The 144,179-nt window shown below is 37.7% G+C and overlaps 1 pseudogene; it reads left to right on the top strand.

The window, feature by feature from the left end:
• The first annotated feature begins 52,267 nt into the window (after nt 1-52,267).
• Nucleotides 52,268-106,935, top strand: LOC149142013 (chaperone protein ClpC1, chloroplastic pseudogene; annotated as a pseudogene).
• The last annotated feature ends 37,244 nt before the right edge of the window (nt 106,936-144,179 follow it).

Raw genomic sequence — 144,179 nt, 5'->3', positions numbered from 1 at the left:
GGAGGAACAGAGGAAGTTAATTACCGGAGTAAACACTTTAACCTCTGAAGCATATTGGCTCTTTCTAGTCAAGCCACATACGCAAAGGTCTGCTCTCAAGTGTTTAACAGATGCCCTCGGATGCCTGATCCCCGACATTCAGGATGCTACATATGATGCCCAGCTAACTTCGCGTCTCAACACTCCACCAGAAGTAGAGCCAATGCTGGCGATATGTCAGCTAAGGAGTAAAGGCAAAGAACCCACCGAATGAAGCATTGCCGCCAACTGCCAGATCGCCAAGAAAGATGGAAAAAAACATTTATTGATGCCAATTTAATAGCTTTTCAGTTGTTTAGATATTTAGATTAGTATAGTATTTATAGACCCTTTCATTGTTTTGGAAAGGGTCGTAAAATTTTGTAATAGACTTAAAGGCTGAAGTTTGCACTATTGTGCTTCAGTCTATATTCTTTTGTGAAACTCGACCAACGGTTCTTAATTTTGATTAGAAGGCTGTTTTATACAATTGCACACGATTGTCTGTTGTTTGGAATGCTTTATGATTTGAAGGAAGGACTGCGACATAGTGATTAATATACTGGATTGATCGAGCAGCTTACATGGTACTATTATCTGTATCTGTGTTCTTTCTTATTATATGAATTACTGTGTTATTATCTTTGCTATTGTTGAATGCATGTATGCGATATAACAGCGAATCTTCATTTCGTTTCACTATTGAATGTTTTGGTGATTTGTTATCTCTTTCACCCATGCATGTATCAATGATATGAATGATTAAGTGTAGTAATTCGCTCTAATCGCTCTGCATAACTAATTATGCAGAGAAATGTTTAAATGGTTTAAACATCTATGCTTAAAGTGTCAGAGTCATCTATATGCCTGCCTTAAAGCACAGATCATCAAACGCTACGCTTTACCAAGTGATAAGTCCCGGGATTAAATTATAGTTATTACATTTCGCTTATAGATTAGCTGTTCGCTTATTACCATCTTATGTCATAAATCACTCATCCATGCCGTTTTACTTATAATTCTTGGGAAACTGGTCCCATTATCCCCAGTCGGAACCACTATTCCAAACGGAAAAGGAGCTGCACTAAGGTCCGGACCGGGTGGTTTCCCCTTTGTTGTGGCAGCGATTTTCGAGGCCTCAACAGGAGGAAACCCAATGTGGGTGAAAACTCCTTGCTGCAATTCGTCTCTATCTTCTTTTTAATTAGAAACTTCTCATTACAATGTTTTGCACTGGTGTAGTCTTTACTAGTATGTAGGCTACAACCTGCAGAGAGCTACAACTCTCTCTCGTTCTCCATCTTTCCTGGAAGGGAGCTTCAACCCCCTTAGTTCTTGTACTAGCTTGAGATACTAGTACGCAGGCTACTACTTGCAGAAGGCTGCTACCTTCTCTCTACTTTCAGGGACCTCGTTTCATTAATTTTTAGACTGGATCCTCAAGTAATATCAATCAAACATCAAGTATTTCTGCATCAACCAAACCCTTTTCACCAATCAAAAACTGAATCAGATAAACACTTCTCTGTTAGTTATACCCAGAACACAGTAACTGTAATCCAACACCAATTCTGAACCCAGAACACTACGTATATGCTTCTTTCATTCACAGAAAAAGTGTGTATACGCACCTGCACTTCACTGAACCAATGTTCAAGCCTTGAGATTTTGATCCATCAATAGTCCTTATTCTTCTTTCGCTCAGGTTCCTCCTTCATTCAAATCTAGATCTGCACCATAACCCGATCACCAGTATTCCAGATCTAGAACAATATCAGATATTCAATAAATCAGATGATCCTTTGCCACATGATCTCCTTCCCCTTTTATAGTTTTAGGCCTTCCACAATACCACGGTCCAAAACCATAATAAGCCAATACCAAGGACCCAATACCTGGGGTCAACACTTCTGACGAGATACCATGGTCCAAAACCATAGGTTCAAATTCCAAGGACTAACAACCACGGACCAAAAATAAGTTTCCCATCATGTACGCGCTTTTCTGTGCATAAAAGTGCGTGTATACGCATACGCGACTTTTGAACGTATAACCCGCATGTATACGCGTATTCGACAAGGTGAACCTGCGTATACAAGATTTCCTTCATTCTGAGTGCCTGAACTGAGATCTGTCACCAAAGTGAGTTGCCATCAAAGACAACACCTGTACCATAGCGCCACACCGGTGCCAAAATGCCAACAAAGTAGAGGTGATCTTTCAACTTTGTGAATTCCTTCTATTGAGATTCAGACCAAAAGAATTTTTCTTTCGCTCCTCCCTTAGTGACTTGACTCAAGGGCCAAGTGATATGAGAAAATCCCAACACGAACCTGCGGTAGAAGTTGGCAAGAACTAGAAAGTTGCGGAGCTCTGTTAGAGTGGTTGGAGATGGACAATCCCGAAGGACTTGGATCTTGGCTAGATCCACATGCACCCCCTGTTCATCAATAATGTATCCCAAATACTAAACCTGGGTCATGCCAAAAGTGAATTTCTCCAAATTGCCACACAACTTGTCTTGCTGTAGTGTTTGGAGAACCTGCTGGATGTGGTGGAGCTGCTCTTCCCAACTCTGGCTGAAAATCAAGATGTCATCCAAATAAACCACTACATATGAGTTGATGAATGGCTGTAAGATGTCATCCATTATCCTCATGAAGGTTGCAGGAGCATTCGTCAATCCAAAAGGCATAACCAACCATTCGAAAAGGCCCTCCTTGGCTTTGAAGGCAGTCTTCCACACATCGAAGGGTTTGATTGGTACCTGGTGATATCCTGACTTCAAATCAATCTTTCTGAAATATTTTTCCCCCTTCAGTTGGTCCAAGAGGTCATCAATCCATGGGATCGGGTACCTATTATGAAAAATGATCTTGTTTAGCACCTGATAGTCAATATAGAGTCTCCAAGTCCCATCCTTCTTCTATACCAAAACGATCAGGCTCCCACAGGGCGATGAACTTGGACGGATGTGACCTTTCTGCAGTAGCTCCTGAATCTGCCTCTTGATTTCATCGTTCTCCAGAACGGAGCATTGATAGATTGGTCCATTTGGCAGCGGCACACCTGGGGTCAGATTTATGGAGTGCTTGACCTAATAATGTAGAGGAACCCCTGCGGGGGAGGTGAATATGTCCTCGTACTCCTCCACGACCTTGTCCATCTGTAGTTGTCGTGCGGAGGGGCCCTGTCTAGAGGTTATGGCCACCGTCTTCTTCTTTTTTTGAGAGGGTATCATCAGGAAAAAAAAATTCCCAGTTTTGGAAATAAGCTTATTGCATTGTTTTGCAATAACCAAAGAGATGGTGGTAGGCGGTGCTACCTCTGGTTTCCTATACAACTTATTTCCCAAAGTAACAATAACAGCATAGGGCCTTGATTCATACACAACATGTCACTTCCAAAAGTATGGTTGTCCTAATAATACATCACAAACATCAAGGGGAGAAACATCACATAATACCTCATCCGTGAAGGGCTTGATGTTGTATGGAAGGCTCACGAGAAGATCCCATCCTTGGTGAAGCCACCCGATGGTGTACGGTTGTGGATGTGTTGTGGTCAGTAAGTCAAGCCACTTCATGACCTTTGCCAAAATGAGATTCTTTCGGTACCCACTGTCGAAAATGAACTATAGCAGGGAGCCCTTTACCCACATCTAGGAGTGGAAGAGATGATCCTCCTCCTCTGGATCTTCGGGTTCCTCCTTCTGGATCTTCATGGTGGCAATGGTGGCGTTGGGCTCTGCATCGATAATCTGCTTCCCTTTGTCATTCCCCTTGTTGGGTTTTGACTCAGAGTTGGAACATGCATCTAATTCTGAAACCTTTAGCTCGGCCACCAGTGATTGCTTGGCCCGACGCTCACTTGTGTAGTGAGTGGAGCTCTTATGGAACTCACACCACTTTCTCGTGTCCTTTTTCAGCTTTGCAGCAATGTTCTTTGCTTGCAGCTTTGGCGAGTTTCCTTGGACCGCCCTGCCTTAGCTTTGTCCTTTCTTCTGTGATTTGGGGGCACCTTTCCCTTGCTTCGGATTTGCAGATCCAAAGTCTCGCTTCTTCTGTTTAACGTTTGCTCAATCTTGACGACATATCGGTATTTCGTGCCAAGTGAGGATCTGTTCAGGAATTATATTTCTTCCTGGATGTACCTGTGCAGGCAGTCGTGGTATTTGAGTACCAAGTGCTGCTTCGAATCCTTGATACCCAACTTTGTGCTAAGGGTATGGAAAATATTTGTAAACTCTGGTATGTCTTGGTCCCTTCCCTGCCATAGCGTGGTCCACTTTATGTATTGATCCTCATAGATTCCGATAGGGTAGTACTGCTCCTTGATGGCAGTCCAGAATGAATTCCAAGTGGGTGTAGTTGAAAACAGTGAGGTTGTACTTTCATCCTTCTGCTCACAGTAGGTTTCCCACTAGTCCTTGATGTGGGGGCGGCTTTGAGAAGAGTGAAAGTAATCTTTTCCCGGCCGAAAAAATCATGAACAGAAAAATACCCTTCTAGTAGATTTAAGCATTTATCTACGATGTTTGCATCTATTTGACCCTCAAATATGGGAATGTCAAAGTTAACTTGTACCTTAAAGGGTGTGGCGCTTCCAGAGTAACTGCTCGAAGTAGATGTGTCGCCCCTAGATAGCTGCTAAAGGATCTAGGCAAAGTTGTCCATCATCGCATTCCTTTGTCACTCGAGGGCCTCTTCAAGAAATATTTTGATAGGATCTCCTGCCCCCTCGTCCTTCTTTTCATCTGCCATGGGAGGTTGTCGGGATTTGTGAGGCTAGTTTTGCAAAGGTTCGACCAGTTCAAGCCCTAACTCCTTATATCCCGACCTTGTTGGGGACATGGAAAGAAAGACAGAGAAAGAGCAGACTGCTCTAATACCAATGATCTGGATTTAAACAGGAACACAAAAAATTACAGATATAACCATACATATAGAGATGCAACAGAAATAATACTTCATTTCATTACTGTAAAATACTGAAATATGCTTACAAACAGAAATGGAAATAAACTATCTAGGGCGATGGTAGCTTATCTCTCAGAAGAGATGTGGCGGCTACATGCCTATGAACTGTGTTACAATGAGGCTCGAAAGCCTATTTATTGTTTAAAAACAATGGAAAACCCTAAACATCCAAAAACCTAACCCTAGAAGATGAAATGCCAAACTGTGGGCCCCATTTGGGTAAATTGGTACATCAACTTCCCGGGGTCGTAACTTTCGCATATGATCTCCGTTTGATGCACACAATATCTTGTTAGAAATATCTATTCGAGAACTACAACTTTGGGAAGAGAAACATCAGTCCATGGACCCTTGTTTCTCCCAGTTTTCCCAAAAACGTCGTCTAGGGCCTCAAAAAAGCTCCAGAAGTTCAGGACCCGAAAAACTGCTAAAAATAGTAAACTATACTACAATTAAGGAAACTGAAAAGCTGAAAGAAACAATGGTGGGGGTCAAAGTGGACTTGGCGGGTGGCCACCAATATCCACCTGGGGTATGATAACTGAACAAAACCATGATTGCACAACTTGGAATGGGTCGGTTTACTGGGTAGCACTATACAAAGTTTGTTCCCACATAGTTAAGAGGTTAAAATGACATTGGGTATCATAAATATCAAGCTCCCTATCCACCAAAGGAACATTTTCATAATTGGTAACTTATTTAGATGAAGATGGGCTAGTTTGAGCCATAATTTATAAAGTCTAAAAAAATCACAGTAAGGAACAAAATTACCTGGACTATGCGCATATAGCTTGAACCAACAGAGATTGCTTCAGGTGTTCTGAGTGGCATTGGAAATATAAGTTGGAGTACACTGTGGGTTTGCTCAAATTTTATCTACTACTTCTTCCATTGTTGAAAACCCCTTTCACATTTTATAATGCTTGAGCACTCTCAGATTTGAAAATTACTCATTTGGATGATGTTGATCTAATGTGGCATTGACGTGGACAACTAACTTAGATTCCTATATAGGCGAAATGCGATATGGTTCAATAATATCAATCAACATGTCATGATCACTTGTCAGCATCAGGTACCGGTGGAATCAAACAAAACCATAAATTGTTTTGCAGACCTCCCCCCCTCTTGGTTTTGAAAATTATGCGGTGGGAGTTCCCACATTTAATCCCCGCCATTCATTGTGATCAAAGGTGGTTTAATTGAAACAATTGAATGTACAGCACCCCCCCCTCCTGTTAAATTGTGACAGAGCGGAGGCCCCCCACATGTAGTAACATGGAATTCTTTGGTCCACGTGGCCTCAAATCTGCTATGTAGTGGTGCACCTTTTAACAGTTTTTTTTGTCTTTTTAAATATGAACCACTTTCATATAGTTCCTATGAGCACATTGAACCTATAATATGTTAGTGCATGATATAGAAAATATATCCTCCAAAACCTTTCTTTTCTTTTATCATTCTTTTTTTATACTTCATTTGCATTTTATATACAATATGCAAAACCTTTTCCTTTTTTCTTCTTGATCTCTTTTGCTCTTTTTTTTTGAATTTTCTGATATGGAAAAAGTGAATAAAATATACTAGTGCTACAACATACACAATGGTATACACTAGATTGGATATTGTAAATGTAGTGGAAGTATTAAGTAGGTATATATCAAAAGCATGGAAAGAGCATTTGATAAAAATAAAGAGGGATCTTAGGTATTTGTTGTTGGCATTTTGGCACAAGTGTGGCGCTATGGTATAGATGTTGTCCTTGATGGCAACTCTCTTTGAAGACAGATCTCAGTCCAGACTACAAGAATGAAGAGAAATTTCATATATGCAGGTTCATTAAGCCCAAGTTGCGTATACACGCTGCTACGCTATATACTAAGTCGCGGATACGCAGGCTCGCTATGTACGAAGTCGCATATACACGCAGTTTCATGAACAGAAAAGAGCTTACATGTCGAGAAGCTTTCTTTTGGTCCGTGGTAGTTAGTCCTCGGTACTTGAGCCTATGTTTTTGGACCAAGATATCTCGACAGTCGTGTTGATCCCGAGTTTTGAAGTTGATGGTATTGTGTTACTATGGTTTTGGACCGTGGTATTGTGAAGGGCCTAAGGCTATATAAGGAGAAGAAGATCATTAGGCAATTGTATCAAAAAGTCTTGAATATCTAATGAAGAAAGAGATCTAGTATGCAGGTTCTGGGTTGATGATACATTGCTTGATCTGAGCTAAGGAGAGATCACACCGGTTGATGGAAGACTAGATCTAAGGATAGATCGGGATCAAATTGTTTGAAATGAACTATCATTATATGGTTGATTATGCATATTTTTAGATCTGCATACTGACGCAATGTTATGTTCTGGGTATGACTGATGTCTGGTACAGCTGCAAAGTTTTTAAGAAAATACTTTTAGATCTGTACACATGTTGGCTTCGGTAAAAGTGCGTGTATACGCGGGTTTGTTTCATTGAAGTAGCGTATATATTTTGAAGCTTAATTTTTGGGGTTGCAGTTGGGTCTGACTGTTATTGCAGAGTTCTGTAGTCTGCTCTGTGTTCTGGTGACTGGGTGTTGACAGGTTTTTAGTGGTTCAATGATTCAAAGATTGATGATGCTAGTATTGGTTGTTTTGTTCTTCAATGATTTGTGAATGAATCGTGGTCTTCAAATTGTAATGTTGTGCTTCAGGAGTATCCAGTCTGAAAATTGATGAAAAGTGGTACCTGAAGGAAAGAAGATTGTAGGCCAGCACCTACGTACTAGTATCTTAGCTAGTACAAGAGCAAAGGGGGTTGGAGCTCCCATCCAGGAGAGTCTGGAAAACGAGAGAAGGTTGTAGCCTTCTGCAGGTTGTAGCCTGCGTACTGGTATATGGTTGCACCAGTACAAAAGATTGTAAACTGAAGTTTCTGATTAAAGAAAGATAGAGACGACTTGCAGCAGGTGGTTTTCACCCACATTGGGTTTCCACCTTATATCTTGGTGTTCATGTGTGTGGCTTTTGTGTGATGATATGTTCTGTTATACTGCACCTGTTTACTGTTAAAATGGTTAATAATGTTCTGATGCATTTACTGAAGATAAGCTAACTGAATCATAAGATTTCTGGATATACGCTAGTTGCTTTAGACACAGCAGCGTGTACACGCGGGTTCACTTAACTGAAGTAGCGTATATGTTTCTGAATATGAAATTGAAAAAGTTTTTGATCTGATAATACTGATTCACCCCCCCTCTCAGTATTATTTCCAACATTTGCATGGCACTACTCACTATGGATTTTATACTAAGACTAATACTAGACAACACATTGTACATACATAGATTTTTTTATGTAGATAGCATTGGAGATATGGATCGTAGAAGATCTATAAGTGGGTATGTGTTTAATCTATTTGGAGTTGCAATTAGGTGGATGAGCAAGAGATAATTTATAGTGGCACTTTAAATTACATATGGTGTATACATGGAAACCACTCATGAAAACATGGAATCAATATTATTACAAATATTTTTTTTAGATATTGGGTTGGTAAAACAATCTGTAAGGATATATTGTGACAATTAGAGTGAAATCTTCTTGATAAAGAACCCAACTTATCATTCTAAGAAAATATATATTTATGTTCAATTTCACTTTGTGGGATACATGGTTGAAGATAATAATGTGTTGTTGGTGAAGGTGGGCATCTTAAAAAATGTTGCAAATTCACTAAAAAGGTTTGTGAGCACTAAGAAGTTCCCCTGTTCTAGAGAAGCAATGGGCATTGGTGCTTTAGATTGCTAATCATATACTTTTGTGACCCCCTATACACAAAGAAGACAATAAGTGGGCAAATGTTTTGTATGTGTTATATTATTTACATGATTAGCCTCATAGATGAATCATAAGCACTAGGAGCAACAAGGGGGTCACAAGGAGGTGGAGCCCCCAAAAAAATATTTTTTTGGGTGGTTTTTGGAATTCATTTTTGGCGATTTGTGGCACATAATTATCTCTTTGGGTGGTTTTGTGGTGCATGGTAGTTCAAACCATGGTTTTTTAATTTTAATTAAGGAACTACAATTGTATTCTAATCCAGGTTTAATCGATTGGGGATTTATAAATTCCATGAGATATCCATTTTGTATTGTAACACTGCAATAATATAATATACTAAAAAGCTTTTTGGTTTGGGCCTCGTTTGAGTTTACAAGGTTAAAACCAACATTAAGTGACATATATTAATCATGTGCATTTTTCTTTTTAATTATGAATTCTCAATGCTATGCATGGTGGATTATTTTTCATAGGCGACTTTTTCATATTGAATCCAAAGTTAACTTATGATTTATTGAGTAAATAGTGAAACACAATCTTCCCTAGTCTTTTGAAACTCTAGTGAGATCACTCTGAGACACCAACGTAAGTAACCAATTGGTAGTGGTGACAAATATCACTTGTATCATTTTAACATGAAGGTCTTGAAGGTATCGTTCTGTGCTAGTAATAGGGCATAATTGATATGATTGGTGAGAATTACACATTACGATGATTTGTCATCCATTATAAATTGAAGGTGTTTGAGGTAATTTTTATGCTTGAATTTCATTTCTTGTTGGAAAATTTTAAAACATTATCAACTATTTGATAAGTGGAGTGAAAATGGTAGTGAACTAAAGAAAGTTCTTGCACTGGGAACTCATGATGAGTTGAAAAATAATTTTCTTTAGTGAAGGAGGGTGGTCTAATATCAAAGTAGAATAGAGTTAAATATATTTCTAAGAGTACAGAATGAGTAGCGAACACTTCTTTTATCAACAACATCTACCTCTTTATAAAATATTGTTGGTTTCTAGGATGTAAAATTGGAATTGATGGAGAGACAAAGCTATTTCTAGATAAATAAGTGGAATAAAAATGTATTTTTAGTAGTGGTTAGGGAAAATAAGGTTGATAGAATAAAGTTTCAATAAGAACATTATTTTGTTTTGTTTTTTTGTTTTTTAAATTATTTATACCCATTCATCCACTCTATATCCTTAAGTAGATTTTTAGTAGTAGTATCCTCATGGTGCATGACATTGTTGTGGAATTAAAAACAATATTGTAGTTTCTTCTTGCTCAAATATGTTTACAAAGTGAAAAAGACACTTCTTATGATATACTGTAATTTTTTCATTTTTCTTGCTAATGTCACAAAGTGAAAAAAAAAAAAAAAAACTTCCCATGAAATTCTAATTGTGACATTTTAACAACTGGAGTAACAAATTTTAAAATCACTAAACATTTCAACTTTCTCATAATTTTATCTGAAAAGTAAGTTATAATAACCCAAAATTTCTCATTATTTTCTTTTGTTCAAAAGTATGATGAAAATTGGATAATATTAGAAGTAACAAAATCATTTATGTTTATAATTTTTTTATGTTTACTTGCATGCTACTAGAAAACCTAGTTATTAGGAATGCATTTCATGAATGTGGGTTAGTGACCCTTTTTCTTGGAAATCTCTCTCTCTCTCTCTCGATTAGAAATAATAAGGACTTTCGTCTAACTAGCATAGATAGTTCAATATTGTTTCACATTGGTTGAAAAACAACATGCTTAGACAAAAACTACTTAGTTTTTAGATAAGCCTTCATGAGAGTATCCAATATTGGTGAATGAGGAGTGTGATCCCAATGCTTTGTTTTGTTAAATCTCTTGTTTTATCATTTCTTTGTTAAACATACCCCTTCTCAAGACCAATGAAGAGTTCATTGGATTCTATGAAGTTATGCATAGTGGGAGTCCTACGATATTTATTTGATAGCTCTTAGACTAGAGGAACATTCGTCCCCACTATCTATAATGGTTGTTTCTCCATTAGATTTATTATTTATCCATTCTACCCATATATCTATTTCTATTTTCTTAAAATTTTCATCATTCTTGCTTTTTGCACTTATATTCTTATTTCCCATTATTTGAGGACCTCTTCTCATTCATATCTCTCTACTCCTCACTAAGAGAAAAAAAAAAATCATTATTAATATTTAACTTGATAAGGTAAATGGATGATAAGGTGAAAGAAGATGGTGAGCAGAGAAAAGATAGAGATCGAGAAATTTAATGGTTAGAGTTTTGAGTTGTGGAAAATCAAGATGGTGGATGTGCTTGTGGATAAAGATCAGTGGATCATGATAGATTTGGGTACTAAACCAATGATAATGTTAGCTGAAGACTGGGAGAAGTTGGATTAGAAGGCAAAGAGTACAATATGATTGTGTCTCAGATTTAGTATTTTTGAATGTATCAGGGGAAGCTTTGTTGAAGGCTTTGTGGGACACGTTAGGGACTTTGTACCAATCTAAGTCTTTGGTGAATAAAGTGTTCCTACAGAAAAAAACTATATAACATGCAGATTAAAGATGGAGACTCGGTGACAGAGCATCTAAATGACTTTAATACTATGGTAAGACAATTATTATCTGTTGATATTAAAATTTTAGATGAAGATAAGTGCATAAATTTATTGTGTTCTCTACCATATTCGTGGAATGGTCTGATTGTTGCAATAGGTAGCAATGAAATTGCCTTGCAGTTTGATGAAATAGTCACATCCTTGTTGTCAGAGGAGATGAGATGGAAAAATATGAAGGTCTAGAATGGTGATTCCTTGTCTGTACAAGGATGGTCCCAAAATAGAAACAAAAATAAGTCCTTGAGTGGGAGATCTAAATCTAGAGGGAGATTTAAATCTCTAGGAAAACCTGTAAAGGTGTGATGGAAATGCAGAAAGAAAGGGCACTTCAAAAGGGACTATAAATCTAAAGTTCCTGAGAAAGGAAAGGGATCTGATAATGCTCCTTATGTAGAGGCAAAAACCATCTCAGATGAAGGTGGGGATGTGTACTTGGCTTCTTCTTCAAGTACACATGTAGATCATGAGGCATTTGATTAACTCAAGTGCATCCTTTCACTTCACATCCCATAGGGAGTTGTTCTATGAGAATGAGAAATATGATGGTGGTGATGTATTCTTAGGGGATAATAGGAAGGCTAGAATCATTGGTCACGGAGAAGTCAAGTTTAAGTTGCAAGGTGGAAGGATTAGAACACCTCCGGGTGTTTTTCATATTCCTACATTGGATAGAAATCTAATTTATGTAAGCAAGATGGATGATGCAGGTGTAAAAATAGTGTCTGAGAAAGATAATTGCAAGATGGTTCGGGAACATTGGTATTGATGTGGGGAGTTCAGATTGGAAATATGTACAAGCTTCAGGGTAGCACCATTATTGATGGGTGCAACAGTTATGTGATTCCTGAAAGTGGAGCAGAAAATAGAGTGGTCTCTCGAGAAAAGACCATGCTATGGAATCAAAGGCTTGGACATATTGGAGAGAAGGGCCTTCAAATAATTCATGGTAATGGTATACGGGAAGCAGAATCAGGTGAGTTTCCCCTCTAGTGCTAAGAGGGTGAAACAGATATTAGATCTTATGCACAGTGATGTGTTTAGACCTTTGTCGGTTCCATCACTGGGTAAGTCTACGTACTATGTATCATTTATATATGACTTCTCAAGGAATACATGGATATATTTCCTCAGGAATAAATGTAAAGTATTTGACAAGTTTAAAGAATTTAAGGCTTTGGTGGAAAACTAGACAGAGGAGAAGATAAAGGTTCTGAGGACAAATAACATTGGAGAGTTTTGCAAGAAGGAATTTGAAGAGTTTTGTAGGAAGTTTGGTATAGCACGACAAAAGACTACTCCATACACACCTTAGAAAAATGAAGTTGTAGAAAGAATGAACATGACATTGATGGAAAAGGCAAGAAGCATGTTCAGTGATGTCGGGTTAGGACAAGAATTATGGGCAGAGGCAGTGGAGATTGCATGTTACCTGGTCAACAGATCACCTTCATCAGCGTTGGAGTATACGACTCCACAAGAGGTATGGACTGCTAAGTAACCTTCTCTTTCACATCTCAGGGTATTTGGATGTGATAAATATGTACATGTTCCAAAGGAGAAAAGAACAAAGTTGGATAGTAAATTTTAAAGGTGCATCTTTATTGGGTATAAGGATGGTTTAAAAGGTTATAAGATTTGGAACTCAAAAAGAAGGAAGGTTGCATACAACCGAGATGTGGGATTCCTACGATATTTATTTGATAGCTCCTAGACTAGAGGAACATTTGTCCCCACTATCTCTAATGGTTGTTTCTCCATTAGATTTATTATTTATCCATTCTACCCATATATTTATTTCTTTTTCTTAAAATTTTCATCATTCTTGTTTTTTGCACTTATATTCTTATTTCCCATTATTTGAGTACCTCTTCTCATTCATATCTCTCTACTCCTCACTAAGAGAAGAAAAATCATTATTAATATTTGACTTGATATGGTGAAAGAAGATGGCGAGCAGTGGAAAGATAAAGATCAAGAAATTCAATGGTTAGGGTTTTGAGTTGTGGAAAATCAAGATGGAGGATGTGCTCATGGATAAAGATCAGTGGATCATGATAGATCCAGGTACTAAACCAACGATAATGTCAGCTAAAGACTAGGAGAAGTTGGATCAAAAGGCAAAGAGTACAATATGATTGTGTCTCAGATTCAGTGTTTTTTAATGTATCAGGGGAAGCTTCATTGAAGGCTTGTGGGACACGTTAGAGACTTTGTACCAATCTAAGTTTCTGGTGAATAAAGTGTTCCTACGGAAAAAACTGTATAACATGAGGATGAAAGATGGAGACTCGGTGATAGAGCATCTGAATGACTTTAATACTATGGTAAGACAATTATTATCTGTTGATATTAAAATTTTAGATGAAGATAAGTGCATCAATTTCTTGTGTTCTCTACCAGATTCGTGGAATGGTCTGATTGTTGCAATAGGTAGCAATTAAACTACCTTGCAGTTTGATGAAATAGTCACATCCTTGTTGTCGGAGGAGATGAGACGGAAAAATATGAAGGGCCAGAATGGTGATTCCTTGTTTGTACGAGGACGGTCCCAAAATAGAAACAAAAATAATTCCTTGAGTGGGAGATCTAAATCTAGAGGGAGATTTAAATCTCTAGGAAAACTTGTAAAGGTGTGATGGAAATGCAGAAAGAAAGGTCACTTCAAAAGGGAATATAAATCTAAAGCTCTTGAGAAAGGAAAGGGATCTGATAATGCTCCTTATGTAGAGGCGAAAACCATCTCAGATGAAGGTGGGGATGTGTACTTGGCTTCTTCTTCAAGTACACATGTAGATCATGAGGCATTTGATTGACTCAAGTGCATCCTTTCACTTCACACCCCATAGGGAGTGGTTCTATGAGTATGAGAAATGTGATGGTGGTGATGTCTTCTTAGGGTATAAAAAGAAGGCTAGAATCATTGGTCACGGAAAAGTCAAGTTTAAGTTGCAAGGTGGAAGGATTAGAACACTTATGGGTGTTCTGCATATTCCTACATTAGATAGAAATATAATTTATGTAAGCAAGATGGATGATGTAGGTGTAAAAACAGTGTTTGAGAAAGATATTTGCAAGATGGTTTGGGGAGCACTGGTATTGATGCCGGGAGTTCAGATTGAAAATATGTACAAGCTTCAGGGTAGCACCATTATTGATGGGTGCAACAGTTCTGTGGTTCCTGAAAGTGGAACAGAAAATAGAGTGGTCTCTCGAGAAAAGACCATGCTATGGCATCAAAGGCTTGGACATATTGGAGAGAAGGGCCTTCAAATAATTCATGGTAATCGTATGGTAGAAGGTATGTCTAATTTATTTCTAGATTTTGATTTCTGTGAAAATTGTGTATACGGGAAGCAGAATCAGGTGAGTTTCCCCTCTAGTGCTAAGAGGGCGAAACAGATATTAGATCTTATGTACAGTGATGTGTTTGGACCTTTGTCAGTTCCATCATTGGGTAAGTCTACGTACTATGTATCATTTATATATGACTTCTCAAGGAATACATGGATATATTTCCTCAGGAATAAATGTAAAGTATTTGACAAGTTTAAAGAATTTAAGGCTCTGGTGGAAAACTAGACAGAGGAGAAGATAAAGATTTGAGGATAGATAACGTTGGAGAGTTTTGCAAGAAGGAATTTGAAGAGTTTTGTAAGAAGTTTGGTATAGCATGACAGAAGACTACTCCATACACACCTTAGAAAAATGGAGTTGTAGAAAGAATGAACATGACGTTGATGGAGAAGGCAAGAAGCATGCTCAGTGGTGCCGAGTTAGGACAACAATTATGGGCAGAGGCGGTGGAGACTGTATGTTACCTAGTCAACAGATCACCTTCATCAGCATTGGAGTATATGACTCCACAAGAGGTATGGACTGCTAAAAAACCTTCTCTTTCACATCTCAGGGTATTTGGATGTAATACATATGTACATGTTCCAAAGGAGAAAAGAACAAAGTTGGATAGTAAATTTGACAGGTGCATCTTTATTGGGTATAAGGATGGTTTAAAAGGTTATAAGCTTTGGAACTCAAAAACAAGGAAGGTTGCATACAACTGAGATGTGGTGTTTATAGAGGTGATATATGTTATTAAACATGAAGTCCTACCAAAGGAACCTAGGAAGGTAGAGTTTGAGCTAAAGGAGGAAGAATCATACTCTATAACAGAAGAGGAATCAAAAGATGAAGATCCACAAACTCCAGTTGTGAGAAGATCAGTTCGAGAAAGAAGGCAACCAGAAAGGTATAGTCCATCTGCTTTCTGTTCAAATTTTTTATCTATTACTGATGATGATCCTAGAACTGTGATGGGAAGTAGTAGATTCAAAGGATGGAAAACTCTGGAAAGAGGTCATGGTTGATGAAATGATATCTTTACAAAAAAATGAGGCTTGGGATTTGTTGGAGTTGTTACCTGGAAGGAAACCCATTGGAAGAAAATGGGTGTTTAAGAAGAAGATGAATTCAAAAGGCATGGTAGAGAAATATAAAGCTCGATTTGTAGCAAAAGGTTATTCCCATGTGCCAGGAATTGATTTTGGTGATATTTTTTCTCTTGTTTCCAAGGTAGCTTCGATTAGATTACTTTTATCTGTTGCTGTTGCTTTTGATTTTCAGGCAGAACAGATGGATGTGAAGACAACATTTCTTCACAGGAATCTGGAAGAAGAGATCGCCCTGAAGCAACCCGAAGGCTTTGCGGTGAAGGGTAAGAAAGAACTGGCATGTAGGTTAAAAAAGTCTCTGTATGGGTTAAAACAATCACCAAGAATGTGGTATCAGAAATTTGATACATATATACGGGGACTTGGCTTCACCATAAGTAAAGAAGATCACTGTGTGTATTTTAAATTAATTGGTGATCATGTTATGTATTTGGTCTTGTATGTGGGTGATATGTTGCTGGTTGGAAATGAGAAAAATATTATCTAGGATTTGAAGACCCAATTTCATCCAAACTTGACATGAAAGATCTTGGTGCTGAAAACTGTATTTTGGGCATGGAAATTAAACGAGATCGAGCAAAGAGGAAGCTCTGGTTAAACTAGAGGAGGTATGTTGAGACAATACTACAAAGGATTAATATGGAGGATAGTAAACCGGTGAAGGTTCATATTCATGTAGGTGTAAAGTTATATGCTGAACAGTGTCCCAAGACACAAGAAGAGAAAGAGGAAATGTCTCGTGTTCCATATGAAAGTGCAATCAGTAGCCTGATGTATGCAATGGTATGTAATAGACCACACATTGCACATGCAGTGGGAGTATTAAGCATGCTTATGTCAAAACCAGGAACGAAGCATTGGACAACAGTGAAGCAGGTTTTCAAGTATTTGCGTGGCACTAGTGACTATGGTTTGTGCTATCAAGGACGACTAGGATTGGACAAAGTTTTGGACATCTGTGGCTTTATTGATGCATACTAGGTTTGAGATCTAAATCAAAGAAGATCTACAAGTGGGTATGTGTTTAACGTATTTAGAGGTGCAATCAGTTGGATGAGTAAGAGGCAATTTGTAGTGGCACTTTCAAGTACCGAGGAAGAATACATGGCAACCACTCATGCAAGCAAGGAAGTAGTTTGGTTGCAGAGATTATGTTCAAGTATGGGGTTAGTACAACGAGCTATAAGGATAGACTGTGACAACCAATGTGAAATTTTCTTGGAAAATAGTCTTTCTTATCATTCAAAGACAAAGCACATTGATGTTCAATATCACTTTGTGAGGGATATGGTTAAGGAAAAAAAGGTGTTGCTAGTTAGGTGGTCACTTTGATGAATATTGCAGATCCATTGACAAAGTCCGTGAGCATTGAGAAGTTGTCTTGGTGTAGAGAAACAATGGGCATTGTAGGACTGTACCAATGACTAAGATCTCATGTGGAAAGAAAACAACAAGTGGGAGAATGTTGGGTGTGTGTTATATTCTTTCCACGACTACCCCAAGCACAGGGCGCTACCCCTGATTTTTTTTTTTTGGACCCTATATTAGGTGGGCAAACCTACCTATGGTTTTGTGCATGGTTTTCGCACATGGTTTTGGGCATGATGGTTTTCTGTCCATGGTATCTTTTGTATATCTGGTCAAGGGAACTATGGTTATGTTCTAATCTAGGGTTAATGGATGCTTCAACATGTACATATATGTATTGTAACATTGAAAGGAATATAATGAAAAATCAATCCGGTAGTCCCGGTTTTGGGATCCAGGGGAAAATCTCTATGTATATATGTTTTATGTTTTATGCTTTTTCCATTATTTATTTTCTGTTTTTGGAATTCATATGCAGGTAATTTTTGTACGGGGTTAAAACCTACATAGCCCCATATTTTTATTGTTGTTCCCCATAGAAGCCCACTATTTTTATTGTTATGCCCTTACATTATTATTGTTATGTAAGCTCTAATGATATTTTGACCTCTTAGACTCCTATATATACCAAGGAGGTATTTTCATTTGCATCATCCAATAATTGTTCATTTAGGTGATGAGAAGGATTTTTCCCTCTCAAAGAGGCTATTTCTCAAGTCATTGATCTATATTTTCTTTTGTTTTGTGAGTTGATTACATAACATTTGGTATCACAACTTTGGATTCCAGGGTTTCACTGCTTCAAACAAGTCATATTGGTATTTTCTCTATAACATGTTTTCTATGATGATTCAGAAGCTAAATGCTTTACTCCATGGAGCTGAAATCTTGGTGAACTTCGTGTAACAATTTCAAATCTTGGTTTTACGATATTTTTTGAGATATGGGCTGAAGACCTTAAGGTTTTTCTAGGCTCTAGAATTCAATCTCAAATAGGTTACCTAGGGAAAATATTCATAACTTTTGCTCTAAGCATCATATTTTAATTTCATAAAAAGTGACTGACAGTGAATCGATTTTAGTGTTTTTGTATCATTTTTATGGCCGAAGATTGAAATAGGGACACGTGGCACCCTGTATAAGTTCGCTCTACTAAGCTAGTCTATAATCAGGTCATTGTAGGATATTGGGCATAATGTTTTCTTGAAGAATCCAATATTGGTCATACTTGTGGCGTTAGAAAGAAGACTTAGAGGGATACCATAGGATGAAATTTCAGATCTTGGAGATATGAAATTACAAAGATAAAATAATTTCAATATTGAGCTCCTAAAAGAAAGAAAAATATGTTTATTTTTAAACAAATTGCATAAGTTGTGTTTGAAAAATTAGTTTGAAGTTATTCAAAGGGCATAGTGAAACATATATTATCATTGTTTGATTCTGAAATTCCTCGAAACAAAAAAATGGACACATCTAGTAAGAAACCATAAGGCTCTACTATGACACATGAAGAAGAGGAAGAAATACAACATGATATATCAAAATTACACGACCAAGTGCAACAAATTTTGCTCTCGCAAAGAGTAAGCAAAAATGAAATGGAAGATAAGATGGATGGTTTGGAGAATGGTTTAAAATAAGACATGGAAGGTTTGAAGGATGGATTAAAAGAATACATGGAAGGTTTGAAGGATGTATTAAAATCAAAGATGGAAGCTAATATGGATGGCTTGAAATCAGACATGGAAGGTTTGAAGGAAGGTTTGACAAAGTTGCTACAAGATATGCTTCCTAGTGGCGAAAAGGTATTCCATGAAACTCATGATGAGAACAAAGGAATGTTAATCATGATTTTAGAGACTGTCACCTTGTATTGAAGACCCAACACATTCCAAATATCCACATGTGGAAGTTTGATGGCAAGGATCCGGTAACATGTATACTACAAATTGAGAAATATTTTGATCTACATGATGTGCAACACACATAAAAGGTATGCATTACATCTTTATATTTAGAACCCAATCAATTTATATGGTATAGATGGATTTTTTATCATAAACCACTTTTCACTTGGTCAATTTTTATAGCACATTATGAAGATACAAAGAGAAACACCTTCTTTAACCAATTGATAAATGTAAAACAAAAGGGTTCAATGGCGGAGCACATTGAGGGCTTCCAAAATTTGAATATCTAGGTAATTGATATTCTAGAGGAACATAGGATTGATGTATTCATAGGGACTTTTAAGGATAACATCCAACATGAGTTTCGCCTTTGGGAACCTGATTCATTGGAGAATGTGTTCAGGGTGGCAAGAAAAGTTGAAATTAAAATTACGGCAACAAGGAATTCTACCACTCACAACTATAAAGATGGAAGTGTTGCTACTCCTAGCCTTTCAAAACCTACAAGGTTGACACCACAATAATTGGAGGAAAAAAGAGCAAAAGGGATTTTTTACAATTGTGGTAGAAAATACACTAAAGGTCATAAGTGTGCTGAGAAAAAAATATTTTACATAGATTTTGAAGAGGAGTGAGAAAAGAAACAAGAAACATCAAGATAAGAGGATATAAACCAAGAAACAACCCCATAAAAAGATTAAATGAATCCTACCATGTTGCGTAATGCATTGGCAGGAAGTACCACTCCTCAAATTCTCAAGATAGAAGGATATATCAAGAAGAAAAAGGTAATTGTACTGATTGATTCTGGTAGTACCCATAATTTTATTCATTGTAAGATAGCTAAAGAATTGAATTGCTTTCTATATCCAACACCAAAGTTTCAAGTGATGATAAAAAATGGAGGAACTCTAAATAAGTGCCATAATATCAAGCTAACCATAGGGGAATATGTATTGAATAGTCCAATGATTTCCATTCCAATCAGTGGTGCTGATGTTGTATTAGGAGTCCAATGGTTACAATCTTTGGGGACAATAACTTTTAATTTTCAAGAACTCTTCTTGAATTTTTTTGGAAGGAAAGGAAATTGAATTAAGGGGTATCTCAGCGAAACCGGGGAATATAATCAAATGTAAATGCATGAAAATCCTTTTGAATAAAGAACAATGGGGCATAATTGCATAGTAATTCTCACTAGAGATTCAAACATCGAAATCATCTATTTCTCTAGATCTCCAAAAAGTTTTGGACAATCATTCCAAGGTATTTAAGACTCTGAAATACCTCCTACCTATTGATTATTATGATCATGCTATTCACTTGATGCCAGGTTTTTTTCCTCCAAACATCAGGCCTTACAGATATCCCTATGCCCAAAAGAGTGAAATTGAACGTATGGTTGCAGAAATGGTAGAGCCTGGTATAATTCAACCTAGTCATAGTTGTTTCTCTACTCTAGTAGTATTGGTGCACAAGAAGGATGAATCATGGTGTATGTGGTCAGATTATAGGGAGATAAAAAAGATCACTATTAAAGATAAATTTCCCATTCCTATCATTGATGACTTGTTGGATAAATTACATGGAACAATTTACTTCACCAAGCTAGATCTTCGTTCAGGATATCATCAAATTAGAATTAAGATTGAAGACATTCTAAAAACAACATTCACTACTCATGAAGGTCATTATGAATTTTTTGTCATGCCTTTTGGCCTTACTAATGCACCTTCCACCTTTCAAGGTTTGATGAATTCAATTTTCAAACCCTTAGAAAATTTGTGTTAGTAGTTTTTGATGATATACTAATCTACAAAAAGTCTTGGAATGATCATGTTCAACATGTTGATAGGATGCTCAAACTATTAGAGGAGAAAAAATTATATACAAAAACCTCCTAATTTTTCTTTGGAGTACATGATGTGGAATATTTGGGTCATATTGTATCTCATGAGGGTGTTAAGGTAGACCCTAAAAAAATTAAAGCCATTAAGGAATGGAAAATCCCCACAACCCTAAATCATCTTTGAGGATTTCTCGAGTTCACAGGTTATTATCGCAAGTTTGTTAAGAATAATGGGAGAATAGTAGCGCCTCTAACAACATTACTAAATAAATATGCATTTTCTTGGACTCTAGAAGCAACTAAGGCCTTTGAACATATTAAAGAGGAAATGTGCCAAGCACCGGTCTTAGCTACACTTGACTTCACAAAAACATTTATTGTGGAATGTGATGCCTCAGGAAATGGAATTGGTGCTTTTTTAATGCAAGAAGGAAGACCAATTTCTTTTGAAAGTCACCCAATCAAGGGAAGGTATTTACACAAACCTTTTTATGAGAAGGAAATGGTAGCAGTACTACATGCACTAAAGAAATGACAACCTTACATAATGGGAAGACAATTCAAGGTAAAGATAGATCATGATAGTATAAACTACTTTTTGGAAAAAATATTATCTCCAGAAGAGCAGAAAAAATGGGTCACAATTATTTTGGGTTATGACTTTGAAATCATCTACAAAAAAGGGAAGAAAAATGTTGTTGCAGATGCACTCTCAATAAAGGATGAGGATGTGGAAGCATTTCTATGTGCCATTTCTATTATCCAACCTGATTGGATAACTTAAGCAAGGGATGAATGAAAGAATGATGAAGAGGTGTGCACACTCATTCAAAGTTGCAACAAGATCCCAATACATTTGCTACATTTATCTAGAAAAATGATTCATTATGGTACAAAGATCACTTATATCTCTTTAAGAATTCCCAACTCAAACAAAAGATTATTTTGGAATTTCACACCTCTGTTGTTAGGAAAATTTACTTTAAAACTGACCTTGGGTTTGATCGAGGGTTCCAACAAAAATCCCATGTAGTCTAGTACTTCGCCGACATATTCACTCCTTCCAAAAGGAATAAGGGTCTCACCCAAGGCGAGCTAGAACCATGGAAAGGTAAGGGGGATTAAGATCTGCCAATTATACAACTTGCGCAATTACCACAAAATTCATTCTTAACCATTCACATTGTACATTCAACAAGAAATTTAACATAAGCATAAAATTTTAAAGGGGCCCATAGATTACACTAATAAATGCCAGGAATCTCATCTTTCTTATATTAAACACCAACAGAGAGAAGTTTCATAAAAAACAATAGCTTTACAACTTGCGGTAGTTACAAACTTGCTTGCAATATCAAAATATACAGGTAATACATAAATAAATAATTACAAATCCAGATCTCAGAGATAAACAATTCTTGATGCTCAACACTATCTAATCTTCAGGCTTGATTTGAAATTTGCAGCACTGCCTAAACTTATTTCTTGTTGCCTTCTATTTTCTTTTATAACCACGCTCACTTGCTCCGATACCTCACTCACTTGATCCATGGTTTTCAATATATAGGACCATAATTATGGTTTTCTATTTGACTATATCAAAGTATCAAAATCAACTCCTAGCTCTTTGGCACGCTCCCTTGTTTCCGTTGCACGAGTTCCAAGCCGCCTCACTTCTGTTTTAGTTTTCCAATGCTCTATTTCTAGTAGTTTCATCTAAAATGTCCTTTGTGGCTGTTATCCTTTCAAAATTGAAGGACCCAACAAGCCCCGACCACATCCTATTGACTCGTGCTTGATTTAATGTGTTGTTGTTGTTGCTTTTGAATCTATTCCAGGATGACTTCCACTAGCTTCAATTGCAGTACCTTCAAATAATGGACCCAACCCTGGAACAGTCTGAAGAGAGGACTCCTTGAAACTATTGAATGTCGAAATAGAGGAGTTCCATGAATCCAAAAGTGTGGAAACCTTAGCTGAGAACTCAGTAATTATTTTCTCATTGAGGTCATTGGGCTGAGACTCAACCAATTTCTAAATCTGCTAATTGATAATGGTAGACAGTGTGCTCAAGGTCATGAAATGATTTTGAGCTTCTGGTTGAAGATCACAAAGGACTTGCTTGGTGACTTGGGCTTCTTCTTCTAGCTAACTAATTTGGACATCAAGAACACCGGCTTGGTTAAGGAGCTACTTGACTTCCAGATTAGAGGTCACTAATACTTGCTGATATAAATTTTGAACATTCTCTCGCAAAGGATCAATGGTTGCATGTTTCTTTGTGATGACACAAATGACATTGGAGTTTTGGTGAAACAGATATTGGGATTCCTGCAAGACTTGGGGAAGGGTAGCACGAAGAGAGGCGGTAGTCTAAAATTGCTCACTAAGTTGAGCATGATAGATGACAGAAGGATCAGAGGAAGATTGTGGCATCTTAGTGATGGTCTCCTATAGCTTTTCATACTTTGACACTAGCTATTGACATTCTGCTTCAACCATAGTACAACATTAGGCAGGGCACATGGGGGAAATCATTAGGTAGTTTGGTGGCATATGGAGAAAGAGTTAACCATATAGATTGCAATTGAGAATGAACCAAATTCACCTAGGACTCTAATCCCTCCTTACAAACAATATGCCCCAATAGAGTTCCAAAAGGTACAACAAATATGCATTTTTTCAAGTTCAAGGATATCTGAAGTTGTTTGCACCTATCAAACATAACCCTTAACAAACTTGGGTGATTCTTGAGTAAACAGTACAAATTCCAATCATCCATGTAAAATTCCAGGAACTTGTGTATATACTCATGGAAAGAAGCAATGACAATGTGAGAGAAAAAAGCTAGAGCGTTATTCAACTTGAAAGGCATAACATTATATGCATACGACCCCCATTCAATGGTGAATGTGGTCTTATGCTTGCCTTTTTAAGAAATACATACTGGATGATAGCATGAGAACCCATCAGTAAAGGAATATGCTTCATTTCTACCAACATTGTCCAAGGATTCATCACTGAAAGGGGTGGGAAGTGGACCATGCACACATGCATTATTGAGACTTCGATAATCAACACATACCCAAATTTTATTTGAATCCTTTTTATCCTGAATGACAGTGGGGCTTATCCATTCTGCTTCATCAACAGGGAATATGAGACTAAAATCTAACATCTTATCAATCTCCTTCTTAACCTTCTCCTTTACTCATGGGTTCAACCTGTAAGACCGATGCTTAACAAGATTTGCATTTGGATATAGGACAATTTTTATTTCTCCTAGATTGCCTTTAATTCCCTTTAACTATGATATAGAACAAGGGAAGAGATCTTCGTATTCTTTGAGCAAGTCGAAGGTTTCCTGTGTGGTCTGGTCATCTCAGTAGTCCTCTTCGGTCCCAATATTCATCTTCTTCAATTTAAATGGTTGCAGGTGTGGGGCATCACATAAAGGATCCTCCTTAATTTTCTGTTCCCCTTCAGACTCTTTAAAATTTAGGTGCCTTAACTCCTCTAAATCTTCATCTGGGTCTTTGTTAATTTACCACAAACAATAGCTTCATGAAATCCTGAATCATATTGATGCACAAATTCTCCATACATGCTGCATTTTTGCTAGCGCATCCTCTTCCAAAAACAATACACCTCTAATAGATTTAAGAACCTATGCCATCTTCTCATCGGTAGCAGAAAAAGAGAAATCTTTACAAAATAGAGCTATTAGCACATCCCAATCTGCTATCTAGCATTTTGTCTCCTCCTGTATACTAGGCTTGCAGAATATTTCCCAAAGAATGAATAAGTATATGAGGCCACATCTCAACTGCTAAAATGTCAATCCTCCATACAGAAGAAAAATGCATAACATGGTCCTCTAGCGAAGTTTGACCATTATAGATAGGAATATTGCTTAAAATCTCGTTCGATGAAGAAAATCGATATAACAAGACAACCTTAACAGTACTCTAGTCTTGCAGCTGATCTCGATGTGCTTCCCACCACCTTGTGGGAGTAGGTTGCAAAGAAAATCTCATTACATGGATATTATGGTGTTCTTATATGCAAGAATAAATTTCCTTAATAAAATTTATAACATAATTAGTACCATTAAAAGTAGGATATTGGCATACCTTAGCACCAATCCAAAAAATACAGTGAAAAATAACACAATGTTAGGAGTGGAGTTCATGGGAACCTTGCTGCTAGTCTTCCATCACAGCTTCATAACCAGCTTCAGTACTTTGGATACTCTTCTAGCTAATAGAGCCAATTGTTGTGGGGTTAATGTAATATTCTTCTTTCCAGCAGTCAATTGATCCAACTAGTCCACTAAACTAGAGGATTCAACATCATCCACAAGTTTAGTAAAATTCAGACCTTGATATGGATCAAGAGGTTGTATAGCACGCATAGCATCCACTTCAAAATTCATAGTATCCTGATTTAAATTGATAACTACATAATTATTGAAAGCCCAATCAATGCCCAACAAAGTTGGATATGGGTTTTATCCCATATGATATTGATAACCTTGAAATTTAGATAAGTTTTAGTTCCAACTATATCAACCTCAACATCTTCCACTCTACCAACAAGAATAATGCAATACTTTTTTTCCATCCACAACTAAATAGGGTAATAAACCAATTTGGGTTTTCCAAGAGCTTCCCAAGTATTTCTTGGAAAAATATTAACATTTGATCCCAAATCTAGCATGGATTCCTTGATTTGACACCCTGCAATCTAAGTAGCTACCTGAAACTCCCTTCTGGTCCTCTTCTTATTCCTTCACATCCATCTGGAATGCCTCTCAGGTATATATTTAGAAATTGGTTACTCAGAGAACACATCATCCTTAAGAATGGTCTTCAATCTCTTCTGCAACTTACTAGTGAGCTTCTCGTCATTCATAATATGTAAGAATAACTTAAACCAATCCATTATAGGTTGGGAAGGTTTTACAAAAATTTTATGTTGGAATCCTTTTACTTGCTCCTGCAACTCACTGTGAGGTCCTTGTGAGGACATTAACTAATGGAAAAGTTTAGTTGCATCCCTATAATACTCCTTTTCCTGGTTTGGATCATATGAATTCTTTGGAGATGTAGGATTTATAATAGTTGGTTGATCAAGGACTCCAATATCAGTTCCCGTCCTCTTTCCTCGTCTCATAACAACATTGATATTAGGCTGCGTTGAAGGACAAGGATCCAAGGGCTCTGCGAAGACTAAATTAGCTCCCTTTGCCGGATTTCACTCTTCCCATCGAGGAATAAGTTCAGGAAAATCTTCTATTTCATGTGTATTTACTTGAAAATATGAACACCATGGTATTCGTGGAAAATGGAATTCTCTTTCCACATGGCCTTCTTCATCACAATTATAGCATCTAATTAGACCTCTTCCACCTATCCTTCCCCCCCTGGAGCTCCTCTGCCTCACCCATGAGGAGTCTCATTAACACAAAACAAAGAACGATCAAGATAGTTCGCTAAGGCATCCAAGGACCGAAATTTATCCATATGATGATTATGGGATCCAAAAAATTCACAAAACGGGTTATTCAAAACATTTGAATACTTTTGTAAAATAGGACACAGGCGAGGCTGATGCCCAAATCTTCGACATATTTCACAGTAATCATTTTCAGACATACCTAGTGGACTGGAAAATGATTTGAACTAAGTATGGCCTTGATAAGGAAGTGCATACGAGATCTGCGAAACTCCTGAAGTCTGTTGTGGTTGGGGTCCCATGGGCGTACTACATGGTCATGGTCCTTTGAGTCGTGGGAATTCTATAGGATGGTGCCATTTGAGCTAACAGTGGGTACACCATAGATGAGGTCTCGCTGGATGTGCAAGCGCTAGATATTTTAGCATTTATGTCAATATATCAATTTGATTTTGGAGGCCCATAATATAAGGATATGTCGAAGGTCCCCCAACTCTGTGATCTTGTGGATAACCTGTCATAGCCTCTATTTGCATTTCTTGCTCCAGGGAATCTTGTAGTGTGTTGACCTTCTACTGAGATATTAGAATCTAGATCATTAGTAACAAGTCCTTGATAAAATAGTCTTTCTGGTGATGGGGTCAATAGGGTAAGATAATTTACTAATAGCATCCTTGAATCCTTGCATGCATTGCCAAGCCAATTCCCCCTCCCTTTGGCGAATGTCCAACAACTATACCAATCCATGTTGATTTGATTGCGTTAACTTAAACTCCTAAATAAATTCCTGCTTAAATTGGTCAATACTAGCATTGTGATTAACATCAATCCACTTTATGAACCATCTCAAAGCCCTATCCCACAATGTGGCTTGAAACTCAATGAGCTTGGTAGCACTAGGGGTATGACGAGCTCTCCAAACAAATTCACTCAAATTCCAGTGTTGCTCAACATCTTCTCCCCCCTTTCCTGCAAAATTAGGGTATCTTGTAAGAGACCCAGCTGTGACTCCAACCATGGTTGGTTGCGTTGTAGAAACATGTACCCTTGTGAACCCGATTGAGAATAACTAATTGATCTTGATTGACTAACACCTGTAGAGCTACTTTTACCTTGAAGAGATGATTGGACTTTAATAAAATCCATACCTTTGAAAAGAGAAAATACAGACTTTGATATAGCACCAGGGGAAGGTCAGGGGGAGGAGGAATAATAGTGTTTCTATGCTACATGATTTTGTGTTCTGCTTTTCACTCATCTTCAAATAAAATATGCCATATCATCTTCTAGTTTCCTGGTCAGTCAAACATAGGGCTCAGGTATCTGAAACCCTTCTACAGCCTCATGCATCAGAGTAACCACTCCTAATCCATTCACTCTACTTTTTCTTCTACTCCTATAGGCTACTCCCATCATGCTAGAAAAATAAAGCTCTGCCTTGTTCCCTTTCCTCAGCTCTAGAGTCTCCATTTTCCTCTTGCGCTTTGCTGAACTCCTCACAACATCGTCTATGCGTTGTAGTTCCCTTCATCTAGCTCTAAGTTCCCACAAATTATTCTCACACCACTCTTCAATGATTCTCACCCTGCGCAATGACCTAAAGTCCCTTTCCTTTCACAACTCTCCTTTATTCATTATAGGAATCCCTTCATCCTCCCATAATGAAACAACCTCCCTTTCCCCTAATCCATTCCCCCAGTAAAAGTAACTTAAGATGCCATTTGATTTCGTTGAAACTCCAACAGAATATCTTCAACTAAGAGTATCTTAATGGAATGTGTGATTACTTTCAACAACCTCCCTCATATTCCAAATTTAAATATAGCCCATGCGTGAGAAAATACCTGATGCTTTTCAACTGCAAACTCAATAATGTATCCTTCGATTGTCACGTTAATCCAGAAATCAAAGACTCTTTTCAGTTATGTACCAAGCTAATGAACATCGGATAGATCTTTTGTTGTCCAATCCCTACATAACCTCAGTTGTATGGGAACCCTTGATTTATCGTGATATCGAGTCAATTTTTTTTATAACTTCTCCAAAACCTCACACCAAAAGAGATCATACTGGTCGCAAGGATGTTTGACATATAATGTTTTTCCTGTATCCCATTCCATATTCTTCTACCTCAATTGTTCCTATTGAGAAATAAAGCAGTCAATCTTTTCATCCCACCATGTTTAGATATTCCAATGAACATACCAGGGTCACATGATCTAAATCCCCTTTTAGAAAACTTGAGGTCTCGACAACGAAGCCATTTGTTGGCAGGAAAATTTATTTTAAAACTGACCCTGGGTTTGACCAAGGGTGCCAACAAAAATCCCACATAGTCTAGCACTTCGCTGACATATTCACTCCTTCCAAAAGGAACAAGAGTCTCACCTAAGCTAAGCATGGAAAGATAAGGGGGATTAAGATATGCCAATTGTACAACTTTCATAACTACCACAACATTCATTTTTAACCATTCACATCATAAATTCAACAAGAAATTTAAAGGGGGCCATAAATTACATTGATAAATTCCAGGAATCCCTTATTTCTTATATTAAACACCAACAGAGAGAAGTTTCATCACAAACAACATCATTACAAATTGTGGCAGTTACAAACTTGTGCGAAGTATCAAAATATACAGGGAATACATAAACAAAACATTATAAATCCAGATCTGAGAGCTAAACAACTATGGACGCTCAACACTATCTAATCTTTAGATTTGATCTAAAATTTGCAGCGTTGTCTAAACTTGTTTTTCGCTGCCTTCTATTTATTTTATAACCCGCTCACTTTCCCCAATACCTTGCTCACTTGATCCATGGTTTTAAATACCTTGGGCCATCATTCTGGTTTTCTATTTCACTGTATGAAAATATCAAAATCATCTCCTAGCTCTTCGACACACTCCCTTGTTTTCTACTGCGCAAGTTCCAAGCCATCTCATTGCCATTTTAATTTTCCAATGCTCTGTTTCCGGTAGTCTCATCCAAAATGTCCTTCGCAGATATTATCCTTTCAAAAACGAAGGACCCAACAACCTCCCCCTTAGGAGGGCACTCAATATTTTTAAAAAATTACCACAGGGTCAAGAAGGAATTTTTTTGGGATGGCCTTAAATCTATTATTAAAAAATGTGTGGCAGAATGTTTGGCTTGCCAACAAAATAAGTTTGAGACAATTAAGACCCTGAGTCTCTTACAACCTTTATCCAATCCAAGTCACCGTTGGGAGGAGGTCTCAATGGATTTTATCATGTGTTTACCCAAGTCTAAAGGAAAGAGTGTCATCATGGTGGTAGTTGAAAGACTTACCAAGTATGCATAGTTTTGTGCATTATCTCATCCTTTTAAAGCTAGTATAGTTGCTACTGCATTTATGGAAATAATTCAAAAGCTACATGGAAACCCAAAGATTATTATAAGTGACAAAGATCCCATTTTCACTGGAAATATCTGGACACAATTATTTTCTTGTCTTGGTACTCATTTATCTCATAGCTCATATTATCCTCCTCAATATGACGGGAAAACTGAGATAGTGAACAAATGTTTGGAAGGATATCTTCGTTGCTTTGTATCTAATAGAAAAACACAATGGGTCATGTGGTTATCTATGGATGAATGGTGGTATAACACTTCCTTCCATACTACAGTAAAAATTACCCCATTTATGACACTTTATGGATATCATCCATCATCCATCACATCATCTTTAAGAGAAAATTCCAAGGTTCAAGTAGTCAAAGATCACATTGAACATCAAAAACAAGTTCTCCATCTCTTAAATGATAGCCTCACTTTGGTGCATAATCGAATGAAACAACAGACATATCAACATCACAATGAAATAAGTTTTGATATAGGCAACTGGGTATTTTTATGGCTACAACCATACAAACAAATGTCCCTCAAGCAAGCTAAGAAGGATAATAAATTATCACCCAAGTATTATGGTCCTTTCAAAGTGTTGAAAAATATTAGTCTATGGCATACAAATTAGAGTTGCATACATCTTCCTGAGTACACTTGGTTTTCCATGTTTCATCCTTAAAGAAGGTTTTCGACGACAAGATCACAGTCATGAAAATAAGAACTCGATAACTATGAAATCGATCAATTTCAGAGTATCTCATTAAATGGAAGAACTTACCCACTGAATATTCATCATGGGAGGATGAGAATTTTATACATAAGCATCCATAGCTACTCTAGAATTGAGGACAACACCTTTTTGAAGCAGAGGGGCATGTTAGGATTTTTATTGTTATTATCAGTGTAGCCCCCCTATTGTTATTGTTTTTCCCATGTAGGCCCCATATTGTTATTGTTGTGTCCCATAGAAGCCCACTATTGTTATTGTTGTGCCCTTATATTGTTATTGTTATGTAGGCTCTAATTATATTGTGACCCTTGAGACTCTTATATATACCAAGGAGGTATTGTAATTTGTATCATCCAAGAATTGTTCATTTATGTGATGTAAAGGAGGTTCCCACTTCGAAGAGGCTATTTCTCAAGTTATTGATCTATATTTTTTGCTATGTTGTGAGTTGTTTGTGTAACAAACACTCCATGGTCCCAAGAAACATGACCACTTGAGGAAAGCTTATTAATACAAAACAAAATTTTTATAAGAGGGTTTCTCACAATCGATCTTTAATAATGACTCTCCACACTCTTTAAATAGAGATCATGGACCAATTGAGTGCTAATCCATGAATCAATAATTGCTAGTATCGAGGAGAATATGAACAATCAAACCACTCTATGTCTAGAACATATCGTGGTTGTTGGATTACAATGCAACTAATTCATACTAAAGAAACACACCAAGAAACACACTTTTACATAATGACACATTAGACCAAGTTGAACTTAATTAACTTCTTCATGTCTAAATATGCTAACATCCCCCCTTAAGAACAACTTGGGATAGTATTGAAGGATGTACAAAGGTGAAACAATAAGAGAAATAAGGAAGCATTAGAGCCTATTCCCCCCTTAATGACAACTTCCTAAACTCCTAACATAGATCAAAGTTTTGAAAAAAAATGCTTCTATGAGAGACATTTTGAAAATGTCTACAAGTTGATCATCCATTGGGAAAAATAGCGCTTCAATAACTCTATCATGAATGAGATTTTTGATGAAGTGAAATTGTAGCTAAATGTATTTTTTCTGTTGATTCTAAAGTTGCATATTCGGTGAGCTTGATGGCAATTTAGTTTTCACACCTGAGGGTTGTTGGATGTTGTTACTAGAATCCAACTGTTGAATGGAATTTTTGTAGCTACATGACTTATTGACTTTCATTAACCACTCCTCGATACTTCATTCTTTTTCTGAATAAAAAGTAATATTTTACTGCTTCTTACAAGCCCAAGTGACAAGTCCTGAACCAAGACTATAAACATAACCTGTAATAGAATTTCAATAATCAAGGTTTCCAACCCAATTTCAATAAATGAAACAAGCAAACAAAGGATCCTCCCTCGAACTATATTGTATCCCAATCTAAATTGTACCTTAGATATACTAAAGTATTTTTTTGCTTATTTCCAGTGGAATTTAATGCGGTGTTTTCATATACTGGGAAAAAATACCAACAAAAAAGGAAATATCCATATGAGTATAAGTCAAATAAAGAGGTTAACAACTAACTGATGGTACAAAGTGGCATCAACTTTGAGTAAAATTCAAGTGGAAAAAAGTTTGACTCCAAACTAGAAGGGAGAAGGGGCTAGTTTAGAATCTTCCATGTGAAAGTAGTGAAGAAGATCACATGCATACTTAGATTGGGAAAGAGAATATTTTTCCTTATTTTTCAATATTAGAGGTCAAGGAAATAGCACAAATTTCTTAGGTTTATCATTTTAAATTATTTTAAAGGCTTGATTTCACATAGGTTAAAATTTTAGGGTCACTAAGAGTGACGATAAGCCTATCAACACAAGGAACAAGGATTATGATATGGCTTCATACTTTCTTGGTGTATACATTAGCGTTATAATTAAATCTAGGGAATCCTATGTTAAGAAGAAATTTATCCCTTTTAACATACCAAGCTCGAGGATCTTTCTTAACACCATATAGATTTTTGAAGGAAACAAACAACTGGTTGGAGTCACTTTGAAAATAGTTAGGATATTATTCCATGTAGATTTATTCTTGTAGAACCCCATCAAATAAGGTGAATTTAACATCCATATGATGAGCCTACCATCCATGTGAGGCAGCAAGCGCTATAACAAAGCAGATGGAATTCATATTGGTGATAGGGGAAAAGGTTTCGTTGTAGTCAGTTCCTTAAGCTTGAGAGAATGCCATATCAAATAATTAAGTCTTACATGTTTCAACATTTCAATCTGATGCATACTTAGTTATATACACCCATTTACATTTGACAAGTTTTCTACCTTTCGAGAGAGGGACAAGTTGGCAAGTATCATTCTCCATCAAGGAACAATATTTTTAATTCATCATTGTTTCCTAGTTTGGATGACTTGAAGCTTCTGCAAACATTTTTGGATCTAGAGTCTTTGAAACTCGAGTCAAAAGAGAAGAGACTAGATGGAATCCTGAATGAGTATGGCATTGATTTCTAGGATCACTAACAAGATCACCAACTGCTTCTCATGTTGAATGGACCCATCTAAGAAGTCATATTTCTAATGAAATTTCATGTTCAACTGACTCATCTGGAGCAAGGTGAGCATATAGAGGTGGATTTTATTCCTCATTATCATCATCTAAAGAAGAAACTATATTAGGAACAAAACATGGCACAAACATTGAATATGGTTCATATTGAATAGGGTACAATTTCTAAATTAGCCTTGCAGGCCAAGATATTTTCATCAAATTTAACATATATTTTAATGACTATTTTATTATAATGAGGTTGAAGAAGTCTATAACCTTATACATCGTTAGAATATCCAATGAAAATACATTTCTCACTTTTAGGCTGTAAGGATTTTCTTTTGTCATTAGGAATGTGAGCCCATGGTACACTACCAAATACACACAAGTGACTTACATTTGGTTTAATTTTAATCCATTCTTCTCCCAATGGTATATTTTTTTAAGCCTTTGTGGGAGTGCGATTTACTATGTAATTTTCACAATTGATTTATTTTTACCAATAATGAAGACTTAATCCCTTAGATAGGATCAACAATTGACCATTTCACTTAAAGTGTGATTATTTCTCTCAACAACACCAATTTTTGTGGTGTATATCGAACAATATGTTTCTTCTGATTTCCTTGTGTAGTGTAATAGGGTGTCAATTTCTGCTATCATATTCAATTATGTTATCTCTACAAGGGATTTTTAAGCCAAATACATATAAAAATAATCTCTCTTAGTAAGTGAATCCAAGTGTGTATAGAGAAGTCATCAATGAAAGTTAAGAAGTATTTGCACCAAGAGAAAGAAGGAGAAGAAAGTGGACAATACAAATCATTGTGAACAAGTTGCAAGGGGGGTTGAGGCATGCCAAGAGGCAAATTTGTCAAAACTATCCTAATCATGTCTTTTGAGAACACAACCAACAGAAACACCATATTTGCAAGAAACGAGAGGAAGATAAATCACCATATTTTGATTACATAATTGCTGCAATGAGTTCTAATTTAGATGACCAAATTGCTTACACAAAAGTTTTCTCAAGTTATAGTTGTGAGAAATTAAAACTTATGCAAAATATGTCAAACTTGTACAACTTGGTAATATCATCGATAATTTTAGTTGCATGGACATGCTTAGGATATTTTAAATCCTCAAATACAACTTGGTGAGGTAATAATTTTGTTGTTTCACCTTCACTTGAACGAGTTATCTAGTATACTTATAAAAGGTTTTAGGAAAGATTTGGAACACATAATAAAACATTGAAATCAACATTATCTACTTGAGTTTTTCTAGACCCTATAACACTAAGAGATCTATCATCATAAACATTTGTTTGGTGTTACAATCATTAATAATAGAAAAGATGGCTTTATCCTTAACCATATAATAAAAGCCTCTAGACTCAATAAGGTACTCATCATAAGAAGAAGTGATATTGCATTGAAGGATAAAATAGAAGTAGAAAGTGCATGGTCATGAGAAGAAGTGTTAGAAGAAGAAGAATTGAGATTGACAATGTGCTTCTTCATTGCTTCTTTTAAGGCTTCCATCTTTTTAAAAAAATTACAATATAGATGATCATCTTTCCTTTAATAATTTCAATATCTATCTGTCTTCTTACTCTTATATTTCAGTCCCTTGTCACCATTCGTAGTAAAACGACCCTTGCTTTACTTTTTGTGAGGATGTTGCTTCTTTAGATGCATGATTTTATCCTTCTGCTAGGCCATTAATGCCTTAATAGATGTACCTGTAGTGCTAACCACTCCAATATGCAAGAGCTTTGTCTTGATATCTAATCATAGAGTCACAAAAATATTAAAGAGTGGGATATTTATATGAAACACATATAGCTTATCTAATGGCATAAAGGGTAGATACAAAGATATGATATGCAAGACCAAGCTTGGAAAAAATAACATTATGCATCAATCATCTTTAGATCAACTTGACAATATTTAAGATAATGTATACATGTTTTGAATTTAGATAAATAATCTTCAAAGCAAGAGAAATCATTAGGACGTAAAATTCATGATTTTATTTTCAACCCAATGAGACTAATCACATTAGGTTCAAAAAATATAAATTTTCAACTTTTCCTAGGGTATATCTATGCCACCAATTACTTGAATATAAAATTATAGGTAAAGAGAAATGGGCATTCTAATTAATCCACATTCTTCATCATTCTTATTATACCATTTGGATTTCTTATAAGAATCTACAGGGTTTTTTTCCTTTTTTAAGGCAATCCAGTATAATCCTTTACTTCTTAGTACATACTCCATGTGGGATTTCCATAAGAATTACTTGGTACCAATAATCAAAAGTTTACTTGGAGTGATCATGTTAAAATATGTAGGTCACTTAGATTCAGACACTAAAACTGATTATATGGATGAAAATATCTTGAAAAAATATGCAGGTTAAAAAAATGACAATGAAAACATACTTCAAATGTGAAAGTTATGTCATTTTAAAGTAAATGCATTAATGGTAACAAAGAGCCACATGGTAGGTAGAAGTTGATCTACATGGTGATGTATGTTTTTTATACACAAAATCCCTTTAATTCACTAACTTTTCTTATAATTTCACTTTTACAAATAAATTACTTTATGAAGTGATCCACTTTTATAAAACAAATGAGAATCACTTTTACAATGAAGTTATTTTATAAATGAGAGTTGCATGCAAAATTAATTTAAAAAAAAATAATATTAAAGTCACTTTATAATGATTCAATTTTATAATACAAGTGAAATACACTTTACAATAAAGTTATGAAATAATTTAGGTTTGGATGAAATTCTTCAAAAATTGACTAAAAATGATTTGAACTCAAGGCCTCTTACTAAATAAAGTAACTTTCATCCAAGCAAGTTAGTGCAAAACACATAACGATACTAATGAAAGAAGATATTGTTGTCATGGATTCACCTTGAAGTGTGTGCTTACCTAAAAAGGCATACTTATCCAAAAACAAACATCAATTTGAAAAATAATTCCAAGGCTCAAGACCATGGAGTTAGATCTCAGTTATATTGCTTGGAAAATGCAAGTTTTCTCTCTATGTTTTATTTACCAAGAACACATAGATCACATGGAAATAGTATATGTAGAAAGAATACACTTTTTGCTCTATTTCTGATTTATCGATATCACATAGATCTTAGGACAAAGAGAATAAGGAAATGAGAAAAAATAGCAAATTAGGATTAAAAATAGAAAAATGAAATATGAATTATGTAACAAATTTAGAAAAGGGATTATTCAAATTTGACACCTCTAGATCTTATGAAAAAATCCATATGTTAGTAAAACGAACACTTTTTCAGATGAAATGAAAGGCCTCTTAACTTAAAGAAACACTGCGAACACAAAGGAACAATTTTGGTAAGCCAAAAATGTACAAATATAGTAGATCTTGAAAATTCCACAACAAGGGTTCAAGATATTGATCAACAATGGGAGCAACTCTTCAAATGAGCTTTGATACTATGTTTTGGAAAACAAGATATTTCACATAGGACAAACACCTTAATAAACCACTCACAACCCCCTATCAAATATTATAACACTAATAATTTTATATGTTTTAAACCCTTTAAGAAGGAAACACTCCACGACCCCAACCAATGTGGCCAGTTGAGGCAATTTTATTAATGCAAAATAAAAATTTTACAATAGAGGTTCTCAAAATCAATCTTTAGAAATGATCCTCCATGCTCTTTAAATAGATATTATGAACCTATCATGTGTTAATACATTGATCAATAAATGTTAGTATTGAGGATAATATGCGTCATCAAATCGCTTTATGTCTAGAACATATCGTGACCATCGGATTACAATGCAACTAATGCATACTAAAAAAATACACAAAAAGTCATACTTTTACCTAAAGACACATTAGATAAAGTTGAAATCAAATAAATCCTAAGTGTATAAATATCCTAATAACTCTAGACATGTAGGTTTATCTATATTTATTTAAGGAGTCCTATCTCAAGATCAAACCTTAGCATAATGGCTACCTTTGGGATTGATTTATCTAGAGATTTTTAATGCTATTGCCTATAACTTTGAATAATCCCAAAGATTAATAATAAATGTGATAGACTAGTACCAATTTAGAAATTTCCTTTTTAACATTAAAATCCATTGTATAGTGGTTAATATATAAAACCTAGGGCCCCAGGAATGGGGGACCACTATGGAAAGTCAAATATTTGTCTTCCTTAAGATGAAACAAGAAGGTGATATAACCTCTTCCATAGAGGAAAATATTTATGGGTTCCTTTTTTAGAGGAATAAAATTTTCTTCTAAATAATGTTTAGGATCATTATGGCTCAACCATTTCCCTGTAAAATGTCCTACTCAGGGTTTCTTCGCAAATAGGAGAGCCTTACATTGTTTGGGTAGAAATTGTATTCTTGAATGTTAGTTCCAAAGTGTTTTCTAGTGTTTCCCCTTTTATGGAAGTCGCCATGATTAGGACTTGGAAATTGTAGTGACGTGCTATATATCTTATGAATTGTATCTTCCCACTACCCCTAATACTATGATGCTTGGTTGTGCTACTCACACTGAAGAATGAGATTACTAGGGTTTAAACTCTAGTTGTAGACACTAAGTTCTTGCAATCACCTCATATTCCACTCTATAATGAGATTAAATATTTCGTTGCAATGAGCCATAATTATTAGTGTTTAGTCTTAATGATGAAAAAAAATTGAAATTTTATCCACTTATCTGTTCAAAGAGTGCAATGCAAGCCTTAAATACTCATATACTAATTTTAGATGCCCATAAAAATATTATAAACTAAATAAGCTCTTATGAAAATTAAACCTTAAGTACTCATGAGAACTTCTTATTCCTCGTGAGTGGATCCAATTCCTTTCAATACTCAAATTTTAAATTTTACTAATTATTATAAAAATTACATAATATTAAAATATTCTCAAATTGAAAATTTTAAAAGTCTACTACCTCTCTAAATTAAAGAAATGCAAAAATACATTAATGTAATATTAATAAAGAAATAGAAAAATACATTAATGTAATATTAAGAATAATGGAAGGAAAATTTATTATTATTATTATTATTATTTAAAATTTATTTATATCGTAAGCATTAAATTTATTAATTTTATAATTTTTATAATTATATAAAAAGTCATTGAAAAGTCATTTTTCCCTTATTTGAAATATTTATTTAATAATATAATAAAAATAAATAAATTTTAAAGTAATAAAATTATTGATTTTTATTCATTAATTTATTAAAAGTAAATAAATTTTAAAGTAATAAAATTATTGATTTTTGATCTATTTATAATGAAGTTTTAATATTTTTAAATTTGATTTAAAAGGAATGCATAATTTCTTTAAAAAATTTAAATGGAGTAGATAATATTTTTATTAAAATAGATGGATATATGGCCATAGCCATTTACATGTTTCAAAGATATCCAAGACATGTATATTTGACATTGAGCATAGAGGCTCAATCCAAACCCTCAAGCAATTTCCCCATGACACAAAAATTCTAGTCCCTTTCCAAGTAAATTTTTCCCAAAAACCCCAAATATCCAGACACATTTACATTCCATTTTCACTAATTTCATTTTGATCTAGTCTCACTTCTCATTTTTCTTGGTGAAATACATTTTCCTTTCTTCCCAACTTGAGTCCAACCTGTATTTTCTGCAAATTCTAGGAGATTGTTCTTCGAAAAGTGTAAGATAATACTTGATCTTCCTCATCCATATGATCTTCCCAAGAAGTTTCCTTTTCAACAAAATTCCTTGTGGTTTCTAGAGGGGATCCATTTTCTATTAGGGATTACTGCTTTTCCACTAACAATGCATATGGGGAATCCTTACTGGCAACTGAAGGATCCACATTGGCATGTGATTTTCCTGATTATATTATGTTGTCGCAAATTCATTTTCTTTGGCAGAGTATTCTTCTTTCTTGTCTTTTGTTTCTTTCCTATCCTGAAGCTCTTCCTCTTTGAGTCTCATCTAATGGTCACCTTGCATTGCTTCCCACAATTTGGGCCTTTGGGGTTTTTTTCGATCTTTGTTATTCTGAAAATGATTGGGGCATTTTTTTAACTACATGCCCTGTTTTGTAGCATGCTCTACACTGAAATGAAATATTCTCATAGTTGAGCCTTTTAACCCAAACATAGTTTGGAGCTGTCAAATTAATCTCCGCGGAAAAATCCTTATTGAAGTCCATATCAACACAAATGCAATCATAAATAGTCTTGATTTTTTTTGTTTTTGTTTTAGGACAACAGTGATAAAAAATTCCTAGCGTGTTCCAAATGGAGGAAAGTGATGTAAGATTCCAAACCCATAAGGGAAGGTTTGGAAGCCTTATCCAGACTAGGACTGTGGATATTGATGCTATTACCAGATCAAAAGTGGGATTCCATGGCTACATGAGGAGAACAACACTACCCCAAAATCACAAACCAATTTCACATATGGCCTTATTTTCCTCCATTTTATCAAAAACCACAACAAAAAAACCCTGAGTAATATGGTAAATGTTCATTTTTTCCATCGAAAGGGGCTTCCAAGTATCAAAGATCCATTTATGTAGATCGACTAGCCTTGGATAGTAGCCATTAAACCTACAAACCAAATCATTCTCCCAATTGTTTTTCACAACATAATGCTTCCTCATCCACAAGAAAATTGAGCGAAGGAATTTCTTGAACCACCAGAAGACCAGAACCAAATTTCAACATAGAGATTTATGAAGTTGAAGATGAGCTAGCTTGATTGGTATCCATACCTACAAAAAACTTGTCTTTTTTGCGGAATCACAAGGATTTTCCATTGAACTATTTGCAGAAAATCCACGCAAACAAAGCAAATATAGGATGGTCAAGGAAAAAACCTAGCTGCTACAAGGGTTTCCAAAGCTCCTTACATCTTCCGACTTCTTAAGATTTAATTTAATAGTAATAATAGTTTAAAATATTACCTGATCATTTTAATTTTTAATTTAAAAAATCATATAATATTTTTTATTAAAATTTAAATAAATAATTTGATTTTTTATGTGATAATTCAAACATAAATAAAAATTATTTTCAAAATTAATTACTGAGATTCATCATAAGAATTCTTTCGATCAATTAGTACAGGAATGATTGGTGGTGAGAAATTATCTTTAGAACGACGAATTATCAAACTTGTAATATTAGAACCATTGTGCTATTCTGATCCATCTGACCATAACCAAAATTTTGGGGACAATGATCCACCCAACTATAGGCTCAAATACATTGTCTTTTTTTTACAATAGGACACCCTAAGTGCTTGCTGCCAATGAATCCCTCCTCCCCATAATTCTCCTATGAAAATAATGCATCACATCTTCCTTTTCATCCATTAAATAAAACAATTTGTTTCAATAATAGAAGATAAATATTTATCCATGTATTATCATGCAATTTATTTTTTTCCTTAAGTTTTTCTTAACTTAATTCCCATAATTGGTTCTTATTTTATTCTTTGACTTTTGATTTTTTTCCATAAATTTGTTCTTACTATTTTTTACACTTGTACCTTTTTATGAAATAGTTCCCTTTATTTATTTTTTATTAATTAATTATTATTCTCACTTTTATTATTATTATTATTAATTTGATAATATGGGGCATTACCTACTCTCCCTCTTCAAGAAAATTTGTCTCAAAGTTAATTTTAATAATATAACTTATGGTTATTTATTTATTTCTTCCCTCCTATCCAACACCCTTTGTTGTAACTAATATAAGGGACATCCAAGTGCCCATAACAAGCATCGAAAGTTACATCACAACATTGGGGGAAGCATGAGTACTCTCAAGCTCTTCTTTCCTAATTTTTGGAACTAGGATTAAGCCTCCATTGATCTATACTAAATCCCCAAGGCTCAAACCTCAACTGCCCCAAGGAAAGCATCCAGTTGTTACTCACATACCCTAGGCATATCGAAGGCTGAGCCAAGCTCCCTCCACAACTCCTACTAGGTAAAACCTAAGCATCAAATTCCCACACACAAATCCATCCCACTTATGGAATTCATCATCATAACTCCAATATCAAGCCCTTGACCATCTCAAGATGGTCCCATATCCCATTGGGAGTTATGATGAAAAATAAGCACTGACATAAGTAATTAATTGAGTTTTTCCAAAACACATAGGGTGTTACATATTCTTTCTCATAGGTATGGACTCCCATGAGATCATCAAATAATCTAGTGCTCGCAGCCCGTTGGTGGATTTCGTGTCAATTACCACCTGTAACACCCTCCTCCCACATCTACCCAAGCAATCGGCCAACCGGGGTAAACATGTGACGAGAGGCCACTATAATAAGATTCAACCTCCTTGGTGACTTTAAGGAAATGGAGTCGACGGAACATCACATATAATCATCCAACATCATCCAAATAACCTTCAGGAGACAAGTCAGCCACTTAGACTGCCTATCCCTGGGTCCTACTGCTATTTGAGAGACTTAAGGGTAGGATAACGCTCCCTAGACACTGCCCAAGCGAGTTAGTCTCAGCACTAATGCTAGCATTTCGAGATTTGAGCCACCTTTTTCGGCCCAAATCCCTGGACACTTCCCAAAATGGAATGATCACCTAGAATTAGTAAGCATGCAAGGAAATAATGATGCAAAAGCAATAATATGAACAAGATCATCACCAGACCCTACTAGCCACGATAGGCATTTCGTCAAACATATCGTTGACATGTAACCTGCAGGTGTAAATAACATAATTAAATGTAGGGATCTCATACTTATTTGAGAATCGCTATCAACCATTGTTCCCTCATGCAATTTGTTGTATTATCCTCCATTAACTCATAAACACATTATCCATTCATATACAAGTAAAAACATGATGAGAGCCATACGTAGCCATTGTCATGAAATGTGCATATAACTAGCATAATAGGAACAAAAATGAAATATACATATTAGCCATCAAATCCATAAATACATCAGTACCTTTACTCATGAAAATCAAGGGATTGGATTTCTCATTAATGAATGAAATGAACCAACCGAAGATGGGACTACCACATTCCACTCGACCGTAGATTGGCTGAGCCAAATCTCTCTTCAGCCATTCACCCTTGTGCCATATTACATGCATGAATGTGGGATCTCATAGAACACATCAATCAAAACTCATCCAGGGATTCTAGAGGCCATCCACCTCAACCCATCAAACAGTGATTCCACCTCATGGTCATACATCACCAAAACCATCATTAGATTGGTCTCCATCTAAGACTTCTAGGGCTTCCAGAGTGTTTGTCCAACCAAGGCTTCCAGAACTAGTAACTCAACCCACAACTTATATAGGGCTTCCAGAGCATTTGTCCAACCAAGGCTTCCAGAACTAGTAACTCAACCCATAACTTATACAGGGCTTCCAAAGCGTTTTTCCAACCAAGGTTTCCAGGACTAGTAACTCAACCCACCAAGGGCTTCCAGAACATTTTTCCAACCAGGGCTGCTAGGACTAGTAACTCAACCCAAGCTATTACAGGGCTTCCATAGCGTTTGTTCAACCAAGGCTTCTAGGACTAGTAAATCAACCCAAGCTATTACAGGGATTTCAGAGCGTTTGTTCAACCAGGGCTTCCAAGACTAATAACTCAACCCAGGCTAAGGAAACATGAGAACCAACCAAAACAAAAAAAGTGAAAGTAAACCCACAATCACCATGGCTATCCAGGAAATGGCAAGGCTAGGCAATCCACTGTCAATCCAAGCCATCCTCCATGCCCATGATAGATCATAACCAAGAAACCACATGCATGTACCATGCATGCCAAAACTAGTGAAGAAATCATACATGCAACTCAGTACCTGCGAGAAAATCTGATGTAGTCGTTGTTGCCGATGCCCTCTTGCGCTTCCCTGCTCTTCCTTTTCCTTCTTTCTCCAAGAATCTGAGTATGCCACACCCTCCAAGAGTGATCCAAGAAAACTCTAAGTAACCAAGAGTATGAGAGAGATAGAGAATAATGAGAGAGCTCCAAAACCGAACTGACAAAAAGGTTCACACTGAAAAAGAAGAAGCCTTCCAACTGATCCTTAGAAGCTTTTTTATGAATGAGGCCTCTATTTTCTTCATTTTCCATTATTTTCTTTCATTTTCCTCCTCACATGCAACATGTGACCTTTCACCTCCTTTTTCTCCAATTTTCCATTATTTTCATAAATAATTGTGCCAAAATACCTTTTTTCCTCTTTAATTCCTTAGCCATAAACAACCAAATCAACACCCACTAGGATGTCCTGCCCACAATTTAGCTTGGAATACATGTCCCATCATCCACGGTATTTATATATTTTTACATGGAATTTTCACCAGGGCTGTTACAGAACCCTCCCCCTTGGGGGAACACCATCCTCGATGTTCAGTGACACCTATAACCAACATGACTGCTAAAAACAAAACATACTGCCCATGGATATTTATAACATATCTCGTTACATTATTTACAATGAAAGACCTGCTCAAAATCAAAACCTCATGGCAACATAATAACATACCGCATATTGGAGCTTTATAACATAGCTCATTAAGGTATTTACAATAACTACATACACATACATATATGCACATTTTCTCAACCAGAAAATAAAAGAATATGATGTCTATATCTATAACAAGGAAATCCAGAGGCTCACACCTCCATCGTCAAAGTAATACCAGAATTCACCTTGTTGGGTAGCAGAAGCACCGGGCAATGGTCATGGGGCACAAAGCCCGAAATTTTGGGTAAAGATAGGGTAAATACTATGCGGGATGTGCGGAGCGCGATTAATAATAAGTTGATTCAAAGGGTAGTCCGCCCAAAAATATTGTAAAGAAATATAAGTTGAGTCGGCCCGCCCATGGATCGCAGTCCATGGAAAGGTATAAATAAAGCGAGTCTGTATGGGTAGAGGTAGCTAGTTTTTTGGTATGTAATCTTGGATCTGATGTGTAATGGGTTTTTGATAAGGAAAGTTTTGAAGCATCTGTAAGTCCGAGTCAAGGGTCTGGGTAGTGGGTAGAGGCTTTGCAGTTGTGTGTGCAAAGGCCTGGAAGAGTCCGCAGTTGTGTGCGTGGACCCCTGCAGCTAAGTGCGCAGGGCAGATCTAGATGTATTGGTGAAGAAGTTGAATAAAGCTAAGTTGTTTCTAAAATTCTATGTGAAGTCTAAATTATCGTGGATCTGGCTTTTATATGTTTACTGTAACTGTTTGATATATGCGCATACGCTTATAAATACATGAAATTATGTCAATTCTAAGTGTGCAAACTGGTTAACTCTGAGAAATGTTTTCTTAAATACCATAATAAGTAGATTGAATACATAAACAACGCAATAATAAGTAGTAAGAAATAATTTGGGTTCGGATCTGCGCGAAATAGAGCAGCACGAAGTTGCGGAATGGTGCACTAAACCTCTAGACCATGTGCAAATTGGTTAACTCTGAGAAATGTTTGCTTAAAGACCATAATAAGTAGATTGAATACATAAATAGTGTAATAATAAGTAGTAAGGAATAATCTGGGTTCGGATCTGCGTGAAGCTACGGAATGGTGCACAAAACATCTAGACCACATCTAGACATCCCAAGGGTGCGGAAACCTGGTTCCAGCACCCTCCCCTACTACCTCGGGTGAGTGTTATGAAACCAGCTCAAGAAAAGATAGAAAAGATAGATCAACGCCTTAGAATTCAGCCTCTTCGAGGGGGCAACCTCCTTTACATTACATAAATGAACAATTCTTGGATGATTCAAATGATAAAACCTCCTTTCTATATATAGGAGTCTAAGGAGTCACAATATAATCCATCCGACCTAACAATAATAATATAAAGCCACAAAAATAATAATAGAGGGATTCTATGGGGCACAGTAATAACAATATGGGGGCAATAGGGGCACAACAATATTAATAAGGGGTATAACTACAATAGTAATGGGGTAATAACTAGTATTATAGGGACCCAACATGCCCCTCTCCTTCAAAAAAGTGTTGTCCTCAACGCTTGAGTAGTTCTGGATACTTCTGCATAAAATTCTCATCCTCCCATGTGGAATCTTCAGCAGATAAGTTCTTCCACTCGATAAGATACTCTGAAATTGATCGATTTCGTAGCTGTCGAGTTCTTGTTTCTGTGACTGCTTCCAGTTCCAATATAATTTTTCCTTCCTCATCAAGTTCTGGCAATATTGTTTGAACTGGGAGCTTGTCGCCTATAACCTTCTTTAAACATGAAACATGGAAAACTGGGTGCAATCGAGAAGCTGCAGGAAGCTCCAATTTGTATGCCATAGTACCAATCTTTTGCAACACCTTGTACGGACCATAATACTTTGGTGATAATTTATTATCCTTCTTAGCTTGCTTGAGGGACATTTGCTTATATGGTTGTAGCCGTAGGAATAACCAATCACCTACATCAAAACTTCTTTCACTGCGATGTTGATCTGCCTGTTGTTTCATTCTATTCTGTACCAACACGAGGTTATCCTTTAAGAGTTGGAGGACTTGTTGTTGATGTTCGATGTGATGTTCCACTGCCTGAACCTTAGAATTTTCTCTTAAATATGATGTGATGGATGGTGGTTGATACCCATAAAGTGCCATAAATGGGGTCATTTTTGTTGTTGTATGGAAGGAAGTGTTATACCACCATTCAGCCAGAGGCAACCATTTGACCCATTGTGTCTGTTTATCAGATACAAAGCAACGAAGATATCCTTCCAAACATTTGTTTACTATCTCAATTTTCCCATCAGATTGAGGATGATAAGATGAGCTATGAGCTAACTGAGTACCAAGACAAGAAAATAATTCTGTCCAAAAATTTCCAGTGAAAATGGGATCTCTGTCACTTACAATAATCTTTGGGTTTCCATGTAGCTTTTGAATTGTTTCCATAAATGCAGTAGAAACTGTACTGGCTTTAAATGGATGTGATAATGCAAAAAAGTGTGCATACTTGGTAAGTCTGTCAACTACCACCATGATGACACTCTTTCCCTCAGACTTGGGTAAACCTGTGATAAAATCCATTGAAACCTCCTCCCAATGTTGGCTTGGAATGGATAAAGGTTGTAATAGACCCGGTGTCTTAATTGTTTCAACTTTATTTTGTTGGCAAACCAAACATTCCACCACAAACTTTTGAATATCTGATTTAAGGCCATCCCAAAAAAATTCCTTCTTAACCTTGTGGTAAGTTTTTAAAAATCCTGAGTGCCCTCCTAAGGGAGAAGTGTGCAATTCCATAAGAATCTTTTGTTTTAGCTGGGAATTCTTACAGAGGTATAAGTGATCTTTGTACCATAACGAATCATTTTTCCAGCTAAATGTATCAGACGTACTGGAATCTTGTTGTAACTTTCGAATAAGTGCCCACACTTCTTCGTCATTCTTCCATTCCTCCCTTGCTTCGTTTATCCAATCTGGTTGGATAATAGAAATGGCGCACAACAATGCTTCCACATCCTCATCCTTTCTTGAGAGTGCATCTGCCACCACATTTTGCTTCCCTTTTTTGTAGATGATTTCAAAGTCATAACCCAACATCTTTGTGACCCACTTTTGTTGCTCTTCAGAGGATAATCTTTGTTCTAAAAAGTATTTAAGGCTATCATGATCTGTTTTTACCTTGAAGTGTCTTCCCATTAGGTAGGGTCGCCATTTCTTAAGTGCATGGAGTATTGCCAACATTTCCTTCTCATAAATAGCTTTTCTTAAAAACTTTCCCTTGATTGGAAAACTTTCAAAAGCAATGGGTCTTTCATCTTGCATTAGAACAGCACCAATTCCATTTCCTGAAGCATCACATTCCACAATAAAGGTTTTTGTGAAGTTCGGTGTAGCTAAGACCGGTGCTTGGCACATTGCCTCTTTAAGATGTTCAAAGGCCTTTGTTGCTTCCGGAGTCCATGAAAATGCATCTTTCTTCAATAATGTTGTTAGAGGTGCTGCTATTCTCCCATAATTCTTAACAAACTTGCGATAATACCCTGTCAACCCGAGAAATCCTCATAGATGCTTTATGGATGTGGGGATTTTCCATTCCTTAATGGCTTTAATTTTGCTAGGGTCTACCTTAACTCCTTCATGAGATACAATATGACCCAAATATTCCACCTCCTGGACTCCAAAGAAACATTTGGATCTTTTTGCATATAATTGTTTCTCCTCCAATAGTTGTAGCACCCTGTCAACATGTTCAACATGATCCTTCCAAGACTTGTTGTAGATTAGTATATCATCAAAAAATACTAACACAAATTTTCTAAGGAATGGTTTGAAAATTGAATTCATCAAACCTTGAAATGTTGAAGGTGCATTGGTAAGGCCAAAAGGCATGACCAAAAATTCATAATGACCCTCATGAGTTCTAAATGCTGTTTTAGGAATGTCTTCAGTCTTCATTCTGATTTGATGATATCCTGAACGAAGATCCAACTTGGTGAAGTAAATTGATCCATGCAATTCATCCAGTAATTCATCAATGACAGGAATGGGGAACTTATCTTTAATAGTGAGCTTGTTGAGCTCCCTATAATCCTGACACATGCGCCATGATCCATCCTTCTTTGCACCAATACTACTGGAGTAGAGAAAGAACTTTGACTCGGTTGAATTATACCAGCCTCTAGCATTTCTGCAACCATACGTTCAATTTCACTCTTTTGGACATAGGGATATCTGTACAGCCTGATGTTTGGAGGAACACTTCCTGGAATCAGATGAATAGCATGATCATGATCACGCATAGGTGGGAGACCTTTGGGAGTCTCAAATACCTTGGAATGATTGTCCAGGACTTTTTGGAGATCTGGAGAAATAGATGATTCCGATGTGGAAACATCTAGCGAACATAATTGTGCAATTACACCTCTTTGCTCCTTTTTTAGAAGCTTTGTCATACCATTAGAGCTGATTATCTTTCCTGGTTTCCCTACAATACCCCTTAATTCAAATTCCTTTCCTTCCATAGAAAATTTGATGAAAATTTCTTGAAAATTAAAAGCTATTGTACCCAAGGATTGTAGCCATTGGACTCCTAGTACAACATCAGCACCTCCCATTGGAATGGAAAGCATTGGGCTAGTCAATACATATTCTCCCATGGATAGCTTGATATTATGGCACTTTCCAGAGCAATTTATTGTTCCTCCATTTTCAATCATCACTTGACACTCTGGTGCTGGATATAGGAAGCAATTCAATTCTTTTGCTACCTTACAATGAATAAAATTGTGGGTGCTTCCTGAATCAATCAACACTATTACCTTTTTCTTCTTGATTTGTCCTTCTATCTTGATGGTTTGAGGAGTGGTAATTCCTGCCAATGCATTACAAGATATGGTCGGATTTATTTTTTCTTCATCTAGGCTTTTTTCCTGGAGTATATCCTCTTCTTTTGACCTTTCTTGCTCCTTTTCTTCTTCCTCTTCACAATCTATGTAGAATAATTTCTTCTCAGCACACTTATGACCTTTAGTGTATTTGCTATCACAACTGTAACAAAGTCCTTTTGCTCCTTTTTTTTCCAATTTTTGTGGTGTCAACCTTATAGGTTGTGGAAGACTAGGGGAAACAACACTTCCATCTTTATAGTTGTGAGTGGTATGCTTCCTGGTTGCCATAATTTTGCTTTCCATTTTTCTTGCTAACCTGAATGCCTTCTCTAATGAATCAGGTTCCCAAAGGCAAACATCATGTTGGATATTATCCTTTAAAGACCCTATGAACACATCAATCCTATGCTCCTCTGGAATATCTTTTACCCTTATGTTCAATTTTTGGAATTCCTCAATGTGCTCCATTTTTGAACCCTTTTGTTTGAGACTTATCAATTGGCTAAAAAAAGTGTTGCTTTTTGTATCCTCATAATGTGCTATCAATTCTTCCGTAAAAATTGTCCAAGTGATAAATTGTTTACGAGAGCAAAGCCATTGATACCATACAAACTGATTTGGTTCCAAATATAAAGTTTCCATACGTACCTTTTGTGTGTTTTGCACATTATTGAGATTGAAGAATTGCTCCATCTGTAATATCCATGTGGTGGGATCTTTGCCATCAAACTTCCTCATATCGATTTTTGGAATATGGTGGGTCTTCGATCCAACATTAGAGTCTATGGAATCATGATTAACATTTCTTTTGTTCACATCATGAGTTTCCTTTACAACCTTTTCACCATTAGTAAGTATTTCTTGTAGAAAATTTGTCAAATTTGTCTTCAAATCTGCCATGTTTGTCTTCAAGTCTACCATGTCTCTCTTCAAATCTGTCTTCGAATCATCCATCTTAGCTTCCATGCCCTTTATCTTAGATTCCACTCCATTTATCTTAGATTTCACGCCATTTATCTTAGCTTCTGTTAGCTTTTGTGAGCGTGACATTTGTTGCACTTGTTCTTGTAATTTTGATATATCATGTAGCATTTCTTCCTCTTCTTCATGAGTCATGCTAGAGATTTCAGGATCCTTACTAGGTGTTTGAATTTTATTTCCTCGGGGCATCAGTTACCGATAATAATTCTTTACTATGCCCTTTGAATTCCTTCAAACCAAGCTTACGCAAAAATTAAAAAAAAAACTACACACCTTTTTTCACTTTGTAGAAGCCTGATATTGAATCTAATGTATCTCTGTAAATTCAGATCCTCCAGTTCTAAAATTATGATCTGTAGTAGCCTTCTGTGTCCTCTTTCCAATGCCACAAGTCTGACCCAAATTGGATTCTCCAAGGAAGCGTTATGCGAAATCTTCCACAGTGACTTGATTATAGACTAGTTCAGTAGAGCGAACTTGTACGACGTGCCAAGAGTCACTGTTTCGACCTTTGGATCTAAAAAATGCATACAAGAAACTACATTCCGTTCTCTTTCTGTACCTTCTTACGAAATTTCAATCTGATCCCCAGAGAGAACGTTATGACGATTTTCCCCAGGTCACCTGTTTGGAATGTAATTCAGGAGTCTGCAAAAAGACCAACTTCCTCAGATCATATCTCCGCACATATAGCGCAAAAAGCTCTGAAATTTGGACCCAAGGTTTAGCGTGATTTCTTCTCAAATGGGTTTTTTTTGCAACTTCTGAAACGTTGCAGAAAAAAAGTTATAGCGAACATTTCATGATGACCTGTTTGGAGCAGCGAAACCCTAGAATCCAAAGCTCTGATACCAAATTTTATGAAACCAGCTCAAGAAAAGATAGAAAAGATAGATCAATGCCTTAGAATTCAGCCTCTTCAAGGGGGAAAACTCCTTTACATTACATAAATGAACAATTCTTGGATGATTCAAATGACAAAACCTCCTTTCTATATATAGGAGTCTAAGGAGTCATAATATAATCCAGCCGACCTAACAATAATAATATAAAGCCACAAAAATAACAATAGAGGGATTCTATGCGGCACAGTAATAACAATATGGGGTCAATAGGGGCACAACAATATTAATAAGGGGTATAACTACAATAGTAATGGGGTAATCACTAGTATTATAGGGACCCAACAGTGAGACCATAGTCTGCGCTCCATGGGCTATTGTCGAAAGGACCGGTAGCTGCAAGATTTGTTTGGCTGTGGTCTGGAGGTTTTGTGTACCATTCCGTAGCTTCGCGTTGCTCTGTTTCACACATATCTGAACCCAGATTATTCCTTACTACTTATTATTGCGATGTTTATGACTAGTAAGGGTTTCCACGATTCGGGGGTTTTGGACCTCCATGGAAGGGAAGATACAAACACAGATTGATCGAAGACCATGCATGTCCCCTACTATCTACAATAATTTTCAAAGCATGAATGAATTCAAAGCAGACATGCATCACTTGTATATCTGCGTGTGAAAGGATCCAAAGCAATCATGGGTCACACTTCTATTTATTGCAACAGATTATGCCATTTACGTAGTATTAGCAGCATGGCCTCTAGAATGGCGTGCCCCAGACAAGGTCGTTCTCAACAGGCTAGCAGCACAACAGTAGAAGAAGGAACGCCAGCAACGACTCACTCAACTGGCAAAAAAGACACATCAGGAACAACAAGCCACTTTGCAGCAAGAGGCTACCATGAGCCCGACAACAGAAGGGAACCAAGCAGATCAGGGAATGGACTTGGAACAGGACCTGTAACAGGAAACAGAGACGTAGGACCACCTCAAACGGTCGCACGCCAAGGAATCATCGGACGCTGGAAAAAACTCCAAAACAGCGAAGGCTCTGGAAAAAGAATTCATGGACAGTAGCCAGCTAGCAAGCAATGTTCTCACCAACACGTTTCTCGAACTAATCACCGAACAGACAACTGTGTTGTGGGAGATCAAAGCGAAGTTGCAGGCATTACAAGAGCGACCACCGGGCTGGGTCACCTGATAGATAGCAGAAGATACAGCCACCACCGAGTAGATGGTCAGCATGCACACACCATACACCCTACCGTTGCCAGCAGGTGCTATCCTAGCCACAACTGCAGGCAAAGAATGTAGTTGGGAATTAAATCTAGCCACCCTGTCTAGAGAAGTACTATACCTACTGCAAGAGGGAGTAACTCAGGAGTTTTGTGCCAGGGAAGGTCGCGCTTTCCACATCTTAATAGAGCAGAAGGAAAAGTTAGAACAGGTCACTCTCCAGCATGATGACCTGGCTGCACGATACCAGGAAGTAGAACAAGTTGTGACAGAGGCGTGTAGCATGGTACTAGAGCTAGCCATCCCTGAGGACCTCCCACCAGCTACCAAGATTTAGCACATGGCAGCCAGCTTTCTCATGGCCCAAGCGAAGGCCACAAGAACCAAGGAGGAACTAACGTTACAAGTTGCAGAGCTTTGTCTCAAGGCCCAACCACCCACACCTCTAGCCGAATGGGAATGCCATCGCGACAAAATTATAGCTCGATTAGAAACAATGAGGACTATTGTTCGTGAATTCTCGGGACTACTAGGTCAGTCTCTCGGGATACTCACATCTCTCCAGGAGGACCCAACCATACATCAAGTGGAAATAGAGGTGCGCGAGTTACAGTAGGCCTATGACACCACTCGTGGGGTTGCACAAATGGTCGTTATCATCCAGCGGCTGGCCAAAATGAAGGAGGCCCAAGCGCTTAAGGCCCAAGTTGACGCGGTGCAGCAACAGGAGGTAGTACTCAAAGAACGTATCCAGCCCTGGCTCGATGAAGCGTTTAGCATATCTACAACTATTGAAGGCAAGGTAGTGCATATGTAGGTAGTGTGTGAGACCGAGAAAGCAACTACAAGTGATAGGGATGCATCAGCGGCTCACTTGGAAAAGGTACAGAGGCTTGCAGCCGAATTTGTTGCAGGGACAGGCGATATGCAGAAGTTACTGACCGACCTATGCGCGAAGATTCCCGCACCATTTGAGTGACTCAGGACGAGTCACGATGATTGTGTTGGGGGACTGTTGCGTAACAGAAGTCCTGCGTAATGGTCATGGGGCAAAAAGCTCGAAACTTTGGGTAAAGATAGGGTAAAGACTCCACAGGATGCGCGGAGCGCGATTAATAATAAGTTGAGCCAAAGGGTAGTCCACCCAAAAGTAATGTAAAGAAATATAAGCTAAGTTGGCCCACCCATGGATCGTGGTCCATGGAAAGGTATAAATAGAGCGAGGCTCTATGGGTAGAGGTAGCTAGTTTTTTGGTATGTAATCTTGGATCTGATGTGTAATGGGTTTTTGAGAAGGAAAGTTTTGAAGCGTCTGTAAGTCTGAGTCAAGGGTTTGGGTAGTGGATAGAGGCTCTGCAACTATGTGCACAGAGGCCTGGAAGAGTCTGTAGCTGTGTGCGCGGACCCCTGCAGCTGAGTGTGCAGGGCAGATCTGGATGTATTGGTGAAGAAGTTGAATAAAGCTAAGTTGTTTTTGAAATTCTGTGTTAAATCTGAATTATCACGGATCTGGCTTTTATATGTTTACTGTAACTATTTTATCTTTCCACATACACTTATAAATACATGAAATTGTGTCTATTCTAAGTGCACGAACTGGTTAACTCTGAGAAATGTTTGTTTAAAGACCACAATAAGTAGATTGAATACATAAACAGTGCAATAATAAGTAGTAAAGAATAATCTGGGTTCGGATCTGCGTGAAACAGAGAAACGTGAAGTTGCGAAATGGTGCGCGAAGCCTCCAGACCACATCCAGACATCCGAAGGGTGCAGAAACCTGGTTCCAGCACCCTCCCCTGCTACCTCGGGTGAGACCTCAATCTACGCTCCCCGGGCTATTGCTGAAAGGGCCGGTAGCTGCAGGATTTGTTTGGCTAAATAATTTTCCGAACCTGGGTCAGACCCATATAAGCCAACACACCTCCTTCCCAGGAAGTCAAGAATCCATTGCAAAGTCAAATCTACATCCAATGTCCAGTGCTATAATATTGTGCCACTTTTCCTCTCAATGAACAGTTACCAACTCATTGTTCTTGGGCACACTCCCAATGTGCATCTAATTCCATCTGGAAATGCTAATGACCAAAACAAATCCATTTGTGACCTTCCCTTCTTTGCTACACATTCCCTTGGGAATCCGATCACCCCTTTCATGCAGTTACTCACCTTCCAAGTTCCATTGGCACCCCCATCCTGAGTAATTCATCCCGTGGAAAGGCTTCCTAGCATCGAAAGATACAAAAACCAAGGCATATCCCTGTCTCAACACATCATACTGGTCATAGCATGCTCATGGCAATCAATGGATACTATTGGGTACCAGTGTCCCACAATGGCCCTGCTCTTGAAGACTTTACTAGCATGATGATTCATGTTCCAATTTCTTTTGTTGTTGTTGCTAATTCTTGCAGTCAATTTTGGCCACTCAACCGGCCATGTTCAAGCATTCCTATACCAAGCACATAACTTCCATTAGATTCAAAATAAATTGAACTAAATTCAAATCATACCTCATTGGTAGTTCATCAATAAGGTACACTTGGAATCCTGTTCGCTTCATATCACAAGAAGTCAAACTAGCATCTTTGACAAAATCAACATGTATAAAAATATCACATCAGGTTAGCTCAAAATACAACCATCATAGATCAAAATCATAAATCACATGTAACCATCATAAACCAGAATCATAATCACATGCATAATAAAACTAAAATACAGTATCGATACTTGTCTTTCATATATCCTTACTTCTACCTTTGTTCCTATTTCGTACACACACTAGATCGATTGCCACACCCGACAAACACCCAGTGCCTTCTCCTCAACTAGGTGCATATATACATAGTTCGCATCACACACATATGACCACATAACTCCATGAAACACATGCATTTACACCTGACATACAACACAGACACCTACACCCAGTGTATGACACAACACAATACATATGCCTATATCCAGAGTATAACACAATACATGCACCTACACCTGATGTACAACATAACATAAAATACATGTACTACACAGAGTACAACACAACGAGTATGCATGTCACAAGACCACAACTACACAATACATATACATAATACCACATGTACTCAACACAACATGTACGACATGCACACAATACCACACGTACACCAGTACCATATGTATCACATGTACACAGTACCATCTATACACCGCAACCACCAACACAATGAGTGCACAACATCACATGTACATGGCGCCACCTACATAACATGTACACAATGCCACATGTACACTACACCACTTGTACAACGTGTATACAATACCACATGTACATAGTACCACATGCAGGACATGTACGCGACACCACATGTACACAATGCCACATGCACGACATGTACACAACACCACCTACACACAGTTCCACTTGTACAACATGTACACAACACCACATGCACATATCACCACCTGTAGAATCATGCACACCACACCATATGTACCTAGCACCACATGTACAACATGCACGCAACACCACATGTAGATAGCATTGCATATCCAACATGTACATAGAATCATCTTTACACAGCACCATATATATGCAACACTGAATATGCAACATTCATACAACACTATCTATACTAACACCCTGTACAAAATATTGCATAAACAGCATGTACACACACTACATATGCACAATATTGCATGTGCACAATCATCATAGATGCAACATGTACAACATATACAACATATGCACAACAATACTATCACACATTTGAAACCACACTGTCCTTACCAAGAAACCTTGCATCCAGTGCCTTATTCATGCTTATCCTAGCATGTCGCAGACCTCACTTCTTTCACTTTGCTGATGCATCCTTCAACATTACCTGTCATAACATAAACATAGGCATACTACAAGTATACAATACCAGATCATATCCACATAATACTAACCTCGTATATTTATTGGGACTACTCTTCCCAATTGATTCCTTGTAAGACCAGGAACCTCTTCATGTCATTCTCCTGCATAAGAAATCATTCCTCCACAAGAATGATCCCTGACAACTCTGTCAGATAATAATATAGATACATGGATACATACATACATATATAAATTTTAGCATAAAGTAATCATGATCTTGTTAGACAATGACATACATATATACATGTATGCATATATAAAATTCAACATAATTATGATCATAAAATAATTACCAGATAACATAAGGTCTAGGTTAAGAGAACTTCCTTTATTCATACACAACATTGAGAACAACAGTTCCCAACATATCCAAGGCATATGATGCCTCATATCCATTTACTCTACCTTTTTGGTTACCTTTCTCACGTCTACTTTGCTATTGTCCATTGACCACAATGGACCCAACCAACCGACTATCATAGTCTTACCTTCCATTGCGCTTACTCAAAGATCGAGCTTCATCCATGTCTTACATCACCTGTTGAGTACCACACAATTCTCCTTGGGCTTCATTAACTTTCCTCTTTTCCCAAACAATTCCCAAAGCTCAAAACATAAAAGGCAAGACAAGAAACAAACAAGAAGAAAACCATGAAAAAAAATAACAACATGACTCCAAAATAAAGTGGCATGATCATGCAATATACGTAACAAAACTGTATATCAAGTGCAAGAAAATAATAAAATACCAAAATCAAAAGACTAAAAAAAACACCATGACACAATCCCCATTGTTCCCAAGGAAATCTCAACCTCAGCCTTCTTCAAGATTTCATGGAAACCTCTCTTGCCATGCAACTCCTGCATCATATTTCCATAAACACATAACTGTCAGTGTATAAATAAACATAACAATACATCAGTTACCTTATCTTGTTGTGCCAAACACGTTGCCTGCAACTGAACACATCCACACCATCTCTCAAGGGACTCCAATCCTTTGATAGATCCACCTATAACTAAAGACTAGATAGTATACATGCCATGTACAAGTTCATGCATCTAGCACATATCCACATAATGTTAGACAAAATCAAGTTTAAGAAGACTTCCTGTATGCCAAGCACTCATTCGTTTGGAATTAGGGTTTCCAAACATAAACAAGGAATTCTTTCCCAATTCCTTTCTTTTACCCTTTTACCTTGTTGCAATCAAGGCTTACTATGTGATGTCACATCACCCAACTCTTAGTTATGTAAATACATCAATTATTACCTTGTCACGCTACTACCAAGCATGTTTCCTGCAACTGCTCACACAAGTCAACCACATGTTCCAAGTATCAAGACAATCATATCTATCGATTTGAAATCAACCGTTACCAAGATTAACAAATCATATCATAATCCATAGTCAACTCACAGTCATTAGACATCATGCTACAACTATCACTTTCTACACTTCTTGTATGTATTAGTACAATCATCTTAAAACAAGATCATTGGAACACATAATCATATTATGCATTTCATCAAACATTCAACTAACTTGCAAACATACAATGTTAAATAAATCAATTAGATGACATAATAGGCACCAAACACTCAAATACCAAATAGATGACATAATCAACTATGAAACACCAAGTATAATACATAAGAAAACTCACACCTTAGTGTATTTCAGGGGAGGAAATCTTGTTTGCACAATCAATCTAGGTTAGAACGATACAACTTCACAACATATCAAATTCAAACCTAAATCATGATATCCATAGCAGTAACTAACTAACATGTTCACATCATAAGATCATAATCATTTGTTGTTCATGCATAACAATCACATGTGTACGATCAATCTGGATTAGTATGACACCATATCACAAACATGTTGACTCATACCTAAATATCACAACCATAACCATATGCATAGGTCAAACCAGGTTAGCACAATACATATAGCATCAAGATCTTCAATGTAATGAACATAACCATCACACATATGACCAATCCGATTTACAACATCAAGATCTCAATGAAGTAGCCCTAATCATCAAGTTAATAGCATATAACAACAATAATAAATGTATACGGTCACATGTTACTATTGTTCATGATTATCTACCATATGTGCATATAACTATACTAATAAATATCATCTATAATGTATGTAACCATAACATTAAAAGGAATGTACATAAACCTAATGTATATAACCCTAATGCATATAAAAATCTATTAACTAACATACCTGGATGCTTAACATACAATACCTGTATGACGATGTCATCTTACCCCAAAATCCAATGCTGCAACTTCATTATGATGATCTGCATCTCCTGCTCTATCTCAAGCAACACATTAGCATCATAACAACCAATAGCACCATGATGACCTAAATTGCATACAATGACTTCACAAGGCATGTTTGACCTATTATTCATGCATAAATATAACCAAGACCATACATGCATAACAACTGCATATACACACATAACAAATGAGTAACAAACCATGCACATCATTCTAGCTAGAGTCTAGTCAACAATGCATGACCATATCCACTACACAAATCATGACCTCATGCATCACAACAACAACCACATCACGTGCACTTAATAACATGTGAACACTAACATTCATAACAATGCATAATCAACCATACACACATGAAGACATACTCCACGATAACACCTTCAACCTTCACATGGCTACATCACTACAACTATGATCAACACCATGCAAGGGAAAAAAGCACATGGACTACAACACAAGATGCACACATGAAACTGACATGAATGCATGACCAACACCTTCAACCCATCCAGTCTGAGAGATGAACCATGCTCTGATACCATTTGTAACACCCTCCTCCCACATCTACCCAAGCAACCGACCAGTCAGGGTAAACATGCGACGAGAGGCCACTATGATAAGATTCAAACTCCTTGGTGACTTTAAGGAAATGGATTCAATGGAACATCACATACAGTCATCCAACATCATCCAAATAACCTTTAGGAGACAATTCAGCCACTCAGACTGCTTATCCCTAGGTCCTACTGATGTTTGAGAGACTTAAGGGCAGGGTAACATTCCCTAAACACTACCCAGGTGATTTATAATGCTTCCCAGACACTTCCCAAGCGCGTTAGTCTCAACACTAATGCTAGCATTCTGGGATTTGAGCCACCTTTTTCGGCCTAGAGGCTGGGACACTGCCCAAAATGGAATGATCACTTAGAATTAGTAAGGATGCAAGGAAAAAATGATGCAAAAGCAATATATGAACAAGATCATCACCATACCCCTACTAGCCATGACAGGAATTTCGTCAAACATATCATCGACATGTAACCTATAGGTGTAAATAACATAATTAAGTGTAGGGATCACATATTTATCTGAGAATCGATATGAACCAATTTTCCCTCAGGCCATTTGCTACATTATCCTCCATTAACTCATAAACACATTATCCATTCATATACAAGTAAAAACATGCTGAGATCCATACATAGATGTTATCATGAAATGTGCATATAACTAGCATAATATGAACAAAAATACAATAAACATATTAGCCATCTGTTACACAAAATATTGTCACCATGACTATTTGCAGTCAGTATGGGTCTATCATCATTCATACTGTCCTCCTTAGCAAGTCTCAAACCTCAGCTCTTCATGTCAAGCTTTGAAAATGAGAGAAAAACCTTAAAAATCAATAAAGCTCTGGTTCCACACTTTCTCTTACTGTTACCTGCGGTCGCGCACCCCATGGTCATGTTACCTACAGACCTACCCGCTTTGTCTATAAAGGAGTGGGTGCGGATCCCTGTGAAAGTCAAAAAGGCACAAGTTTATTCTTAAAAACTCACTTGTGGTTAATTCTGGATGATTCTAGAAGGAATCTTGATGTGGATGGTTCACTCCTAGGTGGTTCATGCATCCCAAAACTAAAGGAGCTAATCCCTTGATGATAGGAGCTGATCCCTTTGAAGGAGGGCTTTATCCCTTTGAAGGTGGACCTAGTAACTTTCTTCCATTGCACTATAAATTAAGGCATTGGGTTGGTTTCTAGGGAGGTTAGAAGCTGAACATTTTTTAGGGTAAATGCTGTTGGAATTGAGACTTCCTAGTTAAGCTTGAGAGGAGAGATTACATATCTTTTGGCTTCATTGGGAAGAGAGTGAAACTTGTCAAAGTAGAGGAGATTCTTGCTGGACCTTGGGAGGAGCTTGTACAACATCAAGGCACCAAGGTTGTAAAGTTCTTCTTTGATTAAAGTTAATACAATCAGATTCATTTTTCTCAACAAATTTTCTTATGTGATTTGTTTCATGAATTCCTTGATCATCATGATAAATATGCTTTATTATATTGGTTTTTCAGGTGCTATTTAATGTGTGTGATTGTTTGTGTTTGTAGATCCTTTACAAGGGATCTCATTGGATCAACGGAGTGTGACTTCCACAAACTTGCACTGGACCCAAGGTAGGCCTAAAACACTTGTTTTCCTTTATCTATAAATTTCATATTCAGAGAAAGATAGAATTTGTTTGGTTTGCTTGTCGCTAGATATCATTAGATACTAGGGAGGTCAGTCTTGTCCGCAAGAACGACTTATCCAGCCAACAAAATGGTGACTCCACTGGGGACTTGAATTTTAGATTTTTCCTTTGCTTTTACTTTGACTTGAGAAACTATGTCTTTGTTTCTGTTTTTGGCTTGATGTGTGTGGGATTGGGTAGGTTTAGTAGATCTTGAATTATTTTTTGTTTTTCATACTTTTGGGAGAGGACCGCACCCTCTGCTTGTAACACAGTGCAGATATACCCGCACTTTTGCTTTACACACAGAGCGATACCGCACCTGGGTAAACTGGGGGCTTGCGGACCCTATCAAAATTTTGAAAAACTTAAGATTTTCTCTTTCAGTCAGCTTAGGATTTGTTTATATGTATTTAGCCTCTGCCCAGATCTGCATGTGACTTGTCAGGAAATTTTCTTAGTTAATTCCTTGGCATTATGGTTTTAGGTGAAATTCCTAGAAGTTTTGGTTGTCGGGCTTGATTTTCATTTTGGTCTTGTAGTAACTCAGAGCTTAGAAGCCTTAGAAACCTCAGATCACCTTGGTTTTTGCTGGCCTTCTTATGAGTCTAACCGTTTTCAAAATCTGCCTTTGTTGAGGAATCCATCTTGTTTTTCTCTTTGTGAAACTTCGAAAGGACTTGTGTTGAAAGTTTTGGATTTCACTTTTAGAAAAGAAAACAAAAATTGGTTGTTTTTTGACTGATATGTGATTCTGGACAAATTAGTCCTTAGTTTGCTTATAGCTAAGTAAAACATCCTTGAAAAGAAACCTTGTAAGCTTTTACTTCAATTAGTTTTTTAGAATTTATAGATCTCAAGATTAGATTTTTCAATAGTTTTGAGTGTTTTATAAAAATAAAAAAATCTCTTTTGAAAAAGTTTGTTTTTGTAGTATTTGAGTGTTTGAAAAGAAAAGGGAAATTTTCATGAACATAACTAGTTGTCTCGTTTTTGAGTGTATTGGAAAAGACAAAAAGCTCTTCTTTTGATTTGTTTGTTAAGGAAAGATTTGTTTTTACAAGCATTTGCATTCTCAACTCTCTCTTTAGCTAGAAATTCATTGAAGGGAAAAGATTGCTTATCATCTTAAGTGCATTTTTTAGTGATTTGGAGTCAAGTCTTCACACCATAAGTTTCATCTCCGCACCTTTTGACTTAAGAAAAAACCAATAAAAATAACGCTTAAAGTAAAATCTATCTAGTAATCTTTTTATTTCTAGGGCTCTTTATCACCAACATAGCTTAGGCTAGTATCTTGGAGTAGGGAGTAATTAACTCTCCAAGATAGTAAAACAAACAAGTAGCTGTATCTTGCAGTAGGAGATAAATTCCAATTGTTACATCTATGCTCTAGGAAAGCTCCTCTTAAAGGAGAAGCACGAGATCATATCTGAACCAGTGTGGGAATCAATCCTTCCTCATTGGGAATGATAGAAGATATTCACGTATTAAAAACGGTAAACCTCGGATTGACCATTGTCGAGGAGCCTGGGGTCACTTGTTGGTAAACCTTGGATTATGTCAAGGAGCCTTCAAGGGGATTGAGCTTGTTACTCTGCCCTTGCGTGCGTATCGGATCGTAGACTGTTCCCCTAGGTATATTTGTTTCCGTTGGTGACCATACTGACCATATTCTATAGGATTCTTTCCTAAGGTGACGGTGGAGGGAAGATCCCACTGTACCTGGAGCAGACGTCAGCTAGACTCACTTGGATTTTTTGGGGGGTTCTCTTCAATCGAGATGGTTTAGTGGAGAAACTTGTGCTAGTCTATTCATTAAGCAGGTTGTCGGGGTAACTGTTCCAACTGCCATTTCTGTATTGAATTCTGCGATGTTGGATTTCATCACCAACTAGTGTTTTCGATACGGAAAGTTATTGTTTTTGTGTGGTTTGATCTCCTAGATTCTTTAGGCGTGTGATTCAAAATTGTTTGGTTATTTAGAGGCTTTAGGTGGTTTTCATTGAGATTTTTCTTTGTTTGTGTGTGAAGTAGTTAAAATATTTAATCGTGGTTGAATTACCGAGGAAGTCCCATAGACTTCGGGGCCAACCTCTTGAGTTTTCACCGAGCCAGCTTGAAGGGCTACGAGCCCTTGTAACTCCTAGTGACAGTAGATTTGGCTCACTTGAAGAAGGAGAGTCTTCATTGGTTGTACATCCTGATTATCAAGCTCTAGTAGCATATTATAATCCACAATCTATTTCATTTTCCGAAGTTACTGGTTTACCGTTTATCTGAACCTGAAACTGAACCTGCTGCTACTCCAACATCAGGATCTGCCTCTCCAACTTCCAGTGGTCCTGGTTCACCTAGGGTAGAAAGAGTCATTACCCAAAATCTTCCTTCTAGACTTATTGCTATTGAAGAACTTGTTACTTCGGAAGAAGGTATCCCTATCCTTGAAAATCAATCAGCTATAGAACTTAGGGAGCTTGAATCGATCTTTTACAGTCCACCTAGGAGGGACACTTGGTATCTTTCATTGACCAATTTTTTGGAAAACCCGGGACTAAGTTTTTCACCACCTCACATTCCTTTTCATCCCACACCTAGGGGTTATTATCCTCCATTAAATATGTCAAGACAGTCGTCCATGTTTTCTCAATCTCCAGAAACCTTTTTATATGGCGGTCCTTCTCTTCCCTCTGGGTATCAGTCACTTACTGGTACTTTTTCGGGAGCATCTCCTCAACCTATTGAACATGGGTTATTAACTGGTAATAACGGAACTAAACCGTTGAGTGTAGAAGATATTCTTACGATGTCAGGTACTATTCCTAATCCGCAACCTCAAGGTGGCCAATTACCCCCTAGGGGGCAGCCTCAAGGTCCTCAATTATCGATTGGGGGGCAACCTCAAGGTATCCAATTACCACCTGGGGGGCAACCTCAAGGACAGTACATTCCTCAAGGTCAACCCCAGACTCAGTATGTACCTCAAGGTCAACCCCAGTATCAATATGTACCTCAAGGTCAACCCCAGTATCAGTACGTGCCTTAAGGTTATCAACCTCAAGGTCAGTACCCAACCCAAGGTTTCCAACCACCTTCCGGTCAATCATTTGTCCAAGGAGCTGGAAATTTACCTTTGAATTATCAAGCCTACCCTCAACCTGGTTATGGTCCTCAATATTCTCAACCTGCTATGGGTCCGTACCCCGGAATGAATTTAGTGTGGGATCCATCTCAATCTCAACAGATCTTGCAACCGAATGTGCAATTATCATCTCAAACTGGACAACACTTGGTTTTTGGTTCAACCCAGCAACCTGTCTAGTCTACTATTCAAACTTCTACACCTTCTGTAGTTTCTCAGCTTGGGCCTAGTACGCCTCGTACTATGCCTCAAACGACTGCTGCAACTACTGCAACATCCGTTCAATCTACCCCACCTACTTCTGGAGTATCGACAGCTCCGGTTTCTACTATTCCTGTATCAACTCCTCAAGCATCTTTACCTCAGTCTGGATCCACAATTCAGACTTCGGTTCAAATGCCTGTAGGACAACCTGGTCCAAGTACAGTTGTCACAAGTCAACCTCAATTTACTTATCAACCATACCAGGGATAGTACCAATTCAGTCCTGCTGTGCAGCAGCCAGTCTATCAGTATCAACCGTACCCTGGATATACATATCAACAACCTCAACAACCCCAGTACGGTCTGGTTAATCCTGGTTTTCCGGGAGGATATAATATCCCAAATGCAATTCCAATTCCTAGTTATCCTGGATATCCTCCTCCTGGGGCTGGTGTCATGACCCAGGATTTCAGGGACCCTAATCGTCAGTTACTGTTCATTGCAACTTTGGACTTGCCTGACTTGTCGCGCCTTACGAACAATCCAATTAACTATCTTCTGTTTTGGCCGCCAATGTTGAATAAGTTTCCTAGTGATATTCCTAAGTTTGAAGGCAAATCAGGAGAGGACCCGTCGAACCATGTGATGACTTATCACCTCTGGTGTGCGTCTAACTCCATTTCAGATGATTCAATCCGTTTAAGGCTTTTCCAACACACTCTAATTGGTCTTGTGGCCAAGTGGTACATTGAGTTACGACGAGCCACTTTTTATAACTTTAGTCAGTTAGCTACTTCGTTTTTAACTCATTTTCAGTTGCCAGTCAGATATGACAATGGCACAGAATTATTAACTTCATTAAAATAGTCAACGTCCACTTACATTTCAGATCACATTCATGAATGGAGATGTCGAAAACGTTTAGTGAAAGTTTTTATTCCGGATCAAATCTTAGCTGAATGGTTTGTCAAATCTTTATTACCGAAGATCACTGAAGATGTAGCTAAGGCAAGAGTTGTTATTGAAGAGCAAATAATTGCTCAAGCTCAGTACCTTGACTTAGTTTATACGCAATCAGGTACGTTACATGAGAAAATCCCCGACCTTCCTAAACAAAATCAAATAACTGCAGCTCCTTCAGGGTCTCATGCCGTTGATGGTATGATTGGTACGGTTAATACCAAAAGTAAGAAGAAATCTTCCAAGAATTCTTCTCCTATCGTAACTTTACCAGATTCCCTGACAGGAGATTCTTCCGCGGAAATTTCTTCCGATATTCATGTTGTAGAGTCATCTACGGCGAAATCAAAATCCAGCAGTAAAAAGAAAGGGAACAAGAAAAATAAAACGGATAAAAATTCGAAAGAGAAACTAGAAAAAACGGAATCTACTGATGAAAAATGTAAACCTCGTTATCCTTGTCTCATTTGTGATGAAGAGTATTTTACAAGAGACTGCCCTCATTGTGCAGAGGTTGCGAAAATCGTCAAAGGTTCCCAAACGCCTGTTGTTTTGAAGGATCATTTTCCTAGTCAAGACAGTAAGATGATAGGTTCTTCCTCAAATACCTCAGAAGAACCCATAATGATGATGTCCCATGTTAGGATTACAACTCGATCACAAGATTATGGAAGTAAAAGTCCTGTTAGTGGTAAGGAAGCAAAATCTTCTCATTCGAACCCATCAACTTCAACTCCCGGTTCCGATCCACTACAGATCGAGAAACCTAACCCAGACTTAGTAATCAAACCGCCTGCCAAGGGTATACTTCGAAAGTCAACTTTCAATCCACATGCGAGAGCGACTCAGAACTATAACATTGTTGAAGATTTGGCTATTTCACCTTCAGCAATGTCGGCTTTGGAAGTGCTGCAATCATGTCCAGCACAGCGTAAATTGCTATTGTCAGCTATAGGAGCTGTTGACATTCAGGACTCGAACCTTATAATTTTCGATCTAGAAAATAGTACACCTCGCTTACCTCATCAAATGGCTTTCCAGATTCTAGTGTTAGTCAAAAGCAGACCTTTTTATAGGACTGTGATTGATGAGGGAGCCTAAACATGTATTATGTCGATCCAATGTTCGAGATCCCTTGGTTCTCCTACACTTAATCAATCCCCGACGATTCTAAAGGCATTTGATGGCCATGGGTTCCATCCTTTTGGAATTCTATAGGATTTACCTATAGGGGTAGAAGGCAAAACTGTTAATCTAGATGTGGAGGTGGTTGATGCCCCTCTAGATTACAACCTTCTCTTGGGTCATAGTTGGTCCTATGCTATGACAGTTGTTGTTTCATCGGTCTTTCGGCTTATAAATTTCCCTCATAATGGAAAGATCATAACTATAGACCAGCTAACTTACTTTTCATCCAACCCAGCCTCTTCTTAAAGTATCCAGCATGTCGGCAAAACAACTATCCCTTATAAGGATGTTGGAGTAGGATTAGTTAAAGATTCTGGTTTACTAGGAACTTTTCCTTTTCCTCCTATCAGCGCATCGTCTTCTACTGCAACCATTCATATGATTTCATCAGACACTATTGTTTATGATGATCCTTGGATCGTACCTTCCGAATCTGAGATAGATTCATTTGGTGATGTTATGCCTTTGAGTCCATATGAAATTGCGTATCAGGCCGTGCAGTCGTTTTCTGACCCTTCTTCAACCAAAATTGACTTAATGAATGTGGTCCATGAAGAATCACTTTCAACATCAAACTCAAATTCAACAACGTTTTCCGAACTTGTTCACACTGATGAGAAAATTTGTGAAATCCTGTGTGTTGATGATTTACCATGGGAAGATCTTCATCATAGATCTTCATTTTTACCTGAGATTGATCACTTTGAAAATGATTTTTCATCTATTTTTACGACTGAATATGTCAAGGAACCTCAGAATCCAATGAAAAATCCTGATTCTGAGTTAAATTTGGGAAACATTTCTCGAACTATTCCTATTGATATTTCGGTTAAGCCTGGAATTGTTGAAAACATTCATATAGGTGCCTCTTGTACGAAAGATGAAATTCAAACATATAAGGCCCTATTTCAAGAATTCCGCGACGTGTTTGCCTGGTCATATGAGGAAATGCCAGGAATTGACCCAACAATTGTTGTTCGTGAAATCAAAACTTACCCGGATGCTAAACTCGTCCGGCAACGTTTGCGTCAGATCCACCAGCAAAAAGCTGCTGCTATTAAAGTAGAAGTTGAAATATTACTTAAAGCAGGTTTCATTTATCCAATTCCGTTAACAGATTGGGTATCGAATATTGTTCCTATTAACAAAAAGCAAGGAACAATAAGAATATGTATCGATTATAGGGATATTAATCGAGCCTATCCAAAAGACAATTACCCAACTCCCTATGTCGATCAAATCATTGATGATTGTGTCGGCAGTGAAATATTCTCCTTCATGGATGGTTTTTCCGGATACAATCAAATAAATATTCTACTTGTTGATCAACCAAAAACGGCTTTCATTTGTCCATGGGGGACATTTGCTTATTGCAAATTACCTTTTAGGCTCAAGAATGCTGGGGCAACTTTTCAAAGAGCCATGTCTTACGCATTTCATGACATCAAGCACATTGTACAACCCTATCTCAATGATTTACCTGCTCATTCATTACATCGAGCTGATCATCTCATCCATTTACGAGCAATCTTTATGAGGTGTAGGCATTATCGAATTAGGTTGAATCCACACAAGTGTGTTTTCTGTATAGAAATGGGTCGGTTACTAGGGTTTGTTGTTTCAAAAGCCATCATTCGCATCGATCCCTCGAAGGTTGAAGCTATTGTCAAATTGCCTCCTCCTTCGAGTCTTTGCCAACTCCAAATTTTGCAAGGGAAAGCAAACTTTTTACGTCGATTCATTCCTAACTACGCCGAGATCACAAAGGGTTTTACCCAGTTGTTGAAACAGAATACTCCATTCTTTTGGGATGAGATAGCTGACAAATCTTTTGATGCACTAAAACACGCGTTGACCCATGCACCATTATTGCATCCTCCCAACTACAACTAGGACTACTTCTTATATCTCGCCACCTCGCATTCCACCATTGGAATGGTGTTAGTTCACGAAGATGAATTCGGTAGTGAAAATGTGATATATTACCTTAGTCGAACCTTAAATCCAACTAAGCTAAAATATTCACATGTGGAGAAATTGGCATTGGCAGCTGTTCAAGCTATCCAGTGTTTTCGTCATTACATTTTACTACACAAAACTATAGTAATTTCCAATTGCAACCCTATGATCTATATTTTGACCAAACAATTGCTAGGGGGCAAGTACTCCAAATGGATTGTAATCCTACAGGAGTTCGACTTGGAATTTGAAAAGTCTAAGTCAAAGAAATCTTTAGTTTTTGCGGAGTTGATGTGTGACTTCCCGCGTGCTGACACGGAAACTGTGGCGGAGGAGCCCATTGCGGATGAATCCTTGTTTCTAATCAGCACTTTAGATCCATGGTATGGAGATATCATCATTTATCTCCAGACCCAATCCTTTTGGCCAAAAATTTCAAGATCAGAACGTCGGAAAATACGATTCCAGTCCCAACAATTCAAAATTATTGGAGATACACTTTATCGTCGTGGGGTAGACTCTGTTTTCCGATGTTGTTTAACTCATGAGGAAGTTGAAAGGGTTATAAATGACTGTCACTCTAGAGTGTGTGGCGGTCATATGTCTAGGTTTGCCACATCCCAAAAGATATTGCGCACTGGCTATTTCTGGCCGTCTTTGTTTAAAGACTGTATTAACGTGGTTCGAAAATGCCACAACTGCCAAATTTTTTATCAAAAGATGCGCACTCCACCTGCTCCTCTCCACCCTATAATTGCCATCGGTCCTTTTGCGAAATGGGGTATCGATTTTATTACATGTAACCCTCACTCGGCCGGGGGGAATGCGTATATCATCCTTGCGGTAGATTATTTTACCAAGTGGGCCGAGGCGATGCCTACATTTGAGGCAGATGACAAAACTGCTACGATTTTCGTGTTCAATCATATAATTGCTAGGTTTGGTGTTCCACAAGTGATTATCACTGATCATGGGCGTCATTTTCGAAATATTATGATGACTGAAATTACAGACCAACTTGGCTTGCGTCATGATAGTTCAACTCCATATTATCCACAGGCTAATGATCTGGTTGAAGCCATCAACAAAGTTCTTGTCGTCATGATCCAACGAATCATTGGGATTCATAGGTCGAATTGGCATAACATGCTATTTCAGCACTTTGGGCATATCGAACCTCAGTAAAAACGTCAACCGGTTTCACTCCTTTCCAACTAGTTTATGGTCTAAAAGCTGTGTTACCCATTGAATGCGAAATCCCGTCATTGCAAATGGCCATCGAATTACTTCTAGCCACTTCCGAAGAGGAAAAACGTTTGTTGTACTTGGCTCAGCTAGATGAGAATCGACGTGATGTTTCATTAGCAATCAAAACTCATGCCAAACGTATTAAAGCTCAGTATGATCGAAATGTTACCCCTCGTAATTTTTGGGAAGGAGACATAGTCTTATTGTACGATCAAGCAAATGATAAATTAGGCGCTGGAAAATTCGTACCCATGTGGCATGATCCTTATGTTGTTAAGCGAAAGCTGGAAAAAGGGGCCTACAAATTGGTAGACTTTGACGGGGTCTCTTTAGGTAAACCCAGAAATGGTCTTTACCTGAAGAGGTATTATGCTTAAATCTGGGTGTGGAGATTTTTAGTTAGGTTAGTTTTCTTTCTAGCTGGTGTGTTTTAGATTAAAAAGTGTGCTTAGCTTAGAGAGTGTTTTTGTCATTATTCCTGCTTATCTTGATTTTACTCTTGATATTGCAGATGTCGACGCCTCTCCAAACATACATTGGTTTTGCTGATGGTGCTTGTCATAATACACGGAACATTTCTTCCGCAGCTTGGGTTATCTATTCGCCCTCTGACGAGTTGGTATCTATACATGGGGTAAGCCTCAGTCAAACAACGAACAACATTTCCGAGTATAGTGCAGTGATTGAGTTATTATCTAAATCCATCTCATTTGGGATTCGGAGTTTGATAGTGAGGTTAGATTTTGAACTCGTTGTATTACAACTTAATAGAGTATATGCCATTAGAAATCCAGTGTTACTGAGATTATTTTTTAGAGTTCGTCTCTTGGAACGTGAATTTGACTATACTGAATATCAGCATATTCCAAGATGTTTAAATACATTAGCAGATGCAATTGCTTCTCGAATGTTAAGTAGACATTTGCAATAGTCATACAAGTAAATTTAAAAACATTCCATAACATGTTTTACAAGATAAGTCAGTAATAGTGATATAGTATAGCATATAAGTGTGTCAAATATACATCGTCTTCGATCATAGGTTGAAAAACACCTTATGATCGGCAAAAATGATAGTACAAAAAGCAAAAAATGTCATATGAGTCTACAATAGGCGATCATCCTATCACTGGTGATGATCATGATAAGAAACCATTGTATGGGCCACCCTACAAAGGAACCTCCTGAAAGGTCCTGGGACCCCAATCACATAGCGCTGTAGCCTAAGAGGAATGTCATCTATGCTGGTCTCCGGAATGTCTACTGCAAACGCTCTAGATGACTCTCCAATTCGGCCAAGGTCTCTGTAGATTCGTCCTGTGGGGCTGGTGCTGCTGCAGCTGGCTGTTTCCTCTCATAGGGCTGGAGAGTGGCTGATCGGTGTGGACCTACATCTGCATTTGAAACTTTTACTATCAATTTTGGGACGAAATAAAAAACAAAAAAAAAAATAAATTAGAAAATGTTGAAAATGATTTTACCTGAGTCATCCCATTGCTCTCCTGGTGGAAGAGCCATGTCTGGGTCACCATGATAATCTACCCCAGCATAAGGAAAGTCCTAAATAGAAAAAACTTGGTTCTCCAACCAATGAAAATACTTAGGAGTGAATCGAATGACTTATGTTCCCTCCTCAGGATGACAGGCCATAACTGCAACCCAACGCTTCAGTTTGGGCTCTCGGGGAAGTCCAGCTCCAACGGTAAGATGTTGTGGGACCAACATTGGGACCCTCTCCAGACCAAAGCTCACAACTAAAGCACCATATCCAAAGGTCTTCAGTTGTCCGTTCTTTGCTCTAGTCAGTTGGCCTTTCATATTAGCCAACACAGCCTCGCACCAGTTGAAGATGGTGCCTGGAAAGCAGTCCACTGCCATCCGCATTTGGGATCTAGTGGCTACATGTAGTGCTGCGCTTCCGTAGAGCTTGGTAACAATAAACGCAATCACTTTGAGCTCATGACGGGATATGGTTTTGATATTTATCCATTTGTCTCTAGTTTGGTCGTTACAAAACTCTAGCCGGAGGCTATTGATAGACTGGCCACCTGGCCTAGTCCCGAATAGAGTCAAATGTTCACCTCTCTTAGGCAAACCAGTAAAAAATTAAATGTCTTCCTGCTCCATTTCGAGCTGGTGGCCACCAATAAAGAAGCACTGGTCCTGTATGTTCCACCTGTCTACCAGCCACTGCAAAAAGTCCACTTGGGCCCTCATGCTAGGTATGGCCCAGAATTTGTATAAACCGCATGCCGTCAATGCATCAATCGAAGGTTGATGATTAATCGTGGCGAGATCCACATCCTCGTGCTCCCGTTCCTGCAATCAAGCATGATGTATACCCTACATTCAATAAAAAGGCGGATTAGAATATTTAAAATCAAAATTTTTGGGTGGAATTTGAAAAATTTAGGTTTAAAAACCTTTGCTGCGGGGACCGCACCCTCTATGTTAGAGATAGTGCGTAGGTCCGCACTCTTCCTTCACGGCAGGTGCGGACCCCTGACTTTTTTCCTTTTACGAAAAATTCGGGGTCCGCAGGTTTCCTATGCTATGCCTGCGGACCCCCGCGCGCGGGTTTTTAACCTAGAAATTTCCTAAAAAACAAAATAAAACCCTAAAAACAATTTTCAAACAGATGAAATGAAAGAGTATGATGATGTGGATTACCTGGAGGAGACGGTGTTCGATTCCAACGGATGGATTTTCTGCAATCTTCACGGGAAGTTTCTGACCAAAAGCTCTCTTTTCTCACTCTGAAGTCAAACGGTAAAAATGAATTTACAAAAGCCCTTTTTATAAGCTTTTTTGAATAAATGAGTTTTTAATTTGTTTATTTTTCACTTTAAAGAGGTAACTTTTGAAGCATTTTTATCCATTTTAAACAGGTATGAGTAATGTTTGAGTTTTTGTGCAGGATAACGGATTTTTCAGGAAAAATTGGTCATTTTTGACGAAAAACATTAGAGTCACCTTTAAGCTCTTTTCTGACCCCTAAAATATGAAAAGATTGATGAGTTTTTCTTTTTAAGCTCGTTAAAACGGAACTAAAAAGACGGTCCCTTTTCTGACCGTAAAAACAAGAAAAGATTGCCGGATTTTTGTCGTTTCAAATTCGATATTGGTTATAAAACGACGTGTCATTGGTTGATTTTTTACTATTTCAGATCAGAGGCACTAATTATGAAAAGTACTCCTTGGTTGTAATGATCAAGTGGTTCTCTCAAGTATTATTTTATACTTTTTCGGGCTTGGGAGACACAAATTTACGAAAAAGGACAACCATGGAGTTTTCTTAAGTTTTTTTAGACTCTCTAAAATTGAAAAACGCCGAGTTTCTCCTATACTAGACTCGTTAAAATTTAACAGTAAAGGACCTGTTCAATTACAAACAGGAATGGACCACTCCTTCTTAGGGTTCGAATTTAAACTAAGTTGGACTCATCCGAAGGATGAGCTTATAATCAAGCAAATGTTATCCTCCTCAAGCTTGTAAAAAATAAAGAGGTACTTGCCAGAAATGGTGGGGGAAAAGAGAGAAAAATGAGCCTGTTTCTCATACTTTGTAACCACTCTTGAACACGACACTTTTTATTCACCTGGGTTGGTAAATCCTTTGCCTAACAGTTGATCAAACCATATTGAAAGTCCTCAGCCGGTTTCTGGGTATTAACTTTGGGTCAATTGTTACCAAACCATCTGCTGTGTCGTTATGTGTTCAGGAGGTCAGTGCAAATAAACCATTCATCTGCAAAATATCTGTCATCCATATTGACCATACATGAGTCTATCCTTGCAACTAAATTTCTTCAAACTTGATCTATGATTCCGTGTTGTGGGTTTGCCTACGACGAATCACTTTCTATCGACTTCAGCTCATTATCTAGAAAGATGATCTAGAAATCGTCAGTACCTTGGGATCTGCATGCCTCAATGGCGGGTTTCTCGCCTTCGACGATAGGTTGCATCATTGACCTTCGATCAAAGGATTCCGTGACATGTTCGACATCAACACATCTATTCACATCTCATGGATTGTTCTGAGTACTTTGAGAGCCATTGACATTACTGGTGGTTTCTCTCACACTTTTTAACAGTTTACATCATTGATTGGTAATCAAGTGGTTTCTACCATGTTCGACTTCGACACATTCATTCACATGGATAGAATCATACTATTTCGGGAAGTAGAAATCAAGACCCTAGATCTAGTTTCCACCATCCAGGCTGCAAGGAATTTTGTATTCATTATACAATGGACTATTCATAAACAGATGGCTACGTCCATACTATGTCTACATGTGTCTATACTTGTGATGTATTACAAGATCATTCCTATATCAGAGCAGTAGTTAGTTTTCTATTCAGTTTTGATCTGAGTATGGGAATTCCTACCTCAACGATGATATGATCTCATATATATATTTTGCATTGAATGTTTTTACAGGTTCCAATCGGGCTCTCCACAAGATGATCCTCAAAATGATAAAGTACTTCACTCTTCTTAGATGATAAATGAAATCCTCATCTACTACAGACTTCGCACTATAGGGGGCAATCTATTACACAAAATATTGTCACCATGACTATTTGCAGTCTGTATGGGTCTATCATCATTCATACTATCCTCCTTAGCAAGTCTCAAACCTCAGCTTTTCATGTCAAGCTTTGAAAATGATAGAAAGACCTTAAAAATCAATAAAGCTCTGGTTCCGCACTTTCTCTTACTGTTACTTGCGGTACCGCACCCCATGGTCATGTTACCTGCGGACCTGCCCGCTCTGTCTATAAAGGAGTGTGTGCGGACCCTTGTGAAAGTCAAAAAGGCGCAAGTTTATTCTTAAAAACTCACTTATGGTTAATTCTGGATGATTCTAGAAGGAATCTTGACGTGGATGGTTCGCTCCTAGGTGGTTCATGCATCCCAAAACTAAAGGAGCTAATCCCTTGATGAGAGGAGCTTATCCCTTTGAAGGTGGACCTAGTAACTTCGTTCCATTGCACTATAAATTAAGGCATTGGGCTGGTTGCTAGGGAGGTTAGAAGCTGAACATTTTTTAGGGTAAATGCTGTTGGAATTGAGACTTCCTAGTTAAGCTTGAGAGGAGAGATTACATACCTTTTGGCTTCATTGGGAAGAGAGTGAAACTTGTCAAAGTAGAGGAGATTCTTGTTGGACCCTGGTAGGAGCTTGTACAGCATCAAGGCACCAAGGTTGTAAAGTTCTTCTTTGATTAAAGTTAATACAATCAGATTCATTTTTCTCAACAAATTTTCTTATGTGATTTGTTTCATGAATTCCTTGATCATCATGATAAATATGCTTTATTATATTGGTTTTTCAGGTGCTATTTAATGTGTGTGCTTGTTTATGTTTGTAGATCCTTTACAAGGGAGCTCATTTGGATCAACGGAGCGTGACTTCCACAAACTTGCACTGGACCCAAGGTAGGCCTAAAACACTTGTTTTCCTTTATCTATAAATTGCATATTTAGAGAAAGATAGAATTTGTTTGGTTTGCTTGTCGCTAGATATCATTAGATACTAGGGAGGTCAGTCTTGTCCGCAAGAATGACTTATCCGGCCGACACCATCAAATCCATAAATACATCAGTACGTTTACACATGAAAATAAAGGGAATGGATTTCTCATTAATGAATGAAATGAACCAATTGGAGATGGGAGTACCACGTTCCACCTGACCGTAGAATGGCTGAGCCAAATCTCTCTTCAGCCATTCACCCCTGTGCCATATTCCAAGCATGAATGTGGGATCTCATAGAACACATCAATCAAAACTCATCTAGGGTTTCTAGTGGCCATCAACCTCAACCCATCAAATGGTGATTCCACCTCATGATTGGCATCACCAAAACCATCATCAGGTTGGTCTCCATCCAAGCCTTCTAGGGCTTCCAGAGCGTTTTTCCAACCAAGGCTTCCAGAACTAGTAACTCAACCCATAGCTTATACAGGGCTTCCAGAACTAGTAACTCAACCCACAACTTATACAGGGCTTCCAGAATGTTTGTCAAACCAAGGCTTCTAAGACTAGTAACTCAACCCACCAAGGGCTTCCAAAACATTTTTCCAACTAGGGCTTCTAGTACTAGTAACTCAACCCAAGCTATTATAGGGCTTCTAGAGTTTTTTTTCAACCAGGGCTTCCAAGACTAGTAACTCAACCTAAGTTGTTATAGGGCTTCCAGAGCGTTTGTTCAACTAGGACTTCGAGGACTAATAACTAAAACTAGGCTAAGGAAACATGAGAACCAACCAAAACAAAGCAATTAAGGTAAACCCACAATCACCATGGCTATCCACGAAATGGAAAGGCTAGGCCATCCAGTGTCAATCCAGGCCATCCTCCATGCCCATGATAGATCATAACCAAGAAAACACATGCATGTTCCATGCATTCCAAAACTAGTGAAGAAATCATACATGCAACTCGGTACTTGCAAGCAAATCTGATGTAGCCGCTGATGTCGATGCCCTCTTGCGCTTCCCTACTCTTCCTTTGCCTTCTTTCTCCAAGAATCTGAGTATGCCACACCCTCCAAGAGTGCTCCAAGGAAACTCTAAGTAACCAAGAGTATGAGAGAGATAGAGAATAATGAGAGAGCTCCAAAACTGAACTAACAAAAGGTTCACATTGAAAATGAAGAAGCTTGCCAACTGATCCTCAAAAGCCTTTTTATGAATGAGGCCTCTATTTTCTTCATTTTCCATTATTTTCCTTCATTTTCCTCCTCACATGCAACCTATGACCTTTCACCTCCTTTTTCTACTATTTTCCATTATTTTCATAAATAATTGTGCCAAAATACCTTTTTGCCTCTTTAATGCCTTAGCCATTGCCTTTGCCAATTTCCTTAGCCATAAACAACCAAATCAATGCCCACTAGGGTGTCCTGCCCACCATTCAGTTTGGAATACGTGTCCCATCATCTATGGTATTTATATATTTTTACATGGAATTTTCACCAAGGTAGTTACACCACCTCACAACATGCAACCAATGCGTTAGTTATAATCATAACATCATCATCTCATAGAAAACAATTCACCAATCATCATGACAACACACCATCATTTCTATCACAACATTCTGAATAGTAAGGAATCACATGCTCATGTATTCCATCATTATACATCTCATCATAAAATTTTCATGCAATTATCACATCGTTCACATCATGAAATATCATAATATTATTATAACATCAATACATATGAATCGATCATATCTCATTATATCAACATAATAAATGGAACCTCATGTCATAACATCACATATTTGATATTCATCTCAACACTTGTTAAATGTAGAACTATAATACACCATACACATTCCTATCATGATTTATCAACAAAAATCAATTTCATTAGCCTATATAAACATTGAATACCAACTATTACATTTATTTAAACAATATCGTTAAACATCCATCTAGGATCTATTTGGCTAAGTTAGTCATCCTGGTTTTGGATCATCAGTAATATTAGTGTCATGTTTTCGTCAAGATACCAATTTATTTTCAATAATTATTTCCTCTTCTTTCAATGTGGAAGTTGATAAGTTACAAAATATTTATAGTCATCCTATCAAAGTAATCATGTTTCCATATAATTTCCTTGGCTCAATACACCTTAAAATTTCACATAGACCTCATCATATGGATCCTTAATGTCTAGCCATGTATCCTTTCCTATCTATGGAAAATTCATCATTAAACTATTACTATCCTTAAATTGTTCTTGTTCTATCTCTTGGAAACATTGGTGCATCTACTCAAATACATAACTCATCATGGACATACAAGCTTATTATTCTTCATTCTACATGCTTGATCATCAATCTCCTAGTCAATTTTATTTGTTATAAGGATAGATATCTATTATCTATGAGTATTTAAAACATTTCCTAGATTGTCCTTATCTAATTGCAGGTGTTTTTAGTTCCAAATTCCTTATATTCACAACTTATAATTATTTGGGTCATCACTATGACACTCACCAATCATTCTTGATCCTCATTTATGTTGCTAAATCTACTTATCAATATCCTTAAGGGAGTCTTCCACTTGAGAGAGAGACCTCTTCATTATCATCACAGATGTTGGTCATAGGATTTATTATATTTTTATAATCTAACCCAACATGTCAATGTTTATTTTCTAGCTATAAACCTCAAGGAATTTTTCTAAGATTTAATAAACGTCTTTAATTCTTTAATTTTCATATTGTTGTTCTGAAAAATGGCACCCTGAGTCAATTGCCACTAATCATTGACCAACTAGGAGATCAATCTCTTTATGCTAAGGTCGTTACCCCTTTTTGCTTATACACTTCTATAATTTTTTATTGTATGCATCATTATCCACATGTAGACACTCATGGGTTTATTACCTCTAATGTCACCATACTTTTTGAAGTTACTCTAAATAATCTATGTCTATAAACCAATCATTTAACTCAATTAGTCAATTGACCATAATTTCTCCTTAGACCTTATAGTTATTCTTACAATGTTCTTATATGAAAACACTTCTATAATTCCATAACCTCTCTTTCCTAAAATCCTATATTTTCTATACTTATATTTTCATCTCCCCACTTTAATTATAGGTTAAGGATCCTTAGTGTAATTGGATACTATATTTATGGTATATACTTTTAATCCCAATTTTGAATTCATTTATGTACAATAATCACGATAATCTCAAATTGATAAAGTTTTTTCTCACATATTGCTAAATAATGAGTTACATAGCTTAGTTAAGTGCATTAAGTGATCCTACAGGAATTCATACATGACAATCTCTTCTTGATATCAATAACCAAGCTTCTAAGTATATATATTAGGAAGAAGGAAAATATATAAGACACATTTAATATCTTACCATACACCCATCAATGCATGTCAACATAATTTTATTATCTTCTTTCTTTGATTGTGAGCATTGACATTCTATAAAGAGCTTATCAAAAGGTGCCAATAAATCACTTAGACTAGTTATAAGTTGTTTATTCTCTTGAACACGTGATATTTCCTATCAATATCCTTCAAGATTATATTATCATGCTTTCCCTCTTTAAAGGGTGATTTCCTTGGATCAACTTTAACCAAATAAATTATCAATATGCCCAAATGACCATCATAATTTGATCACATATATTTTTTATCATCCAAATAACTTCTATATCATTAAATAAATGATACTCCCAAACCATAGATCAACTCAATGAGAAAAATTGATGTTAGAAAATCAAAAAGGAAGGAACATTTTCTTATCTTGATAATTACTTTTGATTTCTTTGAATTCTTATTATCTTTTTTTTGTCTTCTTTTATTTTCTTATAATCAAGAAACTACTAAAACATAAGTGCATGAAGATCAAAACAACAAGGACACATGATGTAGGCTCTTAGCCAGGGAAAAACCCCTCTCTTAGGGGAAAACCAAAAATTCTCTTCTCTTCCTTTAGAACCAAATCAAATGAGACAACCAAGACCCTTGACCAAAACAAAGACCTCTTTTAATCCACCAAGTCAGCATCCCAAGATAATCCTTCCAATCAACTTCTAATCAACAATAGTTAATTTTCTTTAATAATACATCAAGAATAAATTTTTCCCTTACTGATTCAAAATTTAGGACTTACTGTAGACCTACAATTATGACCCCTTCTACAACTCATAATCTTCACACATGTGGGATTACAAGAGGGAAATTCAACTCCTTTTTCTTTTCAAGTGTTTCATCATTTTTTTTTTCTTTAGTTTCCTCTTTCTTTATAGCCTCTTTTCACCTTCTATTCCACTTCAAAATTGCAGATCAAACTTCTTTCTTGGATGAATACTCAAATAGGTCAAATTGCATTGCTTTTATAGTCTTTCTGTGTGGTTGAATTCCTTCAATGAGGTTGACCTGTCTTCTCTTGAGGCCGACTTGGTGGAGGAAGTATAGAAGACCAAATTACATAAAATATTTTTTCTTTCTTTGACATAATAAGCCCAAGAAGGGTCTAGGACAAGATGACATGGAAAATGAATCATCAAGCAAACCCTAGAATCACTTAAATGGTGCTTTGACCTAGAAACAAAATAAACAAAGCATTAAACCCATTCTTAGAAATAATTTTCTTTTAAAATAATTTTTCTTTTTCTTTTATTTTCACAAATACATAAGAATTACAATCAATTATGAAGACCGATACTAGTTACATTTCTCAACACTTCCTCTTAACTAGGGAGGTATTCATAATTGTTCAACTAGTACAAGGATGAACTCAATTTGAAGTGTTCCAAGAATAGTACAATACCATACATAATTCTAGATACTATCAAGGCCAAAAATTGCCAAGGTATCAAACACGCCAAAGATCCAAGTTTCAAGACACTATTTTAAGGATACATCAACTCAAGTATCCAAGAGTCATTTCCAAGACACTAATACAAGGATCTAAGACAATAACATGGACTAATGTGTCATCAACGCAACTTCCCACTTTAGGTACCACCAGACTACAACCCTAATATAAATCCAACAAGATATAGATACCATCTAGGCCTTGGTGGCAAGATACCAACCCTCAGGGATCCAGATATCATCAAGGTCAAACACTAAAATGAAGATCCACAAGACCAAGATACTCTCCCACACCAGGATCTAGACATCATCAAGGCCAAATCATAACATGAGATCTCAATACCAACTAGGCCAAGATGTCATCCCAAGTACCATCATACAGACACACAACCTAAGGTGCTTCATCTCTCCCTCTTAACCAAATAAATCTAAGCACACTTTCCAAATATTCAAAACTTCTCAGGGAGAGATCCATGCATCAACTACTTTTTCATCCATTAGAACATCCCGTAGCGCCATGACTCCAACTAGTACTAGTACTAATAATCAATTTTCTAGCATAAATTATAGGGTCCTCAACCATTATTATGCTACTTATGTCATCACAATATTCAAAAAAATCTCCACAGAAGATTCCTTTTCCAATCTTCTTCAATAACACCAAAATCATCCTCATCACTTCTTTAAAACATCTGAGTCTTAGTTCACTACACCTCAATACTAATCATCAATAATGCTTTAGTTATTCTTTGATCTCATACTTTATTCATGATCTTTATTATACATATGGTTTTTACATCATGTCCTCCCTCTCAAGATAAGTCCATCATTAGCAAATTTATTCTATCAGCTACACAAGCTCTTTCTTTTGTATCATCATATAATTAGATAACTTTGACCTTCAGGAACATCATTCTTCATATGACAACAAATTCACCTTTAAATCAATAATGTAAGCTTCAATGTCATAAGGTTTATTACAACTCCCTATTTACATCATGGTCAGAATCATCATAAAGTCATCATCAAGTATGAGGTAGGAAAACATCTCCAACATCTTGAAGATTATGTACCTACAAATCCAATAAACAAGTACAAACAAGTAATAGAATGAAGTTATCTTTATTGATCTAGAATTTTCATCTTATCACAAGGAGAACATCTAGGGTTATCAAAATTTTAAATAAGAAACTAGAATTTAGGTACTCAAAACCTAAACCTCATTAGGGTACAAGGAAATCAACTAGGATTACACTTACATGCCCTAGACTCTTACAATAAATTTAGTTAGTATTTTGTCACAAACCCTAGATACTATCATCAAAACTTTAATATTAAACCTTAGCTATCTAATAACTAAATCATGTTAATGTTTCAATCGTAGCTGAATCATTTACACTTGGGAATTCATTTTCATACCCTAGGGTCTTAAATTAACTTCTACAAGGGTTTTGTCACAAACCCTAATTCATCAAAACCTAAAAGGCTAGGGTTTCATCGTATGCCCTAAATATCATCAAAAAACCTTAAACATCAAAAGGCTAGGGTTTTTACCAATGTGAACAAATAGAAAAATATAATATGACAAGGATTTATTCTTAAATATCAAACACCTTAACACTATAAGAATATTTCATGATTCTATAACAAAACTCTAGACATGAGAGAGTTAGTAATGTAAATAAAATTTTAAAGAAAAAATGTTTGTACCTTATTATATGAAGAAGACCTACTAAAAATATTGTAGTATTAAAAATACCACTTCCTCTTGAAGTCTCCCTCTGCAACAATTTATTTTTTATGGTCCAAGTCTTCTTTAGGAGTTTCTATCTGAATCTAGCCACAATCCTTTTTATAATATACTTGAAAAATTTCCTTCCAAGGAAAATACAAGGGAAAGGATTATAAACAAACAATGAAAATAAAGTATATATATATATATATATATATATATATATATCAATGAAAAGGAAATAAAGAACAAGATACTTATCTTTTGTAAAAAGGTGGAAGCTCCCTCTTGATCTAGCATCAATCTTGTCTTTGTGAGGGACTTCTTCAAAAACAAAACAAGAATATTCTTATCAAAACATATTAGATCTATAAACTTTAGGAATCAAAATGAAAGATTGATCTAAGAGTTAAACATAAGAGAAAATCTACAAGAACTAACAAAATAACCTATACTATAAGTAAAGGATATATGATACTTAATAGAATAAGTCTTTGACTTTAGAGTCTTCAATTTTAGATTTTTTTTGGTGTAGCTTCATCAGTGGAAATTGTAGCTTGATCTCTTTCTATTTTCTTGTTCTTAGGATTACCATGACATTGGTTCTTATAGTGTCCCATCTTGTGACAATGATAGCAATCTAGTTTAGAGGTAAATATTCCTATGATGATTCTTCTTTGACCCTTTAAATTTCTTATTTCTCCCTTTCTTTTTGAAATGAGAAAAATAGGAATTTTAGGTGGTGTTTTCTTCATCTTCTTGCTTTCCACCTTATAATGCAAGACGAGCTTCTTCTTCAGTACATGAAGTCCACATTTCCCTAAAGGAGGGAGTATCTTTCCAACTAATAATTCTAGCTACAAAGGCATTCCAAGGTTTTGTAGTCCTAGTATGGAAACAATCACAAGTTCCTTATTTGGGATTATTTCATTAACTACTTGTAGCTCGTCTCTTATACAAGCAATTCTTACAAAGTCGGAGTACATTGTATCATCCTTGGTCATTTTGACAGTTCGGAGTTCATTATTTAAACTTGCTACTTTTCCAATACTCTTGATTGTAAATAACTTGGAGAGAACATCGTAAATTTTATTTGAAGTATCTAGTGTGGATATGTAGGGAATCAAGTTGCCTTTAACTCCATCCATAATTAAGATCATGGCTATAATATCATTTTCCTTGTACTTCTCCTTTTCAGCATTATATGTAGGTTATTTGGTTTTTCCTTGTACGAAGTCCAATAATTTATTTCTTGGAAGGATGAGATCCATCCTTTTATTCCACGCTTTAAAGTTAGAGGCTCCTTGAAGCTTATTCTTAGATTTAATTGATGAGGCCATATGAAAACTTGTTAACGTCACACTTGTTGAAGTCTACAAACATTTGTAGCCTTCGGTAGGTTTTCGTCTTCAAACTAGCTTATAGGAAACAAAAAATTATATATTATATTTCAAGGCTTCCTTCCTTCTAGAAAATGGTGTTCTTTAACAGATCTTCAAACTGCCTTTTTCCTCTTCTACTTCACCTTAGCTCTAATACCATGTTAGAAAATCAGAAAGGTAGAAATATTTTCTTATCTTGATAATTACTTGTGATTTCTTTGAATTATTATTATCTTCTTTTATTTTTTTATGATCAAGCAACTACCAAAACATAAGTGCATGAAGATCAAACCAACAATGACACATGATTCAGGTCCTTAGCTAGGGAAAACACCCTCTTTTAGGGGAAAACCCAAAATTCTCTTCTCTTCCTTTATAACCAAATAAAATGAGACAACCAAGACCCTTGACCAAAACAAAGACCTCATCCAATCCATGAATTCAGCCTCCTAAGATCGTACTTCCAATAAAATTATAATAAACAATCGTTAACCTTCTTCAATATTGCATCAACCATAAATTTTGACCCTACTGCATCAGAATTTCGGCCTTACTATAGACCTATAATTTTGATTGTTATTCAACCAACTCACAAGATAGAAGAATAACATGGATCAATGACTTCAAAAGTAGCCTCTTCGAGGGGAAACCTCCTTTACATTACACAAATGAACAATTATTGGATGATATAGATGACAATGCCTCCTTTCTACATATAGGAGTCTAAGGGGTCATAATATAATCAGAGACGGCATAGCAATAATAATGTAAGGGCACAACAATAACAATAGTGGGCTTCTATGGGGTACAATAATAACAATATGGGGACAACATCGGCACAACAATAAAAATAAGGGGCTACAATGACAATAATAATAAGGGAATACATTAGTATTATAGGGACCTAACATGCCCCTCTCCTTGAAAAAAGTGTTGTCCTTAATGCTTGAGTAGTTCTGGATGATTATTTATAAAATTCTCATCCTCCCATGTGGAATCTTCAGTGGGTAAGTTCTTCCACTTGATAAGATACTCTGAAATTGATCGATTTCGTAGCTATCGAGTTCTTGTTTTAATGACTGCTTCATGTTCCAATATGATTTTTCCTTCCTTGTCAAGTTCTAGAAATATTGTTTGAACTGGGAGCTTGTCACCTATAGCCTTCTTTAAGCATGAAACATGGAAAACTGGGTGCACTCAGGAAGATGCAGGAAGTTCCAATTTGTATGCCATAGTACCAATCTTTTGCAACACCTTGTACGGACCATAGTACTTTGGTGATAATTTATTATCCTTCTTATCATGCTTGAGGGACATTTGTTTTTATGGTTGTAGTCATAGAAATACACAGTCACCTACATCAAAACTTCTTTCACTGTCATGTGGATCTGCATGTTGTTTCATTCTATTTTGCACCAAAGTCAGGTTATCCTTTAAGAGTTGGAGAACTTTTTTTTGATACTCAATGTGATCTTCCACTTCTTGAACTTTAGATTTTTTTCTTAAATATGATGTGATGGGCAGTAGATGATATCCATAAAGTGCCATAAATTGGGTCATTTTGTTGAAGTATGGAAGGAAGTGTTATACCACCATTCAACTAGAAGCAACCATTTGACCCATTGTGTCTATTTATTGTATACAAAGAAACAAAGATATCCTTCCAAACATTTGTTCACTATCTCAGTTTTTCCATCAGATTGAAGATGATAAGATGAGCTATGAGCTAACTGAGTACCCAGAAAAGAAAATACTTTTGTCCAGAAATTTCCAGTGAAAATAGGATCTCTGTCGCTTACAATAATCTTTGGGTTTCCATGTAGCTTTTGAATTGTTTCCATAAATGCAGTAGCAATTGTACTAGATTTAAATGGATGAGATAATGCACAAAAGTGTGCATACTTGGTAAGTCTATCAATTACCACCATGATGACACTCTTTCCTTTGGACTTGGATAAGCCTGTGTTAAAATCAATTGAAACCTCCTCCCAACATTGACTTGGAATGGATAAAGGTTGTAATAGACCTCGGGTCTTAATTGTCTCAACTTTATTTTTTTGGCAAACCAAATATTTCGCCACAAACTTTTGAATATCAAATTTAAGGCCATCCCAAAAAAATTCCTTCTTAACCCTATTGTAAGTTTTAAATATCTTGAATGCCCTCCTAAAGGACAGGTGTGAAATTACACAAGAGTCTTTTCTTTGAGTTGGGAATTCTTACAGAGGTATAAGTGATCTTTGTACCATAACAAATCATTTTTGCAGCTAAATGTATCAGATGTACTGGGATTTTGCTGCAACTTTTGAATGAGTTCCCACACTTCTTCGTCATTCTTCCATTCATCCCTTGCTTCATTTATCCAATATGGTTGGATAATAGAAATGGCACAAATAAATGCTTCCACGTTCTCATCCTTTCTTGAGAGTGCATCTGCAACAACATTTTGCTTCCCTTTTTTGTAGATGATTTAAAAGTCATAACCCAACATCCTTGTGACCCATTTTTGTTGCTCTTCTGAAGATAATATTGGTTCTAAAAATGATTTAAGACTATCATGATCCGTTTTTACCTTGAAGAGTCTTCCCATTAGGTAAGGTCACTATTTCTTAAATGCATGTAGTATTGCAAAAGTTTCCTTCTCATAAATAGTTGTGTAAATACTTTCCTTTGATTGGATGACTTTCAAAAGAAATGGGTCTTTATTCTGGCATTGAAACAACACCAATTCCATTTCCTGAGGCATCACATTCCACAATGAAGGTTTTTGAGAAGTTTGGCGTAGCTAAGACCGGTTCTTGGCACATTGCCTCTTTAATATGTTCAAAGGCTTTCGTTGCTTCTGGAGTCCAAGAAAATGCATCTTCATCAGTAATGTTGTCAGGGTGCTGTTATTCTCCCATAATTCTTAATAAAATTGTGAAAATACCCTGTCAACCCAAGAAATCCTCGCAGATGCTTTATGTATGTCGGGATTTTCCATTCCTTACTGGCTTTAATTTGGCTAGGTTCTACCTTAACACCTTCATGAGATACAATATGACCCAAATATTCCACCTCTTTTACTCCAAAGAAACATTTTGAGGTTTTTGCATATAATTGTTTCTCCTCCAATATTTTGAGCACTCTATCAACATGTTGAACATGATCCATCCAAGACTTTCTGTAGATTAGTATATCATCAAAAAATACATAAATTTTCTAAGGAAGGGTTTGAAAGTGGAATTCATCAAACCTTGAAATGTAGAAGGTGCATTGGTAAGGCCAAAAGGCATGACCAAAAATTCATAATGACCCTCATGAGTTCTAAATGTTATTTTCAGAATGTCTTCCGTCTTCATTCTAATTTGATGATATCCTGAATGGAGGTCCAACTTGGTGAAGTAAATTGCTCCATGCAATTCATCCAATAATTCATCAATAACAGGAATGGGAAATTTATATTTAGTAGTGAACTTGTTGAGCTCCCTATAAGCCGGACACATGTTCCATGATCCATCCTTCTTGTGCGCCAATACTACTAGAGTAGAGAAATAACTTTCACTAGGTTGAATTATACTAGCCTCTAACATTTTTGCAACCATACGTTCAATTTCACTCTTTTGGGCATAGGGATATATGTAAGGCCTGGTGTTTGGGGGAACACTTCCTGGAATCAAATGAATAGCATGATCATCATCACGAATAGGTGGGAGGCCTTTGGGAGTCTCAAATACCTTGGAATGATTGTCCAAGGCTTTTTGGAGATCTGGAGAAATAGATGATTTCGATGTGGGAACCTCTAGCGAACATAATTTTTCAATTACGGCACATTGTTATTTCTTTAGAATATTTGTCATGCTGTTAGAGTTAATTATATTTCCTGATTTCCCTGCGATCCTTTCCTTCTGAAAAAATTCAAGAAAATTTCTTGAAAATTAAAAGCTTGCGTACCCAAAGATTGTAGCCATTAGACTCCTAGTACAACATCAACACCACCCATTGAAATGGAAAGAATTGGACTATTCAACACATATTCTCCCATGGATAGCTTGATATTATAGCACTTTCTAGAGAAATCTATGGTTCCTCCATTTGCAACCATCACTTCACACTTTGGTGTTGGATATAGGAAGCAATTGAATTCCTTCAATATCTTACAATGAATAAAATTATTAGTACTGCCTGAATCAATCAACACTATTACCTTTTTCTTCTTGATATGTCCTTCTATATTGATAGTTTGAGGAGTGGTAATTTCGACCAATGCATTACAAAATATGGTCAGATTCATTTCTTCTTACTCTAGAGTTTGTTCCTACTGTGTATCCTCTTCTTTTGACATTTCTTGTTCCTTTTCTTCTTCCTCTTCACAATCTATGTAAAATAATTTCTTCTCAGTACACTTATGACCTTTGGTGTATTTTCTATCACAACTATAACAAATCCCTTTTTCTATTTTTTCTTCCAATTGTTGGGGTGTCAACCTTGTAGGTTCTGGAAGGCTAGGGGAAACAACACTTCCATCTTTATAGTTGTGATTGGTAGGCTTCCTTGTTGCCATAATTTTTATTTCAATTTTTCTTGCCAACCTGAATGCCTTCTCCAATGAATCAGGTTCCCAAAGGCAAACCTCATTTTGGATGTTTTCCTTTAAATTCCCTATGAACACATCAATCCTATGTTCCTCTGGAATATCTTTTACCCCTATATTCAATTTTTGGAAGTCCTCAATGTGCTCCACCATTGAACCCTTTTGTTTGAGATTTATCAATTAGCTAAAAAAGGTGTTTCTTTTTGTATCCTCATAATGTGCTATCATTTCTTCCATTAAAATTGCCCAAGTGACAATTTGTTTACGAGAGAAAAGCCATTGATACCATACAAACTAATTGGGTTCCAAATATGAGGTTGCAATGCGTACCTTTTGTGTGTTTTGCACGTTATGGAGATCGAAATATTTCTCCATCTGTAGTATCCATGTTACGGGATCCTTGCCATCAAATTTACTCATATCGATCTTTAGAACATGGTGGGTCTTCAATCCAATGTTAAAGTCTATGAAATCATGACTAACGTTTCTTTTTCTCTCATCATGATTTTCCTCTACTACCTTTTTGCCATTAGGAAGCATTTCTTGTAGCAACTTGGCCAAAACTCCTTTCAAACCTTCCATGTCTTTCTTCAAATCTTCAGCATTTACTTCTAAACCATCCATCTTAGCTTCTGTTACTTTTTGTGAGAGTGAAATTTGTTGCACTTGGTCTCGTAATTTTGATATATCATGTTACATTTCTTCCTCTTCTTCATGAGTCATGCTAGAGATTTCAGGTTTCTTATTAGGTGTTTCCATTTTCTTTCTTCATGGAATCAATTAATGATAAATATGCTTCACTATTCCCTTTGAATCACTTCAATCAAAATTTTCAAACCAAACCTACGAAAATGTTTTAAAAAGTCTACTACACACCTTTTTTCTCTTTGTAGGAGCTCGATATTGAATCTATTGTATATCTATAATTTCAGATCTCCAAGGTCTGAAATTTCATCTTGTGATAGCCCTTCGTTTCATCTTTCCAACCCAACAAGTCTGATCTAAATTGTATTCTATAAGAAATAGTTATGTCAAATCTCCCACGACGACCTGATTATAGACTAATTCAGTAGAGCGAACTTGTACGAATTTCAACGTGTCATTGTTTCAACCTTCAGACCTGAAAACGATACACAAAAGACTAAAATTTATCCTCTTTATATAACTATTTACTGAATTTCAATCTAAATCTCAAAGAAAACGTTATAACGATTTTTCCAAGGTGACCTGTTTGAGATCGAATTTGGGATCCTGCAAAACCCTAACTTCCTCAGTTCATATCTCTGAAACTATAGTGATACAAGATTTGAAATTTTGGCCTGAGGTGCATCACGATTTCGTCTCAAATGGTTTTTAATTACAACTTCTGAAGATTTCGTATAAAAGCAATTATCGTGAAAATTCCATGATGACCTATTTGAAGCAGCAAAACCCTAGAATCCAAAGCTCTGATACCAATTGTTATGCAACCATCTCACAAAATAGAAGAATGAGATAGATCAACGACTTAAAAAGTAGCCTCTTCAAGGGGGAAACCTCCTTTACATTACACAAATGAACAATTCTTAGATGATACAAATGACAAGACCTCCTTTCTATATATAGGACTCTAAGGGTTCACAATATAATCAAAGCCGACATAACAATAATAATGTAAGGGCACAACAATAACAATAGTGCGCTTCTATGGGGCACAATAATAACAATATGGGGACAACATGGGCACAATAATAACAGTAAGGGGCTATAATGACAATAATAATAAGGGAATAAACTACTATTATAGGGACCTAACATTGACCCTTTATAAAACTCATAAACTTCCCATATGTGGGAGAACAAGAGAGAAATTCAACTCCTTTTTCTTGTCAAGTGTTTCTTCCTTATTTTTTTCTTTAGTTTCCACTTTCTTTCTAGCCTCTTATCACCTTCTATTCCACTTCAAAATTGCAAATAAAATTTCTTGCTTAGATGGATACTCAAATAGGTCTAATTGCATTGCTTTTATAGTCTTTATGTGTGGTTTAATTCCATCAATGAGGCCGACTTGTCTTCTCTTGAGGCCATTTGGTGGAGGAGGTAAAAAAGACCAAATTACATAAAATAATTTTTCTTTATTTGACATAATAATCCCGAGAAGGTTTTAGGACAAGATGATATGGACAGTGAATCATGACACAAACCCTAGAAGCACTCAATGGGTTCTTTGACCTAGAAACAAAATAAATAAAGCATGAAACCCATGCTTATAAATAATTTTCTTTTACAATAGTTTTTCTTTTGACAAATACATAATAATTACAATCAATTATGAAGAACGATACTAGTTACATTTCTCAACACTTGGCACATCCATAATCAATCAACAAAATCAAGTCATAGTTGACCTAGATCAAAATCTCGTGTAATTCATCAAAGGGATACCACATTATCAATAACGTTACAATAAGGCCCAATGTACATATAATCAAAGAAATAAAATTATCCCAAGGGGATACTAGATAACATCAATGACATTAATTATTAGATCAAAAGCAACCCAAAAGGTAAATAAAATTAAGATCTGAACATAATAGAAAAGCATATATTAGGCAAGATGAGTATTATGATTAAATACAAAGGATTGGGGTTTCAACAAAGTGTACTTTTTTGTTAATTAAAATCCTTCATATTACTTCAAAAAATTGAGTTACATCATAAATAATAGATATCCAGAGGGAGGAAAACAAAGCTCAACCTCTGACACCATTGTTAGTATAGAATTTTTTAATACATGGGTCAAAAATATACTTTTATACAATTGGAAACGATTCACCTAACAACAAAGAAAAGTATCTTGCAAAACCCTTTATTTTTAGCACTATCTTTAGATCTGCAAAACATAATGTGATAAAACTTGCAAATTCACCTACAGTTACTAAAAATCATATGCCAAAAACAAAGATAATGAACCCACTAGAATGAAATTAATCTTTTTATCATTGAAGAAAACACCTGTTGGAGAGGTACATGGACATGGGCCTATATCCTCCTCCGTGGGATGGGTCCTTTAAGTACCCACGCTTCTTGTTGTTGCTTCTTCTCTCTCTTCCTCGTTGTGATTAAAAAATGGAGAATTGGGTTGAACTCAATGTGGAGAGCTCATGAGTGATGAGATTAAACTGATGATGATAATTATGATGATGTATAGAGAGTGAGGGAAAAACCTCTCTATTTATAATAAAATTCTAGGATAGATATAGATCTAGTCAAACAATAAAATATTAATAGACCATATCGAGATCTAACCGTTAGGAGTATTTTGTTATATTTAAGAGATGAAAGATTAATGAAATGTTCAATAATCTTTATTTAGTGAACTAACTCAAAAAATAATGATTGATTGACTTAATTAACAAAAATAGTTAAAGTAATTAATAAATAAAAACGATTTATTAATTACTTTAAGGAAATATGGTCAATGTGAGTTACAAATAATTACTAAATAATGATTTAATGATTATTTCATAAGGGGAATGTGTGATGATTAAGGAATACTAAATAAATAATGATTTATTTAATTATTTAAGGGTAATGTGGTTAGAAATAATTAATAAATAATGTTTTCATAATTATTTCAAGGGAATAATAAATAAATAGTGATTTATTTAATTATTCCTATGGATTTTTGGGTTATTTTCAGAAATAATTTAGGAAAAATGGTTCTCTAAATTATTTCCTAAGGTGAAAGTAGGTTTTCATGTTTAAAAAATCATACTACAAGGCATATTTCGATCATCCTAGTGAAAAATGGTTAGGTGATAACTTTTTAGGTGGTAACAGATTCCCCCCCAATGTATGAGTGTTAAGAGCACATCATATGACCGAAATACATTGTAGGTTCACTTTCACGAGGCACCAAAGGGGGAGTCAGAGAGAGAGAGAGAGAGAGCTTCTACAACATAGGGAAGGATGAAGACATGAGGAGGTGAGACCTACTTGTCAGATAAAAGTCTCTTTTATGGCATGTGCATGATCTCAATAAGGTGGGAGACGTATACCCATACCTGTCGAGATAACTCATTAAAAAAAAAAATTGTATGCCCAACAATGTGGATATGGGCAACATAATACATGATACATGATGTGCTAGCATCAATGGGCCAAAAAATAATATAATGATACAAGGAGTCCCATATACACATGTTCCTAGAATACAAAGGCCATGAATAATACAATGGATACTCATAAATTTAGTACATAGGACTGAATGCCCCCAAGTTGATGTGGGGGGAGATCATAACCCAAGAATCCCTGTTAAACAGTAAAGGGATCTGAATATTTGAATGATTCAGTTGAAGGAGGGGCTCATGCAGAGGGATCTACGATTAACGAAAACCAAGCTAATCAAATCTAGGAAATTGCATCTAAAGCTAGATCACGAGTTACTAACTGTTGCGCATGTGGGGGGATACCTGAAGGGAAACCCCCTCATGAGGTTTGGAACATATCACACATACCCGGTAAAGGCAGGGATAATCTGTGGGAGCACTGGACCATCAAGTGTATGATTCTTGATCATGAGATAATGAGTTAAATTTAATCACACAAGAACCAACAAAGTCAAAGGTAAATGGTGATTCCCCTTGCTTGATCCGAGGCGCCTAATAATGAATAAGATGGATCCATGTTACACCACCTTGTCTTAGGTCCCTATAATACTAGTGATTCCTCCATTACTATTGTCATTGTATCCCTTATTGTTATTATTGTGCCCCTATTGTCTCCATATTTTTATTATTGTGCCCCATATAAGTCCACTATTGTTATTTTTGTGCCCTTATATTATCATTGTTATGTTAGCTTTGATTATATTGTGACCCGTTAGACTCATGTATATAGAAAGGAGGTTTTGTCATTTGTATTATCCAAGAATTGTTCAATTGTGTAATATAAAGGAGGTTTCCCCCTCAAAGAGGTTGATTTTGAAGTCGTTGATCTATCTTTTCTTCTATTTTGTGAGCTGGTTACATAACATTTTGTATTAGAGGATGATAATATGAGCTATGAGCTAACTGAGTACCAAGACAAGAAAATAATTCTGTCCAAAAATTTCTAGTGATACTAAAGACATTAAAGGTCATAAGTGTGCTGAGAAGAAATCATATTGGAACCTGAAGCAGTCACAGAGACAAGAACTCGACAGCTACATAATTGATCAATTTCAGAGTATCTCATCAAGTGGAAGAACTTACCCACTAAAAATTCCACATGGGAGGATGAGAATTTTATATAAAAGCATCCAGAACTACTCAAGCGTTGCGGACAACACTTTTTTGAAGGAGAGAGGCATGTTAAGTCCCTATAATACTAGTGATTCCCCCATTACTATTGTCATTGTAGCCCTTATTGTTATTATTGTGCCCCTACTGTCCCCATATTGTTATTATTGTGCCCCATAGAAGCTCATTATTGTTATTTTTGTGCCCTTATATTTTTATTGTTATGTCGGCTTTGATTATATTGTGACCCCTTAGAATCCTATATATAGAAACGAAGTTTTGTCATTTGTGTCATCCAAGAATTGTTCATTTGTGTAATGTAAAGGTTTCCCCCTCAAAGAGGTTGATTTTGAAGTCGTTGATATATATTTTCTTCTATTTTGTGAGTTGGTTACATAGCATTTGGTATCAGAGGATGATAATATGAGCTATGAGCTAACGGAGTACCAAGACAAGAAAATAATTCTGTCCAAAATTTCCAATGATATTAAATACATTAAAGGTCATAAGTGTGCTGAGAAGAAATCATATTGGAACTTGAAGCAGTCACAGAAATAAGAACTCGAAAACTACGAAATTGATCAATTTCGAAGAATCTCATCAAGTGGAAGAACTTACCCATTGAATATTCCACATGGGAGGGTAATACTTTTATACAGAAGCATCCAAAACTACTCAAGCATTGAAGAAAACAATTTTTTGAAGGAGAGGGGCATGTTGGGTCCCTATAATATTAGTGATTCCCCCATTACTATTGTCATTGTAGCCCTTATTGTTATTATTGTGCCCTTATTGTCCCCATATTGTTATTAGTGTGCCCCATAGAAGCCCACTATTGTTATTGTTGTGCCCTTATATTATTATTGTTATGTCGGCTTTGATTATATTGTGACCCCCTAGACTCCTACATATAAAAAGGAGGTTTTATCATTTGTATCGTCCAAGAATTGTTCATTTGTGTAATGTAAAGGAGGTTTCTCCCTTGAAGAGGCTTGTTTTGAAGTCGTTGAACTATCTTTTGTTCTATTTTGTGAGTTGGTTACATAACACTTGTAGACCAATCTCCTAAAATAAATGAGCTAAATTTGAAAGGAGAGGGCCCACTAGAGTTGAGGCAATAAGGAGTCCTCATCAAAGGGATGAGGAACATAGCAATGTGAATGATAAAAACTGACACCAAGGAGGATGACGGAGAATAAGGGATGGACTTATAACTTCCCTTGTTATAGCATGATATGTATGGTTGACTTGACAATGACTGATATGATTCTTCGAGGGAAGGGGATGATCAATTACTGAGGTGGAGGCCTTTCAAAGAAAAATCAGGATAACTAGAAGTCAAATCTAGGAAATGCGAGATGAATGTGACACATGGAGAGGATATTATACTATAACAAGACTCAAAGGGGTTATGAAAAGACTCCATGTGACATAAAAGTGACTCATCTCTGATCCTCTAAAAAAGGGTGACTTAATGATGTTGGCAGAGGGGAGAGGTCCCCCACGGACCGAGTAAACATGAGTAAAAATTGGTTACTCACTATGAAACTCAACACATAAGTCAATGGGTGTAGAGACAAAGTGGTGCTAGAGTACGAGCAACTCATAAGAAGAGTTTTGATTTCAATAGGCGACAAAGTGAGACCTCACAGAAAAAAAATGGTTTCTAGGTGAAGTTTCAAATTACTGAAACAAAGAGAGACCCATTATGGAGCACGATGAGAGCTTTCCAACTATGCATACAATTCATCAAACCAAGCTACGATAAGCTTGTAATGGCTAAGGGAAAAAACTATATTTTCCTTTAAAAGGGCTTCTTGCCCCCAATTCAAATTCATTTTTTCATTATACAATAGGTGGATTTGGAGAGGAGGAGAGAGTGTTAAAGCTTTGTGAGCTCGTGTCAGGAAAAATGATCAGTGGATTTTGGATATCTTACTTTCAGGTTGGTGGCCTTACTTGTCTAAAAATGACCTTGAAGTTTCTTGGAAGGATGGTTCCTGGAGAAGTATCAAGGTAAGAAAGAATATAGGAATGAACTACTAGAGAATGTCTACAATCATCCCTACCCAGTAAGTCAAACAAGGGGGACTAGGTGGTAATTATGGAATCACATACATGAGAATGTTTGAATGTGTGGTATCAATCATCTATTATATGTGAAATGTATATGAATCATCGGAGAGACTAGTAGGATAAACTACCCAAGAAATAAGAGGATAATTGACCTTACCTATATCATTGGGGTCTAGGCCAAGACTATTGTTAATTAAGTGAGAAGGTGGCTTGGGGGCCATCATGCCCCCAAGCATGGGATACATCCCCCCAAAATATGATGATGGGGGGAACTATTCAGGTATGAAAAGGTGGGAATAATGCCCCTAGCTAAATGTGTATGTAACATGCTATGGGCATGTTGGATATATTTAGAATAATGGATTCCAAACTCTTGCATGGAGGTAAATAATATGGTTATGCAATATGGCGTGTCATCATCATGTATTTTTAGATTTTCTTCTTATGGTAAGATGGGATGAATACAATAGGAGAAAGGAAATGGTGCACAGTTCAATCTCACTTGGTACTGCATATATGGGTCAAAGGGGAAAATTTCTAGGTTTACAGAGATTATGTCACCATACCAAAGAGTGGCTTTGGATATAATGAACTGATTCTCACCTAAAAAATGTTGGGGTTGTGGTGAGCTCCAGTATTGTAGCAATAATGCTACAACTCCTGGGGCTTCCTGTCTCTCATTTTATCAACCCGGTAGTTCGTACAAACTTGGAAGCGACGGTGCTATATGCACAAGTACTAGCTCTTGTCGCAGCTGTCACTTGGTCAGCTGGCACAAGTCCGCTAGGGCTCAAGCCAACTTCTATAGGATCTTAGAAGAAGCTTGCTAATTGATGGACGAAAGCTAATCTCAAAGGAAAGCTACTTTACTTGACAAAAATGAACTGAAAGCAAATCAAAGCACGTAAACCTAGGAAACCCTAATTTAACTAGTCTGACCTCTATAATGCAAGGAATGTAAATGCAACTTCTACCAATGCTGTCATTACCTCTAATAAATGAAAATGCATGGATCTAAACTACTTGCATCATGAAAGTTATGTTTTTGTATTTTTCCTTTAAGTGTGTGGAATGATTGTGATCTTGTGCTAACTAGGGTTTGGTTGTGCAGATGGGATGGAGAAGGAAGGAAAGCGTGGGACAGGTTGGGGAGGCTAGGAGAGGTCCCTAGGGATCATTAGCATCCATCCACAGAGGTTCCTCGCATTCAGATGCTCAGCAACCGAGAGAGTGGCCTCCTACAGGATGGCTGCAGGGGATCCTACAGGATACTCTGGTTTCTACAGGATGTCTACAAATGGCTACAGGATGACCTACCGTGAGTGTTTGGAGTGATGGAGGAGTAATGGGATGGTAGGAGGAGATGTGTAAGGTAGGAATAAGCCTGGTGATGGCTTCAGAAGTGGAAGAATAGGATGGGAAGTGAGTGTAGGGAGTAGGTTGGAAGGTAGAGGGCTATGTCAACGAAAGGGGTAGAGAATGGAAGTACGTGAGGAGTGAAAGACTTTGGGAGATAACAGAGCGGAGCAGGGGTCAAAGATATGGTTGCATGCGTGATCAAGATGGAGGACGAAGTGATGGAACGAGAGAGAGCAGTGTAAGTGAAACAAATGCTTATGACTGTCACTAAACCAAAAATGCATTAACCTAAACTACCTGTGCTTGTAAATTCAATGAGCAGCAATCTAAACGCGAAGGAGAATGTGCATGAAGCTGTGGTAAGGGAGTGTGGTGCAGATGTGAATCATGTGGAAGCATCTAACATAACGTGACTGTGTTTGCAGCAATCATGGAATAAAGAAATGCGTATTTTTGGTGGTTAGTCATGGACTTCACTCCAATCCCAGATGAGACGGCAGTGAGCCTTAACAACCTTTTTGTGGGAGCTCCAATCGATTATATCTATCCTCTGCTACACTAAGCAAGTGGAAACAAATTCACCATAAGCAACTCCTATCTAACTCATGAAAAAGACCAACTTAACAACCTGTAATTCGAATTGCATGTGCAAATGAAAAGCTCAAAGTGCTGAAATGAAATGGAAACAACACTACAGCAGAGGGGACCTATGGCTCTTAGGTTGGGCCCTAACCTGAGAGCTATAGTCTCCTTAAGAAAACTCAGAACTAGATCAGAATCTGCCTTCTTTATTCATAATCTAATATCATGCCAAATTGGCTTACAAAAAGGAACAAAAACTGAGCTGTGCTCCAAAATTACAATAGCAATACGAGAGTTTCAACAACCTATCTAAGGCTAAGGCCTCTATACTTATACAAAAATGATGATCCAACAAGTGTCCTTGATTTTAGGAGCTCGGCTGTCCAACTAGAGTTTAACTGCTGATCCTGTAGGACGGTCATAACTGTTGTTCCTGTAGAGCAGTTTATAACTGCTGTTCCTGTAGAACAGCTGGCTGCTTCTAAGCTCGGAGGGGAGATGGATTGGAGCTCGGAGTTCTTGGTGGGAATCACGAGGAATGTCCCCAAGACCGTGGACATCCTCTCCTAAAAGTCAACAGTGCCACCTCATTGTCTCCTTGTCTCCTTTTTCGTTGCCTTTTGCTCCCTTTTAATGCCAAAACCTGGAATCACAATGCATTAGTCACGTAGATAGAGTGCCTACCCTTCTTCCTACAAAAAACATGAATAAACTAAGAAATGCATGCATAAGCAGTAAAAAATGAATGGTTTGAGCAAGTAGAATAGGCCAAAATGGGCCCAAATTGTACCAAAATTGGGGCTCATCAGGTTGAACAACAACACTGTCTAAGGGACTGGGTTGTTGAGATAAGATGTAGGAATGATGAAATGGATCATCCCCAAGGTGATCTAGAGTGATATGGGAATCTAGAAGTCCTTCAAGGTGGGGAAGAATAGTGGTATTAGAGTCATCACTACCAAATGTGACATGCGGGTTGGGGAGAATTTCTTCTTCTAGACCCTCAAAATTGGATGCCCTCTTACCCAAACATTAGGTGGAAATGTAATGGACACAAGGTGGATGTGGTTTAAATTTTTGGGTTTGAAGTAAGCGGTTATTGAACCAATCATCATCATGGGAGAAATGGCTCACATATGCAATGTCTTCGATGGGAGAATGATGACAAGTCGATTCAAATTCCACCGATGTTCATACTAAAGTAAATTCAAAAGGTGATTCTAAAGAAACATACTCAGATACTCCCAAGGAGTCTAAGGAAGGTAATCCCATGGATGATGACAGGTAGAGACTGGGTACAGAAGTGTCTATCATTTCTACATCAAGAGGAGTAATCACGATAATGGGTTGAGTAGACGCCTATCCTGGCAAAAAATTGGTGCTAAGATTCACAAGTAGAGAAGAAGAAGGATCACTATGTTCGACATCAATTTCATCAAGAATGATGAGGGTATACAAAAATGGTAGATATGAGGACAATGATGAGAATAGTGTCCATATGTATCGCACAAAGCACAAGGGTGGTTTATGCATAAGGATTTAATTTTCCTGGACGATTCAAGTAAGGTGACTTGGACCTTAGGGACATTACGGTGCGGCTCAATTTTTTCCTTAAAAATTATGCTCTTTAGATGGGAAAGGTTAAAGAAATTGTTAGTGGCATGACCATGAACATCACACAAAGTGCATGGAGGAGTAGGCTTAGGTGCTTTATATGGAGTGGTTTCCACTTAGGTTGCCTTATCCTTGCCCCCGATTTTTCGAGATTCCCCCCACGCCCTCACTAGATGCTTTCAAAATAGGAGTAGCTTCCTACAGAGCTTGTGGTGGAACTAAAGCAAAGGTAAGGCTATGGGAACTGGTTGGACCGGTGTCAAATCCACATAAAGTTTTAGCTGATCGGGAAGAGTGTTTATAGGAGGATGAATATACAAACTAGGATCCCTAAAGTAAGGTTAGGTAGAATCAACATAGCCATGACATGGGTGGATAATACTCTTGGTGGTGGGAATAAGAAGGGTATTTGGCCAAATGGATGATGTCTAGGAGGACTTCGCTAGAGGTACTAGGTGAGTCTTGAGTAGTAGGTTTCTATGGAGATGGATGTTGGGAAGACATACAAGACTATTTTTAGGCAACCTATGACGTGTGGAGCATGAAAACACTGGAAGAGCTAGGCTCAGTTGGAACAAGTGGTGGACAATAATATGCCCCTAGCAACGATGAATATTTATATACATCTAGACTGATTTGGTCAAAGATGGCATGGAATTGTTAGCCACCATTGAAGAAATGACATTCTAAGGTAATGTATGAGACTAAGGATCGTATTAAGTCAATTAATTGATGGTGATGATATTCCCATTATGAGGGAAGGTCATGGTATGAAAGACAAAATATGCTACTTCTTTCATAATGCACATGAAACTATGACCAAGAAAGAGGTTATAATCAAGAGGTGCATCAATGACTTCAACATCAATTATGACGTGCTTACCAGCAACTTTGATGGGACAATTCTGGTAGAGACCAAGAGGTTGTGAGGGGGGACCATTATATGCATGAAGAGTGATAGTTGATAGTGGAAGGTTAGGGGAACCAATTCGCATCTAGACAGTAGCAAACATCACACAAGTGGACGTGCCTTCATTGAGGATACATCATTGGACAATGAAATTCTTAGTGTAGACAGGTATCTAGACAACGATAGAGGGAGGAAGATAAGGATGATCTGATTTGTCAACATAAAAAATGATGATTCAATTATCTAATGGGTCCACAACGCCTAAAGAAAATAAAAGAGTTTCATTGAGATGGGCACGTCTGGAGAACTTCTAACGTTGACATAGAAACAAGAGATTGTGTTAAGCCATATACTATGTTGTAAGTGTGGGCAGCTCAAGAATTGTGTTATCAGGAAATCTAGTGTCTACGCAAAGCTGCTAGTCCCACTAAGACTCGTAGCTATCTTAGAAACAAACAAACTAAAACTACTTTCATTTTCCTTTATGAGAAGTAGATAAAAGGGGAACAAAGGAGACCAACCTCTGTCTTGCGCTTGGTTCCTTGCTTGATTCCTCTCCCTTCTGATAGATCTTTGCCACTCGCTTCCTCATCTACCCAACTTCAAAGAGCACCTATGGAATCAAAGCAGCATAACACTATCCAAGAACAGAGATCTACTATCACAAACAATATAGGACCAGATATATATTGACCACACAAATTCATATATCATCAATCATACAAGAATGTGGAGGAAAACTTGAATAGCTTTATTAATATCAAGAATAGCAAAGAGGATTACAACCAATTGTTCTAACCCAACGTCATCCTCTCAGCAAGAAAGCCCTTCTTCACCTCATGAAAAGCTTAGATCACCCAACACTATGATGTTACACCAAGAAACCAGCAGCACTTCCTTACAAGATACAAAATTCTAGCCTCCTGGATCTCTGGGATGAGGGATCCATATATAGATGATTGCAGGGAGATGAGTCAGCTTCTGAGATTTGATTAGTGTCCTCTCTCTGATAGTTCTTGATTCCACTTGGAGATTGATGATCTCTTACTCATCCCAGGGCGAATTCAGAGAGGCAAGTGTCATAGGAGAAGTTTCTGGAAGATTCCATGTCGAACCACCTTGCAAACTGTCTCTGCCATTTGTCCACTCTCGCTCACCGTACCCTGCAGAAGAGCTATCCAGTATGCATCGCACCTTTTACTCTGGGCAGATGGGATGCATCGCACCTTCTGCACTGGGCAGTCTGTATGGTCCAGATTTGACCAGTTCTGAGCAGTTTTCTGTGGAGAACTTCTGGGAGATGATGTAATCCTCTGACCTTGTTCCTTTAGGGTTTGAAACAACACTTTTAGGGACTTAGGAGCCCTTGGTTTATGGACATAATGATTGGGGTCGCAGTGCCCAAAAATGTCTATAACAATTGCCCCCTAAAGCATGAGGTCGTTAATCTTTTGATGTCGAGTGAAATGCTTTATCATGAAGATCCGAAGTTTTTTCGAGTTGGAAGGCGACCTGTAATAAGATACAATACAATACGTTATCTTCATAATATTTTCATGATCTAGTTGAGGCAGGCATTCCCATGCTCAGTTTTATAAATTTATTTTCATGTACATAAGACAGACAATCGTCTGTGTGCAGACTGATGATTCTGGTAGAGCCATCATCCCTTAGATTGGATGATTACCTGTGCAACAATGATGTACATTTGATGTCTTATTTTCCTGAATATATATCACAGCCTGGATGGATGAAACTAGATTCGGGGTCTTCAATCTCGTTCGATCTTCACTCAAAGTACAAGTCGATCCATGTGAGAGATGTTCTGGAGTCGAACATGGAAATACATCGCCTAATTACCAGCCAGTGATGTAAGTTGTTAACAGGCGTGAGAGGAATCACCGATAATGATGATGACCCTCAAGGTACGACAATACAATTCACGTGGTGTGAAAAAGGGACTTGGTGTCGAACACCACGCAAAATCTTTTGGTCGAAGGCCATTGATGTAAACCTGTCGCCGGAAGTGAGAAACTTGCCATTGAGGCATGCAAGCTTCAAAGTACTAAAAGGGTTGTTCCTAGATCGACTTCCTGGATAATGAGCTGATGTCGACAAGAAGCGATCCATCGTAGGAGGGCCTTAATGAATCCCACATCTACGACACAGAATGGAGCAAATGATTTTAATGGAGGTGAAAACGATCTGATGACATAAGGTTCAGGGTGGCGGTCATGAAAGAATGGAGCGTAAATGTATTGTAGTGGATGAGACACAGGTGAATTCTCTGAGCGACTTCTCTTGAACATATCGGCGACAGTGACATGATGGATTGGTCGCGTTAACCCCAAATGTGGATGGTGTGATGGACCAATGGTGATATGACCAGTGAACGGAACAACCCAACCCGACTCGAATGCAGAGTGAAAGTGTCATGTTCAAGAGCGACTTGCTACCAATAAAGTTTCTTCAAGTTTTCTTCCCAATTTTTCCCCAGTCATTGCTGACTAGTACCTCTTTATTTTTGTCAAGCTTGAGGAGGATAACATATGCTTGTTCTATAATTTTCCCTTCGAGCAAACCCATCGCTATGTTTTAACGAGCCTAGCGATAGTGAAACTCGTTCTTGTCTGTATGGACAAGTTTGTCACTATTCGGTTTTAACGAGTTTAACGACAAAGATAACTCGGTCCTTTTCAATTTTAGAGAGTCTGAAAGGGACGTAAAGAAAACTCCAATAATTCTTTTTCGTCTCATAATCCCTTAAGTCCGAAAAAATATAAAATAATACAAAAGGGATGAATTTTTGGTAATTTTAACGAGCCGAACAAAACAAGCGCTCTATCTTTTTTTGTAATAATCCCTCAGGTCCAAAAAGATTAAAACCTAGAGGAGGGATAGCACTTCCGGTCACTTTAACGAGCTGGAGAGGATAATTGCTCGGCAATATTTTCATATTTTACGAGTCAGATGAAAAGAGCTTAAAGGAGACTCGTTTTTCGAGGAATGAGTGATAAATTCGAGTAGTAGCTGATTCCAGGTAAGGTTTGGAATTTTCCAATCACAGTAGTGTCACAAGGATGGCTAACAGGATCACTCTTCGCAGCTGTTCCTCAAAAATGGTAAACAATCAAATGGAGGTGAATGATCGGCCAAAACAGAGTGGAGGTGATGATGAGAACACGACCAAGGCTCAAAGTTTGATGATAATGCATTCACGGTGGTTATTTACCAGAAATTAGTTCATTTTTTAATGAATGAGCTTAAACTCTGGGGGAAACATTTGCTCATTGCTTATGTTTAATTTTTAACAAGCTTGAAATCCACATAAACAACACTGCTTGATACAATGGTCATTGATTACCTTGATTTTACCACTGACAACTTTGTTCCTTCAAAGGTTGTACTGCCTACTCAATTGCTTCATCAAACTAGTTAGAAATGAATAATATATGCTTGAAAAATGAGTCAAAACACTAATATTTTACTTGAATTACGTGAAAAATAATTTAAAAGTGGTTTTTACCTCTCATTTTACCATTTCATTTGAACTTTGGTTTGTTGGAGCTTTGGAGGTGCTTTCCCCCTTGATTTTCACTAGCTGATTCCGAGAGATTCTATGGACGATTCTTGGCATCGTCTGGACCAGGTAAAAGCTAAACCTGAGCTCTTCAGTTTCATTCTTTCCTTTTTGAATTCTGAGCATGTTTCCTGGTTTTTCTGAGCCCCTGGGGTTTGAAAAATTCACCCTAGCTCCATCGCACCTTTCCTACATCGAAAAGTGCGATGCATACTGGCTTGGCCATTGGCTAGTTAGTATGCATCCCACCCAGTACACTGCTGGGGGTGCAATGGGCGCAAGGAGGGAAACTTGTGCACAATTTTTTCATGGAATTTTTGCATGTTTTCAACCAAATCAGGACCCTGACTCTTCTCTTGTTTGTTTTCAGAGATTCATTAGAGCAAAATGCCTATTACATGGTGAGAACATGAGCATGAAGAAGAGGACATGCTTGCTTTACATGATCCGGGTACAGTAACGGCACTGCGGAACTGTGGCCTACTGAAGTTCTTTCACATCTCTATCATGAGGCAAAAAATCAACATGTTGCAATACTTTCTTGACGCATGGGATCCTACCGACCAGGTGTTCTAGATTAGGGGCAAATCCATCCCCTTGACTGTCGTGGACATCTATTTTGTGACCAGTTTATCGAGGCATGGTGCCCATATCTCATTATCAAGTTCAACCCGTGGGGGTGAATCTGTGAGAGATTATATTCGTCGGTATTGCAGAGAGGGATCTCAGCCAAGTAGGGACATCAACATCAATATCCGAGATGTCACTAACAGGTCCTTGAGGACCATTCTGTTCACTTTTGCTAGAGTGGCTGGTAGTGCGGCTCTTCATGTGGCCAACAGGTCTTATATGCAGTATGCCTTGGAATGCCTTGAACCAAAGGTGTTCAACTGGTGTGATGCAGTACTCCTTGTGATGAAAGAACAATTGACCAAGGTAAAAAATGGAATATTGAAGAACTTTGGTTATGGTTCTATTTTGACCACTTTCGCCTTGGAAAAGATCCCACTGATGCAGCCACAGTATATTTCACTTGGTTTACCTCCACCGACTGAGACACAGATGCAGAGATGGGTTGACTTCATGGCCCGACATGCGCATCAATCCCAGATTTCTTTCTTTGATACCTTCTTTGAGTGGTTCATGTTGAGTCTTGAAAATGTCATTCATTTCCATTACACTTTCACTATTATGTCCATTATATCACCTCCATTTCACCTCCATTTCACTACTATGTCACCACATTCATCCCACTTTCATTATCATTGGGCCACCTTTATGTTTTTCCAATCTTTATTATTTCTAAGCCTTTTAAGTGAATTTGTGGTTAAACATTAGAAAATAATGTGCATATGCTTATACCTAACAAATGGGTTGAGTTTGTTGACATGTGTAGGTTGAAAGGAGACTTCTAGAAGACCCTTATGTGGCACCCCAAGGCCAAATTCGAATTTGGTTGGAAAGAATCATGGGATCATGAGGATATGTGTCACATCTCCTAATTGTATTGTAACTCTAAAAAGACATGTGTCTTATCAGTTCCTATTTTGATTAGGACTCTAGAGGTAGAGGGAGAGATTCATGGATTCTCATTAATGAGATGGCTCTCATCTTTTTGTATAAATAGGAGATCTCTCCTTCATTTGTTAGTCTTTCTTTTAGTCTTTCTTAGTCCTTTTAGCTTGTTAGTCCCATGGCTTTTGAAAGCTTTTGTACTTTGTACTTTTGAAGAAATTGAATAAAGCTTTGATGTTCTCAACATGGAAGGAGATGTGAAGTAGATGTCATGGAGCATATTAGGATGTAAGTAGAGTAGATTTCATTCTGTAAATATTGCTTTGTAGAATGTAAGGTAGATTAGATTTTTCATTCATGCAATTTTAATTCATGCAAGTGTGTTTAATTTTGCTTTGATTTCATAGGTAGTAGGGGGCCCCTGCCTTGTATAGTTGTCACTTTAATTTCTTGCATTTCTTTTTATTATTTCATGTATATTAATGTACAGATGTCTTTACTTTATTTTCTTGTATTTCTTTTTCTGATTTTCATGTATATTAATGTACAGTTTGAATTACTGCATTTTATTTTCTTTTTAACATGTATATTATTGTACATAAATTGCTTTCAAGTTGATTGTAGATTAGTGATGCACATAGCCTTTTAATGAACTAATGACATGATAGAATCATCTTGTCCTTTTGATGCAACAACAAGGATACTAGGTCTCATAGTCATTCTCTCATTATTTGATTATTGCATTTTATTTTGATTGAACTAGTTATATATTCACACTTTTGTTTAAATACTAACTCCATCAATAACATGTTTTAAGTTCTTTTGAAGTGCTAAGTTTTGGAAGTTACCATGAAGAACATAGGCCTTGTCTTGAAATCTTAATCCATACTTGTCCTTTAAAAGTATTCTTAAGACCTTAGAAAACCAACAAGAACAAAACCCCAAAAACAACATAAACTATAAAACAACGAAGTAAGAGAAATGTTAACTAAGCACATATAGTGCACCACACTTCATCAGTTTACGATACCCGGATTGATAATTTATGTAGAGCAATTTAAGACATTAAATTGACTAGACATTTTGGCGCCGTTGCCGGGGAAGTGTAATTAGGAGACCTTATTTCTTACATCTGAAAAAAAATTAACAATTCTTGAGTATGCTCTCCTCCTGCACTTTGTGTGATCTAGAGGATCAGAAAAAGGATTGTTAAGTAAAAAAAAGAAAAATAATAATTCTTGAGTATGCTCTCCTCTTGCACTTTGTGTGATCTGGAGGATCAGAAAAAGAATTGTTAAGAAAAAATAGGAGACAAAATAAACTTCATCACTTCAACTGATTCAAAAAAAAAAAAAAAAAAAAAAGAGAGAAGAAAAACAATCTATGGCTATCTCCATTCCTAGTTTTCACTATAACTTCAATAAAAACTCTGCCTCCCTGATCAAGCTTTGGTCCATTTGGATTTAGTGGTGGATTTTGTTGCCACGTGTGGTTTCAATTTGGGTTCAAAACTCTCTTCAATCATGCATGGGCTTGCTGGGTTATGTCATGGGAATGATTGTCTCAGACCCTAAGGACTTTGGAGTGTTAATACTTGCTTCCTTCCTATCAGTTTCATGTGCAGCGCTTCTCTATTCTCTTCACACATATCGTATAAAATTGATGATGATTCTTGTAATTAGATATGCGGCTATCAACAAGACAAAAATGGAGTAATCTGTTCTTGCCTTGATTGATTTGTTGTTGTCTCTAGCCCTGAATTGACCATCAGCATGTTGCTTATAGTATTCATCTCTGCGTCGGTGTTGCTTACTGTACACAACCCAAAAGAGAATTGAAAGCATTATACTAGTTGAGACGAGTGCTAAGCCAATGTAGACCCAACGAAGATATTAGTCTTGGAACTTTCACTGATCGGGGCAGTTTCTGTATTTAAAATTTCAATTTGATCAGTCACAATATTTCCATCATTTTGTTGACCGAAGTCCAAACCACATGGGACAACTTTTACATCACGCTGCTAAGTTCACAACTGCCTCATTCTCTGCAACCGTAATTGAGCAAGTTGAGTATACTACATAACCTCCTGATTTTGAGCCTGCATCCGCCATGTCAATTGCTGCATTATCTTCATTACCGTCTGAGAAGTAAAGTCAACCCAAAATATTTTGCTATCTACTGTAAACACACCTGCAAAACAATAGATCAAACAAGAAAGGCCGAATGCAACAATACAGAACAGTAAAAATTGATAACTCAGAGAAAAAACGTAAACAACAGAAAAATGTCAAACTTTACACGCTCGATTTGCCCAAATGGTAGCAAATTTGAAGAAAATAAAACATGGGTTTTTTTTCCAGGTGGGTCAATTAGATAACCCAGAAACCGTTTGAGGAAATTTGTAGCGGTCTGGGAGAAATATGTGGTTCTTCAGAGTGTATTTTTGAGTGCCGCGTGAGAAAAAAAACAGAGTTTTAATTAAATAAACAGCAGTAATTTAATGCAGCGTGCCTGAAGAAGATAAATCAAATTAGGAGTCAAATATGTGCTGGACATCAATCAAATTACACATATCTTGTTTTAAAACATTCATCCAACACCTGTTTAACAAACAGTTTGAATTGAACACGACACTGTAAATGATTTCAAGAATTTAAATGTCGGGAGTAGTGTGATTGAGAAGGGAGGTTGTGGAATTGGTTTCCAGCTTGATTACGATGAGAAAGACAGCAGCTACACAAGGATCAAAAGTCTTGTCAATGAAGAGCTGAAGCAATATTTTCGACCTGAGTTCCTGAATCGACTAGATGAGATGATTGTGTTTAGACAGCTCACAAAGACAGAGGTGAAGGAGATTGCACATATAATGCTGAAAGAGGTCTTTGAACGTCTTAAAACAAAAGAAATTGATCTTCAAGTAACAGAGCGGTTCACAGACCGAGTTGTAGATGAAGGTTATAGTCCCAGCTATGGTGCAAGGCCACTCCGTAGGGCAATTATGAGGTTATTAGAGGATAGCCTGGCTGAAAAAAATGCTTGCTGGTGAGATCAAAGAGGGGGATTCAGCCATAGTTGACGTGGATAGCGAAGGAAATGTTACTGTGTTGAATGGGAAGACTGGCACAGTAGGGCCGTCAGCCACTGCATTAGCTGCATAGAAAAAAAGGTCCATTCATTTGAGTGGCTGGGCCAAAGATTGGTCAACTTGGCTCCATCCGATTAACCGTGAATTGCACTAGTAAGTTAGTTGTCTTAAAGGGGCACATTTTTTTTCTCTTCCACGCACACAGCCACTCCATTTCACAATACTTTCTACACTGCACTTTCCGCAGCCAATACAGCGTTTCCGCAGCCAATCCCAGATTCCGCAGTTGTTTTGTTAAACTCTAGGTTGCAGGTGTCCTCAAGCAAAACAAGTCACATGGGTAGCTAGGGAAATGTCAGTACATGGATGGTGTCCTATTCATTCGGTCAAATTTGATGAAAAAGACCCCGGTCAAAGGAAAGTCAAATTGTGTGTTATCACAAAGTCGCCACCCTGAGTCGCCACACTGAGTCGCTGCATGTCAAGAAAAAAATAATAATTTTGAATCAATGAAATGAACAAGTTATTTTCTCACTTTTATGAAGGTATTGATTAATTTTGGACTGATAATGAAAGATGAATGGCTAACTTTTTATTCAAGATTTTTAGCTACAGAGCTGTTCCCCAATTCCGCAGCCAGAAAAACCTCATTGTTCAAATCAGCCTATCTTTCTCATACAAAATCAGATTTTGATGATTTAAGTACCATTGGAAAGATCTCAACAAGATCTATACAATGAGAAATATATCATTAGAGTTTGAAATGGCAAATAATGAAATAAATTGCTGAAAAGAAGCAACATCAACTTGAGGCACCAATTCGAAGGCAGGTATAAATTCTTTTGTTTTTTCCTTTGAGAACTTGTTTCATTAATACAAATTCTTTGTTTTGTGTGTGAATATCATAACTAGAGAGATTGATCACCTCTCTCCTTTGATAATCTTACATTCCATTGCAGAAGAAGTATTAGTTTTTTTTGCAGGTTCCAGGAGGAAGGACAAATGACTACAAGAGAATGGTGTCTCTCTAAGAGACCAATTTGTTTCATAAGAGGATGATCAGCAACAAAGAGGAAATATGCTGATGCAAAATCAGATCCAAACACTTGAAAAACTTTCAGATACTATTGTCTCCATCACATCCATCCATCACATCCATACTTCATAATAAACCATTCACCTCATTCCACTCCATACTTTCCACTTACATTCACATACACTTTCCATCTCTTTTTGTCCATTCATAACCCACAAATAAAAGAAAGAGGCTCATTCACATGCTTATTTCCATTGCCATTTCTGTTCTCCATTGCCATTTTCCATTTTCATTTTCCATTCCTTGTCATTTTCATTCCGCAAATAAGCCCTGCTTCAATGCAAATTATTGAGTCCATAGTCCTTTGAGTCTAAGTTCTTTGTAAAGACACCTTGAGGCTTGCATGCCTTAATGGCAAGTCCTCATGCTGACAAACAATGGGAATACATTAATGTCCCTTGTTCGTTAGATCTTCTAGGTGACTCGACATCAGCAAATTCATTCGTACCTAGCAAGATGTGTTTGGGCATCTTGACTCTCATTGTCATCAATGGTGAGAGTTCTCGTGTTGACTAGTGGCATCCATTAATGGCCACTAAGCCAACAATTTCCTACTATGTTCGACATCAGAACATCTTTTCACATAGTAGGAATTGTGCCAATGAGTTTTGAAGACATGAAGACTATTATTTTCAGCATTTTGGAGCAGATTCAGCAAGTTCTAGTAGAAGCAATAAAAAGTCATCTTATCTCTCTATCCATGACTCCTCTTGATCAGCCACTTGAAGAAGAATATGATCAGAAATTTTCAGCCACTACACATACAACTCATCCATTCCAAAGGGTAAGTGAAGGTACGGCATTTTCTAACTTTTAACCATAGAATTCCATAAAAAGCTAGAATGATAATTGTTGGAAAAACATTTCTCTTCCTCATTTCATAAAATTGCCAATACCATCAGTTGGGGGGGGGGGGGGGGGGAATACATTCATATTCATACCTTGCCATGTCCATATGATATTTACGAGCTCACATACTTCCAACATATATTAATTATTACATTTCTATTATGAGCATACAATGGCTTTTGAAAGAATGCTTAAAAGATAAATTGGATACAAGCAAAATCATGGTTGTCACACAAGAACCAACCATCATAAAATCCAATAAAGATATACTTTGCAACAATAATCAAAATATCATTATGCAAAGTTCAAAGATCAAAATAGAAGGCAAAAAAAAAAAAAAAAAATGGTTGTAACACAAGAACCAACCATGTTGCAATTCAAGTGAAACACTTTGCAGAAATATGAAGTTATCAAATGACATGCAAAGTTAAGACAAAGCTCAAGGATCAAAAGAGTTAATGTAATATATATTGCATGAGGACATGCAATAGCTTCAGTTGGGGGGTATGTTGAGTCTTGAAAATGTCATTCATTTCCATTACACTTTCACTATTATGTCCATTATATCACCTCCATTTCACTACTATGTCACCACATTCATCCCACTTTCATTATCATTGGGCCACCTTTATGTTTTTCCAATCTTTATTATTTCTAATCCTTTTAAGTGAATTTGTGGTTAAACATTAGAAAATAATGTGCATATGCTTATACCTAACAAATGGGTTGAGTTTGTTGACATGTGTAGGTTGAAAGGAGACTTCTAGAAGACCCTTATGTGGCACCCCAAGGTCAAATTCGAATTTGGTTGGAAAGAATCATGGGATCATGAGGATATGTGTCACATCTCCTAATTGTATTGTAACTCTAAAAAGACATGTGTCTTATCAGTTCCTATTTTTATTAGGACTCTAGAGGTAGAGGGAGAGATTTATGGATTCTCATTAATGAGATGGCTCTCATCTTTTTGTATAAATAGGAGATCTCTCTCCTTCATTTGTTAGTCTTTCTTTTAGTCTTTCTTAGTCCTTTTAGCTTGTTAGTCCCATGGCTTTTGAAAGCTTTTGTACTTTGTACTTTTGAAGAAATTGAATAAAGCTTTGATGTTCTCAACATGGAAGGAGATGTGAAGTAGATGTCATGGAGCATATTAGGATGTAAGTAGAGTAGATTTCATTCTGTAAATATTGCTTTGTATAATGTAAGGTAGATTAGATTTTTCATTCATGCAATTTTAATTCATGCAAGTGTGTTTAATTTTGCTTTGATTTCATAGGTAGTAGGGGGCCCCTGCCTTGTATAGTTGTCACTTTAATTTCTTGCATTTCTTTTTCTTATTTCATGTATATTAATGTACAGATGTCTTTACTTTATTTTCTTGTATTTCTTTTTCTGATTTTCATGTATATTAATGTACAGTTTGAATTACTGCATTTTATTTTCTTTTTAACATGTATATTATTGTACATAAATTGCTTTCAAGTTGATTGTAGATTAGTGATGCACATAGCCTTTTAATGAACTAATGACATGATAGAATCATCTTGTCCTTTTGCTGCAGCAACAAGGATACTGGGTCTCATAGTCATTCTCTCATTATTTGATTATTGCATTTTATTTTGATTGAACTAGTTATATATTCACACTTTTGTTTAAATACTAACTCCATCAATAACATGTTTTAAGTTCTTTTGAAGTGCTAAGTTTTGGAAGTTATCATTAAGGACATAGGCCTTGTCTTGAAATCTTAATCCATACTTGTCCTTTAAAAGTATTCTTAAGACCTTAGAAAACCAACAAGAACAAAACCCCAAAAACAACATAAACTATAAAACAACGAAGTAAGAGAAATGTTAACTAAGCACATATAGTGCACCACACTTCATCAGTTTACGATACCCGGATTGATAATTTATGTAGAGCAATTTAAGACATTAAATTGACTAGACAGTTCAACCATCAGCAGATGGTTTTTACTGAGTGTCCATATGCTGGGATGGATTTCCGGGGTGATCCGGATTTGGCACTGCCGGCTGGTGAGCAGTGGGGTGCCATAGGTAAATCCTCTGACCATATTCCTGTTTATTGCTTTTCATAATGTTCTTGTATTTTATTTATTCAATACTAATCAAAACTCATGCGCTCATGTAGACATTGGACCAGTTCGACCAGCAGTACGTCCGAGAGCGCCAGCTGTCGCTCCGGCAGGAGAGGCTGTGGGGAGGGCTACCCTTCGCGACCTTGATGTGGCCGAGACTCTTTTAGCACTGCAAGATCAGGTCGAGGGTCTCACTCTTGGTAGTCAAGATGTGAGGACCGATGAGCTACCTCTGAGGCTGCAGTGACATACTACTGGCGTGCCAAGTCGATGGACTTGGCTTTTACGCATGATTGCACAGGCGGTGACTTGTTATCATCAGTACCATTAGACTAGGGTGCCCCCTAGCATTTTGAGTTTTGGGTCATCTGACCAATTTTGTCTTGGTTACAGAACATTAGGTGTAAACCACAAACAGTTATATATATATTTTTTATTTTCGAAGTTTTATTTTGGTTAAGTTACATGATCCTGATGCAAATATTGATGAAATGCTTCTTTTTATAAATGTTGCAAATGTCTATCTAACACATAATTTGCCAATGAGTCTGTTAATGTGTTTAAGTTTCTGGAAATATGTTGATATTAATAGAATCAAACTGCCTTTCCAAAATCTTGACCCTTAGGAACATGCGATAGATAGCTAGATTTCGGACGGAGTAGATACTAGTGAGTTGTAGGATGACGAGTTGTGAGTCTAGCCTGACGACAAGTCGGTGTATGCCATGTGTGATGGCATCAGAGAGGAGTTCTATCAACGCACTATATTCAGCAATGTTATTTGTTGACCGACCAATACATACCCCTCTGAAACTTACTAACTCGCCGCTTGGATAAAAAATGGCCCAGGTCGCAGAAGATAGGTTCCGCAAACTACGACTTGCTCCGTCGGAATATCCAACAAATGATTCCAATAGGTTCGACATCTGCAACAAATGTAAAAAGTGGATTACTTGACCAAAACAATTACCCTTAGCGAAAACAAAAAATGTAACAAAAGCGTAGGGGTTACTACACTGAATCATGTGTAGTAACGCTTAAGGTACAACCCGTTATGGGGTTGTGCCAGTGGAATCCCATCATAATCCCCTTTTGCTAATACACATTTAACAATATAGGGGCCCATCCACAAAGACTTGAATTTACATGCTCCCAATTTATCGGATTCCTGGTCGTAAAGTAGGACCAAGTCACCTTCTGAGAAGACACAGGGTTTGACATTCTTGTCGAACTACGCCTTGACTCGTTTCTTATGGGCTTCGTTAGCCAAAGTGGCATCACGATGGGTTTCATCCAATTGGATTAGTTCCAAGAAACGAACCTCCTCTTCTGAAGTTCCGGGGAGAAGGTCGACTGCGAGTTTGAGGGACGAGATTTCACACTGAACTGGTAAGATTGCTTCTAGGCCATACACCAGTTGAAAGGGTGTAAACCCAGTTGCATTCCTTACCGATGTTCGGTATGCCCATAAGGCTAAGTACAGGATCAGGTGCCAACTCCTTTTGTGGACTCCAATCATCCTTTGCAGCATCCGCTTTAGGACCTTGTTGATTGCTTCAACTTGTCCATTGGCCTGTGGGTAATATGGAGTAGAGTTGTCGTGGGACAACCGCAATTTGGTAGCCAATTCAACCATCATGTGATTGTGAAAATGTGATCCATGGTCTGTGACTATGGCCTGTGGAACGCCGGATCTGGCGACTACATGATTGAAAAAGAAAAGGGCAGCCATTTCGCCGGTGCTGTTTAATGTAGGAATCGCTTCTGCCCATTTGGTAAAATAGTGTACCGCGACTATGATATACCCATGCCCCCCGGTTGAGGTGGGATTACATGTCATGAAATATATGCCCCATTTGGCAAATGGCCCGACAGCAACTACTGGTTGCAGGGGTGTGGGTGGTCTTCTGGTTTTGCTATCGAAAATTTGACATGCATGGAAACTTCTGACTGCGTTTATGCAATCTTTGAACACTGTTGGCCAGAAGTATCCTGCTCGTAAAGATTTTTGCACCATAGCGTAACCAGATTGATGCCCCCCACACGCACCTGAATGGCAATCATTCAGGACTTTTTCGGCCTCCTCATGGGTGAGGCACCTCCTCAGAACTATATCGACACCACGACGGTAAAGCGTATCACCGATGATCATGTAGTCTTTTGATTGGTATCAAATACGTCTTTGTTCCGAGCGAGAGGTATTAGACCTATATTTTTGGGTTTGGAGAGAGATGATTATATCTCCATACCACGGATTACTTGAAGATATCAGAAACAAAGATTCATCCACGATGGTTTCTTCGAATGTTTCATCGTTGGATGACGATGGGAGATCGCATATTAATTCCGCGAAAACCAGGGATTTCTTTGATTTGGATTTTAAAAATTCCAGATCAAACTCTTGAATAATTGCTATCCATTTTGAATATTTGCCCCCCAGCAACTGTCACAAAAAAATATAAGTCATGGGGTTGCAATCTGACAAAATGGTAGTTTTTCGAAAGAGGACATAGTGTCGAAATCTCTGTATCGCTTGAACAGCTGCGAGAGCCAGCTTTTCAACGTAGGAATACTTGCTTTTTGTATCATTTAAGTTTCTACTCAAATAATATATAGGATGTTCAATTCCATTGTCTTCTTGAACTAAAACCATTGCGATGGTTGTATCCGCTGCAGCCAGATACAGGTTAAAGTCTTTTTGATAATCAGGAGCGTACATTAATGATTATTTTATTAGGGATTCCTTTAAAGCATCAAAGGAAGCTTGCGCGACCTGATCCCAGATGAAGGGTATTTCTTTTTTCAATAGACATGTATAACCTTTAGCAAGTTTGGCGTAATTTGGAATGAACCTCCTCAGAAAGTTTGCTTTCCCTTGGAGTTTCTGAATTTGAAGCAAATTTGAAGGTGGAGGCAAATTTATGATTGCCTGAACCTCACATGGGTCGAGACGAATACCATCCTTTGAGACTACAAAGCCAAGCAAACGACCAGAACTGACATAGAACACACATTTGTGTGGATTGAGTCGTATCTTGTAATGTTGGCAACGTAGAAATATCGCTCTCAAATGCTGCGAATGATCGGTCCGCTTTAGCGAATGAGCCGGAAGATCATCAAGATATGGTTGAACGATGTTTTCATGTCATGGAAGGCATAATTCATTTCCCTCTGAAATGTTGCCCCTGCGTTCTTTAAACCAAAGGGTAACTTGCAATATGCAAATGTACCCCACGGACAAATAAATGCAGTATTTGACTGGTCCTGTGGGTGGATATTTATTTGATTATACTCGAAGAATCCATCCATAAATGAAAAGATTTCACATCCGACGCATTCATCAATTATCTGGTCAACAAAGGGTGTAGGGTAGTTGTCTTTTGGACAAGCTTGATTTACATCCCTATAATCGACGCACACTCTAATCGTTCCTTATTTTTTCATTACAGGAACAATGTTCGATACCCAATTGGTTAGAGGAACCGGGTAAATAAAACCAGCATGGAGAAGTTTTTCAACTTCTGCCTTGATGGCAGCAGCTTTCTTGGGGTGCACCTGCCGTAGCTGTTGTCGTACTGGTTTGACATCTGGATACATCTTTATTTCGTGTTCAACTATATTCGAGTCAATGCCTGGCATTTCATCATATGACCACGCAAAGACATCTCTGAATTCGCGAAAAAGAACTTCATATATTTCCAGTTCTGAAGGAGAACAACATTTGCCAACATAAATATTCTCTACAACATCTGTTTTGGTCGAGATATTTATGGCGATAGTCTCTTCAATATTGGACAAGTTTCGCTCGGAATCCACCGTGTTTATAGTATTTGATAGGAAATAAAAAACTGAAGGATGATGAAGGTCATCAGGAGTATCTTCTTGACAATCCGGAAGATGGGAACGATGGTGGTAATCTTCCCATGGCGCGCCGTAAATTATCATTGACTGAACAATTCCTTCGTCTGTGTAATGTACTTGCGACCAAGGATCTGAAGGGGTGCCATATTTCTTAGAACTATCTATCCAAACGCTTGATGAGAATTGATTTGGGTTTGTCTCCCATGCCAAAAACATTGATTGCTACAATATTTCTATTGGGCTTGGAGGCAATACCTGCAGATGATCCATGCTAATATCGTTTTCTGATATCTTTTGAATAGAAGATATCATATTGCAGGTTCCTACCGTCGCCACTTCCGCCATATTGATTGGAGGTGGGAGGGAAAAAGTCCCCATTAATATAGGGTCTTTTAGTAGGCCTACTCCGATATTTTGAAGCGAATGGGGGCTTCCATGGATCATCGGAATGCTTCCCGTAACTTGGGAACTATTGGGGAGAAATGTTTGTTGGTCGAAGATTGTAATTCCCCCTTGAAAGGGAAATGCAATATTCCTGAAGTAGGTCGACACAACCGCAGCCATAGCATATATCCAGGGCCTTCCCAATAGGATTTTGTAATCGAGGTTTCCGTCGATTACTTCAACATCTATTTCCACTGTTTTCCCCCCCCAAGTTCAACTTGCAATTTACTTAAAATCCCATATGGGGTATATGTTCATCCATCAAATGCTTTTAATGTCGTCGAAGATCATGACAAGGTTGGAGATCCTAAATTTTTCCAGCAACTCATCGACATAATACATGTAGCTGCCCCCTCGTCAATAATTGTTCGATGAACAGTTTTGTTGAGGGCTTTCACTTGAATGAGGAAAGCTAGTTGAGCTGGTAACTAAGGATCATATCCTTTGTGATTAAAGGACACAAGATTATAATCCTTTGGGTCAATCCCACCTATTGCTGATTATAAAGCCTGCTTTTGGGAGGGGCAATTTTGCAGTACCTCAATTGTCGACATAGCGGATGGCGATTGGGCTAGATCTTCCACTATATTATAATGTTGTGCTGCTCTAGCACGAGGATTAAATGTTGACTTGTGTACTACTCCCTTTGGCGGTTTTATTGTTAGCTTTGGAATGATGGGCGGCACAACTTCTGTCGAAGTTTTTGTCGAACTACTAGGTTGATCTTTATCCTTGTTGTTCGACAGCTGTGGATTCCCGTAATCTTTATTCCTTGTCGTTATCAAAGCATCATTTTGATGCTTCGAAACCGACAACGTCAACACTTGGGATGGGGAAGCATTATCACTGGCAACCAGATTTGTTCCTAGATTTGGAAACGGATTAGTTAATACCACCAAGGTTTTGAATTCTTGAAGAATTTTTTAAGCTTAGCTTTATATGGACAATCTCTTATCTAATGATCCTCATCACATATAAGACATGGATGATTTGGTTTCTTATCTCCAGAAGGGTTTGCAGAAGATTTTTCAGGTGATGGTTCCTCCTGTTTCTTCTTATTCCCTTTGTTTTTCTTCTTGCCTCTTGGTTGCTTGGTTTCTTTTCCTTTGTCAGTTGAGACGACATTTACTTCCGAGGCGAGAAGTTCCTCATTTTCATTTTGACTAGAAATCTTACGGGCCTTTTTAGATGTAGCCTTTGTTGATTTCGTGTCTGTCGTACCAATCACGCCATCGCCGGCATGAGAGTCATTGTTCGATTTAGGAGGAGGAGGAACGAAAAATTCCGGTCTGGGAGCGTCAGGGATTTTATCGTAGAGCGTGCCAGACTCAGTATAAATCAAGTCTAAATATTGTGCACAAGCAATAACTTTCTCTTCAGTGACAACTCCTCCCTTTGCCACATCTTCTGTAATGGAAGATAATAATGACTTAATAAACCATTCAGCTAAAAGCTGATCAGGAACGTACGTTTTTACCATTCTACGACGACGTCGCCACTCATGAATATGATCGGATATGTGAGTGGTCGTCGTTTGCTTGAAATTGGTAAGAAGTTCTATTCCTGTTTCGTACCTTATGGGTAACTGAAAATGGGTTTAAAAGGTTGTAGTTAGGGTACTGAAGTTATCAAACGAAGCTCTAGGTAATTCGATATACCATTTTGTTGCTGGACCAGTTAACGTTCTCTGAAAAAGGTGAAGCCTAATCGAATCATCGTTTAGGGTGTTTGATGAACACCACAGATGAAAGGTCATCACATGATTCGACGGGTCTTCACCCAGATTTCCATTAAATTTAGGAATATCTGACGGAAGTTTATGCGGAATCGCTGGCCACTAAGGGGCGTAAGCAATTGGATCGTTCGTTAGCCGATTTAGATCCGGTAACTCTAAAGTCACCATGAAGGGTAACTATTGATTCAGGTTTGGCGAAGCATACCTAGGATAAGATGGAATTGCCTGAGCAGTTGGTCTTTGCATACTAGCATAATGCATTTGATGCTGGTAACTTTGGTAAGGTTGATGGGCATAACCATTATAGAATGGTTGATATTGACCGTTTTGAATATACGGTTGCCCGTTATTTGCAAATATTTGTTGCTCAGATCCTTGGTAAGCTTGTTGGAATTGCGGTTGTTGATATTGCACCAGCCATGGTTGTGAAGCCATGTGCTATTGTCCAATACTGGCTATTTGACCAAGATGAGGGGTAATTGTACCCGTTTGGGCCTGTGTCATTCCACTAGTTGGCGATTGTGGTTGAGTCGCAGGGATAAGAGGCTGTTGCATTACGACCTGAGAAACCTGAGGTTGGCATACAATAGGCAACGCTTGTACTTGCGACATCGTCACAATAGCCGACGTAGTTGGTATATTTGGCATAGGTAAACATTGTTGCTTCGAGTATACAAATCCTGCTTGTTGAGGCAATATTGGCACCCAACCGCTAGATGTAATTCCAGCATAACCTGAATTTTGTTGTGAACTCTCGTATGGTTGTTCTCCCGGAGGAGACAATGAAAGGGTATATTGCCCCCCAGACGGTGGTAATCCAGTACTCAAAGGAATGATTTTCCCTTGAGGACCGGACTAACCAAATTGACACCATGAAGGATCAATTTGCTGAGACTCAACATAAGAGATCGCGGATATTACTCTAGATGAACAAACGGGAACAGACCATATTGTTGAAATAGCCCCTGAGTGGGCCCCATCTAGTGATTGAGAGCTAGTTTGGACAGATGGTATGCCGACGAACATTGTTGGAGTGACAGCAGGAAGTTCTATCGTCGCTATGTCAGATGACATAGTCCTAGATGTCGACGGTTGTTCAGACATTTCCAGTCTATCCAAAAGATTTCCTAGCGATTCTACAGGAGTTTCCGATAACGGTAGACTAATTTCTGATGAAGAAGGATATAGGGTGATCCCGACTCCAAATTGCAATGGAGTACTAGATGGAGGATCCTCCACAATCTCTTCTATAGCAATCAGACCAGGTGGAAGAGGTAGACCATCAGGTCTGTAAAATATTTCTGGGGTCGAAGAAGGTAGAGATTCTGCAGCGACAGATGTTTGGGGAATAACACCTTCCGAATCAGGTGTAGATGGAGCTGGTTTAGTAATACAAGTGTTTACCTTCACACTAGGATCAGCTCTACTGTCCTTTGGTGGCTATGGAACTTCTTCTATAAAGGCAGGGATACTAGAAATGTTTGGAGTAACCAAAGTCTCTGATGGTGTCGGAACACTTGTTCCAACTTTACCAGGGGATTTTGAACTGGTTAAACGAGTTCGCTTCGTTCATAACAGTTTTGATTATGGAGACAAAGACGGTTAACTCGTAAGCCTCTGCGAACGACGAGGTTTCAGTTGACTTTCTTCCACGATTGCGGATTACTCGATCAACTAAAAATCAAGGGGAAATATGTTTCCGAATTAAATGAATTTTTGATGCTTTGACACAACTTGTTTTTTCAATTTTTAAGAGTCGAGAAAAAACAAAAGATGACTCTAGTCGCCTTCGATTTTTAATGAGATTGAAGTGACAAATGCTCAGATGGACCTTTTCCTTTAAGGAGTTTGAAAAGGAACGAAAGAGACCACTCTGGAAGTCTAGACAGAGGGATTGCCAAACCAATAGCGAAACTGCAAAATACTTTTTACGGTACGGCAGTCAATCTTCCCGAATGTTGTGTTCAGTGCATTGCGATCGATAGGGCGGCAGACACGGCTTCCTATGGATAAAGGATATAGCCTATTGTGGTCTCCCAATATATACTCGACGGTACATGGGAGCACAAGTCCGTACTGGCACTTGTCGTCTCAAAGTGGAGGAATCACCCAACCAGCAAAGAAAACAACAGTTACCAGGCTTTACGACGCCGGAATACGTCTCTAGCCTAGACTTCTAAATGTTGTGCATTAGGTTCCAAAGCATTTTTAGATTCATTAAATTTATTTTACAGTTGATCTTGTTTAAGAAATTTGCCTTTCAGGTTCACCGCGTGATGTAGATATACAATTCATAAAATGCAATCTAAGATGATAAACAATCGTTTAATCTTCTTTTTGCAATGAAAATCCTAGCTAATAAAGAAAGAGAGATGATATTCTTTCAACATAGAGCAGAGAGCACACACTATATGCACTGTCCTAAATCAAACCAAAAAACAGTCTAAATGCAAATGCACATGCATGTATTTGTTTTTTAGCCTTCTTAATGTGTGAATGATAAAAGAAAGCTAAGTACAAATCTGAATTATTTTTCAAAGCGGCATTACTAACAAGCTTCTTTTCAAGACAAAATGAAGACAATGACGACACTTTGCAATTTGGAATTGAAAACTTGCTTTCGACACTTGAAAAACTATTAATTCAAATCAAGTACAAGAGTAACAGTGTAATCGACTATCAAGAACAATCAGATTCTCTTCTATGACTGAAAACGACACTTGTAACACTTCCAAATCAAGAAAAGACAGTTCAATTACGCTACTTCTTTGTAAAAGAGAACTAAAAATGGCTCACAATACATAAAAGAATTTACAGTTCTTTGCACAATGGAGGTGGAATAATGGCAAGGAAGGGGGTTTCCATAGAGGTATACTGACTACAGACAGCAAAACTCCTGAATAGAGCTAAAAAGAGTGAAGAAAAACCAAAGTCTGGAGGCAAAATTAGCCTTCTCTGACCATCGCACCTGTTACATAGGGATTCCAGTATGCATCCCACCTACTGCACTCGGGAAGTGCGATGCATACTGATATCCTTGAAGAGAGGGTGCGATGGTACAGTGTGAGACTTTTGATCCAGTTCTTGATCACAATTTGTAGCACAGTTCAGGAATTTAGGCCGAGCAAGTGATAATCAGTAAATAAATCACAGGGGTAGATCTAAGGAGGTTACTAGAGCCACCACAAGGGCAATTAGGATGTTTACAAATCAATTGTTCAGTTTATAAACAAAACCCGGAGATAGACTGAAGCAACATTGATCTACTTTTCACTTGCATAGAAAATGCAGTTCGAAGGCTAGCTAGCTTGACTTTAGGCTCCGTCTGTAAGTCTATAAAACAAACAAGTATAGAAAAGCAAACAAGATATTCGCTCCCCAGTGGAGTCGCCATTTTGTTATCGGGAAATCTAGTGTCTACGCAGAGCTGCTAGTCCCACTAAGACTAGTATTATCTTAGAAACAAACAAACTAAAACTACTTTCATTTTCCTTTATGAGAAGTAGATAAAAGGGAAACACAGGAGACCAACCTCTGTCTTGCGCTTGGTTCCTTGCTTGATTCCTCTCCCTTCTGATAGATCTTTGCCACTCGCTTCCTCGTCTACCCAGCTTCAAAGAGCACTTGTGGAATCAAAGCAGCATAACACTATCTAAGAACAGAGATATACTATCACAAACAATATAGGACCAGATATATATTGACCACACAAATGCATATATCATCAATCATACAAGAATGTGGAGGAAAACTTGAATAACTTTATTAATATCAAGAATAGCAAAGAGGATTACAACCAATTGTTCTGACCCAGCGTCATCCTCTCAGCAGGAAATCCCTTCTTCACCTCATGAAAAGCTTAGATCACCCAACACTATGATGTTACACCAAGAAACCAGCAGCACTTCCTTACAAGATACAAAATTCCAACCTTCTGGATCTCTAGGATGAGGGATCCATATATAGATGATTGCAGGGAGGTGAGTCAGCTTCTGAGATTTGATTAGTGTCCTCTCTTTGATAGTTCTTGATTCCACTTGGAGATTGATGATCTCTTACTCATCCCTGGGCGAATTCAAAGAGGCAAGTTTCATAGGAGAAGTTTCTGGAAGATTCCATGTCGAACCACCTTGCAAACTATCTCTACCATTTGTCCACTCTCACTCATTGCACCCTACAGAAGAGCTATCCAATATGCATCACACCTTTTACTCTGGGCAGGTGGGATGCATCGCACCTTCTGCACTGGGCAGTCTGTATGGTCCAGATTTGACCAGTTTTGAGCAGTTTTCTGTGGAGAACTTCTGGGAGATGATGTAATCAGCTGACCTTGTTCCTTTAGGATGTGAAACAACACTTTTAGGGACTTAGGAGCCCTTGGTTTATGGACATAATGATTGGGGTCGCAGTGCCCAAAAATGTCTATAACAAATTGTAGCATTTTGATGTAACAGACTGTTGAGGCCTCACACCCCCCATAATTTGTTAAAAATGATATGGGAACCTTCTATGTAAATTTTGGTCATGTCACTCTTTTCATGCTTTATTTTTAACTTTTTCTTGATTTTCACTTTTCTGAGTTTCCATTTTGATCACTTCATTGTTTGAGGTTTCTCGCTAGCTTCCTAACAACTCTAATTTTGCTGAATTTGGACTTACAGTTTGAAAATGATGCTTGTCCAAAGTTTGAGTAATTTTCACCCATTGGTCTTAAAATGTAAAAATATATTCTTCTTTATATGTAAATAAAATAATTTATTTAATTAATTTTAACTAGTTAAATTATTTAATTTGTAAATATTATATTTTATTAATTATACATCATTTAATTTACTTTATAAATATTAAATTTTAATTATTTAATTAATTTTATTGATTATTAATATTTAATTCTTATTAACTAAATCTGCAAAACCTGCGGATTCAAGAACTAATGTATAATAGATAACTATCTAATAAAAACTAATTGATAAATACTATATTATATCAAAATGTTAAAATAAATAATAATAAGGTTTTTTTATAATTAATAAACCAGAGCCTGGAGCCCGAAAAAAAAAACTTAACTTTCAATTTATGAAACCTCCAAACTCGTCTGGGGCTTACTTGGTCACTGTAGGCTTGCATATGAATTTTAGGGAGGCTTTGATAACGTTCTTGAGACATTTGTATTAGGTGGAGGGAGTGCCCACTCCACGTGGGCCCAACTCCTCCCTCCCCTCTCTCTTTATAATTGTTGGGCCTCGAGCCCTCACATCCCTCCACCCGAGCCACTCCATTCCTAATCAATGTATTAACATATAACTCCAATCCCTAAAAAAAATATCACACTTGGATTAAAAATGAACCTTTTCTGTTTTCACTTTATTTAAAATTTTGATATTTAAAATATATATATATAATTCAATTAATTTATTTTTTATTATATTTTTATTTAATATTTTAAATAATTTAATTTTGTTTGAAATTTAATTAAATTTCCAGGTTTTTTAAATCTAGAATTGCATTTTCTAGCACATTGTCTATTTTGGAATTTAATTTTTGGAAGTTTATATCTTGAGTTATATTTGGCCAAATAAGACTTAGGATGGCCCGTTGGAAAGCTAAAACCATGGAGAAGATTTTGGGAGTGGTTGCATGACCAATTTTTTTCATTTACTATGCCTAATGTTAGTGTAAAATTTTTGAAAAAGTGTACAAAAATCTCTTACTTAAGGTATAGTTGACTTATAACCTTAACAACAAAAGATAGTTGTCTATGCTTAAGATTTGCAACAAAATGTTAGAACAAACTGCAAAAAAATATGACATGCGAATAGAAACATATAATAGCATAAATATAAGTGCAACAACCCAATGGAGAATATGAATGATCAATTTTATTAATCAAGAACAATACACTTGATGAGAAGTGATTACATAATTGATGCCGAGCTCAACAGAATCTCAAAATTTATTGGTGGAAACCCAAAGGCTGGCAACCTAATTAATAGGGACAATCACAAACTCTATATTGGCAGTCCCAATTTACCTCCGGCCAATCAACGGACGGTCCCACCTTGATTTGACCAATCACCGATCACTTTAATTTTGGAATCATCACGATAGAATATCCACCGTCGATCTTTATCAACCTGATCCAATGGTCTTCGCGCAATATCGCGCTCCAACAAGCACACTAGTTATTGTTTTGAAATCATGTGATATCGGTGGTTTTGTGTGGGCTACGTGGCGCTCCCACGTTTTATCGCGTTCACAGAAATATTACCACTTATGGTTTTGAACTCGCGCGATAACCACTTGTTGTTTTCAAAAACCACTCCTCGTTTTGTCTCATGGTTCCACAATTGTAATAGTGTCATACGCTCTTTGTTCCGCCAACAATTCACTGCTCTGTGCACTCAACATTCCACAATCTCCTTCCGATTCATGGTTCCGCCGATTATGACTCACCGTTCCGCAACCCTTCACCACTGACCATTCCATTGGTCTATGATCAAAAGGGTTTCAACACGTTCAAACACAGAACCTTAAAAATAACAACCTCGACACTGTTCCATCTATATTCTTTATGTTAATAACACATAACCATAAGAATAACACCAGAGATGATCGTGAACATGATACACAATTACAAAGGGAATTCGCACCAGGGACAATAATACACACCACAATTCAATCCTTTATTTCAATAGATAAAAAAAAAAATCACAGATTCATGCCCTTTCGGCTTGATTTTGTCAATTTTTGCTCTCTGTCCTATCTAATTCTTAAAGCTCAATTTTTTTTCTCCATCCCCTCGATCATTACATCTTTTTTGTTTTATTGATCAAATCCTACTCTAATTGCATTTGACAACTCAATCTCTATTTTTATCAGGCTAACAATTAAATCCCTATTCTAAAGCCTCGATCCACACCTATTCTAACAAACTTATTCCCTATTCTAATAATAATCAAAATATGTTGATTATTACAATAATTGAAATAAAAAATAGATTCGAGAGATCCAACCCTCTCTACTAAAAGATGATTTGACCGCTTAGGCCAATGATATTCATTTCATGTGATGCTCCTGCATCAGACTCCCAGGGAAGAAAAGAATCATCCATCAGACTTTCAGGGTTTACTCCATACTTCTACAACTCTGCTACTGTCAACCAATTGGCATCCTCTATTGGTTGTCCCTTCCATTTGACTAAATATTTAAAATAAACCTGTCCTCTGGTTCTTTTAGTTACTCTTTTCTCCAAAACAACTTCCACCTCTTTCTTGACTGTTTTAGGCATTTGTTATTCCCAACATACAGTCTATTCTTCATCTTCTGAAGATTCATCCTGTAGCTCTGACTCTGTCTCCTTTTATGGGTACAAATCTGCAACATTAAAGATAAGCAAGATTACAATCCCTGCTGGCAAGTTAATTTCATAAGCATTGGTTGAAAATTTTCTCACAATTCTACATGGCCCTATCTTTTTCAGTTTCAGTTTGTTATAAGTCCCAATAGGAAATCTTTATGTCCTCAAGTACACCATCACTAGATCATCCACTTGGAATTCTTTTTCCGTTTTCTTCATATCAGTTCTCTATTCATATTTGCCACTGCTTTCCTGCAATTTGTCTTTGACATCTTCTTGTAGTCTTTGCATATGCTCTGTAAACTCTTCAGCCTTTGCACTTCTTGTCTCCTGTTTGCTCAAATTTCTGAGCTCATACACACCTCTTGGAGTCATTCCAAAAACAATCTAAAATGGATTCATCCCAATACTTCGGTTTGGAGTGTCGTTATAAGCAAACTCATCTTAAGCAAGTGCTAAATCCCACTGCTTAGGATTTTTATACACTAAACTCCTCAATATATTTCCCAAGCTTCTGTTTACTACCTCAGTCTGTCCATCTGTTTGAGGATGATAGGTTGAACTAAAACTAAGGTTTGCACCTAGTTTCTTCCACAAATTTCTCTAGAAATGCCCAGCAAACTTTGTATCCTTGTCAGACACAATACTTATAGGAAAACCATGTAGTCTTACAACTTCTAAAAAAAACAGATTAGCAATATGCCTTGCATCACTAGTCTTGCATGCAATGAAATGTGTCATTTTAGAAAATCTATCTACTACAACATAAATGGAATCATTTCCTCTTTGAGTTTTTGGCAAACCCAAAACAAAATCCATACTAACTGCATCCCATGGTCGTTCTGGTATTGGCAATGGCTAGTACAATCCTGTGTTTTGGCTTCTCCCCTTAGCATGCTGATAGATCCTGCACTTCTCAACAAATCTCCTAACATCAGTCTGCATTTTTGGCCAGTAATAAAAATCATTTACCTGAGCTAAAGTTTTGTCTTGTCCAAAGTGCCCAGATAATCCTCCACTGTGTTTCTCTTTGATTATGTTTTCCCTCATAGAACATTTGGGAATGCACAGTTTGTTACTTTTAAACAATAAACCTCCTTGGATAAGATAATCCAACCACTGGATTCTATTATGAACTGCTGGATTTTGTACAACTGCATAAATATCTTTGAAATCTGCATCATCTTTATACATATCAACCATTTCTTCAAATCCTACAACACCAACTTTCAATTCTTGCATAATGAAATTTACCCTGCTCAAAGCATCAACAACTTTGTTCAACTTACCACTTGTATGCTTTATCACAAAAGTAAAACTTTGTGAATACTCTACCCACTTGGCATGCTCTTGGTTCGATTTTGGTTGATTGTTTATAAACTGTAATGCATGATTGTCAGAAAACAATACAAACTCCTTTGTTAGAAAATAATGTCTCCATTTTTTTAAAGCTTGCACAATAGCATAAAATTATTTATCATAAGAAGAACATTTCTTCTTAGCTTCATTTAGTTTCTCACTAAAGTATGTTATTGGTCTCTGTTCCTGACTTAAAACTGCTCCAATTGCAACTCCACTAGCATTAGTTTCAACTTGAAAAACTTTTCCAAAATCAGGAAAAGCTAAAACTAGTTTTTCTGTAATTTTCTTCTTCAAAAACTTAAAATTTATGTCTGTTTCTTCCATCCACTTGAATGGTTGATTAATCTCTTTGATTGTTTCAATAATTGGTGCACAAATCTGACTAAAACTTCTGATAAATTTTCTATAGAGACTTGCAAGACCGTGAAAACTTCTTACCTCAAATATGTTTCTTGGAGTTGGCCAGTTCAAGATTTCTTGGACTTTCTTTGGATCCATTTTCAGACCTTCTTTAGAAACTACAAATCCCAAATAGATCAACTCTTCTTTCATAAAACTGCATTTCTTCATATTTATTAGCAATTTCTCTTTCTGCAGAGTCCTCAGAACCAGTTTAAGATGATCCAAATGCTCCTCTTTGCTTCAACTAAAAACTAGAATATCATCAAGGTAAACAATGACAAACTTGCATGCATAGTCCTTCAAGACTTCATTAATCAACCTCATGAACGTGTTAGGTGCATTAGTGAGTCCAAAAGGCATCACTAACCATTCATACAAACCACTGTTTGTTTTGAATGCATTTTTCCATTCATCTCCTTCTCTAATCCTTATTTGATGATATCCACTCTTCATATCTATCTTAGTAAAATAATTTGACCCACTTAAACAATCCATTAAATCATCCATTCGTGGTAAAGGAAATCTATACCTGATAGTAATCTTGTTTATGGCTCTAGAATTAGTACACATGCGCCATTTTCCTCCTTTCTTTGGACTGAGTACTGTTGGTACAGCACATGGACTAAGACTATTTCTGATTAATCCCTTATCCATTACTTCTTGCACTTGTCTCCCAACTTCTACATTTTCTTGGCGAGTTAACCTGTATGCTACTTTATTTGGAAAACTTGTTCCAGGTATTAGATCAATGTGATGACTAATACTCTTGATTGGTGGTAATGCATTTGGTAGTTCATCCAAAATAATATCAACAAAATCATTCAATAGAGTCTTGATTTCTTCAGATAAATCATCTAAGTTTGTGGAATTCAAAATTACCTTAGGTCTCCCTATGACAACAAAATGCATTTCTTCACCTTTTCCAACTTCGTGCAACATCTCCTTTCCACTCATCAACATAACACTATTTCCAGTTGTTCCTTTGTCTACTTCATCCTTTAATGGCAGCAATGTATGCTTCACTCCATCCTTCTCCAAGGTATAGGTGTTTCTTCTACCATCATGAATGGCTTTTCTATCAAACTGCCAGGGTCTTCCCAGCAATATATGGCACACGTCCATTGGCATTACATCACATAATATCACATCCTTGTAAGTACCAATCTAGATCTCCACCTTGCGTTGTTCTGTCACAATAAGCTGGTGTCCTTTCTACAACCAAGACACTTTGTAGGGAGTAGGGTGTACTGTTTTCTCCAATCCCAACTTATCTACCATTTTTGTAGAAACAAGGTTATCAGTACTACCACTATCAATTACTACTTTGCAGCATTTTCCCTTGGACATGCATGTTGTCCTGAATAGATTCTTTCTTTGAGCAAGTTCTCCTATCCCTTTCGCTTCTTTAAGAAATACCCTTTTCAATAACAAAGATTCTCATACTTCGGGTGATTCTTCCTTATTTGTAATTTGAGGTTTTTCGTCCTTTGCCTCAGCCACATTCACATTCCAATAATTTGTTGCTTTATTATGAGGACAGTCCCATGATCCATGTCCCCATTATCCACATGTACATCGAATTTCTCTTCCTCAGCCTCTTCCTCTGGGTGCAAATCTTCCTCTACTAAAGTCTCCTCTCTGTGGTGGCCTACTACTTGAACCTCCTGCTTCACCCTGAGGGTGCTGAAATCTTGATCTGGTAGTTCCTCTACCTCTTACTAAACTTTTCCCTCTATTCCTCTAATTTTGTTTTCTCAACATCTTCTCCTTTACTTTCAAAGCTGCTTGATAGGCATCTTCAATTCTCTTCAGACTCAGCAAGTTGATTTCATTCTGTATGTCATATCTCAAGACATTGATGTATCTGGCTACCTTTTCTACGTCATCCTCTGCATGTCCTGCTCTAATTCTCAGCTTATAAAATTCTTTTGTATATTCTTTGATAGTAATCCCCTTCATCATGCGCTCTCCTTTGAGTAGTTTCCATTGTCACCATTCTTGTACACGGATTTCGAATCTCTTCTAGAAAAATTGCATTTGCTATAGGTCTTCTACGACCTATACCAGCTCCTCTCCTAGGTGACATGTTTACTGTAACATAATCTAACCTTTGGCTCTGATACCAAATGATGCCGAGCTCAACAGAATCTCAAATTTTATTGGCGAAAACCCAAAGGTTGGCAACCTAATTAACAGGGACAATTACAAACTCTGTATTGGTGATCCCACTTTACCTCTAGCCAATCAAGGAACTGTCCCACCTTGATTTGACCAATCACCAATCACTTTAATTATGGAATCATCACGATGGAATATCCACCATCGATCTTTATTAGCCCGATCCAATGTTCTTCACGCAATATTGCACTCCAACAAGCGCACTGGTTATTGTTTTGAAATCACGCGATATTGGTGGTTTTGTGTGGGCTACGTGGTGCTGCCACATTTTATCACGTTCATAGAAATATTGCCACTTATGGTTTTGAAGTCACGCGATAACCACTTGTTGTTTTCAAAACCACTCTTCGTTTGTCTCACAGTTCCACAACCATCACAGTTCTGTGTGCTCTTCGTTCTGCCGACAATTCACTGCTCTGTGCACTCAACATTCCATAGTCTCCTTCTGATTCATGGTTCTGCTGATTATGACTCATCAATATGAAACCCTTCATTTCTCACCATTCCATTGATCTATGATCAAAAGGGTTTCAACACGTTAAAACGCAGAACCTTAAAAATAACAACCTCAACATTGTTCCATCTATATTCTTTATGTTAATAACACATAACCATAAGAATAACAGCAGAGATGATCATGAGCATGATATGCAATTACGAAGGGAATTCACACCAGGGACAATAATACACACCACGATTCAATCCTTTATTTCAATAGATAAAAAAAAATCACAAAGTCATGCCCTTTCGGCTTGATTTTTTCAATTTCTGGTCTCTGTCCTATCTGATTCTTAAAGCTCAATTTTTTTTCTCCATCCCCTTGATCATTACATCATTTTTGTTTTATTGATCAAATCCTACTCTAAAAGCATTCGATAGCTCAATCTCTATTTTTATCAGGCTAACAATTAAATCCCTATTCTAAAGCCTCGATCCACACCTATTCTAACAAACTTATTCTCTATTCTAATAATAATCAAAATATGTTGATTATTACAATAATTGAAATAAAAAATAGATTAGAGAGATCCAACCTTCCCTACTAAAAGATGATTTGAACGCTTAGGCCAATGATATTCATTTCATGTGATGCTCCTGCGTCAATAATTGGGTCTATAGATCCCGCTCTGTGGGATGGGTTCTTCTTGACCTTGCGCTTCAATAATGTGCTTCTCTCTCTCAATATGTGGTGTACGATGGGAAAAAAGAAACAAATGATGCTTGAACTCAAGTGGGAGCTCAAATGTTATGAGACGATAACGAGGAAGATGAAAATGGTCATGGTGAAGAATAGAGAGAAAACACTTTATTTATAACAAAATATTGAGATAGATTAAGAATTAAAAAATAATAAAGTATCATTGACTAAATCAAAATCTAGCTATTGCAAATATTTTATTATATTTTTTGAGAGGGAAAATATATTCAAAATGGTCAAATATCTTTATTTAGAAAGTGGTTAATGTAATTAACAAATACAAATGATTTATTAATCACTTTGTGAGGATTAAGATAAATATGATTTTGAAATAATTTTGAAATAATGATTTAACAATTATCTCATAAGAAAAATAGTGGATACATATGGAATAATAAATAAATAATAATAAAAAGTGATAAGAAATAATCATCGAATAATGATTTAAATATTATTTGTAGATAATTTTAAATAAATGATGATTTATTTAATTATTCTCATGGAGTTTTTGGGTTTTAATGAGAAGTAATTTAGGAAAATGTTTCAGTAAATTATTTTCTATGGTGAAAGTGGGTTTTGCCATGGTAAAACTCATCCTATATGTTGTATTTTGATCAATTAGCTAGTAAGAAATGACTAGTGAACATTTTTCGGGTGATAACAGATTTGCCCCCAACATAAGAGTGTTAGAAAAAATTGTATGATCAAAATATGTTGTAGTTTTCACTTTTACAAGACACCGAAGGGGATTCATAGAGAGAGAGAGAGAGAGAGAGAGAGAGAGAGCACTTAAGAGATGAAAGAAAGGACTAAGATTGGAGGGGGTGAGACCTACTTGTCTGATAGAAGTCTCCTTTTATTAGGTAAGTACAAAATCTCAAATGAGGCAGGGGGAGGCATACCCATTCCCGTCGAGACAACTAAGTACAAATAATTATGATGAGACCAACAATGTGGGTCTGAGCAACAAAGTACATGATACATGATATGCTTGCATCAATGGGTCAGAAAGTGATACGATGATATAATGAGTCCCATATACATAATGTGCCTGGAAAACAAAAGTCAATACTTGATACAATAATATCTTCGGATATGAGTACATGAGACATAATTCCCCCCTCAAACTAAAAGGAGGGGGGATCGCATCCAAAGAATCCCTGTTGAGCATGAAAGGGCTCTGAGGTCCTACATAGACTATCTAAAAGAGATATGCATGCTATGGGTTCTTGGATCGGCACAAACCAAGCCAGTCAAATCAATGGAACAACATATGAGGCTTGATCATAATCTACTTTCATTCAAGCATGTATGGGAATACTTGAAGGGCCACCCCCTCATGAGGTTTGGAACATCTCACACACATCCGGGAAATACTGGTACAATTTGCTGGGTCATTGGACGATCAAGTGTATGGTTCTCAATCGTGTGATAATGAGTTGGAGTTGAGAAAGTTAAAGGGAAAAGATGATTCCCTTTTCTTGATATGAGGTACTGAATAAGGAAGAAGGTTGGAACTAAGGTACATCTCCCTCTAGACCAATTTCCTGGAAAATATATGCTGAAGTTGAAAAAAGAATTCCCATCAGAGTTGAGGAAATGAGGATTCCTCAACAAAGGAATGAGGATCATAGTATTATGATGGATATATTTACACCATGCATGATAACGGAGGAATAATATGAGAGGTAGACAAATGACTTCCCTTGTTAGAGAAAAATATGCATCATTGACCTGACAGCGACTGAATCGATTCCAGAGGGGATGGTCAATTTACCTAGACAAAGGCTTTTCAGAGACAAGTTAGAATAGTTGGAGGCAAAATGTGAGAAAAATGGGATAAATGCGACACAAAGATGGATGATGTACTCTAATAAGACTCAATGGGACTCTAAACAAACTCCATGGATGTAGGGGCAACTCATCTTTGATGCTCTGAAAAAGGGTGACTCTATGATGCTACCACATGAGGGAGGCCCAAAGGGGACCCTAAAAACGTGATTAAATAGTGGTTACTCATGACAAAAATCTACACCTAAGTCGACAAGTGAAAAGGAAAAGTGGTGCTAGAGTACAAGTGACTCATACAAAGAGACTCAATTTTAATAGGTGGAAAAATGAGACCTCATGGAAAAAATGGCTTCCTAACGAAGTTTCAAATTACAAAAATTGAAGAGAGACACATTATAGAGCTTGATGAGATATTTTCAACGATGCTACCGGTTCATCAAACCGAGCTATGGTTTGCTTGTAATGGCCAATGGAAAAGCTAGTGTTTTCCCTATAAAAGAGCTTCTTGCCCTCAAATCCAATTCATTTGCACATTGAGCTATTGGATAATTTGGAGAGGAGGAGGAGGCCCTAAATCTTGAAGAGCTTGTAGTAGACAAACCAAACATCGGAATCCAGATCTGCGAATTTAAGGTAGATGGCCTTACTTGTCTAAAAATGGCCTTAATTATTCATGGAAGGATGGTTTCTGGTGAATAATCAAGGTAAGAAAGGAATATGAGAATGAACTACTAGAGAAGGTCTTGTCAGGCGGAAAGAGTCGATAGTGCGGACACAACCAACCTCCCTAGGAGCCTAAGACTCTCTAGTGACAAACAAGACAAACAAGAGCAATCCTTCTCTAAACATGCATTTACCATACAAGAAATCAAGTGTTTAGATCCTACCTGTAGTCCAACGCTGTTGTAGTAGTCCAGCCTCGCCGATCCGGATGAGCTCCTCCTTCACTTCGAAACCTGCATTCACTAACAATCAAACGATTAAATAGCACTTGATAATCTCATAAAATAAAGCATATTTAACATGTAGACCAAGGAGTACATGAAACAACTCATAAATAACAAGTTATTGAGAAGAATGGACTCATTTGCATTAATAGGAAACAAAAGGAACAATTACAACCTGAGCCTTGGTGTTGTGCAAGTCCCTCCCAGGGTCCATCAAGAGTTCTCCTCTACTTTGACAAAGCTCACCCACTTCCAAATGAAACAAGAAAGGATGGGAATCTCTCCTCACAAGCTTCTAAATGGGAGTCCTAATTCCAGCAGCATCTACCCTTAGAAATGTTTAGCTTTCAACCTCCCCTCCTTCTGGCCCAATGCCTGTATTTATAGTGCTCAAGAGGAAGTTAATCAGGTCCACCATCAATGGGATAATCCCCTCTTTGGATGGGATAGCTCCTCTCTTGATGGGATAAGTTCCTCTTTCATAGGGGTACATGAACCATCTGGAGGCGCTCAATACACATCGAACAACCTTCTAGAATGCTCTAGAAATGACCACAAGTAACTTTTTAAAGATGAAACGCGCGCCTTTTGACCTTTACAAGGGTACGCACCTGCCCCTTTACATACAGAGCGTACAAGTACGCAGTTTTTGTGAACATTAGGTGCGTATACGCAGGTAAGGCCGAGAGAATCTGCGTACCCAGAGATAAACACATTTACAAAGACTTTCTCTCTTTTTTGGAGTTTGACATGGAGAGCAGAGGCATAAGACTTGCCCAGGAGGATAGCATGACTGTTGATAGAGTCATACTAACTATAAATAGCCATGGTGACATTTTTTAGTGTAACAGATTGCCCCCTAAAGTGCGAAGCCTGTAGTAGATTAGGGTTTTGTATTATCTAGGAAGGGTGAAGCGCTTTATCGTTTCAAGGATTATCTCGTGGAGAGCCTGGTCAGAACCTGCAATTTTCAACACAAAATACATGTATAAGATTATATCATCGCTGAGGTAGGCATTCCCATACTCAGATCAAAACTTTAACTAACAGACTAACTACTCTGATACAGGAATGATCTTGCAGTACATCATAATCATAGACTTTTGTAGACACAATATGGACGCAGCCATCTGTTTATAATTGGTCTACTATATAATGAATACAAAACTCCTCGCAGCCTGGATGGTGGGAACTAGATCCAGGGTCTTCATTTCTACTTCCCGAATTGGTACGATTCTAGCCATGCGAATAAATGAGTTGATGTCGAACATGGTAGAAACCACTTGATTACCAGTCGATGATGTAAACTGTTAACAAGTGTGAGAGAGACCACTAGTAATGTCAATGGTTCTCAAAGTACCCAGTACAATCCATGAGATGTGAATGAATGAGTTGATGTCGAACATTTCACGGAATCCTTCGATCGAAAGTCAATGATGTAAACTGACGTCAAAGGCGAGAAACCTGCCATTGATGCATGCAGACTTCAAGGTACTGACGATTTCTAAGTCATCTCTCTAGATAATGTGCTGATGTCGATAGAAAGCGACCCGTTGCAGGCAAGCCCACAACATGAAATCATTGTTCAAGTTGAAGAAATGTTGCTGTAAGGACTGACTCAGGGATGGTCAAATGGATGACAAGTATTTTTGCAGATGAAAGTTTTGTTTGCAGACCTCTTGAACACATAACGACACAACAGATGGCTTGGTAACGAATGAATCAAAGTTAATCCCCGGAACCCGGCTGAAGACTTTCAATGTGGTTTGATCAACTGTGAGGCAAAGGATCTCCCAACCCAGGTGAATAAAAAGTGTCGTGTTCAAGAGTGGTAATAAGGTTTCTTCTGAGACAAAGGATAACAAATAGGCTCATTCTTCTCTCTTTTCCCCCACCATTTCTGGCAAGTACCTCTTTATTTTTTACAAGCTTGAGGAGGATAACATATGCTTGATTATAAGCTCATCCTTCGGATGAGTCAAACCTAGTTTTGATGCGAACCCTAGGAAGGAGTGGTTCGTTCCTGTTTGTAATTGAACAGGCCCTTTACTGTGAAATTTTAATGAGCCCAGTATAGGAGAAACTCGGCGTTTTTCAATTTTAGAGAGTCTGAAAAACTTAAGAAGACTCCAGTTTGAACTTTTTCGTAAATTTGTGTCCCCCAAGCCCGAAAAAGTATAAAATAATACCTGGGAGAACCGCTTGATCTTGCGACCAAGGAGTACTTTCATGATTAGTGCCACTGACCTGAAAAGTAAAAAGCGATCAAAGACACGTCGTTTTATTTCCGTATCGAGTTTGAAACGACAAAAACCCGGCGATCTTTTCCTGTTTTTTACGGTCAGAAAAGAGCTATAAGGGGACCATCTTTTAACTCCATTTTAATGAGTGTAAAAGAAACGCTCGGCAATCTTTTCATGTTTTAGGAGTCAGAAAAGAGCTTAAAAGATGACTCTGACGTTTTGGTTCGTGAAAAATGATGATTTTACCCTAAAGCCCTTTTGTCCTGCACAAAAACAACACATTACTCATACCTGTTTAAGATGGGTAAAAATACATTGAAAAATATCCTTTCATGGTGAAAAATAAACTTAGCATTCATTCATCCAAAAAACCTATAAAAAGACTTTTTACCATGTCATTTTTACCATTTCACTGTTGAGGTTGAGAAAAGGGCTTTTGACAAGAAAACTTCCCGTGGACATTGCGGAGAATCCGACCGTCAGAATCGAGCGCCGTCTCTTTCAGGTATTCCACAACATCCTCCTCTTCAATTTCATCCGTTTAGAATTTCATTTCAAGTTTTAGTTTGATTTTTTAGGGGGTTTAGGGTTTTAGGATATGTTTCTCGGGGTACGCAGGTGCCCCATGGGCGACCTGCGTACCCCGACCTTTTTCGTATATAGGAAAAAGGTCGGGGTACGCAGCCCGCCTTCAGACCAGCTGCGTACCGCCGCTCTGTGTTCTGAACGCGGGGTGCGTACCCCGTGAAACACGCATTTTGAAACCCCAAACTCCAATTTCAACCAACCAAATTTTATTTTATGAATTCTAACTATTGTTTTTTGGTGTGTAGGGCAGTCACCATGCTAGATTGGAGAGAAAGAGAACACGAGGACGTTGATTTGGCCGCAATTGGTCATCAACCTTCTATTGATGCATTAAAAGCATGCGGACTGTACAAATACTGGGCCATACCTGGCATGAGGGGCCAGGTGCCATTCCTTGAGTGGCTGGTTGAAAGGTGGAACATTCAGGATCAATGCTTCTACATCGGAGAGAACCAGCTCGAGATAGAGCCCTCCGACATATATTTTCTCTCTGGCTTGCCTAATAGGGGTGAGCAACTGACTCTGTCCGGGACTAGGCCGGGTGGCCAATCCCTTGCTAGCCTCCGGCTAGAGTGGTGCAACAATCAAAACTAGGAGAAAGGGATAGAAATCAAGTACATATCCCTGCCCGAACTTATGGTGATAGCCTTTACTGTTACCAGACTCTGCGGCGCAGTCGCCTTGCACATTGCCACTAGGTCCCAAATGCGGATGGCGATAGATTGCTACTGAGGCACCATTTTCAACTGGTGCGATGCTGTGTTGGCCAATATGAAGGGCCAACTAACCAGGGCAAAGAACGGACAACTGAAAACCTTTGGATATGGGCCTTTAGTTGTGAGCTTTGCCCTAGAGAGAGTTCCAATGCTGATCCCCCAGCATCTTACAGTTCCAGTTGGGGCTCCTCGGGAGCCTAAGTTGACGAGATGGGTTGCGGTAATGGCCCGGCATCCTGATGAGGGCGCGACAGTTGTTCGATTTCCTGATGGTTACTTTCACTGGCTAGAGGGCCAGGTCTTTGCTATTCAGGATTTTCCTTATGCCGGAATGGATTTTCGGAATGATCCGGACATGGTTCTTCCACAGGGAGAACAGTGGGACGACAGAGGTATTTCATTTTTCACAAGTTTTTTAAATTATCCATTTTTTTTTGTTTTTTTTATATATCGTCCCAAAACTAACAGCACAAATTTTCAAAATGCAGATGTAGGTCCATGGCGTCCAGCCAACCTCCGGGCTTTTGAGAGGAGAGTACCAGCTGTACCAGCACCAGCCCCACAGGATGCGGCCGCAGAGACCTTAGCCGAGCTGGAACAGGATCTAGAGCGTCTGACGGCGGGTATACCAGAGACCACCATAGATGACATTCCTATTCGACTTCAGCGCTATGTGGTCGCAGTCCCAGGACCTTTTAGGAGGTTCCTGTGTAGGGTAGCGTGGGCAGTGGTCTCATATAGAGAGCACCACCAGTGATTGGCTAGTCACTTTTGTAGACACATATGACATTTTTGGTTTTTTGTACTTATCATTTTTGCCGATCATAAGGTGTTTTTCAACCTATGATCGAAGACGATGTATATTTTTGACACACTCCTATCTATATATATATATCATTATTACCGGCTTATCTTGTTTAACATATGTGATGAAATGTTTTTTAAATTTACTTGCATGATTATCGCAAATGTCTGTCCAACATTCGAGAAGCAATTGCATCTGCTAATGTATTTAAAGACCTTGGAATATGCTGATATTCAATGTAATCAAATTCACGTTCCAAGAGACGCACTCTCAAAAACAACCTTAATAACACAGGATTTCTAATGGCATATGCTCTATCAAGCTGTAATACAACGAGTTCAGAATCTAACCTCACTATCAAACGTCGAATTCCAAATGAAATAGATTCAGACAATAATTCAACCACTGCACTGTATTCTGCAATGTTGTTCGTTGTTTGACCGAGGCTCACCCCATGCATAGAAACTAACTCGTCAGAGGGCGAATAGATAACCCAAGCTGCGGAAGAGATATTCCGTGTACTACGACAAGCACCATCGGCAAATCCAATGTACGTTTGGAGAGGCGTCGACATCTGCAATATCAAGAGTAAAACCAAGATAAGCCAGAATAACGACGAAAAAACACACTTTCTAAGCTAAGCACACTATCTAAACTAACAAACATACTAGCTAGAAAGAAAACCTAACCTAACTAAAAATTCTCCATACCCACCATTTAAGCATAATACCTCTTTAGGTAAAGTCCATTTCTGGGTTTACCCAAAGAGTCCCCATCAAAATCTACCAGCTCATAGGCCCCTTTTGCTAGCTTTCGCTTTACAATGTAGGGTCCATGCCACATAGGAACGAATTTTCCAGCGCCTAGCTTATCGTTAGCTTGATCATATAATAGCACTAGGTCTCCCTCCGAAAAACTTCGAGGGGTCACATTTCTATCATACTGAGCTTTCATTCGCTTCGCGTGAGTCTCGATTGCCAATGCAGCGTCATGTCGAGTCTCATCTAATTGAGCTAAGTATAATAAACGTTTCTCCTCTTCGAAAGTAGCTGGGAGTAATTCGACAGCCATTTGAAGTGATGGGATTTCGCATTCAATGGGTAACACAGCTTCCAAGCCATAAACTAGCTGGAAAGGAGTGAACCCTGTTGAAGTTTTCACTGAAGTTCGGTATGCCCATAGCGCTGAAAATAACATGTTGTGCCAATTCGACCGATGAATACCAATGATTCGTCGGATCATGATAACCAGAACTTTGTTGATAGACTCAACCAAACCGTTGGCTTGCGGATAATAAGGAGTAGAGCTATCGTGGCGCAGACCAAGCTGGCTTGTAAGCTCAGTCATCATGATGTTTCGAAAATGGCTCCCATGGTCAGTGATGATCGCTTGCGGGACACCAAACCTGGTTATAATGTGATTGAATACGAAAACTGCAGCGGTTTTGCCGCTTGCGTCGAATGTAGGCATCGCCTCGGCCCATTTAGTAAAATAATCAACCGCGAGGATGATATACGCATGCCCCCCGGCCGAGTGAGGGTTACAAGTAATAAAATCGATACCCCATTTGGCGAAAGGACCAACGGAAATTATAGGATGGAGAGGAGCAGGTGGTGCGCGCATCTTGCGATCAAACACTTGACAGTTGTGGCATTTTCGGACCGCAATGATACAATCTTTAAACATGGACGGCCAGAAATAGCCAGCACGCAACACCTTCTGAGCTGTGGCATACCCAGACATATGACCGCCACACGCTCCAGAGTGACAATCATTCAAAACTCTCTCAGCCTCTTTGTGAGTTAAACAACGTCGAAAAACCAAGTCTGCCCCCCGGCGATAAAGTGTATCTCCAATAATTCTGTATTGCTGGGATTGAAACAGAATTTTTCGACGCTCCGACTTTGAAGCTTCAGGCCGAAAGGTTTGGGTTTGGAGATAGATGATGATATCCCCATACCACGGATCTAAAGTACTGATAAGAAACAAAGATTCGTCTACGATGGACTCCTCTGCCACAGTCTCTGTGTCAGTACGCGGGAAATCACACATCAATTCCGCAAAAACTAAGGATTTCTTAGACTTGGACTTCTCGAACTCCAAGTCGAACTCTTGCAGGATAACGATCCATTTAGAGTACTTGCCCCCTAGCAGTTGTTTAGTCAAAATATAAATCATAGGGTTGCAATCCGAAATAACTGTAGTTTTCGGAGAAGAATGTAGTGACGAAAACGCTGGACAGCTTGAACGGCTGCCAGGGCCAATTTCTCCACATGCGAATATTTTAGCTCAGTGGGGTTTAATGTCCTACTAAGATAATATATCACATGTTTCGTTCCGAATTCATCTTCTTGGACTAACACCATTCCAATAGTGGAATGCGAAGCTGCGAGGTATAAGAAGTAGTCCTGGTTGTAGTTGGGAGGATGCAACAACGGTGCATGGGTCAACGCGTGCTTAAGTGCATCAAAAGATTGTTGGGCAATCTCGTCCCAAAAGAATTGAGCGTTCTGTTTCAACAACCGTGTAAAACCCTTAGTGACCTCGGCGTAGTTTGGAATGAATCGGCGTAAAAAGTTTGCTTTCCCTTGCAAACTTTGGAGTTGGCGCAAACTCGAAGGAGGAGGCAATTTGATGATAGCTTCGACCTTCGAGGGATCGACGTGAATGCCAGCTTTTGAAACAACAAATCCCAGCAATCGACCCGCTTCTGTACAGAATACACACTTGTGCGGATTCAACCGAATACGATAATGCCTACACCTCATAAAGATTGCTCGTAAGTGGACAAGGTGATCAGCTCGATGTAAAGAATGAGCAGGCAAATCATCGAGGTACGGTTGCACAATGTGCTTGATGTCATGAAATGCGTAAGACATCGCCCGTTGAAAAGTGGCTCCGGCATTCTTAAGCCCAAAAGGTAATTTGCAATAAGCAAATGTCCCCCATGGACAAATGAATGCCGTTTTTGGTTGATCGGCAGGTAGAATATTGATTTGATTATAGCCCGAAAACCATCCATAAAGGAAAACATTTCACTTCCGGCACAATCATCAATTATTTGATCGATATAGGGCGTAGGATAGTTGTCTTTTGGACAAGCTCGATTTATATCCCTATAGTCGATACAGATTCTTATTGTTCCTTGTTTCTTGTTAACCGGAACAATATTCGATACCCAATCTGTTAACGGGATTGGATAAATGAAACCTGCTTTCAACAGCTTTTTGACTTCTGCTTTAATCGCAGCTGCTTTTCGAGGGTGAATCTGACGCAACCGTTGCCGGACGGGTTTAGCGTCCGGGTAGGTCTTTATTTCATGAACAACAATGGCAGGATCGATTCCTGGCATTTCCTCGTAAGACCAGGCAAACACATCGCGGAATTCTTGGAATAGGGCCTTGTAAGTTTGAATTTCATCTTCGGTACATGAGGCACCTATATGAATGTTTTCCTCAATTCCGGACTTCACTGAAATGTCAATGGGAATAGTACGAGAAATATTCCCTAAATTCAACTCTGAATCAGGATGTTTCGTTGGATTCTGAGCGTCTTTGACATATTCAGTGGTAAAAATAGATGAAAAATCATTTTCAAAAGCATCACCCTCAGGTAAAAACGAAGATCTATGATGGAGATCTTCCCATGGTAGATCGTCTACACTTAGGATTTCGCGAAGTTGTTCGTCAGATGACACGACTTCAGGAAACGTTATCCGTTCTGAGGTTGATGTGAAAAGTGATTCCTCACTGACCACATTCATTTGGTCGATTTGGGTTGAACGCGAGTCGGTAAAAGACACGACGGCTTCATAAGCAACTTCATATGGACTCAAAGGCATAGCATCACCGAATGAGTCTATCTCAGATTCAGATGGGACAATCCAAGGATCGTCGTAAATAATGGTGTCTGATGTAATCATATGAATTGATGCAAATGAAGAGTCTGCGTTGATTGGAGGGAAAGGAAAAGTTCCCAATAAACCGGAATCTTTAACTAAACCTACGCCAACGTCCCTATAAGGGATTGTCGTCTTACCGACATGCTGGATACTCTCTGAAGAGGCTGGGTCGGATGAAAAGTATGTCAGCTGATCAATTGTCACGATCTTGCCGTTATGTGGAAACTTTATTACTCTGAAGACCGATGAAACGACCGCTGTCATAGAATATGACCAACTTCGACCCAAAAGAAGGTTGTAGTCTAGAGGGGCATCAACCACCTCCACATCCAGACTAACGGTTTTACCTTCTACCCCTATAGGCAATTCCTGTAGAATACCAAACGGACGGAACCCACGGCCATCAAAGGCCTTAAGGATGGTCGGGGATTGGTTCAGTGAAGGGGAACCAAGCGATCTCCAACACTGAATCGACATAATACACGTAGAAGCTCCTTCATCAATTACAGTCCGATGAATAGGCCTGTTTTTTACTATCACTAGAATTTGGAAAGCCATTTGATGAGGGAGACGCGGTGTACTATTTTCTAGATCGAAGATTATCAGGTTCGGGTCCTGAATATCAACAGCTCCTATAGCCGACAAGAGTAATTTTCGCTGTGCTGGGCATGATTGCAGTACTTCTAAAGCCGACATTGCTGAGGGTGAAACAGCTAAGTCCTCAACAATGTTGTAATTCTGGGCCGCTCTCGCATGTGGATTGAAAGCTGACCTTCGAAGTACACCCTTAGCGGGCGGTTTGATTACTAAGTCCGGGTTAGGTTTTTCGATCTGTAGTGGATCGGAACCAGGAGCTGAGGTTGATGGATTAGAATGAGAAGATTCTGCTTCCTTGCCATCAACAGGATTCTTACTACCATAATCTTGCGACCGAGTCGCAATCCTCACATGAGACATCATCAAAATGGGTTCTTCACTGGCAGTCGAGGAAAAACCTATCATCTTACTCTCCTGCTTTGGAAATGGATCTTTTAACACAGCAGGAGTGGGAGAACCTTTGACTATTTTCACAACCTCGGCCCGATGAGGGCAATCTCTTGTAAAATGATCCTCTTCACAAATAAGACAAGGATATCGAGGTTTGCACTTTTCGTCGTTGGTTTCCGACTTTTCTGTTTTCTCCTTCGGAGCCTTGTCTGCTTTAGCCTTCTTCTTTCCTTTCTTCTTTCCACCGTTTTTTGATTTGGCCGTAGATGACTCTACAACGTGAATATCGGCGGAAAGTTCAGGAGAAGATTCTCCTGTCGGGGAATCAGGCAAGGTGATTATAGGAGTAGTAGAATTCTTGGAAGACTTCTTCTTGCTCTTTGTGTTCACCGTACCAATCATGCCATCAACGGCATGAGATCCCGAAGGAGCAGCAGCGATTTGATTCGATTTTGGAAGATCTGGGATCTTCTCGTGTAACGTACCCGACTGAGTATAAACTAAGTCAAGGTACTGCGCCTGAGCAATGACTTGCTCCTCAGTAACTACTCCGGCCTTAGCTACATCTTCAGTAATCTTCGGTAATAATGATTTAACAAACCATTCAGCTAAGATTTGGTCCGGAATAAAAACTTTCACTAACCTTCTTCGACGTCTCCACTCATGAATGTGATCGGAAATATACGTGGACGTCGATTGTTTTAGTGAAGTTAATAACTCCGTGCCGTTATCGTATCTGACCGGCAACTGAAAGTGAGTTAAGAACGAGGTAGCTAACTGGCTAAAATTGTAAAAAGAGGCCCGTGGTAACTCAATGTACCACTTGGCCGCGAGACCAATGAGTGTACGCTGGAAAAGACGTAAGCGGATCGAATCATCCGAGATAGAATTTGAAGCACACCAGAGGTGGTAAGTCATCACGTGATTGGACGGATCCTCTCCAGACTTACCTTCGAACTTGGGTATATCACTGGGCAACTTATTTGGCATTGGCGGCCAGAACATAAGATATTGAATTGGATCGTTCGTTAGGCGCGTCAAGTCTGGTAAATCCAAAGTTGCGATAAACGTTAACTGCCGGTTAGGATCTCTGAAACTCTGGGTCACAAGACCAGTCCCAGGAGGAGGATATCCAGGATAACTTGGAACAGGAATCGCATTCGGGATATTATATCCTCCTGGAAAACCAGGATTAACCGGACCGTACTGGGGTTGTTGAGGTTGTTGATAAGTATACCCAGGATACGGTTGATACTGGTAAACCGGCTGCTGGACAGCTTGCCCATATTGGTACTGTCCCTGGTACAGTTGATGAACAAATTGCGGTTGAGTAGTGACAACCGTACTTATACTAGGCTGACCTACAGGCATCTGAACCGTAGTTTGAATCGTAGATCCAGATAAGGGTAAAGATGTCTAAGGAGTGGTTACAGAGACAGTAGAAACAGGAGCTGCCGATACTCCAGAAGTAAGTGCGGTAGATGTTGCGGTAGTTGCTGCAGCCGTTTGAGATGGAGTACTAGGTGCAATTGGCGGCTGAGTAACTACCGAAGTTACAGAAGTTTGAACATTTGACTGGATAGGTTGCGGTTGCTGGGGTGAACCAGAAACCACGGGTTGTCCAGTTTGAGGTACTAACTGTATACTTGGCTGCAACACCTGTTGACCCTGTGATGGATCCCACACTATCATTCCAGGGTATTGACCCGTAACAGGTTGAGGATACTGAGATCCATAACCGGATTGAGGATAGGATTGATAACTGAAAGGTACAGTTCCCATACCTTGAACATATGACTGACCTTGAGGCGGTTGATAACCTTGACTCGAGTATTGACCTTGAGGTTGATAACCTTGGGGTAAATACTGATACTGGGGTTGACCTTGACCTTGAGGTTGATACCCTTGAGGTTGATACCCTTGGGGTTGATACCCTTGGGGTTGATACCCTTGAGGTAAATATTGATACTGAGGTTGACCTTGGGGTACATATTGAGGCTGGGGTTGACCTTGAGGCATGTATTGCACCATAGGTACATACTGACCTTGAGGCTGCCCCCCAGACACAATTTGTGTACCTTGAGGTTGCCCCCCAGGCGGTAATTGGCCACCTTGAGGTTGAGAAACGGGAACTGATCCTGACATCATGTAAATGTCTCCTACACCCAATGGTTTATTACCATTGTTTCCAGCTAATAACCCATGATCAATGGGTTGAGGAGATGCCCCCGCAAAGGTACCAGAAAGTGACTGATACCCGGTGGGAACAGAAGGACCGCCGTGTAAGAAAGATTCAGGAGATTGAGTGAACACGGACGACTGACCAGACATATTTACAGGAGTATAAATACCTCCAGGTGGAAAAGGAGTACGAGGTGGAGAAAAACCTAGCCCTGAGTTGTCTAAATAATTGGTTAACGAAAGGTACCAAGTAGTACTTCTAGGAGGACTGTAAAAGATAGATTCACGCTCTCTTAGATCAAGAGTAGGTTGATCTTCAAGGGTAGATACGCCTAATTCTTCCTCTGGAGCAAGTTCTTCGATAGCTATCAAACCAGTAGGAAGATTTTCGGTGATGACTCTTTCTATCCTGGGTGAATCTGGTACACTAGAAGTTGGAGTAACAGGTTCAGATATTTCAGGTTCTTCGCCTATATCACTAGTAGATGAAAAACTACCAGCAAGCTCAGAAACTGTAACAGCTTCAGGATTATAACCTGTTTCTAGACTTTGGTAATCTGGATGGACTACCAAGGAAGACTCTCCTTCTTCAGGTGAACCTACTCTACTGCCACTA

Source organism: Pinus tabuliformis, chromosome X (assembly GCF_031772625.1).
Source record: "Pinus tabuliformis cultivar Carrire ecotype Pingquan chromosome X, CPIR1, whole genome shotgun sequence".
Classification (NCBI taxonomy): Eukaryota; Viridiplantae; Streptophyta; class Pinopsida; order Pinales; family Pinaceae; genus Pinus; species Pinus tabuliformis.
This window is presented reverse-complemented; position numbering and strand designations above follow the sequence as displayed.